This window comes from Triticum urartu, chromosome 1A (genome assembly GCF_056163025.1).
Source record: "Triticum urartu cultivar PI428250 chromosome 1A, HENAU_Tu73, whole genome shotgun sequence".
Lineage (NCBI taxonomy): Eukaryota > Viridiplantae > Streptophyta > Magnoliopsida > Poales > Poaceae > Triticum > Triticum urartu.
In genome coordinates this window covers 6,643,895-6,785,964 of record NC_141873.1, presented here as the reverse complement: position 1 = coordinate 6,785,964, position 142,070 = coordinate 6,643,895, and the positions used below count along the sequence as shown (strand labels likewise).

Here is a 142,070-nt window from a genome sequence, read left to right as displayed (position 1 = left end):
CACTTAATTCTAATCATCTGAGTGGTGAGATTCCACCAGAAATCTGCACTTTAGCTAATCTATATAGACTAGACTTATCATCAAACCGATTATCTGGATCCATACCTACACAGATAGAAAAGCTAAGCAGTCTAGGATACCTTGATATGTCTGGGAACAGATTGAGTGGATCAATACCTAAGGAACTAGGGGCCTGCGTGAAACTACAATCCTTGAAGATCAACAACAACAGCTTCAGTGGGAGTTTGCCTGGTGCGATTGGAAATTTAGCAGGCCTGCAGATCATGTTAGATGTGAGCAACAATAAACTCAGTGGTGTGTTGCCGCAGCAACTTGGGAGGTTGCAGATGCTAGAATTTCTGAATTTATCACATAACCAGTTCAGTGGCAGCATTCCATCCTCCCTTGCAAGCATGGTGAGCCTTTCAACACTCGATGTGTCCTACAATGACTTAGAAGGACCGGTCCCAATAGCATGGTTACTTCAAAATGCTTCAGCGAGTTGGTTTCTTCCCAATAAAGGTCTGTGTGGCAACCTCCCTGGCCTCCCACCTTGTTATTCAACCCCCATAGCTGCTCACAAAAAGGGGAAGATACTTGGTTTGCTTTTGCCAATTGTTCTTGTGATGGGTTTTGTCATTGTTGCTGCAATTGTCGTAATAATACTTGCTCGTAAGAAGAGAAATCCACAAGAAAGTGTTACCGCTGAAGCAAGGGACCTATTCTCTGTTTGGAATTTTGATGGAAGATTAGCATTTGATGATATTGTAAGGGCAACAGAAGACTTTGATGATAAGTACATCATTGGAACAGGGGGATACGGCAAAGTCTACAAGGCACAACTGCAAGACGGGCAGCTGGTTGCTGTTAAGAAGCTTCACCAGAACGAAGAAGAGTTGGATGATGGAAGAAGATTTCGTAGTGAAATGGAAATCTTAACACAGATCCGACAACGAAGCATTGTCAAAATGTATGCATTCTGCTCCCATCCAACATATAAATTTCTCGTCTACGATTACATTCAGCAGGGAAGCCTCCACGGAATATTGGAAAATCAGGAGGGAGCAAAGGAACTAGATTGGACTAAGAGAATTGCTCTTGCAACAGATGTGGCTCAAGCAATATTATATTTGCACCAAGAATGCAGTCCACCTATAATCCATCGAGATATCACAAGCAACAACATATTGCTTGATACATCCTTCAAGGGTTTTGTCTCGGATTTCGGCACGGCAAGGATTCTTAAGCCCGATTCATCAAACTGGAGCGCACTCGCAGGAACGTACGGCTATATGGCTCCTGGTATGTACGAGTATAACCTTGTTTCTCACATCAAAAGTATTCATCTCTATCCATTTGTTCCTGATTCTAGTGACTTGATTTTGTGCAGAGTTGTCATACACATCTGTTGTGACCGAGAAATGTGACATCTATAGTTTTGGCGTTGTTGTGCTAGAGCTAGTGATGGGCAAGCATCCAAGGGATCTCCTAGACGGTAGTTTGTCGAGTTGGGAAGAAGCTATGCTGGTGAAAGATATTCTAGACCAACGGCCGACGACACCAACAACAACAGAAGAGAAGAGCTTAGCTCTGCTCGTCAACCTGGCCTTCTCTTGCTTGGAATCTTCTCCACAAGCAAGGCCAACCATGCGGGAGGCATACCAAATGCTCATCCAGCAACCTTGTTCTAGTCCAAGTCCCATGCCTTTCAGCGCACTTACATTACAGCAAGCGATGCATGTTGATGTATGATCTGAATTCTAGTGAGAAGCGAGGGTCTATCGTGGTGGAGGTCGATAAAATGTTTCCACTTTTGACTTGAGTCACCCATATGCCACCTATATATACCCCATGTATTCCAACATGGGATGGGTTGATGGCTTATTATAAGTCTACGTATTTTTAGACACTCCTTATGCAATGAAAGATAACCATCGTGTGCCTGTGGTTTTTCCCGCAAGGGTTTTCCATGTAAAAATTGGTGTCATGTGTTCTTGATATTTCTCTTTTTGTTCGCTTGCTAATTTCTAAGAATGCAAAAATATAACTATATTGTACGTAGCTTGTAAAATATATGTAGTGTTTATACTTATATTTGCTTAGATGTAGTATCCACATGCGACACTTCCTTATGGTTGTTGTCTGCAATGGAGGTTGAAATGGTGTGCTACATTTGTCTCTTTTTGTCTACTGATTTCCCCCATGAACCTAAAAAGTAAAAAAAAAATGGAATCCAAAACTGGTGTGGTATCATGTAGTCCCGCTTTGTTCTCTGGGAATCAAGATAAAAATACCTTAGACTAAGCAGGACGATCACAATGAACAAATGGTCAATGCATAAACGTGAACAAATGAATGTAAACACATGGGGCTAGGTGCATAAAAATGCAAAATTACCACTGAGGAAAAGGACTTACGGAAGTCTGTAGGGCAGAAGTATGAAGTCCTTGTCCTTATGAAGCATTGGTTGTCGAGATTGAATGGAACAAACATACAACCTTCTTTTTCTTCATGCCTAATACACACTTAACAAAGGATGAGATGAGATGATATGAAATTCCCCAGGTGACAGACAACAGGAGAGCTAACGATGTTCCATAATAATTTCATTATCAGATATAAGTAGATATCACTTCACCTCAAAATTCAATCCAGCTAGTGCAATCACAGACAGATAATGCCAACAACATGATGTACAACCGTATAGAGAACAGCTCGCTTTATAACTCACTATATTATTATTCCAAACCAATGGAAAAAAGACATTACATCATTCAACGAATTGCAGTGGTATATGACGCAAGATACAACAAAATTGTCCATGCAAAAACATAGTGCCGACCATTTACATCAAGATCAAACCTACACGTATTTTTTAGTTTCAGGTACGAATTGATGTGTGCGGCACCGTAGGCAGTCCAAGTTCATCCTCCTGCAACAACAGGCAAAAACAAGGAGAGCAAATTAGTTCATAAATTATCTCAAGTATCTCACCCATCGATTAAATCATGTGACAAAATAACAAAAAAGGTTTATAGCTTCAAGAACTATGATTGCAGGGGCTTGACATGAGCCGTCAATTTCCTCCTCGGGATATCAGCACCATAATCAATGTGACTAGAAACTAGTATGTCTCCCTATTGACATACCTGCTGCCGGTTTGCCGGGATTGCTGCATGACCACTTGGTGCAGCAGGTAAGTTAAGCTCAGAATCAAGATCTGTCTCCTTGTCTGGTTGGAGGTACGATGGGACTGAATTTGATTCGAAGTCCATATCAGCTTCCAAAGCATCAAGCTCTGCATTTTTCAACATACAAAATGAGCGCAGCAAACAGAGAAATGTCTTGTTGGTAAATTGATAGTACAGGGCTTACGACAAAAATGCCAAGGTAATGTTTCAGGTAAAATCCTAGACCTAAGAACTGATGAAAACTGAGAAAAAGTATATTTTTGGTCCCCTCAAGTTTACAAGTATGCATCAGATCCCTTACCTTTTTCTGAATGACATTTAGTCCCTCATGTTTGAAAATCGGAGAAATCTCGTCCAAAACCAGAAATGAGAGGAAAACCGCTGATGTGTCAGATGTGTCACTGGTTTTCTCTCTCTGTCTCCCCCCCCCCCCCCCCCCCCCCCCCGCCTCTCACCCAGTAGCAGCATTTTCACAAGCACCTTGTGTGCGTTCCCTGCACATCAATGGCGATGTTGCTGAGCTCGAGGCCGACCATCATGAGCTGGTGGTAGCTGCACGCTGGCCACCGCCATGATGCCTGCGTCGCGGGCTGCCATACTAGCCACCCACAGCGACATTCTCTGGTGCGTCCATCACCGACACAATGAAGATGGAGAGAAGGCATCGGCCGCACCGAGGGACGCGGCGACGAGCTCACTGTCTCGCTTGCCCCACCACCGTGTCCCTGAGCTGGTGTAGCGTGGCGAACACCCTTGGCGTAACCCTCATGGTGAGGCAACAACACGACCCTCCACGGCGAGGTGACGCCATCCGGCGTGGAAGCCTCGACGCCTTCCAACCAGAGGCGCTGAGGCAGGCGCACTGGATCAAAGCGAGAGCAGCGCATGGTGTCCTCCCATGCAACAGCCATTAGGCCGGCTCGTGCCCGATGTGCGGCGGAGCGGCGTCCTCGGCGCAGCCACCTGGCGTGCAGCGCGAGTGCGACAAGGCCAGCTGCAGACCTGCAGTGGCGTTTTTGCGCATCTGCGATGGCCATTGGTCTGTAGGGTGAATGCACAGAAGCTGCTTGATAAAATGTCACTGCTGTTTCAGAGAAGGAGAGAGAAAACCAGTGACACGTCAATGGTTTTCCCCTTATTTCTGGTTTTGGACGAAATGTCTCTGGTTTTCAAATATGAGGGACTAAATGTCGACCAGAAAAAGATAAGGGGTCACATGTGTACTTCTTGTAAACTTGAGGGACGAAAAACATACTTTTCTCTTTGCTAGATCAAATTCAACTACAGAATTTAATTTGAAGAGGTAAGGAAAACTAGTTAACTCGGTAACTTTAAGGTGATAATATTTGCCGTTTGAATCATCTAGGAATATGAAACTGCAAATAAGAGCCATACCGCCCATAAGTTCCTCCTCATCGATGTCATCTGGGACATTGTAGCTTCTACCAAGAGTTTCTTGTATTTCATTGCTCACATCCATAAGATCCATCATCTCGTCGTGCATGCTCTGCGGATTATAACAGCTGGTATGGATTCAGATGTAATTCAAAAAAAAAGACAGGAAAAATAAGCAAGCAAATGACGAGTCTGGTACACAACAGGTGTTGCATACATCTATATCTTCAATCCTGACAGTCTTCATCATCCCTTTCAGCTCTTTATTGGCAGCCTTCTTTGCAGTCATCTGTTAAATGAAGGACACTTGAGCACAAGTCTAGGAGCTAGAATCAGAATCTACATTGAACTAGATAGGAAACTAATTCAATGTACAGAAAGCATGTGCAGTATAAAGATTAGAGACTAGAACTAGATTAATATGTTGCTGCCACAAAAAGAATGATTAATTCCTACAGGATAATCAGGTCCATATATTTAACTAAAGCCAGGAGCATGGAGCAGCAATAGCATTCCCACTTCTGTCTTGTCCATGTCAAGAGCTTGCTAGCGTTCGAAATCAGCAGTTACAAGTAACTGAAACTCTGTAAATGTGAAGAAGTAATAAAAAAGCTAAAGGTGTATGAGAGCACATCAACCAGATTCAGGATTCGGCTATACCTCCTCGGACAACCTTTTAGATGGTGACTTACTGACTTGACAGCATTGATGGGTGGCAGCATGGACCGGCGAGCGACCGTGAAGAGAGGAGAAGAAGACGTCGCTGCAGAGTGCTGCGGGCATTTCATCGAACAGGTGATGTGCGGTAACTAATCTTTATGGCCCCTGAAATCGACTCCCAGACCATGAAAATCAGCAGAAACAATCTCATTCTCTTCATACATCGCATAAATCACCACAAGTTGAGAAGAGCAGCTAGCTTCTTGTCACAGCAGAGCTCGCAGGCGTGGTCGGTGAGCGGGCATGGCAGTCGCTGCAATTGGCGCGGGCACGGCCCGAAGCTCGGTGGTGGGGGGTCGTGGCGCGGCTGGGACGCAGCTCGGGGTCGGCCGGACGACGGCGACGGGGCGAACCAAACCAAAAAAAGTACGTACGGCCCAAGTGAGTGAGAGGGGCTCAGTGCTATGGGCCCGGTCCAGTGCCAGTTTCCCCTGTTTTTATTTGGTTTTCAAGTTTTTACTGATTTCTTTTGATTCAGGGTGGCTTTTTTGTTTTATTTTCTAATAATTATTCTCGTATTTTTTTTTGTACTCCCTCCGTCCCATAATGTAAGACATTTTTTGGCACTACACTAATGCCCAAAAACGTCTTACATTATGGGACGAAGGGAGTATTTACTTATAATTAGAAATCTCATATATACGAACATTTTTTAAAGTATATTAGCTTTTGTAAAAAAAATTAATATATGTAATCTTGTTTCAAAAATATTTTAAGAATATAATATATCTTTTACCAAATAAATCCGGGTTCACCTATTGGAACCCCTAACTAGGGTCTAAATAGGGTCTCTGCACGTTGCTACCTCGATATCTCCCTCCTAGCGGTTTCGTCGGCGGCCAGAGGTGTGGGGACTCATCTCGTCCATAGTTCTTAGTTATTTTTCAGTGGACATGTTGTGTCATGATATCTTTCTTTGTACTAGCTACTGTTTTCTATGACTAAAATGAAATATGATACACTTTTGGGTGTCAGGGTTGAGCTTCAAAGCTGGAAAATTAGAAATTGACTAGGAGCATAGGCTCCCACTTGGCCTAATGTAGGTTTGCTCTGGTACCTGGTCGAGACCTTACCACTAGGCTCGAAGTGGCGTCAAACGTCCTCCGCCCGAGTGCAAACTTCATGGCGTCTGGGATAGGGAGACTGTGCAGCGTGCAAGCAAGTAAAAAAACATCCTAGTGTATTACCCGCTCCCAAGACACCGCATCCGAGGTCATATACTTGTTGAGCCTACAATCTGTCACTCGTCACCAGAAAATGCCCGCAAAAAGGGTAAATCCGGAACATTGGAGTTTGCTCAATACAAACGAATGGCCAAGGGGCAAAAAAGAAGAAGATATTCCCTCTGTTTTCATTCACTCTGCATATTTGCTTTCTCCTAAGTCAAACTTTAGAAAATTTGATCAAGTCTATAGAAAATGATATAAGCATTTATAATAATAAAAGTATATGATGTGAAATATATTCACTCAATGATTAATCCAATAGTATGGATTTGGTATTATAGTTGTTAACAGAATTTTGTACTACATTTGGTCAAAATTTCACTTAAGAAAAGGCTAATAAGCGGAGTAGATACCGACGTAATGAGTATATACAGTTTCAAGAAGAGGTATATATAGTTTTTTGGGATTTTTCGTCGAACTGAAGTCTGAGTGTGCATTTGTAAACAGACAGATGTGTGTGCACAAAGCAGAGCAGTGTTCCTTTCTCAGCCACTCTGCTGCATCTCTCGTCTCGCCTTGGGAATTCGGTGCTTGCTTTCTCCAGTATGTCATGCGTATATACCGATAAGGGAATTTGATACCAATTCAACCTAAAAACTCCATCCAAATTTAATCAGCTTGTGCCACACAGACATGATAACAACAGGATGTACAGCAAATCGTAGTGGTACACGAAGAAAGACACAACGAATCTGTTCTGTCCATGCATAAACAAAGGTGTCGACGATTTACGCTGAGAACAAACCAACACCGTAGGTAGTATATACTCCCTCCGTTCCTAAATATTTGTCTTTCTAGACATTTCAAATGACTACTACATACGGATGTATGTAGACATATTTTAAAGTGTAGATTCATTCATTTTGCTTCGTATGTAGTCACTTGTTGAAATGCCTAGAAAGACAAGTATTTAGGAACGGAGGGAGTAGATTTGAATCCATGTGTGTGCTACTGTACTCTAGGTAGTCCCAGTTCACCCTCCTGTCCTGCACAAGCAGAAAAAGAAACAAGCACCAGGTCAGACAAAATCAATTAGCTGAGCAGATCATTTCCAGTGTTTTAGAGTCAAGCTTAATTAGGCATCTACAGAGACTGGAATCAATCGAGCAAATGGAACTTGGTTAGGTGCCATGCATCTGAGATGCTGAGCAGAGGTTTCAAAGCTAAGATAATGTTCGTCGTATAACAAGATGACAGGCAACACACGCGCAACGAAAGGCAATTGTTTCCAAACCTCGTGACCCGACCCATCATATATCATGGCATTGAGCCTCAAATACAGCAACAAAAAGGTAGCTCGTTGTTTTCGTTTGGATTTTCGAGTTCTCCTGTCTTAGAAAGAGCAGTTTTCACTTTTCAGAGAGGTTCATTTGCGTTGGCAGATGTAGTCCACATCTCTGCTCTCTAGCTCTCTAGACTTCTACTATAAAGGCACAGTTCCGTCGCCCGTCCGACCATCCTAATTCCACATGCAGAAACCGGAAAGAAAATCCAGCAAGTATGCTTTTCAAAGTTATCAAGAGCAGGTGTGCTCAAGCAACCCTCAATCTTACTATGCTTTATCTTCGTCCCTGCATAAGTATAACTGCCGTTTCTGCTATGCGCATCTCTATGCACTGCTATTTTGGGGCTACCAAAGTATGGAAGCAGTAGTAATTAATTTGCACACTTTAATTTAGACTGCTATGAGTGGAATGTTGGCATGTTGGATGTGAAAGCACTAGTAGTAGAAGTTTACCGAATCAACCCACTTGAGCTTGGAACTTTTCTTCAGTCAAGTGTGGTCATGATGCTGTTTTGAATTCCACAGGTTGCAGCCACTACCTCATTTGCCCTCGGACACATGACTTCCAACAAGACCTGCAGTCCATCATTTGTATTAACCAAAACTGAACATAGAAACCTTTAAAAATTTTACCATAGACAGAATTTCATCATGGAATTTTCCCACAGTTAATAGTTGCGCTGCGCCACCAGTCACGAGTTCTTGAGTTAAATTTTTTGTTCTATGCACTTGTAACTAAGCAGTTACAAGTTACATGATCAAATACACAGGAAATACTATCGAGCCAATTACATGAGATGCCTCAAATAAAAACCCTACTACAATGTTAACTGAATCACAGGCCCATTCAGTGCATAGGTTGTAGACGGAGGAGAATTTCTTATACTACTATAAAGGAACCATTATGTCACCCGTCCCACACGCAAAAACCAGAAAAAATACAGCGGCAAGAAAACCAAAAGAAAATCATTGGCTGTTGTAAATGAACAGGGAAGAAGAACACCGGTGTGGCCGCAGCAGCTGGTTCATGCTGCATTGCAGGGAACCAAAAAGAAAACCCTAAACTCCATGATAGTTCTGGTGATTTGGTGCTTTTGGCATTAAAGGAATAGCAGGGTCTTCGACAAGGGTTACATGCCAACTCAACAAGTCAATTATCAAATTAGAGCAGATGCAAAACACTCGGCTAGTCAAATTAAATTAAAGCATACATCATAGCTACTCGGTTAAGATTCGGGAGGATATTGCGCCACTGGGACTTGGAATGCAGCCATGAAGACTCCGACCCCCACGCACCTAAAGAATACCCGGGAACATTGGCGTGTTGGATGTTACATGACAATCAACACATAAAGAAAGATCTATTAGTAGTAGAAATTTACCTAATAAACCCACTTGATCTTGGAACTTTTCTTCAGTCAGTGTGGTCATGATGCTGCTTGGTTGTACAGGCTTTGAATTCCACAGATTGCAGCCACTACCTCATTTTTCCTCAGACACATGACTTCCAACAAGACTTGCGGTCCAGGATTTGTATTGACCAAAATTCAGCACATAGACCTTTATTTTTACCTCGGACAGAATATAATTCCACCACCAGTCACGAGTCCTTGAGCTAAATCTTTTGTTCTATGTACGAGGTGAAGCGAATAAGGAAACAATAGTACTGTAGAGAAATAGATTAAGTCAAACTGCTTCAATTTCATTATGGAATTGTCATAACTGAAGCAATTACAAGTTAAATGAACAGGAAATACTATCAAACCAATCACGGGAGATACTATCAAATGGGAACTCTACTGAAATATTAACTCAAATCCATTCAGTGCATAACTTTGAGAGGGAGGGGAAAAATGATTGAAGAGATGGCGACACCGAAGAAGAAAAACAGGCAGCCTCCACTCAACTTTTGTGCAGCCTCCACTCAACTCCTTTTTGAAAAAAAAGCTTCCACTCGACTGCTGTGGTGCTTCCATTGCGGACAACAAATGCTTCCACTAAACTTTTGTGTGTTGACTGGGGACCTCATGACAATGGATGGCGCTCTAGCATCCCCAACATATGTAAATACATTAGTCTGTTAAATACTCATCAACAGAGTTGCATTGTGTATCGAATCACATCCCCAACATAATACATTATTGAACTCCAGATGCAAACGCTAAGCAACAAAATGCGACCTATGTCGTACCTCTGCTCACTGCTGGTGCACTGCCTATTTCTCTTGCAAGAAGCACATGCGGCGCACCATGGAGGGATCTCACTCAGGTCTCAACACATGGCCCTCCTCCACTGGAAAGCTACACTTGCAAGTCCATCGCTGCAGATGAGTTCTTGGCAGGAAAACACTAGCCCCTGCAATTGGATGGGCATCATGTGCACGGCTGTTCGCCATGGCCGCCGCATGCCCTGGGTGGTGACCAACATCTCCCTGCCAGATGGTGGCATCCATGGCCAGCTTGGTGAGCTCAACTTCTCGGCTCTTCCATTCCTCGCATATATTAACCTCGGCAACAACAGTCTCCATGGTCCAATACCAGCTAATATCAGCTCTCTATCATCACTATCTTATCTTGACCTCAGCTTCAACCATCTCAAAGGGAAAATTCCGTTTGAGTTTGGTGAACTGCAGAGTCTCACCCAACTTGATCTCTCATTTAACAGACTCACAGGACATATCCCTGCGTCTATGGGCAACCTAACAATGTTAATCAATCTTGTCATTCACCAAAACATGGTATCGGGCCCCATTCCCAAGGAGATTGGAAGGCTTGTCAACCTACAAATTCTACAGCTAAGCAACAACACCTTAAGCAGCATGATACCAAAAACCATTGGAAATCTGACCGAACTAAATGCTTTGGGCCTGTTTGATAATCAACTTTCAGAACCTATACCCCAAGAACTAGGTAGGCTAGTCCATTTGCAAATTCTTGATCTTAGTTCAAATGATTTTTTAGGTCCAATTCCAATCTCCATAACCAACCTCACCAAGATGAACACCCTTTATCTCTACAAAAATCAAATCATAGGCCCAATACCTTTAGAACTTGGCAACTTGCTGAATCTCCAAGAATTAGACTTGTCCGACAACAACATATCTGGCTCCATTCCACACAGCTTAGGAAATATTACCAAGCTATCACTACTATACCTCTTTGAAAATCAAATGACTGGTTCCATCCCCCAGGAAATTGGCAATCTACTAAACCTCAAATATTTAGGTTTGTATCATAACCAAATTTCGGGATCAATACCAAAAACTTTTGGGAATTTGCAAAGCATCCAAAAGCTGCAAATCTTTGATAACAAATTATCAGGTTCTCTTCCTCAAGAATTCGGAAAACTCATAAGCCTTGTTGAACTTGGGTTGTCTATCAACTCACTTTCAGGACCTTTACCCGCAAATATATGTTCAGGCGGCAGACTTCGATATTTCTATGTCTCTTCTAATAAGTTCAGTGGCCCCATTCCAGTGAGTTTAAAGACATGTACAAGTTAGGAAATAACAGGAGATATATCATTTTGGTGTGTATCCACAACTCATATGGATGGGCTTGTCAACGAATAGACTCTCTGGGCAGATCTCATCAAGTCTATGTGCATGTACCCAACTAACGATACTACATCTAGGAAATAATATGATCACAGGTTCCATACCTCCAATCCTTTCTAAATTGTCCAACCTAGTAGTACTAACACTCGATTCTAATCATCTCACCGGGGAGATTCCACCAGAAATCTGCACTTTAGCAAACCTATATAGCCTGAACTTGTCATCGAACCGATTATCTGGATCCATACCTACACAGCTAGAAAAGCTAACCAATTTAGGATACCTTGATATATCTGGGAACAGACTGAGTGGAGTAATACCTGAGGAACTAGGGGCCTGCATGAAACTACTGTCCTTGAAGATCAACAACAACAACTTTAGTGGTAGTTTGCCTGGTGCGATTGGAAATTTAGCAGGCCTGCAGATCATGTTAGATGTGAGCAATAATAACCTAAGTGGTGTGTTGCCGCAACAACTTGGGAAGTTGGAGATCCTAGAATTTCTGAATTTATCACATAATCAGTTTGGTGGCAGCATTCCATCCTCCTTCGCAAGCATGTTGAGCCTTTCAACACTCGATGTGTCGTACAATGACTTGGAAGGACCAGTACCAACAACACGGCTACTCCAAAATGCTTCAACAAGTTGGTTTCTTCACAATAAAGGTCTATGCGGTAACCTCTCTGGCTTGCCTCCTTGTTATTCAACTCCAGTAGCTGGTCACCATAAACGGAAGATACTTGGTTTGCTTTTGCCAATTCTTCTTGTTGTGGGTTTGAGCATTGTTGCTGCAGTTGTTGTCATAATAATGCTTAATCGTAACAAGAGAAAACATCAAGAAAATGTTACTTCTCAAGGAAGGGACCTATTCTCTGTTTGGAATTTTGATGGAAGATTAGCATTTGACGACATTGTAAGGGCAACAGAGGACTTCGATGATAAGTACATCATTGGAACAGGAGCATACGGCAAAGTCTATAAGGCACGACTCCAAGACGGGCAGCTAGTTGCTGTAAAGAAGCTTTATCAGACTGAAGAAGAGTTGGATGACCAGAGAAGGTTTCACAGTGAAATGGAAATCTTATCACAGATCCGACAACGAAGTATTGTCAAAATGTATGGATTTTGCTCCCATCCAGCATATAAATTTCTTGTCTACGACTACATTCAGCAGGGAAGCCTCCACAGGACATTGGAAAATGAGGAGTTAGCAAAGGAATTGGATTGGCACAAGAGAATTGCTCTTGCAAATGATGTGGCTCAAGCAATATCTTATTTGCACCACGAATGCAGTCCACCTATAATCCATCGAGATATCACGAGCAACAACATCTTACTTGATACAACCTTCAAGGCTTTTGTCTCGGATTTCGGCACAGCAAGGATTCTTAAGCCTGATTCATCAAACTGGAGTGCACTTGCAGGAACTTATGGCTACATAGCTCCTGGTATGTACTAGTACTACTATAACCTTTGTTTCTTATGTCAGAAGGACTCATCTGACAAATTCTAATGTTTTTATTTTGTGCAGAGTTGTCATACACATCTGTTGTGACTGAGAAATGCGATGTCTATAGCTTTGGAGTGGTTGTGCTAGAGCTAGTGATGGGGAAGCATCCAAGGGATCTATTAGACGGTACTTTGTCAAATGGAGAACAAGCCATACTGGTGAAAGATATCCTAGACCAACGACTGACAACACCAACAACAGAAGAGAATAGGTTATCTCGGCTCATCAAGTTGGCCTTTTCTTGCTTGGAATCTTCTCCACAAGCAAGGCCAAGCATGCGGGAGGCATACCAAATGCTCATCGAGCGACCCTCCTCCAGTTCATGTTCTGTGCCTTTCAGCGCACTTACGTTACAGCAAGTAAGGATGAGTTGATGACTTGTTGTATGTCCATGTATTTGTAGCCACTCTCCTGATATAGTAAAAGATACCATCATGTGCCCGTGGTTTTTTCCCGCAAAGGTTTTCCACGTAAAAATTGGTGTCCCGTGTTCTTGATATTTCTTTGTTTGCTCGCTTGCTGATTTCTGACAATGCACAAATATAATTTGTTTTGTGGGGTGCTTGTAAAATGTATGCAGTGTCTATGTTATATTTGTTTAGACATAATACCCACATACGACACGTTGTTTCGGCTGTTCTCTACATCCTACAAGGGTACTTGATATGGTGTATTAATATTTCTACATTTATCTACTAACTGGTGTGATATCAGCAGTCACGCTTTAAGGTAAAATACCTTGGGCCAAGCAGGAAAAATCACAATGATCAAGTGGTCGATGCGTAAACAGGAACAAATTAATGTAAACACACAGAATTAGGTGCGTGAAAAAGGAAAATTACTACAGTACACTGGTAGAAAAAGGGCCTGTAGTCCCGGTTCGTAAGGGCCTTTAGTCCCGGTTCCGGAACCGGGACTAAAGTGTCGGTACTAATACCTCCCCCCTTTAGTCCCGGTTCAATCCAGAACCGGGACTAAAGGCCCTCCACGTGGGCAGTGCGCAGAGCCTAGGCAGGAGACCCTTTGGTCCCGGTTGGTGGTACCAACCGGGACCAATAGGCATCCACGCGTCAGCATTTCTGTGGCTGGGGTTTTTGTTTTTTTTTTGAAAGGGGGGGAGGTTTGGGGGTTTTGGGGGGTTAATTTAGGTGTTTCATATATTGTGTTAGCTAGCTATAATTAATAGAGAGAAGTGTCCTCTCTTACGTCCGTGCTTAGTCGACGCTACGTACTATACATACGTATAGAGAGGACTAGACACGCTAGTTAGCTAGTAAGCAAAAGAAGGAAACAGAAGATCGTCATGAACATATATGCATACAGAGAGAAGTGATATCGATCACCTCTCCTTCTCCGAGAGATTGGTCGAACAACAAGTTCTCGTATATCTATCCGACACTACCGGCTACATATATACAATAATGAGAGGCGATTTCCTATGCATGGTGGTAGCTACGCACGCATGGTGGCAGCTACATATCCTTTGGCATAAGTGCCTTTTTTATATATGAGGTGTTGGGTTTCTTATGGCATCGGCACAAGTGCATTTTTGTTGTACAAAAATAACTTTTTCTCACTTCTCTTTGTCTTTTTTATTTCCTTTTCGAAACAAGTGCCTTTTTGTTGTGTAAAAATGGCCTTTCCTCACTTCTCTCACTCTTTTTGCTTGACTTTTTGGTATAATTGTGTGTTTGCTTGCCTGGCTGGTCCAAAGTAATGATACTTTTATTATAGAGTTATTTTTCATAGTGCAAAATAATTTACCAAAGTAATTAGAGATAAAAATTGGGGCCGTGCGTAGCTACCACCTACCACCATGGGTAGCAAATTATTTCTGATACAATAATTATCTCTTACAAATATAATCATATGGACTCATGGTCCACATAGTATTCTCCGTCTTCAGCGATCACTTGGTCAAGAAAGAATGCCGCCAATTCCTCTTGAATTGCTCGCATGCGAGCTGGTGCTAGGAGTTCATCCCGCTTCCGAAACATCTAATTTGAAGAAGGGGGTCAATACATATATATATATATATGAATGAATGAAACTCAATACAAATGATGGTAATAAAATAAAATTGTGAATGTTGTTATTTACGTACTTCATATTGTTCGTCAGAGTACCCGCCCTGCTCACAGGTCGTGTGGCGGATGGACTCGCAGACGTAGTATCCACAGAAACCATTCCCTTTTTCCTGCCACAACCACTTTACAAGAAATAGAGGTCAATCAAACTGATAAGCAAGAATGCTAAATGGTATTGATGAAACTAGCGCTTGAATCACTAGGAGATGCGCGGAACATGCTACTATAGTACTTACTTTCGGGTGTCTAAATTCCAGCTCCTTCGGCAGTCCCGGAACTGTTTTGGTGAATTTTCTCCAAACCCTGCCGGACAAAGAAAACAATTACTTGATATCAGGAAATGAACAAAGTTGCTGATATGGTGGATAATGATCGATTTAACTTACTTCTTGAGGATTTCAGTCATGTCCGCATACTCCTGGGGATCTTTTCGTTTAGAGTCCAAGACGGTTACTACTCCCTGCTCAAGCCTAATCTCTAGGAGAATATAGTGGAAACTGCACACGCATGCATAACTCATCAATTACATTACTATAACCTGGACTAATATATAAGGGAAACCGAATATGCACAAGAAAGTAACACTCACTTGAAGTTGTAAGGAAAGAGTATTATATCTTTTTTTCATTTTTTTTGAATGATCGTAGCAAGTTGGCCTCGGTATCTCCGGGACGACGTTGAACCTCAGTTGCATCTATGAGATATGTGTTAATGAACCCAATATCACCGATTTGTCTTTTCTTCAATTCGGCGATCTTCATTGTGCATAATATAGTGAGGATAATTTTAAATACATGCAATGAAAGAGATGAGCTATATAGAGAGACTTAATGACAGAAGTAGTAGTACTTACAGACAGTAGCAGGTGATCGTTGCTTTATCGAGGGCCAATTGATTGAAAAACTGATAGAACTCCTCAAATGGAATAGGAAACAGTTCAATTCCAACGAGGTCATGCTCCGGTTTAACTCTCGCATACAAAGTACTCCTCCCCCCAGAATCTCTGCAGATTTTCAAGTACCAATCATATAATCTTCGCATCATCGTTGTTAAAGATTTTTCATCTTTGACGAGAGGCTTTCCGTACTCGTATCTGTATATCTGCACCACCATGGGATCATAATGTACATCGTCGGGCAGGTAATCGTCAATATTTCCATAACCGGGCACCATCCTCGGATCGACGATGTCGCTAGGCACCTTGAGGGGGGGGGCACGATTGCTTCGCTTGTTCGCCGAGCTGGGCAATTTGTTTCCCAGCTGCTCGTCGTTCTTTCAGCCTTTGATCACTGACTGTACTTCCCGACCGCTCCGCTTCGGCCCATGTCTTTGCAATAATGCGCTCATAGTTGCCTTTCGGCGGAGACTTGGGTGGTTTTGCCAGGGCAGCCAGTGTGCGCTTCACTTTCACCGGATCTACCTTCTCCTCCAGAGGTGGATGTCTCTTTGCTCTCAACCCTTGAAACCAGTCATCCACTTCGGTTCGCGCGATCTCAGCGTTCTCCTCCGGGGTCCTCTCATATGGCAACTTCTCTGGAGTCTTCAGAGAAGGACCGTATCTGTATGTCCTCCCGCCTCTGGTTGTACTGCTAGACGCCGACCGAGAAGACGGAGCGGTTGTCTTCTTTACTTGCTTACGAGGCGGAGGAGAAGGACTACGACGCGCCGGAGCAGCTGGAGCGGCGGCAGGTCTTTTCCGCCCTTGCTGACGAGGCGGAGAAGGAGGAGGCTGGCTGCTCGGGCGCGTCGGCGCAGGCGGAGAAGGAGGCGGAGTGTCACCACGCGCCGGAGAAGGAGCCGGCCGAGGGCCCTGATCGTCACTCGCCGGAGGAGGAGGCGGAGTGCCCTGACTCGCCGGAGGAGGAGGAGGAGGCGGAGGCGTCCAGTTCGGAAGGTTGATGAGCTCCTTCCGCCATAGGCATGGAGTCTTGAGAGCAGACCCCAGCCGAGTCTCCCCTTCACCGGTAGGGTGGTCAAGCTGGAGGTCCTCAAATCCCTCCGTTATTTCATCCACCATCACCCTAGCATATCCTTCTGGAATCGGCCGGCAGTGAAAAGTTGCGCCGGGTTCAGTAGGATAAACAGAGCCAACAGCCGCCTTGACCTTCAAATTCATCCATTGCGTCATAAGGTGGCAATTTTGAGACTCCGTGATAGCATCCACGGGATAGCTGGCAGGAGCCATCAAGGCATGCTCCGGCAGAAGCAGCTCGGTGGAAACCACGCTGCTTCTGCGCTGAGATGGCGGGGTAGCTTCGGGGGAGGCTTCGGCAGTACGTTTGCTGCGATTTGCTTCTCGTTCCTCTATCGCGTCTACCCTTGCTTGCAGCGCCTGCATTTGGGTCTGCTGTACTTTTTTCCTCCTCTCATGGGATTTGTAACCGCCTGCGTCCGGAAACCCAACCTTCCATGGAATGGAGCCTGGCGTGCCTCGTGTCCGTCCAGGGTGCTCAGGATTCCCGAGGGCCATTGTGAGCTCGTCGTTCTCTCTGTCTGGAAAGAACTTCCCTTGCTGCGCTGCTTCGATATACTGCTTAAGCTTCCTGACTGGTATGTCCATTTGATCGTTCGTCCAAATGCACTTCCCTGTTACAGGGTCCAAGGTTCCGCCAACCCCGAAGAACCAAGTCCGGCAACGGTCTGGCCAGGTAATTGTCTCTGGTTCGATCCCTTTACCAACCAGATCATTCTCAGTCTTGGCCCACTTAGGCCGGGCTACGAGGTAGCCACCTGACCCCGTGCGATGGTGAAGCTTCTTCTTCGCAGCATTTTGCTTGTTTGTCGCCGACATCTTCTTACTCTTTTTTGATGTCTTGTGGGCCACAAATGCAGGCCAGTGATCTCTGATCCTCTCATATCTGCCCTTGAATTCTGGTGTCTCATTATTTTTGACAAACTTATTCAGCTCTTTCTTCCACCTCCTGAATAGTTCTGCCATCCTCTTAAGATCAAAAGACTTGATTAATTGCTCTTTAACTGGGTTCTTTGGATTATCCTTTGGCGGTAGGGTGAAATTTGACTTCAGCTCAGTCCAAAGATCATTTTTCTGCATATCATTGACATAAGACACCTCAGGGTCTTCTGTAGCCGGCTTAAACCATTGTTGGATGCTTATCGGGATCTTGTCCCTAACCAGAACCCCGCACTGAGCAACAAATGCGTTCTTTGTCCGGAGGGGTTCAGTTGGTTGGCCGTCGGGCGCGATTGCTATGATCTCAAACTTTTCATCCGAGCTCAACTTTTTCTTCGGGCCTCGTCTCTTTACCGAAGTTGTGCTCGATCCGGAGGGATAGAAAAAAGAACAAAGACTTAATTAATATGTGTACATACCAAAACAATGAATGCATCAATCAGCTAGTCAGCACAGGCTTAACTAATATATATACCTGGCCGAACTCGGTTCGGTCACCGGAGCCGTCATCACGGTCTCCTTCTTGCACCGGCATTGGGTCACCGGAGCCGTCCTCATGTTCTTCTTCTTGCACCGGCATTAGGTCACCGTAGCCAGCTTGTTCACCCTCTCCTTCCAGACCATCGGTTTCGTTGAGAAAAAACGAGACGACATCACTTCCTTCTGCGATTATGTCCCTCAACAACGCTTCTTTTGCTTCGTCTAGGGCGGTGTCCATAGTTTCTACAAATATTTACAACATGGCAATTATTATTCAAACATGACAGATGGATATATTAGTGCCAAACGTAGAACTAGCTACCTAATCATAGTAAGCTATCGGGAGGGGGTATATATCGACAACGACGACACTACATCTATGTCCCTCGACGACCCTCGTTCCCGATAAAAAAAGAGGAAGAAGAAGAAAAAAAGAGGAGAAGAAAGAATAGAGGAGAAGAACTCCTCTATTCTTTCTTCTCCTCTTTTTTTTTCTTCTTCCTCTTCTTTTTTTATCCTCTTCTTCCTCTCATGTTCGAGAGGATCGCCGAGGGGTCGGGAGGTTGCCTAGTGTCAAAGGATTCAACAAAACCATGTCTTCATCATTAGGCGAAAGTAACATGTGCATGATGGTACGAAGCTCTTCAAAGTTGTTCTGGAACGGAGTCCCAGATAGGATAATTCGCTTTTTGGTACAAAGTTCAGCAAGAGCCTTCCGAATATCGCTATTTGGAAGGCCTTTGCTGAATTCATACCAAAAGGCGGATTATCCTATCCGGGACTCCATTCTAGAACAACTTTGCAGAACTTCGTACCAACATGCCCTGGTTACTTCCGGCTAATGTTTCTTCAATACTTTGACACTAGGAAACCTCTCTCGACCCCTCAGCGATCCTCGACCCCTCGACGACCCTGGAACCCTCGACCCCTAGACGACCCTCTTCTTCCTCTCATTTTCGAGAGGATCGCCGAGGGGTCGGGAGGTTGCGTAGTGTCAAAGGATTCAACAAAACCATGTCTTCATCATTAGGCGAAAGTAACATGTGCATGATGGTACGAAGCTCTTCAAAGTTGTTCTGGAACGGAGTCCCAGATAGGATAATTCGCTTTTTGGTACAAAGTTCAGCAAGAGCCTTCCGAATATCGCTATTTGGAAGGCCTTTGCTGAATTCGTACCAAAAGGCGGATTATTCTATCCGGGACTCCATTCCAGAACAACTTTGCAGAATTTCGTACCAACATGCCCTGGTTACTTCTGGCTAATGATGAAGGCATGGATTTCTTCAATACTTTGACACTAGGAAACCTCTCTTGACCCCTCGGCGATCCTCGACCCCTTGAACCCTCGAACCCCCGATAAAAATTAAGAAGAAGAAGAAGAAGAAAGAGGAGAAGAAGAAAGGAATAGCTAGAGGAGAAGAAGAACTGACAAAGTCTTCTCCTCTATTCCTTCTTCTTCTCCTCTTTTTTTTCTTCTTCTTCCTCTTTTTTTCCTTTTCTTTTTTTCTCCTCTTCTTCCTCTTCTCTTATTCTCCTTCTTCGGGTAAGCCCTAGTTTCCCGACCCTCGACCGCTCGATGACACTCTCGACATGCCCTCGTTCCCGATAAAAAAAAGAAGAGGAAGAATAAGAATAAAAAGAGGAGAAGAAAGAATAGAGGAGAAGAACTTCTTCTCCTCTATTCTTTCTTCTCCTCTTTTTATTCTTCTTCTTCCTCTTCTTTTTTTCCTCTTCTTCCTCTCCTCTTCTTCTCCCTCTTCCCCGCCTCTCTCATGAATGTTCGCCGTCCCCACCCCCCTCGATGACCCTCGTTCCCGATAAAAAAAGAAGAGGAAGAAGAAAAAGAAAAAAGAAAAAAGAAGAGAAGAAAGAATAGAGGAGAAGAACTTCTTCTCCTCTATTATTTCTTCTCCTCCTTTTATTCTTCTTCCTCTTCTTCTCCCTCTTCTTCCCCTTCTTCCCCGCCTCTCTCATGAATGTCCGACGTTCTTGACCCTCAACCCCCTAAACTAGTTCTCGACCCTTGACCCCCTAAATATCCATATATGAACAAAAAATTCTACAAATGAAAATAACCTAAAAAAATCATATGATCATCTATGAACAAAAAAAACATCATTTGATCATCTATCATCTATGAACAAAAAAATCATCATTTGATCATCTATCATCTATGAACAAAAATATTCCTAGATACATAAAAAATTTCTACAAATGAAAATAACCTAAAAAATCATATATATTTAGCAAATTCTAGCCACATACATCACATACACATATACATTATAGCCACATACACATATACATCACATATGAACAAAAAAATAAACTAATTAAAAATAAAAAAACATATTGCAACATATGAAAAAAAACATGGTGGCGCCGGCGGGGCAGAGGGGCATGGCGGCAGGTGCTCACAGAGGGGAGCGGCGACGGCGTCGGGGCGGCGCGGGGCAGCGACGGCGTCGGGGCGACGCGGGGCGCGGGCGGCGACGGGCGCGGGCGACGGCGACGAGGAGCAGGGCGTCGGGGCAGATGGCGTCGAGGGCGGCGGCGACGGCGTCGGGGCGACGCGGGGCGCGGGCGGCGACGGCGACGAGGAGCAGGGCGTCGGGGCAGAGGGTGGCGTCGGCGGCGGGGAGTTGAGGAACTGAATGAAAATTTTGACAAGTGTTGTATATATAGCCAGGCCTTTGGTCCCGGTTGGTGGCACCAACCGGGACTAATGCACCCCTTTAGTCCCGGTTGGTGCCACGAACCGGGACCAAAGACCTCTTTTCAGCAGCCCAAAGGGCGGGAAGCGGCGGCCTTTGGTCCCGGCTGGTGGCACCAACCGGGACTAAAGGGGGGCATTGGTCACGGTTGGTGCCACGAACCGTGACCAATGCACCCTTTAGTCCCGGTTGGTGCCACCAACCGGGACCAATGGCCTTGTGCTGCCCCGCGCCCAAAAGTTTAGTCCCACCTCGCTAGTTGACAGCGCCCAACACCTGTTTATAAGCTCTGCTGCCTCCTCCCTCTCGAACTCCTCTGAACTGCAGGCCTATGGGCCTAATCTGACACTGCTTTGCCTGTGGGCCTATTGGGCCTTCCGCGGGCCTGAATCCTGGCCCATGTTGGGTTTCTAGTCGTATTCAGGCCGTGGTGGCCCAATAGGTGGCAATTTTTTTAATTTTTTTCCAGTTTTTTGTTTTGTTTTTTGCATTATTTATTTCCTTTTGTTTTTTGCTTTATTTTTTAATTCTTTTTGCTTTTAGATCAAAAAAATTATAAACTTTCTGTTAGTGCCATTACTTTTCAAATTTGAATAGTTAAAATTTGAATTCTTTGAAATTTTTGTGAATCACAAGTTTGTGATTAACTTTACTATAAAAATATTTGAATTCTTTGAAATTTGTGTGAATCATTAGTTTTCAAATTTGAAAACACTTTTTGTTTTTTGTTTTCTTTGTTGCTTTATTTATTTTATTTTGTTTCTACTTACAACAAAATACTTATTGTTGCTATTTTTATTTTTTTTTCCAATTTTTTATTTTGTTTTCTGCATTATTTATTTTCTTTTGTTTTTGCTTTATTTTTTAATTCTTTTTGCTTTTAGTTTTAGAAAAATTATAAACTATCTGTTAGTGCCATTTTTTCAAATTTGAAAACACTTTTTTTGTTTTTTGTTTTCTTTGTTTCTTTGTTTATTTTTTTTGTTTCTACTTACAACAAAATACTTCTTGTTGCTATTTTTATTTTTTTCCAGTTTTTTGTTTTGTTTTCTGCATTATTTATTTCCTTTTGTTTTTGCTTTATTTTTAATTCTTTTTGATTTTAGGTCAGCAAAATTATAAACTTTGAAAATTGTTTGAATCACAAGTTTGTGATTAACTTACTAAAAAAATGAGAATAGATGAAAGTTGAAAGTTTCTGTTAGTGCCATTAGTTTTAGAAAGTTGAAAGTTAAAAGTTGGCATGGGCCAGGGACTAATGGTCATGGTATTACGAGGGCCGAACCATAAGACATGAAAGCATTTCAAATGAACTCTGAAAAAGTTGAAAGTTGGGATGGTATCATAATTTCACCCACATAGCATGTGCATGTACAAAACGGACAATGGTAGCATGTTCGTGTGTTGCAAAGTTGCGGGAGAAAGTCTTCACTTTTTCTTCGCTTGTGTAATTTGCTTATTGCGCCGTAACCATGGATAATCTTCATTGTTTATCAGGATGCTTGGGTCAGCCTTGACATTGAAGGGAGGAATTTCATGAAACTTTTCATAATCTTCAGACATGTCTGTCTTGCCGTCCACTCCCAGGATGTCCCTTTTTCCTGAAAGAACTATGTGGCGCTTTGGCTCATCGTATGATGTATTCGCTTCCTTATCTTTTTTTTTTCTCGGTTTGGTAGACATGTCCTTCACATAGATAACCTGTGCAACATCATTGGCTAGGACGAACGGTTCGTCAGTGTACCCAAGATTTTTCAGATCCACTGTTGTCATTCCGTACTGTGGGTCTACCTGTACCCTGCCTCCTAACAGATTGACTCATTTGCACTTAAACAAAGGGACCTTAAAATCAGGTCCGTAGTCAAGTTCCCATATGTCCACTATGTAACCATAATATGTATCCTTTCCGCTCTCGGTTGCTGCATCAAAGCGGACACCGCTGTTTTGGTTGGTGCTCTTTTGATCTTGGGCGATCGTGTAAAATGTATTCCCATTTATCTCGTATCCTTTGTAAGTCAATACAGTCAAAGATGGTCCCCTGGACAACAAGTACAACTCATCACAAATAGTGTTGTCACCTCTGAGACGTGTTTCCAACCAACTGCTGAAAGTCCTGATGTGTTCACATGTAATCCAGTCGTCGCACTGCTCCGGGTGTTTGGAGCGCAGATTGTTCTTGTGTTCATCGACATACGGGGTCACCAAGGTAGAGTTCTGTAGAACTGTGTAGTGTGCTTGAGACCAAGAATATCCGTCCCTGCATATTATTGAGTCTCTTCCAAGAGTGCCTTTTCCAGTCAGTCTCCCCTCATACCGCGATTTAGGGAGACCTATCTTGTTAAGGCCAGGAATGAAGTCAACACAAAACCCGATAACATCCTCTATTTGATGGCCCATGGAGATGCTTCCTTCTGGCCTAGCGCGGTTACGGACATATTTCTTTAGGACTCCCATGAACCTCTCAAAGGGGAACATATTGTGTAGAAATACGGGCCCTAGGATGACAATCTCGTCGACTAGATGAACTAGGACGTGCGTCATGATATTGAAGAAGGATGGTGGGAACACCAGCTCGAAACTGACAAGACATTGCGCCACATCGCTCCTTAGCCTTGGTACGATTTCTGAATCGATCACCTTCTGAGAGATTGCATTGAGGAATGCACATAGCTTCACAATGGCTAACCGGACGTTTTCCGGTAGAAGCGCCCTCAATGCAACCGGAAGCAGTTGCATCATAATCACGTGGCAGTCATGAGACTTTAGGTTCTGAAACTTTTTCTCTGGCTTATTTATTATTCCCTTTATATTCGACGAGAAGTCAGTCGTGACCTTCATACTGAGCAGGCATTCAAAGAAGATTTCTTTCTCTTCTTTCGTAAGAGCGTAGCTGGCAGGACCTTTATACTGCTTCGGAGGCATGCCGTCTTTTTCGTGCAAACGTTGCAGGTCCTCCCGTGCCTCAGGTGTATCTTTTGTCTTCCCATACACGCCCAAGAAGCCTAGCAGGTTCACGCAAAGGTTCTTCGTCACGTGCATCACGTCGATTGAGGAGCGGACCTCTAGGTCTTTCCAGTAGGGTAGGTCCCAAAATATAGATTTCTTCTTCCACATGGGTGCGTGTCCCTCAGCGTCATTCGGAACAGCTAGTCCACCGGGACCCTTTCCAAAGATTACGTAGTGTAAATCATTGACCATAGCAAGCACGTGATCACCGGTGCGCATGGCGGGCTTCTTCCGGTGATCTTCCTCGCCTTTGAAATGCTTGCCATTCTTTCAACATTGATGGTTGGTCGGAAGAAATCGACGATGGCCCAGGTACACATTCTTCCTGCATTTGTCCAAGTATATACTTTTAGTGTCATCTAAACAGTGCGTGCATGCGTGGTATCCTTTGTTTGTCTGTCCTGAAAGGTTACTGAGAGCGGGCCAATCGTTGATGGTCACGAACAGCAACGCCTTAAGGTTAAATTCCTCCTGTCTGTGCTCATCCCACGTACGTACACCGTTTCCATTCCAAAGCTGTAAAAGTTCTTCAACTAATGGCCTTAGGTACACATCAATGTCGTTGCCGGGTTGCTTAGGGCCTTGGATGAGAACTGGCATCATAATGAACTTCCGCTTCATGCACATCCAAGGAGGAAGGTTATACATACATAGAGTCACGGGCCAGGTGCTGTGATTGCTGCTCTGCTCCCCGAAAGGATTAATGCCATCCGCGCTTAAAGCAAACCATACATTCCTTGGGTCCTTTGCAAACTCATCCCAGTACTTTCTCTCGATTTTCTCCACTGCGACCCGTCAGCGGGTGCTCTCAACTTCCCATCTTTCTTTCGGTTCTCACTGTGCCATCGCATCAACTTGGCATGCTCTTCATTTTTGAACAGACGTTTCAACCGTGGTATTATAGGAGCATACCACATCACCTTCACAGGAACCCTCTTCCTGAGGGGCTCGCCGTCAACATCACCAGGGTCATCTCGTCTGATCTTATACCGCAATGCACCGCATACCGGGCATGCGTTCAGATCCTTGTATGCACCGCGGTAGAGGATGCAGTCATTAGGGCATGCATGTATCTTCTCCACCTCCAATCCTAGAGGGCATACGACCTTCTTTGCTGCGTATGTACTGTCGGGCAATTCGTTATCCTTTGAAAGCTTCTTCTTCAATATTTTCAGTAGCTTCTCAAATCCTTTGTCAGCCACAGCATTCTCTGCCTTCCACTGCAGCAATTCTAGTACGGTACCGAGCTTTGTGTTGCCATCTTCGCAATTGGGGTATAACCCTTTTTTGTGATCCTCTAACATGCGATCGAACTTCAGCTTCTCCTTTTGACTAATGCATTGCGTCCTTGCATCGACAATGACCCGGCGGAGATCATCATCATCGGGCACATCGTCTGGTTCCTCTTGATCTTCAGCAGCTTCACCCGTGGCAGCATCATTGGGCACATCGTCTGGTTCCTCTTGATCTTCATCAGCTCCCCCCGTTGCAGCATCACCGTATTCAGGGGGCACATAGTTGTCATCGTACTCTTCTTCTTCGCCGTCTTCCATCATAACCCCTATTTCTCCGTGCCTCGTCCAAACATTATAGTGTGGCATGAAACCATTGTAAAGCAGGTGGGAGTGAAGGATTTTCCGGTTAGAGTAAGACCTCGTATTCCCACATTCAGTGCATGGACAACACATAAAACCATTCTGCTTGTTTGCCTCAGCCGCATCGAGAAACTCATGCACGCCCTTAATGTACTCGCGGGTGCGTCTGTCACCGTACATCCATTGCCGGTTCATCTGCGTGCATTATATATAATTAAGTGTCCAAATTAATAGAAGTTCATCATCACATTAAAACCAAAGTGCATACATAGTTCTCATCTAACAACATATAGCTCTCCAGAGCATCTAATTAATTAAACCATACATTGAAACTATGTAAAACATTTCAATGCGAAAACAAATGCGATCATAATCGCAACCAAGGTAACAATTGATCCAACGGCATAATGATACCAAGCCTCGGTATGAATGACATATTTTCTAATCTTTCTAATCTTCAAGCACATTGCATCCGTCTTGATCTTGTGATCATCGACGACATCCACAACATGCAACTCCAATATCATCTTCTCCTCCTCAATTTTTTTATTTTTTTCCTTCAACAAATTGTTTTCTTCTTCAACTAAATTTAATCTCTCGACAATAGGGTCGGTTGGCATTTCCGATTCACATACATCCTAGATAAATAAAATCTATGTCACGTTGGTCGGCATAGTTTTCATAAACAATAAATGAACCAATAGTTATAAAGATAATATACATACCACATCCGAATCATAGACAGGACGAGGGCCGACGGGGGCGGATACCAAAACCATCGCACTATATAAGATGCAATAATAAATGTAAGAAAATGATACAAGTATCTATCTAAACATACAAGTAAGAATATTTTTCCTTTCAGAAAGAAGATAAGAACAAGCGGCTCACCACGGTGGTGTCGGTGATGAGATTGGCGCGGGTGATCGACGGCGGTGAGACGGGGACGGGGCGTGACGGACCGCTAAATCTAGACAAATCTCGAGGAAAATGGAGCTTGGAGGTCGAGCTTCGAGAGGAGAAAGCTTAAGTAGTGTGGCTCGGGCATTCCATCGAACACCTCATGTGCATAGGAGGTGAGCTAGAGCACCACAAAGCCCTCTCCCCCTCGGCCAGAAAAAATAGAGCAATGTGCTCTGCTCTTGCGCGAGGGGGTATATATAGACACTTCATTGGTCCCGGTTGGTGGTATAAACCGGGACTAAAGGGGAGCCTTTGGTCCCGGTTCAAGCCACCAACCGGGACCAATGGTGGTGGGCCAGGAGCGAGGCCCATTGGTCCCAGTTCATCCCACCAACCGGGACCAAAAGGTCCAGATGAACCGGGACCAATGGCCCATGTGGCCCGGCCGGCCCCCTGGGCTCACGAACCGGGACCAATGCCCACATTGGTTCCGGTTCTAGACTGAACCGGGACTAATGGGCTGAGCCGGCCTGGACCATAGCCCTATTTTCTACTAGTGGTACTATGTAAAAGGACTTATAAAGGATTGTAGGGCAGGAGTATGAAGTTCTAGTCCTTGTGATGGGCTGTATCCAGGAGTATGTAATCCTTGTCCCTAGGATGGAACAACAAATAATTTACTACTACACTTAAATTCACGCATTAGTTGGCGAAATTGACATGGAACAAAGATACAACCTTCTTTTTCTTCATGCCTAATACAAGCTAAACAAAGGATGAGATGAGATGAGATGAGATGAAAGGCCCCAGGTGACAGTCAACGGTGAGAGCTAAGCTAGTGCAATCTAGACATGAAGAGTGCAATCAGAGACATACTAAGAACAAGATGTACAATCGTATGGAGAATAGCTCCATTTACCATTGTTCAACGACTTGCAGTGGTATATGAGGAAAGATACAATGAATTTGTCCACGCAGAAACAAAACGCCAACCATGTACATCAAGATCAAACCTATACCATAGCTGGTTTTGTTAGTTTCAGATACGAATTGACGTGTGTGGCACTACAGGCAGTCCTAGACTCCTAGTTCATCCTCCTGCACAAGCAGAGGAAAGCAAGCACGGCAAATTAGTGTACTGGTTGAGACACAAGCATAGATGTTCACTGAAACTGAAATGAAGCAAAGTATGTGCTGTGGTACCAAAAGCTCAGGATCAAATGAATCATATAGCACATGTTTGGCATTAAAGTGGTTTGCATGTCCTCGCGTGTGTTTCTTTTGCTAGTAATATCAAGCTAGGGTAAGCTCAATTGTTCACACCAACGATATAGGGACATGAAATTAAGACCAAAATACCCAATTTACGAGTTAGGACATACTTTCATAATGATCGCACGTATGTAGCCTGTCATTTAGATCATGTGACGAGATAAAGAAACCCTTTTACAACTTCATGCACTGTGATTGCACGGGAAATGTCACAGAAACTAGTCAGGTAACTGACATACCTGCTGCCTTGCCGGGACATGACCACTTGGTGCAGCAGGTAAGTTAAGCTCGGAATAAGGATCTGTCTCCTCGATTCAAAGTCCCTATCGGCTTTGAAAGCTTGATGCATTTTAGCAGGGAAAAAAATCAAATGTGTATGAAAGAACGTCAACTAGATTCAGGATTCAGCTATACCTTGTGGGGCAACCTTTTAGATGGTCACTTGCCAACGTTCGTGAATGCAGCATGGACCGGCGAGCGACCGCGGAGATAGGAGAAGAAGACGTCGCTGCGGCACGTTGTGGGCATTTTGTCGAACAGGTGGAGCGCGGGAGCCGATCTTTATGGCCCCGGTCCCCCCTCTCCTCCGAATCCTCTTCCTATCCTTGAAATCGATGCTCAAACTACCAAAATCAGCAGCAAGCCAGCAACAAAAAAGAAGATTTTTTTTTCTTCATTCGTTGCATCAATCACTGGAGGTTGTAGGATTTGGTAGAACAAGAGAGCAGCACCTACTGACCTGAGCACTGGGGGTCGAGGGAGTTGGCGACCTCGATGTAGAATAGCGGACGTGGTCGAGCGGACACCGCAGTCGCTCGCCGGCGGTGAAGAAGCTCGAGGCCGGCGCATCTTGGCATCGGTGGCCCGCAGGCCGGAGGACGGAGAAGCAGGAACCGCTTGCCTCAAGGAGGAGAGCCAAGTAGTGGGCCGGTCCATTACAGGCCTTTTCCGTTTTCCTATTTTTTTTGTTTTCCTTTTTTCCAGTGTGAGGCCTTTTTATTTTTTTTATTTATTTTTATGTTCCAAAAATGCACTAAAATATAGATATGAATAAAAATATAAAAATATTATTTAATACTGTAGTTTACAAAAATATATACCATGTACTAAAAAAATGTTTGGGGAATGTCAAATTTTTGTTTTCACGATTTAAAAAAATGTTTGTACATTGCATAAAATTTTTCAGGCCTTTAAAAAATGGCAGTGCATTTTAATTTATTCGCGTAGGTTTTGAAAAAAATCACATCATTCAAAATAAAATTTGTTACAATTGAAAATGTTCACATGTTTAAAAAATTATGTTCATGACAGTTTGAAAAAATGTTCAACATGTATCAGAAAAATGTTCACATGTATATGGAAAATGTACAACGTGTATTCAAAAAAAATATTCATGGTGTCTTTAAAAACAATCTTAATGTGTATCTGGAAAATATTACACATGTATTTAGAAAATGTTCAATGTGTATTCACATAGAAGACAGAGAGTTTCTTTTCCAATTATTTGGATTGCTTACCACATGTGTCACATGGTTAGAAGCCACATGGAGGCACAGAGGGAACTTGGATTGGTTCTGGCTTTATAGAAGGGAAAAAAATCCTGTCAGTGGTGGAGATGTGATGTAGATCATTCAACTGGAAGCATGCAAAGATACATCCTGAGGTGATCTGCCTGCTTGTGTTACTAGCATCATGTGGCGCGTTTTAAAATTTCTGTTGGAAACCTGAACCTTATTACTTCTGATATATGTCCATGTGCTTAGCATCCGACCACTTCATGTTTCGTTAATATAATGAATGAAAGCGGGCGGTGCGTCCTTTTTCTCTAAAAAAAATCATGTTCGGCTTCACCAAACATTCTCTTTTGGCTTGATTGTCCACCATAATTATTTTGGGCACACCATAGGATTCACCCATGATGGTCGTGATGCTGTGCGCAGCATCTCACGAACTCTGATGATCAGATCCGGCACTGCTGCACATAAGAAATATCAGCTGGGCACAACGATCTATCTACACAGGCTTCAGTATACTGAGCACAACAATCTATCCACACAGGCTTCAGTATATCGTCTGGCAGCAGGTGAGCAGGAAGATGTGTCTCGAAGGCTGACAATTGTTGTTGTGGCCAATCCCTGATGATTTGTACAATGAATTTATCAGCTAACATAATAGTCTGAATAATCAGAGACTTTTGTTACAGACTTACAGTAGAAGTTTGGTCGACGATTACGCAGGCAAGCAAACATTGGAAATTCGTCGTGTGCTCATAAGAAAAAATTCTTTATAAGAAAAGTAGATACCAATTCGACCCAAAAAATCATTAAAATTCACCTCAGCTAGTGGAACCAGACATGCTAAAGACAGGACGTACAACCGTATTGGGAGCAGCTCCCTCTATCACTCGCTATTATATTCCAAAACAAAAATAGGGAAGAAAATCAGGTTCTTGGAACCAGGATCTTAGGCGAGAATATCAAGCACGGGTGACTGATTAAAGCCATATAGAGCTTTATCCATCTTGCAGACATGATGCAGAAAGCGTACAAAATAGCAAAGGTAGTACGAGTGTGCCTTAGAGGCTATGTTTAAGATGCAACCAGTCTAATTTGCACACTTTTTGATTACTTGTATTTACAAAGTGCTGGGCAATCATCAACTTTGAAGAAGTAGAATATTACCAAATCAATCCACTTGAGCTTGGAACTTTTCTTCGGTCAGTGTGCTCCAAATCTTTGCTTAATTGTATTCCCCCACTTGTATCCCACAAGTTGAACTTTTCTTCAGCCAGCCACTTGAATTCAACAAGTTGCAGCCACTGTCTCGTATTCACTCGGACACAGGACACAATACTTGGGGTCCAGGATTCGTATGAACCAAAATTCAGCACATAAATGTTTATATTCACCATCGATAGAATTCCAGAATGGAATTTTCCCATGGTTAACCATCCACTTGAGCTAAATATTTTGTTCCGTACCAGCTGAAAAGCAAAAAGGGAAACATTTTAGAGAATAGCTTAAGAAATATTCAAGCAGTTATGGTCAAACAAACAAGAAATACTATCAAACCAATCAGAGGAGATACCATCAGATAAAAACTCTACCAGAATGTTAATTCAAAAGTGCATTAAGTGCATAAGTTGTGGTGGGTACCCTTCTATCCCTGCTTTCAATTTGCTTTCTGGGAGTAATTACTGTGTCATCATTCCACAGGCATGAGGAAATAAAATAGAGATGGTCACGCTGAAAAAGACAAACTGTCAGTCCAACAAAGCTGCCAAAGGAAAGAAAAATGGGTCAGAGATGGTGACAGATACTGAAGAATATCATCCAGCAGCAGCTTCCACTCAACTGCTGTGTGTTGACTGACTGAGGACCTCATGACAATGGATGAGACATTCCTTAAATACTCATCAACGGTTTCCACGGAATCACATCCTCCAACCAATACACAACACGCAAACACTAGGCAGCAAAATGCCATCTTCCTCAACGCCATCGTTGTACCTCTGCCTACTGCTCATGTCGTGCCTTCTTCTCTTGGAAGAAGCACATGGGGCGCGCCATGGAGGGATCTCACTGAGGTCTCAGCACATGGCCCTCCTCCACTGGAAGGCTACACTCGCAAGCCCACCGCTGCGGATGAGCTCTTGGCAGGAAAACACCAGCCCATGCAACTGGACGGGTATCATGTGCGCGGTTGTTCGCCATGGCCGACACATGCCCTGGGTGGTGACCAACGTCTCCCTGCCAGATGCTGGCATCCATGGCCAGCTTGGTGAGCTTAACTTCTCGGCTCTTCCATTCCTCGCATATATCGACCTTAGTAATAACAGTCTCAATGGTGCCCTGCCAGCTAGTATCAGCTCCCTGTCAGCACTTTCAGTACTTAACCTTCAGGAAAACCAGCTCACTGGAAAAATTCCTGATGAGATTGGTGACCTGCAAAGTCTTAGGAAACTTGCCCTCGCATTTAACAGGATCACGGGACATATCCCTGCGTCTCTGGGTAACCTAACACTGCTAACTGATATTTTCATTCACCAAACCATGGTATCAGGCCCCATTCCTGAGGAGATGGGAAGGCTTGTCAACCTACAAAGTCTACAGCTAAGCAACAGCAGCTTAAGCGGTTTGATACCGAACAATTAGAAATCTGACCCAACTAAATGGTTTGTACCTGTTTGGTAATCAACTTTCAGGACCTATACCCCAAGAAGTAGGCAACCTAGTCCATTTGGAAAGTCTTCAGCTTAATTCAAATGATTTTTCAGGTTCAATTCCAATCTCCATAGCCAATCTTACGAAGATGAACCAACTTTTTCTCTTTGATAATCAAATCACAGGTTCAATACCCCCAGAACTAGGCAACCTCGCTATGCTAAACCAACTGGGTCTCGATAGGAATCAAATAACAGGTTTGATACCCCCAGAACTAGGGAACCTCACTATGCTAAATGATATGTTTCTCTATAGAAATCAAATCACAGGTCCAATACCTTTGGAATTGTGCATCTTGTTGAATCTCCAGACTTTAGAATTGACCGACAACCATATAACCGGTTCCATCCCCCAGGAAATTGGCAATTTGATGAATCTCAAATATTTAGGCTTGTCCGAGAACCAAATTTCGGGATCAATACCGAAAACTTTCGGGAAGTTGCAAAGCCTCATACGACTGCAAATCTACAGTAACAAACTATCAGGTTTTCTTCCTCAAGAATTTGGAGATCTCATCGGCCTTGTTGATCTTGGGCTGTCTAACAACTCACTTTCAGGACATTTACCCGCAAATATTTGTTCAGGTGGCAGACTTCAACATTTCGCTGCAGTTTCTAATATGTTCAGTGGCCCCATTCCTAGAAGTTTAAAGGCATGTACGAGTTTAGTTCGACTTCGCCTTGAGTCGAACCAACTAACTGGAGATATATCACAACATTTTGGTGTGTATCCACAACTCAGAATGATGAGCTTAACATCGAATAGACTCTCCGGGCAAATCTCGCCCAGTCTTGGTGAATGTACCCAACTAACGGTACTACATCTAGCACAAAATATGATCACAGGCTCCATACCTCCAGTCCTTTCTAAATTGTCCAACCTAGTAGAACTAACACTTGATTCTAATCATCTCAGCGGTGAGACTCCACCAGAAATCTTCACTTTAGCAAACCTATATATCCTGAACTTGTCATCAAACCAATTATCTGGAACCATACCTACACAGATAGAGAAGCTAAGGAGCATAGGATACCTAGATATAGCTGGGAACAAACTGAGTGGATTAATACCTGAGGAACTAGGGGCCTGCGTGAAACTACAGTCCCTGAAGATCAACAACAACAAATTCAGTGGGAGTTTGCCTGGTGCGATTGGAAATTTAGAAGGCCTGCAGATTATGTTCGACGCGAGCAACAATAACCTCAGTGGTGCATTGCCGCAGCAACTTGGGAAGTTGGAGATGCTAGAATTGCTGAATTTATCACATAATCAGTTCAGTGGCAGCATTCCACCCTCCTTTGCAAGCATGGCAAGCCTTTCAACACTTGATGTGTCCTACAACAAATTGGAAGGACCGGTCCCAACAGCACGGCTACTCCAGAATGCTTCGACAAGTTGGTTTCTTCCCAATAGAGGTCTGTGTGGTAACCTCTCTGGTCTTCCACCTTGCTATTCAACTCTAGCATCTGGTCAACATAAACGGAAGACACCTCGTTTGCTTTTGCCAGTTGTTCTTGTGCTCGGTTTCATCATTGTTGCTACAATTGTTGTCATAATAATGCTTAGCAGTAACAAAAGAAAAGCACAAGAAAGTGCTACTGCTGAAGGAAGGGACCTATTCTCTGTTTGGAATTTTGATGGAAGATTAGCATTTGACGATATTGTAAGGGCAACAGAAGACTTCGATGATAAGTACATCATTGGAATAGGAGGATACGGCAAAGTATACAAGTCACAACTTCAAGACGGGCAGCTAGTTGCTGTGAAGAAGCTTCATCAGACCGGGGAAGAGTTGGATGATGAAAGAAGATTTCGTAGAGAAATGGAAATATTATCACAGACCCGACAACGAAGCATTGTCAAAATGTATGGATTCTGCTCCCATCCAGCGTATAAATTTCTTGTCTATGACTATATTGAGCAGGGAAGCCTCCATGGGACATTGGAAAATGAGGAGCAATCAAGGGAATTAGATTGGCAGAAGAGAATTCCTCTTGCAACTGATGTGGCTCAAGCCATATCTTATTTGCACCACGAATGCAGTCCCCCTATAATCCATCGAGATATAACAAGCAACAACATCTTACTTGATACAACCTTCAAGGCTTTTGTCTCGGATTTCGGCACAGCAAGGATTCTTAAGCCCGATTCATCGAATTGGAGTGCACTAGCAGGAACATATGGCTACATAGCTCCTGGTATGTACTAGTATAACATTACTGCTCAAAATGGAATCATTTATCTCTATCCATGTATTCCTAACTCTAATGTTTTAATCTTGTGCAGAATTGTCGTACACATCTGTTGTGACAGAGAAATGTGATGTTTATAGCTTTGGCGTGGTTGTGCTAGAGCTAGTGATGGGGAAGCATCCAAGGGATCTATTAGACTGTAGTTTGCCAAATGGGGAACAAGCTATACTGGTGAAAGATATTCTGGACCAACGGCCGACAACACCAACAACAGCAGAACAGAAGAGTTTAGCTCTGCTCATCAAGCTGGCCTTTTGTTGCATGGAATCTTCTCCACAAGCAAGGCCAACCATGTGGGACGCATATCAAACGCTCATCCAACTACCCTCTGCTAGTTCAAGTCCCGTGCCTTTCAGCACACTTACATTACAACAAGTAAGGGATGTCTGTTGATATATGATCCAAATTCTAGTGAGACGCCATGGTCTATCGTAGCAGAAACCTAATATGCCATGTATATATGGTTAAGTTTGTAATCATGTCATGTCATCTCCTAGGTTTTATTTCTAGCAAAAATAAAAACCAGTCCATGCAGCGTGGGCCTGTTCACAACATGACCGGATCAGTAGCTCCATGCTGTTATGATCGCCCCGTGGGATGGCACGAGTACCGGCTGTGGTGGCTTATAACTTGAGGCATGGTCAAGAGACGTGGGATGGCATGTCCGTGAAGCTTGGTCATGGCGCAAGATTAGGATCTTTCTAAGCTAATGAGTTGTTTAAATAAAGAGGAGAACAAAGCAGGAAAGCTGCAACATTTTACTCATCGCAAGTGTTCACTGATTCTTCTCCCTCCCATTTCTGCTCCAACAATATATATGTCAGGATGAGTTCATGACTCATTGTAAGTCTACGTGTTTGTAGACACTCTCCCGATACAGTGAAATATAATCGTTGTGTGCCCTTGGTTTTTCCCAACAAGGGTTTTCTACAAGAAATTACTGTCCCATGCATGTTCTTCGTATTTCATTATTTTTTTACTTGTAATTTCTATCAATTGATAAATATAATTATTTTGGCCGGTTGCTTGTAAAATATATGCGGTCTCTATGCTTATTTATCTGCAAGGGTACTTGAAATGGAGTACTAAGATTCTATATTTATCTACTATTGTTCCCATGAACCTGAGGATGAAAAAAATCAGGATCCAAAACTGACGCAATATAAGCGATCACACTTTACTGTAAAACACCTTGGAGGCTTGGACCAAGCAGGAACAATCACTAAGATCAAGTGGTTGATGCGTAGACGGGAACAAATGAATGTATAAACACAGAGCTAGGTGCATAAAAATAGAAAATTATCACAATAGTATGTAAAAGAACTTACAGAGGGTTGTAGGACAGGAGTATGATGTTCTTGTCCTTACGTTGGAGCATTGTATCCTGGAATATGTAGTCCTTGCCCTTAGGATGAAAAAAAATAACTACTACACTTAATTTCAAGCATTGGTTGGTTAGCGAGATTAACATGGAACAAAGATACAGCCTTCTTTTTCTTCATGCCTAATGCAAACTTAAAAGACGATGAGATGGTATGATATGAAGAAAATCCCAAGGTGACAAACAACATGAGAGCTAGCAATGTCCCATAATTTTTTCATCAGAAAACTAGATACCAATTCAACTCAGCTAGTTTGCCATGACTGCTGCATGACCAGTTGGTGCAGCAGGTAAGTTAAGCTCAGAATCAAGATCTGTCTCGTTGTCTAGTTGGAGGTACAATGGGACTAAATTCGAATAAAAGTCCATATCGGCTTCCAAAGCATCAAGCTCTGCATTTTGCAATACAGAAAATGAGAACAGAAAAACAGAGAAGTGGCTTGCCTGTAAATTAACACATACATGCGGGAAACCCCACTGAAGTTTTACAAAAATGCCAACGAAATTTTTCAGATGATACCTAAGACTGGTATAAACTGGAGAGTTTGCTGGTTCAAATTCAACTATGAAATTTCGATAGAGGATTGGTTCTGAGCTGGCAACCACTGTAAGGGAACTAGTCACCTCAGTATCTTTAAGGTGACCATATGTGGCATTTGAATTATCTAAGAATAACCGACTAGCAAATAAGAGCCATACCCCCCATAAGTCCTCCTCATCAATGTCATCTGGGACCTTGAAGCTTCTACCAAGAGTTTCTTGTATCTCATTGCTCACATCCATAAGATCCACCATCTCGTCTTGCATTCTCTACAGATTTGAAAAGCAGCCATGGATTCAGATGTAATTCAGACAAAAAATTAGACAGGAATAACAAACAATCAAATGAAAATGTATTTAAGTTGAAGATCTTGAAAACATGAAGAATCTGGTAAACAACAGGATGATGCATATATCTATATCTTCGATCCTGACAGTCTTCATCATACCTTTCGGCTCTTTATTGGCAGCCTTCATGGCAGTGATCTGTTAAATGGAAGGCACTTCCACATAAGTTTGGGAGATAGAATCAGAATCTATCATGAACTAGATAGGAAACCAAGGCAACATACAGTCTGTTGAGCATCGATAATTCCCTCTGATGCGAAACCAACTTGGTTGAGATTATAAGTTTGGTTCTGCAGCATGTCACATTGTCCATAATACCTGTAGGGAACGCACATTTGGAGTATACAGATTAGAGCAGCATACTAGCATTGGCTTGTGCCACAGAAATGAATGATTAAATGCTACAGGATAATCAGCTCCATGTTTAACTAAGGCCTGGAGCCTTCCAAGTTAAGAATATGGAACAATAATAGCATTTGGCTTCTGTGATGTACTATACATGTTATTAATAACTTGTGAGTCTTCCAAGCCAGTACATCCTAGTTTGTACAAGCAACCTAAGCAGACAAGATTACAACCTTTACCTACAAGAAAATTTTCAAACATACAAAAATGAGCTATTGTAAAGAGGAGAAAAAAAAATCGAAATGTGTATGAACGAATCCCAGCTAGATTCGGGATTCGGCTATGCCTTCTCCCTTCTCGGATAACCATTTTAGATGGTGACTTGCCGGCGAGAGAGGAGAAGAAGACGTTGCTGCGGCGCGTCGTGGGCGTTTCATCGAACATGTGGTGTGCGGGAGCTGCTGATCTTTATGGCCCTGGTGGCCTCCCTCCTCCGAATTATGTTCATGTCCCTGAAATCGATGCTCAAGCTACCAAAATATGCAGAAAGACAGCAACAAGAAGAAGAAGAAGAAGAGTTTACTTCATCCGTGGCATCAATCACCAGAAGTTGCTTCATCCGTGACTTTATGGCGGCGGAAACGAGAACTGGGGGTCGAGGGTGTTGGCGAACTCGACGTAGAGGAGCGGACGTGGTCGGTGGCGTTGACGACGAGCGGACGCCGCAATCGCTCGCCGGCGGGGACGGAGCTCGCGGTCGGCCGTCGCGGCTTCGAGACGGCACAACTTGGCAGGTACTCTCCGCACCGATGGCCTGGATGTCCAGTAGTTTTTAAAGAATGTTCAACGTGCAATATAAAAATGTTGCAGGGAATGTAAAAGATTCTGTTCTCATGGTTTTTTAAAATGTTCGTACAACTCAAAAAAATGTTCGCGGGTTTAAAAAATTCTCATGCAGTACAATTTGTTTTCATATGATTTGAAACAAATCACGGCATTCAATAAAATGTTTGTGACATTTTAAAATGTTCACACCTTTAACAAAATTATGTTCATGAAAATTTGAAAAACAACAAGTTTGCCCATGCTCAACATGTATCAAAAAATGTGTTCGCATGCATATGAAAAATGTACAGCGAGTATTCAAAAAGATATTCAATGTACATTTAAAAAGTATTCATCATGTATTTATAAATTACGAATGTGTGTCTCAAAAATGTTTCACATGTATTAAAAAATATTATTACTTCAAAAATGGTTAACATGTTCAAAGATGTAATTTTTAAAAAAAATGGGAGTGAGGCGGTTTTTTTTCACTTATGCTTATATTCCAAAAATGCACTAAAATATACTATAGATATGTAGATATATAGAAAAAAGTCATCCACTCCAAAATAAGTGCCATGGTTTACCAGTAGTTTTTAAATTATGTTCAACGTGTAATATAAAAATGTTTCAGGGAATGTAAAAAATTATATCCTCATGGTTTTAAAAAATATTCATACAATTCAGAACAATCTTCGCGAGTTAAAAAAATTCTCATGCAGTGCAATTTATTTTCATAAGATTTAAACAAATCACGCCACTCAATAAAATGTTTGTGACATTTTAAAATGTTCACACCTTTAACAAAATTATGTTCAGGAAAATTTGAAGAACAACAAGTTTGCCCATCTCAACATGTATGAAAAAATGTGTTCGCGTGCATATGGAAAATGTACAGCGAGTATTCAAAAAAAATATTCAATGTACATTTAAAAAATATTCATCATGTATTTATAAATTACGAATGTGTGTCTCAAAAATGTTTCACATGTATTAACAATATTAATGCTTGAAAAATGGTTAACATGTTCAAAGACGTATTTTAAAAAATGGGTGTGAGGCGTTTTTTTCATTTATGCTTATATTTCAAAAATGCATTAAAATATACTATAGGTATGTAGATATATAGATAAAATCCATCCATTCCAAAATAAGCTCCATGGTTTACCAGTAGTTTTTAAAGAATGTTCAATGTGTAATATAAAAATGTTTCGGGGAATGTAAAAAATTATACCCTCGCAGTTTTAAAAATATTCATACAATTCAGGAAAATCTTCGCGAGTTAAAAAAATTCTCATGCAGTGCAATTTATTTTCATAAGATTTAAACAAATCACGCCACTCAATAAAATGTTTGTGACATTTTAAAGTGTTCACACCTTTAACAAAATTATGTTCATGAAAATTTGAAGAACAACAAGTTTGCCCATGCTCAACATGTATCAAAAAATGCGTTCGCGTGCATATGGAAAATGTACAGCGAGTATTCAAAAAAATATTCAATGTACATTTAAAAAGTATTCATCGCGTATTTATAAATTACGAATGTGTGTCTCAAAAATGTTTCACATGTATTAACAATATTAATACTTGAAAAATGGTTAACATGTTCAAAGAAATATTTTAAAAAATGGGTGGGAGGCATTTTTTTCATTTATGCTTATATTTCAAAAATGCACTAAAATATACTACAGATATGAAGATATATTGAAAAAATCCATACATTCCAATAAGTTCCATGGTTTACCAGTAGTTTTTAAAGAATGTTCAACGTGTAATATAAAAATGTTTCGGGGAATGTAAAAAATTATACCCTCGCAGTTTTCAAAAATATTCTTACCATTCAGAAAAATATTCGCGAGTTTAAAAAATTCTCATGCAGTGCAATTTATTTTCATAAGATTTAAACAAATCACACCACTCAATAAAATGTTGTGACATTTAGAAATGTTCACACGTTAAAACAATTATGTTAATGAAAAATTGAAAAACAACTTTGTCCATGCTCAACATGTATCCAAAAAAATGTTCACATGTATATGAAAAATGCACAACGCGTATTGATAAAAAACATTCAGTGTGTATTTAAAAAATATTCATCATGCATTTACAAAATTATCAAGGTGTATCCTGTAAATGTTTCACATGTATTATATAATATTAAACACGTACTTGAAAGATGGTTAACATGTGTTGAAAAACATGTTCAAAGACGTATTTTATAAAATTTTCATCATGCATTTAAAAAATATTCATGTGTATATAAAAAAGTAGAGCATTTGAAAAATATAGCTCTGGCGCTGCTATCCATCGCTTTTAGCGAGCGCTAGCGTATGAGTCCCTCGCTGGTCACCCCTAAATAGGTCAGCGAGCGCTAGCGCTGTGGCACCAGCGAGCCAGCGCGAGCTAGTGTGTGGGTTGTTTTCTTTTTCTCCAAATTTTTTAATGTTTTAATGTTTGCGAATTCAAAACTCTGAATATTTTTATAAATGATAAATTCTTTAAGAAATTTGAATATTTTTAAAGAGTGAACTCTTTGAAAACACGAATAAATGTTGAGAACACGATTTTCTTTAAATCCAAGCAAAAAATCGAAATTATATCTAAATTTTGAAAAAGTGAACAATTTTCAAATTAATTTTTGAAAAAATACACACTTAACAATTAATTATATATTTTGTTGAACATTTTATCTATACAAAATGAACATTTTATATATGGTTAACAATTTTACAAAATCACATTGAAGAATTATTGAATATGCAATGAAAATTTTATTTCTGTACAATGAAATTTCCTTAATAAACGGTGAATAGTTTTTAATTACACTGATCATTTTATGTTTTATAGTGAACAATATTTATCCCAAATAATTTTTGATGTCTCGAACAATTTTTTAGACATGTGAAAACTTTTGAAAATTTCTTCAAATTGTGATTAAAATTTTAAGTTTTGAACATATTCTTGTAAAATAGAAAAATGATTTGAAAAAAGGTGATTTTTGTCATAAAAACATGAACAATTTAGAATATCTGAACATTTATAGAAAATTTTGAAATTAAAAAATAAAAGAAAAGAAAATTAAACATAAAAGGTAAAAAAACTGGGAGGAAAAAATAGTACAAAATAAATCTATTATTTCAAAGTCATGTATTTAAAAAGGAAAAAGTAAAAGAGAAGAACGGAAAATGAAAAGGAAAGAAATCAAAGAAGAAAAAGAAAAAGTAGAAATAGAAACCGGGTCAAAAAAACAAGCAAACAAACACAGAGAAGAAAAGAACATTTGGAAGATTCCCAAAACTTTTGGGAATGCTTCCGCTTAATGGACTGGCCCGCTGGACACGCCTGTAGGTGATTGACGTCGTAACGCTAGCAAAGAACGACATACATTAGTTGTGATATAGCTCTCGCGCTTGGCGAAGGCAATTCTAATCAACTGTGTGTGCGTGTCAAGCTCTATGATTTGGTGCCCATGATGGACCTCACAATTACGATGGGTTGAAGTAGTCTACACCACACAAAATGATGGTCTGGAAACAGCCCAAGGTCTAGACGGGAGACCTGAAACGACCCAAACAAACGGATGTACGATGATTAAAAAAAGCCTATTAAATGGGTCAGCTCGTGCCTTCTCAACGATGGCATGGAAGCCCTTCGCGCCAGGCATGGGCCCAAAGTTGTTACAATGGATCCTTCTAAAAAAGTTTTTACAACGAAAAGCATGCCCTTGTTTCTCATGCTAGAACTCCACGCATTGCCCTGTTACCGGCGTAATTCTTGAGGGACGTGCTGCTGTTTTGTCCACCACACATGCCTTTATCAGACCATATAAATTATATGGTGTGCAACTTCTTCCCGCGATTCTCCCGCAACTCATCCATTGCCGCCGACAGGGAAGCACAGATCTAGAGTCACACATGACGGTGATGGCAAGCAGGAGTGACGCAACCGTTGGCCTCGAGGGCCGGAACGCCACAACAGAAGGTACCATGATTTGCTGTTCTTCTTGCTCCGCTGGAACAGCCGCCAAGCCCAAAGTCCCTAGGAGCTGGTCAATCTCCATGACTACTTTCGACCACCTACAAGATATGGTCACTCCAAGTTTTCTGCCTGGTAGGCGCGTCTTCCTGTGGCTCCATATATTTCTACACGTAGAGAAACACATGGATTTTTCCTTAATCACAACTATCAATAGATTAATATTTTTTAATCAAGACAATTAAACTTCAAAATGGATAGATATATTTTCGATGATGTTTGTCTCTGAAATTGGAGATGTTCTATTTGCAATATATTTGCAAATCTTTCGAGGCATTTGGGCTTGGTGTCGTCATTGTGTGATCGTGAGGATTATCTTGGTGTCGTGGCCCTAGATTGTACACTAGTAGAAAAGGGGGCTTTGGTCCAGGCTGGGTCAGCCCATTAGTCCCGATTCAGTCCAAAACCGGGACCCATGGGGGCATTGGTCCTGGTTCGTGAGCCCAGGGGGCCGGCCGGGCCATGTGGGCCATTGGTCCCGGTTCGTCTGGACCTTTTGGTCCCGGTTCGTCTGGACCTTTTGGTCCCGGTTGCTGGGACGAATCGGGACCAATGGGCCTGGCTCCTGGCCCACCACCATTGGTCCCGGTTGGTGGCTTGAACCGAGACCAATGGTTGCCCTTTAGTCCCGGTTCATGCCACAAATCGGGACCAATGAGGTGGCTATATATACCCCATCGCTGGCGAGCAAAGCACTCCACACTGCGCTGTTTTTTCTGGCCGGCGAGGGGAGAGCTTTGTGGTGCTCTAGCTCACCTCCTATGCACATGAGGTGTTCGATGAAATGCCCGAGCCACACTAGTTAAGCTTTCTCCTCTCGAAGATCGACCTCAAAGCTCTATTTTTCTCGAGATTTGTCTAGGTTTAGCGGCCCGTCACGTCCTATTCCCGTCTTCACCGCCGTCGATCGCTCGCGTCGATCTCGTCGCCGGCACCACCGTGGTGAGCCTCTTGTTCTTATCTTCTTTCTGAAAAAAAATTCTCACTTTAGATAGATACTTGTCTAATTTTCTTACTATTTTATTGCTTGTTATTATATAGTGCGATGGTTTTGGTATCCGCCCCCGTCGGCCCTCGTCCTATCTATGATTCGGATGTGGTATATATTATCTTTATAACTATTGGTTCATTTATTGTTTATGAAAATTATGCCGACCAACGTGACATAGATTTCATTTATCTAGGAGGTATGTGAACCGGAAATTCCAACCGACCCTATTGTCGAGAGGTTAAATTTAGTTGAAGAAGAAAACAATTTCTTGAAGGAAAAAATAAAAAAAATGAGGAGGAGAAGATGATATTGGAGTTGCATGTTGCGGATGTCGTCGATGATCACAAGATCAAGATGGATGCAATGCGCTTGAAGATTAGAAAGATTAGAAAATATGCCATTCATACCGAGGCTTGGTATCATTATGCCGTTGGACCAATTGTTACCTTGGTTGCGATTATGATCGCATTTGTTTTTGCATTGAAATGTTTACATAGTTTCAATGTATGGTTTAATTAATTAGATGCTTTGGAGAGCTATATGTTGTTAGTTGAGAACTATGTATGTACTTTGGTTTTAATGTGATGATGAACTTCTATTAATTTGGTCACTTAATTATCTATTCATGATGTTCTGTAATGGTTTTTGACACACTTAATTATATATAATGCACGCAGATGAACCGGCAATGGATGTACGGTGACAGACACACCTCCGAGTACAGTAAGGGCGTGCATGATTTTCTCGAAGTGGATGAGACAAACAAGCAGAATGGTTTTATGTGTTGTCCATGCCCTAAATCACTACTAGGGAAAACCCTAGCAGTAGCGCTGGTTTTGTGCTCACTAGTAGCGCGGTAGGCGCGCTACTAATAAGGCGCTACAGCTATTGCTTAGCACTGCTAGGACAAATAGCTGCAACGTTTGTTCACTCCCACGCTACTGCTAATGTAACTACTCACAGCGTGTTTTCTCTCCATCGCTACTAGTATTCTTTTTTTATTTTTTTATTTTTAGTGTATTTATGCGCCATCGTACAAATATTGGTACAATACCAGTTATGAGCACTAGTAGAAAAAGGGGGTTTTGTCCCGGTTGGTAAGGCCCTTTAGTCCCGGTTTTTGAACCGGGACTAAAGGGTCGTTACTAATGCCTCTCCCCTTTAGTCCCGGTTCTTACTGGAACCGGGACTAAAGGGTGCGGACACGTGGAGCTCCACCTTTAGTCCCGGTTGGTAACACCAACCGGGACTAAAGGAAATTTTATGATTTTTTTTTGAATTTTTTTTATTTTTTTTAATTTTCAAATTTCTAAATTATTTTAACCTCTAGTTTGTAATCACCACCCCTCATCACTGCTCAATTTATCCTCTAACCACCCTCATCATTCGAAATCATCTAACTTCCCGAACGGTCACCCATCCTCCCACTCCCCCAGCCTAAGCACGCTTAACTTTCGGGTTCTATTCTCCCTCGTTTCCAAGTCTGCACTTGTTGTTTTCCTGACAATAGTAAGATGTCAATCCTATTAACCTTCAGGAATTTTGCTTGAGCATGAAGTAACACATTTCACTGTTTGAGTTTGAAACTATTGTTTTAAAAAAACAATAATTATTTAGTAACACTAATATTTCTTCAATAATTAGTTTGACCACAGTTTGACCGAAGTTTGACCACAGTTTCACCATATTTGACCAAAATTCGAAATAACTGAAATAATTATTTATTAACACTAATATTCTAGAATAATTAGTTTGACCATTGTTTGACCATTGTTTGACCAGATTTGACCACAAATTTTCCAAAAAAAATTGAGGCCTGTAATAACTTTTCGAGTAGATGATTTTTCATATAAAAACTTTTTCATCCGAGTTAGTATGCAAAAGTTATGCCCATTTTTACAAATTTCAGAGAGATTTTGCAAATAAAGTCAAAATTCACATTTGCAAATTTTCCCAACAACTAGACCACATATCACATGGGAAACTTATTTTCTTTTATTTTTTTGACATTTCCATCATTTTCTTTTATTTTTTTTAAACTGAAAAGGCGATCCACGGGGGGGGGGGGGGGGGTAGAGTTTGAAAATGGGACCTTTAGTACCGGTTCGTGGCACGAACCGGGACTAAAGGTCTCAACCCCATTAGTCCCGGTTCGTGCCTCAAACCAGGACTAAAGGTCTAACCTTTAGTCCCGGTTGGTGCCACCAACCGGGACTAATGGGCCTCGCACCCTTTAGTCCCGGTTCGTGGCACGAACCGGGACTAAAGGGCCCAGGTGAACCGGGACTAATGCCTTAGCCGTACGAACTGGGATAAATGCTCACATTAGTCCCGGTTCATGACTGAACCGGGACTAATGTGAAAACTGCCCCGTGACCATAGCCCTGTTTTCTACTAGTGGAGGTTTACATCATTATGTCCATAACAGTGTGTCAAATGAAGGTGGATTAGGTTCAAGTGGAGGCAATATGTGGTGCATGTCAAAAGTATACTACTAATCCAAACTTGATCTAGTTTGGACTAGTAGTACTTTTTGATGTGCACCACATGTTGCCTCCACTTGAATCTAATCCGCCAGCACAAGCTATTTAATCATCATCATAGTCATTACCACCAACAATATTTATTTAATCACCACTAACACTAGCTAATAATAATCATCATAGTCATTACCACCAACACTAGCTATTTTATCATCATAGTAATAGTGTAGCACATCATCATCCTCAAACTCATTTCTAGCTAGCTAATCACTCCTGCTGCTCTCTCTTAGGTAAAATAACATAAAACATGTGTAGCTCTCCTCCTTGATCAAGTTGGAGCATGCAGATGAACCTGTCTCCTAATCGTGGGTAGCGCATCTGTTTGCTGCCCCCTAGTACATCTCTGCGCTCCCCCATCACATGTTTGGTCCAGTCTTGCACTATTAAGCATCCGTCGCTAATCTTGAATGCACTAAAGTAATCTGTAGGATATCTTGGCCGTAAGCTAATAATACTCATGGTACCTTTAGTCTCGATCCCATAAGGCACAACATTCATCGGGAATCCCTGTTGGAGAACATCGTATGGTAACATACTTAGCAATGAAGTTTAGCTTCAAAAATAATGTATGGAAAAGATGCACTGAGGACAAATAGTAAAAATCTTACCATCCTTCCTAAATAGATGTGACCGTAGTTCATTACGAGCACTATTGGTCGCACGTTTTCAGTACTAACATTTCTAAATGCAGGAAGAAAATTTGTCTTGACAATATCAAGATCCGCAAGCCATGAAACATAATGACTGAGCTCCTCGCAGTTGAGTTCAGCCCCGACACAGTATACGGTCCTGTCTATCAAGCGCTGGACATGTTTTCTTGCACCGAAATAAGCTGACAATACAAATTAGTTGTCAACTATTTTTGAATAAACAATATCAAAGACATAAATATGGTTGAGAAACTTACATAATGGTATAACTGGAGGCGTCTGCACATCGACCCAGATGTCGGTATTACCTTCAATATCATCTTCCGGACGAATATCAAAGGTGATAACCATATTAGGCTCAAATGCATAAGTCTTGCATAGTGCTCGCCATGTTTTGCATCCAAAATAGGTGTAGTCGTCTGAATTGTATAATTTTGCGTGGAAAATATAACCATGCTCGGTCTTCAAGTAAACTTTCTTTACCTCCATAGTATGACTGAAACCTATATTATCCAATACAAAAACTCTTGCATGGCAGGGGATACGCTAGTAGAATAATAAAAAAATATAAGTTGAAGCAAATGAAGCAGATGCCATGCTTAATTACGAAAAAAGACTTGTCGTTGTGACTTACTGTATCCACTTCGAAGTTCTCGTCCAGCTTGATGCTGAAGCGCCTATCATCATCTAGGAAGATTCCGTCGCACAGGCCGCGCTGGTCTTCGTAGTATTTGCAAATACCGAAATCCTTTTCGTCGTCAGACATTTCCTATGTTCATAGTTAAAAAATTAATTGAAAATCGATCGAAGACAACTACCAGGATACTCAACACACAAATCCGGGGCACTCGATATTTCCTACATATTCTGGCACAAGTCATGCCAAAATTCACGGAAAAATCCGGCATGACCTTTGCTAAAATAGGACATATCGAGCGCCTGAAATTTGCCGAAACGGAAATGAATCAACACTCCGGCAAAACATAGGCCACTCGGAGGTGTAACCTGCAAACATGACCGACCACTTGGGCAAGCACATATCCTATTTGAGCAACACAAGATATACATTTTAAAATATCTTATAGGACTCAAATTAGCATGCATTCAATAAGCAAAAGTAAATCTTCTCATGCGTCCGTACATCGTCGAATATTATCACTAATACATCCCGAATAGTGTCATACATATAACATCAATAATACAACTAAAACCCTAGCACACGATGGGTATCGGCGCGGGGGGTGGACACCCACAGAGAAGGAACCATCACGGGATCATAGCTCCAGTGAGATCCCTGGAGAACCTGCCAGGTATTGGAGAACCTGTGCTCCAACGCAAACAAGTAGCGATGGATGTGCGCGTCCTCCTCACTGACACGGTGACGCACCACCTCCGCGGGGTCCTCAAGCCTCTGGACCGTCACTGGCCCACGCGAACGCCACGAAAGAAGGTTCGGGTCAACGACAGGCTGGCTCCTCACCAACCTGCACCCCCCGGTAGGTAGCGCCTCCCAGTATCACCCCGGCGGAGCCCAGTCCTGGACATGGCCCATCTGGTCAAGCAGGTGTCGTCCTCCGCCGACTCGACGACGAGGATGCGGGATAGGCATCGTCCACGTCGATGCGGGAAAAATTGCTTTAACTAAATAAAATAGCAACAAGTTCTTACTAACTAGTTCTATTAATTCAACTAGTTCTTACTAAAAATAAACTTACTATAAATAAAAATATATTAGTACCTAATTAGTACCTAGTTCTTACTAACTAATTAGTACCTAGGAACTACTGCCCTAATTACCATCTAATTTGATGAACCTATAGGGGTGGAAAGTGGTAGCGGATATTCCAATTATCCAACTATAAAGTGAAATAAGTGGTCAAATTTTACTCGTTTTATGATTCATCTTAGAAATTTGATTCGTTTCCACCCTTACATGAACCCCAACTCATTTGAGCCGCATCCGCATCCGATTCGTTTCCACCCTTACATGAACCCAAACTAATTTGATGCAACTAAAATATAAAGAAACCCTAGGCAGAGGTAGGGGAGAGGGAGGAGCAGGCGTGCTCACCTCGGGTGCCTACGACGAGGGAGGGGCAGGCGGCGTCGAGGTTGGGGTCGGGGCTCGGGCGCGCGGCGGATGGCGGCGTCGAGGTCGGGGTCGGGGGCGGCGTCCGGGGCGGCGTTGAGGTCGGGGGCGGGGGCAGCGTTGAATCTGGGGTCGGGGCGGTGTAGAGGGTGTGCAGAGAGCGCGCGGCGGCCGACGGGCGACGGCAGCGGCGAGAGTGGAGAGTTGGATTTGGGGGAAGTGGCCGTGGGGAAGGACGAACCCCGTGGTTAAGTCAGAAGTAGCAGTAGCGCGTTCCAGAGAGGGCGCTACTGCTACGTTAGCTACAGCGCGTTCTGGGATACACGCTACTACTACTCCTTTCTCTCTTTTCCCCCTTTTTCATTTAGTTTTCTTCACATTTTATTTTTTCCTTTCACCTTATTCTATTTCTTTCATTTTCGATTACCTTTCTATTTGCTTTCCATTTAATTTTATATCCTTTAGCAGTATCGAGTTTAGATTAAAACGCGCTGCTACAAAGAAAGTAGCGGTAGCGCGGTTCGTTATAGGTCGCTACTACTATGTGTAGCCTATCGGCTAAGCCGTGGGAATTTTAGTAGTAACGTGTTTAGAACAAGACGCACTACTGCTAGAACTTTATCTGCAGCGTGGTTTGCACAGGCGCGCTACTGCTACTTAGCACCAGCGTGCTTTTTTGACCCGCGCTACTACTAAAGTTCTGTGTATAAGGTTTTCCCTAGTAGTGAATGTGGGAATACGAAGTCTTACTCTGACCGGAAAATCCTTCACACCCACCTGCTTTACAAGGGTTCAGGCCACACTATAATGTTTGGACGAGGCACGGAGAAATAGGGGTTATGATGGAAGACGGCAAAGAAGAAGAGGACGATGACAACTATGTGCCCCCTGAATACGGTGATGCTGCAACGGGGGAAGCTGCTGAAGATCAAGAGGAACCAGATGATGTGCCCAATGATGCTGCAACGGGGGAAGCTGCTGAAGATCAAGAGGAATCAGACGATGTGCCCGATGATGATGATCTCCGCTGGGTCATTGTCGATGCAAGGACGCAATGCGAAAGTCAAAAGGAGAAGCTGATGTTCGATCGCATGTTAGAGGATCACAAAAAAGGGTTGTACCCCAATTGCGAAGATGGCAACACAAAGCTCGGTACCGTACTGGAATTGCTGCAGTGGAAGGCAGAGAATGTTGTGCCTGACAAAGGATTTGAGAAGCTACTGAAAATATTGAAGAAGAAGCTTCCAAAGGATAACGAATTGCCCGACAGTACATACGCAGCAAAGAAGGTCGTATGCCCTCTAGGATTGGAGGTGCAGAAGATACATGCATGCCCTAATGACTGCATCCTCTACCGTGGTGCGTACAAGGATTTGAACGCATGCCCGGTATGCCGTGCATTGCGGTATACCCCCTCTCGACTGTGATAACTTATACCACGGGAGCACCCCCCGACCCTCTCGCTCGACCAAAACTCTCAAGGACACCCAAACCCTAGAAAAATACGATGTCGGTCTCCTACCCCCTCCCGCCGCGCCCCTACCCTTGAAGCATTGCCGAGGCCACCCCAAACCTGGAATAAGCTACGTCTACGTTTGCCACTAATATATCCACATGTTGTCATGTTTGTGTAATAATTGCCATGTTGTAATATTTGCAGAAACAATGGAGTTCAGACGAGACGAGGAACAAGAACAGGTGTCGGGGGACATAATCTTAGCCGGAGGTGATGTCATGTCATATCTTAACGACAATGATGGTCTAGAAGAACAGGGTGAAGAAGCAAGAAGACATGATTATGATGACTCCGGTGACCCAATGCTGGTGCAAGAAGGAGCCCCTGGTGACGGCTCCGGTGACCGAACAGAGTCCGGCCAGGTAAATATATTAGTTAAGCCTGTGTTGACTAGCTAATTGATGCATTCATTGTTTTGGTATGTACACATATTAATTAACTCTCTTCTTTCTTCTTTTTTCTAGCCCTCCGGATAGAGCACAACTTCGGTAAAGAGACGAGGCCCGAAGAAAAAGTTGCGCTCAGATGAAAGGTTTGAGATCACAGCAATCACGCGCGACGGCCAACCGATTGAACCCATCCGGACAAAGGAAGCATTTGCTGCTCAGTGCAGGGTTCTTGTTAGGGACAAGATCCCGATCAACATCCACCAATGGTGTAAGCCTAAGAACGAAGACCCTGAGGTGTCTTATGTCAATGATATGCAGAAAGATGATCTTTGGACTGAGCTGAAGGCAAATTTCACCCTACCGCCAGAGGAGGATCCGGAGAAGCCAGTTAAAGAGCAATTAATCAAGTCTCATGCTCTTAAGAAGATGGCAGAGCTATTCAGGAGGTGGAAGAAAGAGCTGAAATCGTTTGTCGACAATGAAGAGACACCCGAATTCATTGGCAAATATGAGAAGATCAGAGATCACTGGCCCGCATTTGTGGCCCACAAGACATCGGAAAAGAGTAATAAGAAGCTTCACCATGGCACGGGGTCAGGTGGCTACCTCAAAGCCCGGCCTAAGTGGGCCAAGGCTGAGAATGATCTGCTTGATAAAGGGATCGAACCATAGACAATGAACTGGCCACACCGTTGCCGGACTTGGTTCTTCGAGGCTGGCGGAACCTTGGACCCTGTATGAGGGAAGTGTCGTTGGACGGACGAGCAACTTGCCATACCCGTCAAGAGGCTTCAACACTATATCGATGCAGCGCAGCAAGGGACGTTCGTTCCAGACAGAGAGAACGACGAGCTCAGAATGGCCCTCGGGAATCCTGAGCACCCTGGACGGACACGAGGCACGCCAGGCTCCGTTCCATGGAAGGCTGGTTTTCTGGACGCAGGCGGTTACAAATGCCAGGAGAGGAGGAAAAAAGTGGAGCTGACCCAAATTCAGACGCTGCACGAAAGGGTTCAAGCGCTAGAGGAACGGGAAGTAGCTCGCAGCAAGCGACCTGCCGAAACTACCCCCGAAGCTACCCCGCCATCTCAGCGAAGAAGCAGCGTGGCTTCCACCGAGCTGCTTCAGCCGGAGCATGTCTTGACGGCTCCTGCTAGCTACCCCGTGGATGCTATCACGGAGTCTCGACATTGCCACCTTATGATGCAATGGCAGAACTTCAAAGTCAAGGCGGCTGTCAGCTCTGTTCGACCTCCTGAACCCGGCGTAACTTTTCACTGTCGTCCGATTCCAGAAGGATATGCTAGGGTGACGGTGGACGAAATAACGGAGGGATTTGAGGACCTCCAGCTTGAAGACTCGGCTGGGTTCTGCTCTGAAGACTCCATGCCTATGGTGGAAGGAGCTCATCAACCTTCCGAACTGGATGCCTCCGCCTCCTCCGACGACGACGAGTCAGGGCACTCTGCCTCCTCCACCGCCTCCTCCTCCGGTGAGTGACGATCAGGGCACTCAGCCTCCTTCTCTGATGCGTGGCGGCACTCCGCCTCCTTCTCCGCCTGCGCCGGCGCGCCCGAGCAGCCAATAGCCTCCTCCTTCTCCGCGTCGCCAGCAAGGGCAGAAGAGACCCGCTGCCGCCCCGGCTGCTCCGGCACGTCGTAGTCCTTCCCTCCGCCTCGTAAGCAAGCACGAAAGAAGACAGCCGCAGCCTCTCCGTCTGCTCCGGCGTCTAGCAGTACAACTAGAGGCGGGAGGCAATACAGATTCGGTCCACCTCTCAAGCCTCTGGAGAAGTTACCATATGAGAGGACCGAGGAGGAAACCGCGAAGATCGTGGAAACCAAAGTGAAGGACTTCTTTGATGGGGTGAAAGCCAAGAAACATCAACCTCTGGAGGAGAAGATAGATCCGGTGAAATCAAAGCGCACTATCGATGCCCTGAGGAAACCACCAAAGTCTCCGCTGAAAACCAACTATGAGCGCATTACTGAAAAGGCATATCTCAAAGTGGAGCGGTCGGGAAGTACTGTCAGTGATCAAAGGTTAAAAGAACGAGCAGCTAGGAAAAAAATTGCCCAGCTCGGCGAACAAGCAAACCAATTGTGCCCCCCGCTCAATGTGTCTAGCGACATCGTCGCTAATGCTCCGGGGATGGTGCCCGATTATAGCAATCTTGGAGATTACCTGCCCGACGATGTACATTATGATTTCTTGGAGGTGGACGAACACAGATACGAGTACGGGAAGCCTCTCGTCAAAGATGAAAAATCTCTAACAACGATGATGCGAAGATTCCATAATTGGTACATGAAAACCTGTAGAGAGTCTGGGGGGACGAATACTTTGTATCTGAGAATTAAAGAGGAGCACGACCTCGTTGGAACTGATCTGTTGCATGTTCCATTTGAGGAGTTCTTCCGGTTCTTCAATCAAAAGGCCCTCGATAAATTAACGGTCACTTGCTACTATCTGTAAGTACTATTTCTGTCATTAAGTCTCTAAATATAGCTCAGCTCTTTCGTTGCATGTATTTATAATTATCCTCACTATATTATGCAGATTGAAGATCGTCGAGTGCAGAAAAGCAGAAATGTATGATATTGGGTTCATTAACACAAATCTCATAGATAAATATCAGGTTACAAAGAACGCTGAAGAGGCCGAGGCCAACTTGCTACAATCATTGCTCAAAAATCAAAACAAAGATTTAGTACTCTTTCCTTACAACTTCGAGTGAGTGTTACTGTCGTGTGCATATTCGGTTTCCCTTATTACTCGAGCGAGGTTATAGTAATGTAATTGATGAGTTATGCATGCGTGCGCAGCTTCCACTATATTCTCATGGAGATTAAGCTTGAGCGGGGACTAGTAACCGTCTTAGACTCGAGACAAAAAGATCCTGAAACCTATGCGGACATGACTAAAATGCTCAACAAGTAAGTTCAATCGATCATTATCGCACCATATCGGCAACTTTTTGTTCATTTCCTGATATCTCTAGTAATAATTATTATTTTCTTTGTCTTGCAGGGTTTGGAAACAGTTCACCGCAGAAGCTCCGGGACTGCCGAAGGAGCTGCGATATACATACCCGAAAGTAAGTACTACTAGCTAGCTAGTTGCGCGCATCTCCCGTTGATTCTAGCTACTTTCATCAATGCCATTTATAATGCTTCATTATCAGTTTGATTGAACTCTATTTCTCGTAAAGTGCTTGTGGCAGGAACAAGGGAATAATTACTGTGGATACTACGTGTGCGAGTTCATCTACAACGCGACTTGCAAAGATAAGCGGGGCTACTCTCAAAGACAATTTGATGTGCATAAGCAATAATATTCACAATTTCATTTTATTACACCATCATTTCTGTTGAGTTTCATTCATATATATGTATTAACCCCCTTCTTCAAATTAGACGTGGCAGATGCGGAATGAACTCCTACCACAAGATCGCATGAAAGCAATTCAAGAGGAATTGGCGGGATTCTTTCTTGACCACTGATACGTCTCCAACGTATCTATAATTTTTGATTGCTCCATGCTATATTATCTACTATTTTGGACTATATTGGGCTTTATTCACTTTTATATTACTTTTTGGACTAACCTATTAACCAGAGGCCCAGCCCAGAATTGCTGTTTTTTGCCTATTTCAGTGTTTCGAAGAAACGAAATATCAAACGGAGTCCAAACGGAATGAAACCTTCGGGAACGTGATTTTCTCATCAGATATGATCCAAGAGACTTGGACCCTCCATCAAGAAAGGAGGGAGGTGGCCACGAGGATGGAGGGCGCGCCCCCCTAGGGTGCGCCCCCTGCCCCGTGGGCCCCCCTTTGCTCCACCGACATACTCCTTCCTCCTATATATACCTACGTACCCCCAAACGATCAGATACGGAGCCTAAACCCTAATTCCACCGATGCAACTTTCTGTATCCACGAGATCCCATCTTGGGGCCTGTTCCGGAGCTCCGCCGAAGAGGGCATCCACCACGAAGGGCTTCTACATCATCCTAGCCCCTCCGATGACGTGTGAGTAGTTTACCTCAGACCTTCGGGTCCATAGTTAGTAGCTAGATGGCTTCTTCTCTCTTTTTGGATGTCAATACAATGTTCCCCCCCTCTCTCGTGGAGATCTATTCGATGTAATCTTCTTTTTGCGGTGTGTTTGTTGAGACCGATAAATTGTGGGTTTATGATCAAGTTTATCTATGAACAATATTTGAATCTTCTCTGAATTCTTTTATGTATGATTGGTTATCTTTGCAAGTCTCTTCAAATTATCAGTTTGGTTTGGCCTACTAGATTGGTTTTTCTTGCAATGGGAGAAGTGCTTAGCTTTGGGTTCAATCTTGCGGTGTCCTTACCCAGTGACAGTAGGGGCAGCAAGGCACGTATTGTATTGTTGCCATCGAGGATAACAAGATGGGGTTTATATCATATTGCATGAATTTATCCCTCTACATCATGTCTCTAGATGCATGCTGAATAGCGGTCGATGAGTGGAGTAATAGTAGTAGATGCAGGCAGGAGTCGGTCTACTTGTCTCGGACGTGATGCCTATATACATGATCATACCTAGATATTCTCATAACTATGCTCAATTCTGTCAATTTCTCAACAGTAATTTGTTCACCCACCATAGAAATACTTATGCTCTTGAGAGAAGCCACTAGTGAAATCTATGGCCCCCGGGTCTATTCTCATCAGATCAATCTTCTATCACTTTATTATTGCTTTGCTTTTTTACTTTGCTTTTATTTTACCTTGCATCTTTATATCAAAAATACCAAAAATATTATCTATCATCTCTATCAGATCTCACTTTCGTAAGTGACCGTGAAGGGATTGACAACCCCTAATCGCGTTGGTTACGTTGAGCTATTTGTTTTGTGTAGGTACGAGGGACTCGCGCGTGGCCTCCTACTGGATTGATACCTTGGTTCTCAAAAACTGAGGGAAATACTTACGCTACTTTGCTGCATCATCCTCTCCTCTTCGGGGAAATCCAACGCAGTGCTCAAGAGGTAGCAAGAAGAATTTCTAGCTCTGTTGCCGGGGAGTCTACACAAAAGTCAACATACCAAGTACTCATCACAATCCCTATCTCTCGCATTACATTATTTGCCATTTGCCTCTTGTTTTCCTCTCCCCCACTTCACCCTTGCCATTTTATTCATCCTCTCTTTTCCGTCCGCCCTTCCTTTTGTTTGCCCGTGTTGCCATGTGCCTTCTATATGCTTGCATCTTCGCTTGCTGAAAATCTATTGATATGGATCCACTTAAAGTGTTCTACTTGGATAATCTTCGATTCTTATGCGCTCGTGCTGAAACCCCAACTAGCCTAGTTGATGGGAAATCTTTAGATGAGCATGCTCATTTTGTGCGTCCTCGTTTGTCTGAAAAAGGGAAGCTCTTATGGTATCATATAAATAGTTTGCTATGCTATGCTTGGAATCTTTGTGAAATGTGTGATTTTACTTGTTGCTCTAAGAACCCTAAAAAATACCTTCCCTGCCTATGTGAGTTCAATGATAATGAAATCTTATCTTCTTATGCAAAGGGTGTTTGTAGTTACTATGATATCGAACAAATTGAAGAATTTGTCGTTTTTAAGGGTGCTCATGAAGTTGCTTCTTTGATTAAAAAGTATGATTTTACTCTCAACAAATCTGAAAATTCCATCATACTTAAATATTGCAATGAAAACCTTGCTCATAATGTCTATGTCCAAGAATTTATTGAAAGAATGACCGTTGCTTTGGAAGAAAATAATGATATGCATGAATCTATAGATAAGGATGATTCTGATGATTTGGTTGAAATATCCCTTGATGAACATGATGCTTGCTATTCTTGTGGCCATGATGCCAATATTTATGAAGATGAATTTGCTATAGTTCCTTCTGTTAAACATGAGATCGTTGCTATTGCAACCATACTTGATAGTTCCCTCAATGTAAAGCTTGATTTCAATGATTTTACTATAAATTCTCTTGATGTCAATTGTGCTAATAATATGCAAAACCCTAAGCTTGGGGATGCTAGTTTTGCTATGTCTACTACTTGTTGCAATGATCATGATTGGGGTGATTCTTCTTATGATCTTGAAAATTTATTTAATCCCCATGATGAATATGAGATTGATAATATTTTTTGCAATAATATTGAAAGTGGGTTTGGAAGAATGTCAACTTTAGATCCCACATATTTGGAGAATATTCAATCTTATGAAATTTTTGATAAAAGTGGGCTTGGAGAGGTCATGACTTTAGTTAATGTTAATCCCACTATTTTGGAAGAGTGTCAACTTTGCATGCATGTGGATCATGTTGAGAATATGTTATGTGATAGCTATATTGTTGAATTTTCTCATAATCCTACATGTAATTATTATGAGAGAGGAAAATATGGTTGTAGAAATTTTCATGTTGCTAAATTACCTCTCGTTATGTTGAGATTGATATTGTTTCTTACCGCTTCCTTGGATATGCTAGTTTTTGCTTGCCTTGATAATTTGTTTACCTATAAGATGCCTATGCATAGAAAGTATGTTAGACTTAGATGTGTTTATCACGTGTTTTATGATGCTCTCTTTGTGCTTCAATTCTTGTCTTTCTTCTGAGCATCATTGAAATCTCAATGCCTAGCTAAAAAGGCTTTAAAGAAAAGCGCTTGTTGGGAGACTACCCAACATTTATCCTTGCTGTTTAGCAATAAATATTTGTTTAGCCTCTGGTTAGATGTGTTTTTATGTTTTAATTAGTGTTTGTGCCAAGTTAAACCTATAGGATCTTCTTGGATGATAGTTATTTGATCTTGCTGTAATTTCCAGAAACTTTCTGTTCATGAAAATAATTGTTTAAAATCACCAGAACGTGATAAAATAGTGATTCCAATTGCTTCTGATCGATAAACAAATTGTCTAGGCCGTCCTATTTTTTCTGAATTTTTAGAGTTCCAGAAGTTTGCGTTAGTTACAGATTACTACAGACTGTTCTGTTTTTGACAGATTCTGTTTTTCGTGTGTTGTTTGCTTATTTTGATGAATCTATGGCTAGTAAAATAGTTTATAAACCATAGAGAAGTTGGAATACAGAGGATATAACACCAATATAAATAAAGAATGACTTCATTACAGCACCTTGAAGTGGTCTTTTGTTTTCTTCCCTAACGGAACTCACGAGATTTTTGTTGAGTTTTGTGTTGTGAAGTTTTCAAGTTTTGGGTGAAATCTTTTGATGGATTATGGAACAAGGAGTGGCAAGAGCATAAGCTTGGGGATGCCCATGGCACCCCCAAGATAATCCAAGGACACCAAAAAGTCAAAGCTTGGGGATGCCCCGGAAGGCATCCCCTCTTTCGTCTACTTCCATTGATAATTTTACTTGGAGCTATATTTTTATTCACCACATGATATGTGTTTTGCTTGGAGCGTCTTGTATGATTTGAGTCTTTGCTTTTTAGTTTACCACAATCATCCTTGTTGTACACACCTTTTGAGAGAGCCATACATGAATTGGAATTTGTTAGAATACTCTATGTGCTTCACTTATATCTTTTAAGCTTCATAGTTTTGCTCTATGTGCTTCACTTATATCTTTTGAGCTTTATAGCTTTGCTCTATGTGCTTCATTTAGATCTTTTAGAGCACGGTGGTGGATTTGTTTTATAGAAACTATTGATCTCTCATGCTTCACTTAGATTATTTTGAGAGTCTTAAATAGCATGGTAATTACTTAAAAATCTTAATATGCTTGGTATTCAAGATTTGTAAAACTTTCTTTTGAGTGCGTTGAATACTAAGAAAAGTTTGATGCTTGATAATTGTTTTGAGATATGAAGATGGTGATATTAGAGTCATGCTAGTTGAGTAGTTGTGAATTTGAGGAATACTTGTGTTAAAGTTTGTGATTCCCGTAGCATGCACATATGGTGAACCGTTATGTGATGAAGTCGGAGCATGATTTATTTATTGATTGTCTTCCTTATGAGTGGCGGTCGGGGATGAGCGATGGTCTTTTCCTACCAATCTATCCCCCTAGGAGCATGCGCGTAATACTTTGCTTTGATAACTTCTAGATTTTTGCAATAAGTATATGAGTTCTTTATGACTAATGTTGAGTCCATGGATTATACGCACTTTTCTCTCCTTCCACCATTGCTAGCCTCTCTAATACCACGCACCTTTCGCTTGTATCATACACCCACCATATAGCTTCCTCAAAACAGCCACCATACCTACCTATCATGGCATTTCCATAGCCATTCCGAGATATATTGCCATGCAACTTTCCCCCGTTCCATTTATTATGACACGCTCCATCATTGTCATATTGCTAGCATGATCATGTAGTTGACATCGTATTTGTGGCAAAGCCACCATTCATAATTCTTTCATACATGTCACTCTTGATTCATTGCATATCCCGGTACACCGCCAGAGGCATTCATATAGAGTCATATTTTTTTCTAAGTATCAAGTTGTAATTGTTGAGTTGTAAGAAAAATAAAAGTTTGATGATCATCATTTTTAGAGCATTGTCCCAAGTGAGGAAAGGATGATGGAGACTATGATTCCCCCACAAGTCGGGATGAGACTCCGGACGAAAAAAAATAAAAGAGGCCATAAAAAAAGAGAAAAGGCCAAATAAAAAAATGAGAGAAAAAGAGAGAAGGGACAATGTTACTATCCTTTTACCACACTTGTGCTTCAAAGTAGCACCATGATCTTCATGATAGAGAGTCTCTCATTTTGTCACTTTCATATACTAGTGGGAATTTTCATTATAGAACTTGGCTTGTATATTCCAATGATGGGCTTCCTCAAATTGCCCTAGGTCTTCGTGAGCAAGCGAGTTGGATGCACACCCACTTAGTTTCCTTTGTTGAGCTTTCATATACTTATAGCTCTAGTGCATCCGTTGCATGGCAATCCCTACTCACTCACATTGATATCTATTAATGGGCATCTCCATAGCCCGTTGATACGCCTAGTCGATGTGAGACTATCTTCCCCTCTTTTTGTCTTCTCCACAACCACCATTCTATTCCACATATAGTGCTATATCCATGGCTCACGCTCATGTATTGCGTGAAGATTGAAAAAGTTTGAAAATGTCAAAAGTATGAAACAATTGCTTGGCTTGTCATCGGGGTTGTGCATGATTTAAATACTTTGTGTGGTGAAGATAGAGCATAGCCAGACTATATGATTTTTGTAGGGATAACTTTCTTTGGCCATGTTATTTTGAGAAGACATGATTGCTTTGTTAGTATGCTTGAAGTATTATTATTTTTATGTCAATATGAACTTTTGTCTTGAATCTTTCGGATCTGAATATTCATATCACAATTAAGAAGAATTACATTGAAATAATGCCAAGTAGCACTCCGCATCAAAAATTCTTTTTTATCATTTACCTACTCGAGGACGAGCAGGAATTAAGCTTGGGGATGCTTGATACATCTCCAACGTATCTATAATTTTTGATTGCTCCATGCTATATTATCTACTGTTTTGGACTATATTGGGCTTTATTATTCACTTTTATATTAATTTTGGGACTAACCTATTAACCGGAGGCCCAGCCCAGAATTGTTGTTTTTTTGCCTATTTCAGTGTTTCGAAGAAATGGAATATCAAATGGAGTCCAAACGGAATGAAACCTCCGGGAACGTGATTTTCTCATCAGATATGATCCAAGAGACTTGGACCCTCCGTCAAGAAAGGAGGGAGGTGGCCACGAGGGTGGAGGGCGCCCCCCTAGGGCGCGGCCGCCTGCCTCGTGGGCCCCCCTTTGTTCCACCGACGTACTCCTTCCTCCTATATATACCTACGTACCCCCAAACGATCAGATACGGAGCCAAAACCCTAATTCCACCGCCACAACTTTCTATATCCACGAGATCCCATCTTGGGGCCTATTCCGGAGCTCCGCCGGAGAGGGAATCCACCACGGAGGGCTTCTACATCATCCTAGCCCCTCCGATGACGTGTGAGTAGTTTACCTCAGACCTTCGGGTCCATAGTTAGTAGCTAGATGGCTTCTTCTCTCTTTTTCGATCTCAATACAATGTTCTCCCCCTCTCTCGTGGAGATCTATTCGATGTAATATTCTTTTTGCGGTGTGTTTGTTGAGACCGGTGAATTGTGGGTTTATGATCAAGTTTATCTATGAACAATATTTGAATCTTCTCTGAATTCTTTTATGTATGATTGGTTATCTTTGCAAGTCTCTTCGAATTATCAGTTTGGTTTGGCCTACTAGATTGGTTTTTCTTGCAATGGGAGAAGTGCTTAGCTTTGGGTTCAATCTTGCGGTGTCCTTACCCAGTGACAGTAGGGGCAGCAAGGCACGTATTGTATTGTTGCCATCGAGGATAACAAGATGGGGTTTATACACTAGTAGAAAAAGGTTCAAACGTGAAGCACATTAGTGCCGGTTTGAATTTGAGTCGGCACTAATGTGTACATTAGTGCCGGTTCCAACGGCTAGCCGGGCCGCTCTCATTAGTACCGGTTCGTGGCGAACCTTTAGCACCGGTTCGTGCCACGAACCGGTACTAATGAGAGTGGTGGCAGGATGTTGTCAGTCTGGGGCCCCTCCAGCACCTTTAGTACCGGTTCTTGGCACGAACCGGTGCTAAAGGTGGTCGTACATAAACCCTTCATCCACCCGAGCTCGCTCTGTTCTTCCCCTTTCCCCTCTCCTCTCTGTTCTTCCCCTCTTCCTCTCGAGCTCATCACACATTTTGCCCAAAATTTGTCAAGATTTGAAGGCCCCCATCCATTCAAATGATCACAAAGGTTAGCAACTTTGTCCTTTCATCTCTCATTGCTAGATTAGCTCTTGCAATGCTTTATATAGTGATTAATTTGTGAGTTTAGTAATTTGGGAGGAAATATATGTGCTAGTATTTGATTTATATGCAATTTGAGGTCAAAAATAACACTTAGTTTGCATATGTAGGTGTGGTTTACTTAGTGCCTTCTAAATCTCCGTCGTAACCACCGTCGATCGCCCGCACCGTCCCGTCGTCGGCACCACCTTGTGGTGAGCCTCTTGTTCATGAAATTTTCTATAAAAATTGATGTTTGTGTGATTTGGATATATAGTTACTCGTATAATTATCTTACCCATACGTTGTTTGTTATACATAGTGCCATGGTTTTGATATCCGTCCCCGTCGGCCCTCGTCCTTGTTATGATTCGGATGTGGTATATATATTCTCTTTTAAAACTAGTGGCATTTCGTGTTTATGACAAATTATGCCCATCAAGTTGACATAGATATTTTTTCTAGGAGGTATGTGAACCGGAAATTCCAACCGACCCTATTGTCGGGAGGTTAAATTTAGTTGAAAGAGAAAATGAGTACTTGAAAGAAAAATTGAAAAGAATTGAGGGGGAGAAGATGGAATTGGAGTTGCATGTTGCCGATGTCATCGATGATCACAAGATCAAGATGGAGAAAATGCGCTTGAAGATTAGAAAGATTACAAAATATGCCATCGATAGTGAGGCTTGGTATCATTATGCTGTTGGATCAATTGTTACCTTAGTTGCGATCTTGATCGCATTTGTTGTTGCATTTTAATGCTTTAGCTAGAGAGTTATTTGTTTGTTGCATTTAAGTGTTGTATGAACTTTATGTATGAACTTGTATTAATTTGGTGTTTTTGGTGCTGTGTATTGAAGATGAGCCGACAATGGATGTACGATGACCGATGCTCTCCCGAGTTCATTAATGGCGTGCAAACTTTTTTGCTTGCGGCTGAGGCAAACAAGCGGGCGGATGGTTTTATGCCTTGTCCATGTGTTTAAGTCCGGTATAAATTACTCTAAGTCAAGAACCATTCACGTCCACCTGTTTAAGTCCGGTTTCGTGCCCCACTATAATGTTTGGACCAAGCACGGAGAAAGAGGGGTTATGATGAAAGACAATGAAGAAGAAGAGGACGACGACAGCTATCCTGGCCATGGGTTCCCTGAATACGAAGATACAACAATGGGGGAAGAAGTTGAGCCAGTAATGCGGGAAGAAGCTGAGCCGGCAATGTGGGAAGAAGCTGAAGAAGAGGCATCAGATGAGCCCGTTGATGATCTAGGTCGGGCCATTGCCGATGCAAAGAGAAACTGCGCAAGTGATTTGGAGAAGAAGAAGTTGCAGCGCATGTTAGAGGATCACAAAAAAATGTTGTACCCGAATTGCGTAGGTGACAAGAAAAAGCTGGGCACCACACTGGAATTGCTGCAATGGAAGGCAGAGAATGGTGTATCTGACAAGGGATTTGGAAAGTTGCTGGTAATGATAAAGGATATGCTTCCAAAGGACAATGAATTGCCCGAGAGTACGTACGAAGCAAAGAAGGCTGTCTGCCCTCTAGGGTTAGAGGTGCAAAAGATACATGCATGCCCTAATGATTGCATCCTCTACCGTGGTGAGTACGAGGATTTGAACGCTTGCCCGATATGCGGTGCATTGCGCTGTAAGATCAGCCGCGATGACCCTGGTGATGTCGAGGGCGAGCGCCCCAGGAAGAAGATTCCTACCAAGGTGATGTGGTATGCTCCTATAATACCACGGTTGAAACGTTTGTTCCAAAACAAAGAGCATGCCAAGGCGATGCGATGGCACAGAGAAGACCATAAGAAAGACGGAAAGTTGAGAGTACCCGCTGACGGGTCGCAGTGGAGAAAAATCGAAAGAAAGTACGGGAAGGAGTTTGCAGATGACGCAAGGAGCGTATGGTTTGGTCTAAGCGCAGATGGCATTAATCCTTTTGGGGAGCAGAGCATCAACCATAGCACCTGGCCTGTGACTCTATGTATGTATAACCTTCCTCCTTGGTTGTGCATGAAGCGGAAGTTCATTATGATGCCAGTGCTCATCCAAGGCCCTAAGCAACCCGACAACGACATTAATGTGTACCTAAGGCCATTAGTTGAAGAACTCTTACAACTGTGGAATTGAACAGGTGTACGTGCGTGGGATGAGCACATGGGGGAAGAATTTGACCTAAAGGCATTGCTGTTCGTGACCATCAATGATTGGCCTGCTCTCAGTAACCTTTCAGGACAGACAAACAAGGGATACCGCGCATGCACGCACTGTTTGGACGATACCGACAGTATATATTTGGCTAATTGTAAGAAGAATGTGTACCTGGGACATCGTCGATTTCTTCCAAGCAGGCATCCCGTAAGAAAGAAAGGCAAGCATTTCAAAGGTGAGGCGGATCACCGGATGAAGCCTCGCCACCTTACTAGTGCTGATGTACATGATATGGTCAAGGATTTGAAGGTGGTCTTTGGAAAGGGTCCTGGTGGACAACCTGTTCCGAATGACGCTGACGGACGCGCACCCATGTGGAAGAAGAAATCTATATTTTGGGACCTGCCCTATTGGAAAGACCTAGAGGTCCGCTCCGCAATCGACGTGATGCACGTGACGAAGAATCTTTGTGTGACCCTGCTTGGCTTCTTGGGTGTGTATGGGAAAACAAAAGATACACCTGAGGCACGGGAGGACCAGCAACGTATCCACGGAAAAGACGGCATACATCAGGGTCATGCAAGCTACGCTCTTACCAAAGAAGAGAAGGAAATCTTCTTTGAATGCCTGCTCAGTATTAAGGTACCGTTTGGCTTCTCGTCGAATATAAAGGGAATAATAAACATGGCAGAGAAAAAGTTCCAGAACCTAAATTCTCATGACTGCCATGTGATTATGACGCAACTGCTTCCGGTTACATTGAGGGGGCTTCTACCGAAAAACGTTCGATTAGCCATTGTGAAGCTATGTGCATTTCTCAATGCAATCTCTCAGAAGGTAATCGATCCAGAAATCATACCAAGGTTAGAGAATGATTTGGTGCAATGTCTTGTCAGTTTCGAGTTGGTGTTCCCACCATCCTTCTTCAACATCATGACGCACGTCCTAGTTCACCTATGCGAAGAGATTAACGTTTTGGGTCCTGTATTTCTACACAATATGTTCCCCTTTGAGAGGTTCATGGGAGTCTTAAAGAAATATGTTCATAACCATGCTAGGCTAGAAGGAAGCATCTCCAAGGGCCATGAAAATGAGGAGGTCATTGAGTTTTGTATTGACTTTATTCCTGACCTTAAGCCGATTGGTGTTCCTGAATCGCGGCATAAGGGTAGACTGGATGGAAAAGGCATGCTAGGAGGGGAACAAATAATATGTATGGACGGACATTCTCTCACTGAAGCACACTACACAGTTCTACAGAATTCCGCCTTGGTGGCTCCGTATATGGATGAACACAAGAATTTGCTACGCTCCAAACACCCAGAGCGGTCTGATGACTGGATTACACGTGAACAAACCAGGAGTTTCGCCAGCTGGTTGCAGACACGTACCATGCATGACACCTCTATAGAAGATGACATGTACTTGCTGTCCCAGTTACCATCTTCGAATATAATGACTTTCAAAGGGTACGAGATAAATGGTAATACATTTTACACGATCGCCCAAGATAAGAAGAGCAGCAACCAAAACAGTGGTGTCCGCTTTGATGCATAAACCAAGACGGGAAAGGAAACATATTATGGTTATATACAGGACATATGGGAACTTGACTATCGACGTGGTTTGAAGGTCCCTTTGTTTCGGTGCAAATGGGTCAATATGACACGAGGCAAGGTAACGGAAGACCCGTAGTACGGAATGACAATAGTGGATCTCAACAATCTTGCGTATGCAGACGAACCATTCGTCCTAGCCAATGATGTGGCACAGGTTTTCTATGTGAAGGACATGTCTACCAAGCCAAGAAAAATAAAAGATAAGGAAGCGAATGCATCGTACGATGAGCCAAAGCGGCACATAGTTCTTTCTGGGAAGAGAAACATCGTGGGAGTGGATGACAAGACAGACAAGTCAAAAGATTATGAAAAGTTTAATGAAATTGCTCCATTCACAGTGAATATTGACCCGAGCATCCCGTTAAATGATGAAGATTTTCCATGGTTACGGCGCAAAGGGACACACGCGAAGAAAAAGTTTCACACCCAAAGATCTGGGATGTGATCGGCTTCACTATCATCACTTTCTTCTGTGTTTCACACCCAGAAGGGAATCTCTGTAATAGTTAGGGTAGTTATGTGTTTTGGCATTTGAAACGCGAAGAAATTTTATGTGCAAACAAATTCTTTCATGCCTTTACTGATTTTTAAAGTTAAGTTATTCACAAACTAGTGATTCACACTAATTTCAAATAATTCAAAATTTAAACTATTCAAATTTGAAAACTACGGGCACTAACAGAAAGTTTGTAATTTTTTGTACCTAAAGCAAAAATATTCATAGAGAAACTCTAAATACACAAAAAAACAACTCAATAATAAATAAAGCAAAAAAAATTAAAAAAATCCCGCCTACTAGGCCAGAGCGGCCTGCATACGACTAGAAACCCAATCTGTTGTTGGGTCAGGATGCAGGCCCGCAAAGGCCCAGTAGGCCCACAGGGCAGCACAGAACATGTAGGCCCAGTAGGCCTGCTTTGGAGAGGAGCTCGAGAGAGCTACCGCACGGGGAGTTATAAACCAGTGCGGACGCCCCTCGGCTAGCGAGGTGGGACTAAACTTGCCGCACCGCACCTGCGCCAGCGCACCCCCTTTAGTACCGGTTCGTGGCACCAACCGGTACTAAAGGGGGGGGGGGCTTTAGTATCGGTTGGAGCCACCAACCGGTACTAAAGGGGGGCGCTTCCCGCCGCTTGGCCTGTCCAAAACAGGCCTTTAGTACCAGTTGGTGGCTCCAACCGGTACTAAAGGTCCCTCCTATATAAACAACACTTATGAAAATTTCAGTTTCTCATCTGCTTCTTCTCCTCTGCACCGTCGCCCGCCGCCCCCGTCTCCATATCCCTCGTCGCCGCACCCGTTGCCGCCCGTCCCCGTCGTCGCCGCCCCGTCGTCCCCGTCCCCGTCGTCCCCGTCGTCACCGCCGCCCCGTCCCGGCCCGTCCCGCGTCGTCCCCGTCCCCGTCGTCGCCGCCCCGTCCCCGTCGTCATCGCTGCCCCGGCCCGTACGTCCCCGTCCCCGTCGTCGCCGCCCCGTCCCTGTCCCCGTCGTCGCCGCGCCCGTCGCTGTCCCCGTCGCTGCCCCCCATCGCCTCTCGCCTCGCCGGTGAGCGCACACACACACATACATTTTTTAGTTATAGAAATAGTTATAAAAATGTTAGAAAAATTCTTTTTTAGTTATAGAAATAGTTAGTTATATAGCATTGTTAGAAATGTTATAGAAATGTTAGAATTGTTAGAAATTTTTTCTGTTTTTAGTTATAGAAATAGTTAGTTATATAGCATTGTTAGAAATGTTATAGAAATGTTAGAATTGTTAGAAATTTTTTCTGTTTTTAGTTATAGAAATAGTTATAAAAAAGTTAGAATTGTTAGAAATTTTTCTGTTTTTTAGTTATAGTAATAGTTATAAAAAAGTTAGAAATTTTTCTTTTTTTAGTTCTAGAAATATTAGTTATATAGCATTGTTAGAAATGTTATAGAAATGTTAGTTATATAGCATTGTTAGAAATGTTAGTTATATAGCATTGTTAGAAATGTTAGTTATATAGCATTGTTAGAAATGTTAGTTATATAGCATTGTTAGAAATGTTAGTTATATAGCATTGTTAGAAATGTTAGTTATCAAAATCCAATCATTAAAAAAATGTTACTTTTTGCGGGCATATAGCTAGTATTTGTTCTCGACGATGCCCGGCCCGCATCCTCGCCGTCGACCCGTCCGCGACGATGTCCGGCTGACCCATGTCCGGGACTGGGCTCCGCCGGGCTGGCACTGGGAGGTGCTGCCTGGAGGGGCGCGCCGCTTGATGAGGAACCCGGCCCCGGGTCCCGTCGTCGACCCTGATCTCGTTTGGTGGCGTTCGCGTGGGCCAGTTTCGGTGCAGAGGGAGCTGTCCCCGTCGGAGGTGGTACGTCGCCGTGTCAGGGAGGAGGACAAGCACGTCCATCGCTACATGGTTGCGTTAGAGGACGAGGAGCACACACTCGGAGAGGCCAAACATCGTATCATCCTATGGAGAAAGGATTGCATCATCTTTCGAAGGCCACCGACACCGCGTCAGCCGACTCCTCGTCGAAGTCCGCCACCGAGTCAGCAGACTCCCGCTCCCGCAAGTCCACCAACGCGTCAGGCCACCTCCTCCTCCAAGTCCGGCAAAGCGTCAGGCCACTCCTCCTCCAAGTCCGACACAGCGTCAGACGTCCACTCCTCCTCCAAGTCCGGCACAACCTCAGGCCACTCCTCCTCCAAGTCCGGCACAGCTTCAGGCCACTCCTCCTCATCCAACTCAGCCCCGTCAGCCGTCTCCGCCGCCTCAGCAATAGCAGAAGAGACACCCTGCAGCTATGGTGCGTAGCGGTACGAGTCGAGGTCGTAGTACAGGAAGTACAGGCGGAGGCAAGCGATATAAATATGGTCCAAGCATCACTACTCCTCTTCCTTAGAGGGCTTACGACAGGACCGAGGAGCAAACCAATGCCATAGTGCGGGCAGAACTCGACGCCCATTTTGGACCGAAACCGCCACCGCCGCCAAGGGAGAAAGTGCCTGCGGAAAAGATTGACCACTTCATTCGTATGGCTCAACCACCAGCTTCTAAGCCTGTTGACACAGACTATGAGCGCCACATCAGGAAGTTAAATCGAGCACGTCTACAGAAGGAGGCGAGCTCGAGCTCGAGCAAACAACAAGCAGCTGTCAAAAAATGCGGGAAAACCGTTGCCCAGCTGGGAGAACAGGCAGCGCAATCGATCCCCTCGCTTGTTGTGCCAACAACACATGACAATACGCGCGCCCAATATTATTGTGGGCAAACAGTTTACGTTCCCGAGGTGGGCAATGTGGTAATAACCGAGGAGCATATAATGCAGGCTGAAATTCTCAACATCACTGTTGGACAACTCCTCGAGATCGAGCCCATGCCTGTGCTTACAAAGGAGGAAATAAAACGGAAATATGTCCGGGGCGAACCTTTGGTCAAGCCAGACGAGGTCAAGAAGCTCCCAACGAGAATGTATGAATTGCATCAATGGTGCATGAACATTACCAAGATTTCCAATCGAGAGTCCCTCATGGTGAATGTCAAGAAGGATCATTACTACCATGAGAAAGCTGTGACCGTTGAGTATTCTGAACTGTTTCAGTTATACAATCAAGACGCACTCGACAAATCTATCGTCAGTTGCTATTGTCTGTAAGTGATTTCTTTCTGTAATTTAAGTCTCAAGCTAGCTATAGTGATCCTTTTGATCAATCATTACCTGTAATTATCCTCACTATATTCTTTTATGTGGTATTATGCAGGATGAAGATGTATGAAATGAAAAAAGGTGGACGCTATGGCATTGGGTTCATTGACCCAAACACCGTTAATGAATACACATGGAAAATAAATCCACATCATGAAAAGCATGTAGAGGACAGCATGCTAGAGTTCTTGAAGCGCCTCAAATACAATGAAGATATACTACTTCCTTACAACTTCCAGTGAGTCACACTGTCTTGTACTACAAATTTTCTGTTTTTGCCTACTAGCTAGCTACATGTTTTTGCTTACATATGCCCGCTTAATTAAGACATGCAAACGTGTGTGCATGCAGATTTCACTGGACCTTGTGTATCATTAAATTTGACGCCGAAACAGTTGAAATACTGGACTCGCTACTCAAAGCAAATACTTACTATAACATCTTGTTTGGGATAGTCAACAGGTAATTTCAATCATTATTAACTATATATCTCGCCTATTTAGTTCGTCATTTCATGATATGAACTATTTAATAACCTCTTTATTCATTTTCTTTGTCGGCGGGCAGGGCTTGGGCAAGGTTCATCAGCGTCACGGAAGGCGAATGGAAACAAAAGCTGAAATGGTTTCGACCCAAGGTAAGTAATTAAGTAGTACTAGCTAGCTAGCTAGCTGCCATCTCTTTAATTATCATGCTTGATTAATTATTATCTAATCAAATTCCATTCTCATAAAGGCCCTGAAGCAGGCGCAGGGGACTGATCTGTGTGCATTCTACGTTTGCGAGAACATTCACATGATGGCGTCCGAAAGGAGCATATCTCAAAGACAGGAATGGGTACGTTTGTCAGAACACTATTCACAATTTTTACACCATTATTGATATCTAGTCACACAACTAATACACATGCATATTGATCTCCTTCTTAACAGTTCACAGAGGTGCGGGACAAGCTCCTACCAAAGGAGCGCGTAGAAGCACTTCAAGAGGAAATAGCGGGATTTTTGCTCGACCAGGTCATAAATCCGAAGGGAGAATACTATTACCCGCTACCGCCCCCATGAACCACTTCCAATTCTCATCGTGCTCCGAAGGCACAAATTAGGCTAATGCCACTGGCTCCGAAGGCAACATGTAGTAGAAATTGTATATAGCTGTACATGTGTGTATGTGTGAATTAATATGGTGGTTTGTGAGACATTGATGATATATATATGATTGGTTCTACTAGAAATTCTATATATATATATATATATATATATATATATATATGCATAACGTGTACAATGTGTAGTATCGTAAAATACCAGCAAACGAAAAAGAATTAAAATGGAAAACACAAAATTAAATGAAAAAGAAATCATAAAACCAAAAAAAACCCAAACCTTGTAGTACCGGTTGGTGTTACCAACCGGTACTAAAGGGCTCCCGGCCCCAATAGCTGGCTCGTGCCACGTGGTTGCCCTTTAGCACCGGTTCATGCTGAACCGGTACTAAAGGGGGGGCCTGTAGTGCCCACACTTTAGTGCCGGTTACGGAACCAACACTAAAGGGCCTTACGAACCGGTGCTATTGCCCGGGTTCTGCACTAGTGATATCATATTGCATGAATTTATCCCTCTACATCATGTCATCTTGCTTAAGGCGTTACTCTGTTTTTATTAACTTAATACTCTAGATGCATGCTGGATAGCGGTCGATGAGTGGAGTAATAGTAGTAAATGCAGGCAGGAGTCGGTCTACTTGTCTCGGACATGATGCCTATATACATGATCATACCTAGATATTCTCATAACTATGCTCAATTCTGTCAATTGCTCAACAGTAATTTGTTCACCCACCGTAGAAATACTTATGCTCTTGAGAGAAGCCACTAGTGAAATCTATGGCCCCCGGGTCTATTCTCATCATATCAATCTTCTATCACTTTATTATTGCTTTGCTTTTTACTTTGCTTTTATTTTACCTTGCATCTTTATATCAAAAATACCAAAAATATTATCTATCATCTCTATCAGATCTCACTTTCGTAAGTGACCGTGAAGGGATTGACAACCCCTAATCGCGTTGGTTGCGTTGAGCTATTTGTTTTGTGTAGGTACGAGGGACCCGCGCGTGGCCTCCTACTGGATTGATACCTTGGTTCTCAAAAACTGAGGGAAATACTTACGCTACTTTGCTGCATCATCCTCTCCTCTTCGGGGAAATCCAACGCAGTGCTCAAGAGGTAGCAACCACGTCATCAATAAAGCCGGAGAATACCATGTGGAAGTTGATTTCAAATGCTAGGGTATTGTAAGAGATCTTACATATTGTATATGTATGTAGCCAGTAGCGTCGGATAGATAATACGAAAACTTGTTGTTCGACCAATCTCTCGGAGTAGGAGAGGTCGATCACTTCTCTCGGTATGCATGACGAACTTCTGTACTTAATGGTTTCCTTCATTTTCTTACCAGCTAGCGTGTCGAGGGCCTCTCTATGTATAGTACGTAGCGTCGACCAAGCACGGACATAAGAGAGGACACTTCTCTCTATTAATTAGCTAGCTAACACAATATATGAAACACCTAAATTAAACCCCCAAAACCCCAACCCCCCCCCTTCAAAAAAACAAAACCCCAGCCCTTGAAATGCTGACGCGTGGATGCCTATTGGTCCCGGTTGGTGCCACCAACCGGGACCAAAGGCCCTCCTGCCTGGGCTCGACGCACCGGGCACGTGGAGGCCCATCTGTCCTGGTTCGTGTAAGAACCGGGACTAAAGGGCTAGGGCATTAGTAACGACCCTTTAGTCCCGGTTCAAAAACCGGGCCAAAAGGCCCTTACCAACCGGGAAAGAAGACCCTTTTTCTACTAGTGGTAGTCAATGAATGGCGAATGATGAAATTTGTGAGTCATTCCAACAAATGGTATTGTCAACAGGGTACATATAGTATATTTTTGTAGCCAGGTCAGCCAATGGTCCCATGTTTATATGTGTTGTAATATTAACATTAGCCCATTTTTCCTGCAATTAACATGGCGACCCTCTTTAACTTAACTGCTTATGTGTTAAATGGAGGAAATTGTCAATCAAGTCCACTAAGAAATAAAAATTGATAAAAAAATATCTATATTCATATCTAAACAAAAATGTATCATGAATCAAACATTCATTAGATGCAAATCAGCTCCACACTTAAGGAACATTGAGACAATGCCTATTTTTTGCATATAAGAAAATATAGATCATGAGGGCATGTACAATGGTTGATAAGATTGTCTTATCTTATGTCCCCTATGTAATCTAGAGAAGACAAAAAAAATGATGTACAATGTATTACTCTTCGTCTGATCTCTAATAACAAGATATTCCTAATTATGTGGTGAGAGAATTTTTGCTAAGAGATCATCTCTTAATGAAGAGGAGGCAAGTCTTTTCTTATGGTTTCTCTCTCCTCCACCTCTGCAATTAGTCTAAGTGGCACTTCTAAGATAAGACCATTGTATATGTCCTCATACATCCATTCCTTGGAAGTAAATCAAGTCCATTGTTAATTATTATTGATGCATAAATTGATCTATATTCATATAAAAGATAGGCCATCAAGCAATCATTAATTGGATGTAAACCAAGTCCATATTTAATGAACATTAATTAAACAACTAATTTATACCCAACTCTAGAAAGATTAGTTCACCAGATGACTACCCATTAAAGGTTCAGTGCATCATCAGTACAATGCAATCTAAAGCCTTCTAAAAAAAGAACCTGGCTCAATTCTATATAAGTTGTGTTCTATGAAGAAGATGCAAGTACGTCAAGAATCACATAGTTACTATTTCATGAAAATAACACAATTACCTATACAAATGGGAGGTGATTATGTTGTCATATCGGTCTTACTATGTTTTTTGTGTATAACTTTCCACCTCACCTTTGTTGAATCGATAGACGTAGATGTTAATCTCCAGACAAATGAGAAGGTAACCAATAGTTTACTTTTAGATTTTGATATATACAACTTTTTATCAATTGCTTTATGTATTATCCCATTGTTGTATCTACTTGACCACTTAATCTTGATAATTACTATTGGTGTTAATATTCATAACTACTTTATGTTACTTATATGCCCAACTAAAATTTAGGACACATATGTGAAACAAATACTTATCTTTCAAAGACTCTGTACATCAATCATATATGCTAACTAGTCATGAACTATTATTTCCCTCTGCAGAACACCACTCTTTTAAGACCTAAACCTTTCCATTTTCCTTGGAGAGCTGATATCATGAATGAAGGAAGCGGCATTGTTTCTCATGTACACACATTCAACCCCATTCTGTGTATATATCTCTCTTTATTTTTTCATGTGTTAGATTTGGGATATTTTGTTAATTTCTTGTTGGGTACGTATTGATCACAAAAAATGTCACAATGTATATGCCAGAGTGACATGTGACAAATATAAAAGGCAAAGTCAAGGTATTTCCAATATAAGCATCACATATTTAAACCATAGAGAAAAAAATAGTAGAAATCTAATTCATTCGTGATGTATCTAAATCATTGTTGGTCAATCTAAATTATGGCCAATGGTCCCAGAGACAAGCTGGTACATAAAGACCAGATAAAAGGCATACACCTAAATGAACTTATCTTGATCCCCTATATATACCGCGAAAGCTATGATCATTACATACAAAACATGCTACCAAAATACTGTGAACAACAGATTCAGAAAGGCATTTAAGACATACTCTATTGGAGACTTATGCTGACATACCAACTTTATTGGCAATACACTTCACACCTATTAGAGAGAGAATCAAATCTTGTTTCACCCATGCCACAAGGAGAGAAGATGTTGTGAGCCCAAACACGTAAGTAAGACCATCGAAAATGCACATGAACTAAAGCATTGCATGCATCACCACAAAAGGTCTAACTGCGTTGGATTGATACCACACCCCATGGAGGAAGCTAAATCCAGTATGATATACTCAACAAGGCCAATGAAAACTAATCTAGACCAACTCCAAGATAGCATGAAAAATTCCCCATTGTAAATGTCTGGTAGGTGAACCTATTACCAAGGCCAAGAACGCACACCCTCACTTGTTTATTATGTCGTTCTCTATAGATTTTTCTGGTTATTCACTAATTTTAGCTATAATATTCTATCACTAGTATGCAATGTGGCACACAGAGCCAGGCCAATTCTACGGCCTTCGAGCTGACATGAGTATATGGGCTTCACCAAATCAAGGAACTTCTCAAGAATCCGGAGCATCCTTACAGATCTATTGTCAAGATGGAGGAAACTACAACTTAATTCAAGTTGGATTTCATGTACAAACATATCACCCATTATGGTAAAGTCAAAATGCTTTTGAATAAACAACTATTTCATAATTTGCTTCTGCTTGCAGATTTCCCCCTCTTTGTACCATAACAGAGATATTCGCTTCTTTACATATTGGACCGTAAGTATAATCAATGTCATTTTCACAAGTTATATATTATTGTGGTCCCCATATAGTTTTCTGGTATTTCGTAGGAGTTAGAGGCACTATTGGACTAAGTAAAAGTCTCTTTACATCCGAAATAATACATGTTTCCTTTTTTTGTTGCTCAGAAGGACTTGAAATCGAAGGGGTACTACAACTTGCAGTGCCCAGGATTTGTTCCTGCAAGTCGAGCTAATCTGGTGCCTGGACAAGCCGTGGCTCCTCCATCAATTTATGGCGAACAAGACCACTACGTTAGGCTTAGCCTCAACAAGGTGCACCATTTGTCCCATTCTGGAGATTACTATATCTATACAAATTCACAAATATGCTACTATTTCTACGATAAGTAGATGATACATGCGCGTTCCTGCAGCAACCTCATCGAATGAATCACGTAAATAGATGTTATATAAGAGCAACTACAAAAGAGAAAAAGTTGGATTGTAGTTAATAGAATTCCATTTTTCTAACAAAATGTGAAATATGAACTGCATATGTATCCTCAGAGTGCCCAACATATAATCCATTCATGACAACAAAAAATAAATGCAAAAACAGTAATTTATGATGAACATGCATGACTTGCTGGCGTGGCAAGACTGCATGGATAGGAAAAACAAGCACATATGAAAAATATAACTTACGGGGAACATGCATGACTTGTTGATGTGGTATGGATGCACACATAGAAAGAAAAGTAAACTTATAACTAACATGTATGACTTGTTGACGTGGCATGGCTGCTTGAATAGGAAAAATAGGTAGTGGATTGCAACTATTTAAGAATAGAGGATTAAATTAACAAAGATATATTTTATTAATGTTAAAAATAGTTAGGCATAAATTCACATGGTTATTAAGTACCATGCTTTGTATTTCATTAAGAAAATATGGAACATTGGAATCTAGGAAATTGTACGCCACCCAAGATTCTTGCAAATAACAACATGTTTTCTACTCTTCTTGTACATGAAATTTATTGTTCATTGATGTCATCAATCCCTTGTTGACTACAGGATTCAAATTCCGGAGATTGGGTGGTGTACCGTCATGATTTACAAAAACCATCATTCTTGGGACATTTTCCAAATAAGCTTTGCCCCGGAACACAACGTATACAAGCCTTGACTGGATTCGTGAATTACTTGAAGAATGCACATGGTCCTCCAATGGGTAGCGGGCACTTCCCCGATTATGACGATAAGAGATCTGCGTACTTCAAGCACATCCAGAATTACAATCCAAATGGCCATTCTTCCGACCTCTTTGGCATTCCCATGGTCAAGTTAGTTGATAGGCCAGATTGTTATAGAGCAAATAATTTATTTCACGAATATAAGAAGGGTTATATGTTCAACTATGGTGGACCAGGTGGTTGTGTTGGTTGATAAAAAAAAGTTGTATTGCCATTTGCGTTCAATAAATAAAAAAGACTGTCCCTTGTTTCATTTCACGAATATAAGAAGGGTTATAGGTCTTGATGTTGATTATCACCATTGTCCTAGTTTATTAAATTGTTGGTTTTCACCGCACACTTAAGCCATTCCCATCACGTGCACTTCTGACAGGAGCTAGGTGACAATAGTAAGACAAATCAATGAAGCCTCAAAGCAGCAAACACCATACGATCGGACCTCTATGGGCCCAAATATGGGGCAGGAAACCTAGGTAGAACACTACCAACCAATGTGGAATGTTTATTTTGTGTGTGCACTTGCTGCTGTGGCCAAACCCTCCATCCACTGAAAGTCTGAAGCTTGTCTCAGATAGACTCACTGTGTGCAGTGCAAGGTTGGTGCATAGAGAAAGTGGAGCACACTCCTTCCTGCGCAAGCAGCCGAGTTGACGATGATGATGACGGCGAATTTCTCGTCTCTGGGCATGCAGGAGATGACGGCGAGGATGATGATGGTGATGATGACGGGGGCTGATCGAGCACACACCCCAAGCCGGAGACGGGCACGATGCATGCTTTTGCTTTTGTTTCTCGTGATGACTTGTAGCAGAAAATGTAGAACCTAACACAATAATCTGAACAATCGTCGAGTTCAGAGACCTTTGCTACACGACAGCTTTGGTCGACAGGCAAGCAATATTACAAAAATGAAGTCCTTGTCCATATGAGCATTATATATCCAGGAATATGTAGTCCTTGTCCTTGGGGTGGAACAGAAAATAATATATGTTTTCAGGGTTAGGGCAGGACTGGCATGAACTGGATCTTTTTATGTGATGGAAACCAATTTTGGATATGCAATTAGAACTGCTGGATTGTTTTGTCCATCAACTGGAGAGTTGCTCCATATATACATATAGCATGGACTCATATTGATTGTCCACCATAATTATTTTGGGCACACCATAGGATTCACCCATGATGGTCGTGATGCTGTGCGCAGCATCTCACGAAACTCTGATGATCAGATCCGGCACTGCTGCACATAAGAAATATCAGCTGGGCACAACGATCTATCTGCACAGGCGTCAGTACATCATTTGGCAACAGGTGAGCAGGAAGATGTGTCTCAAAGGTTGATACTTGTTGTGGCCCGCCCCTGAAGATTTGTAAATTAAATTAATCAGCTAACTTAATAGTCTGAATAATCAGAGACTTTTGTTACAGACTTACAGTAGAAGTTTGGTCGACGGTTACACAGGCAAGCAAACATTGGAAATTCGTCTTGTGCTCATAAGAAAGATGATTGACATGGAACAACAAATAATTTACTACTACGGTACCTTGTGTCTTACTTAGTTTCAAGCATTGGTTGGCGAGATTGACATGGAACAAACATACAGCCTTCTTTTTTCTTTCTGCCTATTACAAACTTAAGATCATGTGAAAAGGCCCAGCTGAAGAAAACAGGAGAGCTAGCAACGCCCCATAAATTCTTTATGAGAAAAGTAGATACTGATTCAGCCAAAATAATCATCAAAATTCACCTCAGCTAGTGGAACCAGACATGCTAAAAAAACAAGTTCTTGCAACCAGGAGCTAAGGCAAGAGAATACCATGCACGGGGTGACGTACAGAATAATGCAGAAAGTGTGTCAAACAGCAAACGTAGTTTGAGTCTACCTTAGAGACTATGTTTAAGATGCAACCAGTCTAATTTACACGTACACATAAGCACAGGCGCCACTTGGAGCTACCAAAGTATGGGAGCAATACTAATCATTTGCACACTTTTTGGTTACTTGTATTTACAAAGTGCTGGGCAATCAACTCATACATGGGAAGGCGTACAGAAAGTGCTGGAAGAAGTAGAATATTACCAAATCAATCCACTTGAGCTTGGAACTTTTCTTCGGTCAGTGTGCTCCAAATTTTTGCTTAATTGTATTCCCCCACTTGTATCCCACAAGTTGGACCTTTCTTCAGCCAGCCACTTGAATTCAACAAGTTGCAGCCACTGCCTCGTATTCCCTTGGACACAGGACACAATTGGTCCAAGATTCGTATGAACCAAAATTCAGCACATAAACCTTTTCATATTCACCATCGATAGAATTCCAGAATGGAATTTTCCCATGGTTAACCATCCACTTGAGCTAAATATTTTGTTTCATACCAGCTGAAAAGCAAAAAGGGAAACATTTTAGAGAATAGCTTAAAAAATATTCAAGCAGTTATGGTCAAACAAATAAGAAATACTATCAAACCAATCAGAGGAGATACCATCCGATAAAAACTGTACTAGAATGTTAATTCAAAAGTCCATTAAGTGCATAAGTTGTAGATGCAGGAGAACTGGGAAAGATATGAGTAGGCGTATGCTGTGGTGGGTACCCTTCTATCCCTGCTTTCAATTTGCTTTCAGGGAGTAATTACTGTGTCATCTTTCCACAGGCATGAGGAAATAAAATAGAGTAAGAGATGATCACGCTGAAAAAGAAAAACTGGCAGTCCAACAAAGCTGCCAAAGGAAAGAAAAATGGGGCAGAGATGGTGACAGATACTGAAGAATATCATCCAGCAAAAGCTTCCACTCAACTGTTGTGTGTTGAATGAGGACCCCATAACAATGGCCGGCACACTGTTAAATACTCATCAATAGAGCTGCATTGTGTATTGAATCACATCCCCCAACCAAACACATTTCCAAAATTCCAGATGCAAAAACTAGCAAGGAAAATGCGACCTTTACTGTACCTCTGCCTACTGCTGCTGTCGTGCCTTCTTCTCTTGCAAGAAGCGCATGCAGCGCGCCATGGAGGGATCTCACTGAGGTCTCAACGCATGGCCCTCCTCCACTGGAAAGCTACACTTGCAAACCCACCGCTGCGCATGAGCTCTTGGCAAGAAAACACCAGCCCATGCAACTGGACGGGCATCATGTGCACGGCTGTTCGCCATGGCCGTCGTATGCCCTGGGTGGTGACCAATATCTCCCTGCCAGACGCTGGCATCCGCGGACAGCTTGGTGAGCTCAACTTCTCGGCTCTTCCATTCCTCGCATATATCAACCTTCAAAACAACAGTCTCCATGGTGCACTACCCACTAGTATCACCTCCCTGTCAGCACTTTCAGCACTTGACCTTAGCTTCAACCAGCTCAAAGGGAAAATTCCTAGTGAGATTGGTGGCCTGCAAAGTCTCAGGGTGCTTGAGCTCTCATCTAATAGACTCACAGGACATATTCCTGCATCTCTGGGCAACCTCACAATGTTAAATATTCTTGCCATTCACCAAACCATGGTATCAGGTCCCATTCCTGAGGAGATTGGAAGGCTTGTCAACCTACAAGGTCTGCAGCTAAGCAACAGCAGCTTAAGCGGCATGATACCAAAAACCCTTGGAAATCTGACCCAACTAAATGATTTGTACCTGTTTGGTAATCAACTTTCAGGGCCTATACCCCAAGAACTAGGCAGGCTAGTCCATTTGCATGGTCTTGCGCTTAATTCAAATGATTTGTCAGGTCCAATTCCAATCTCCATAACCAATCTCACTAAGATGAACCAACTTTTTCTCTTTGAAAATCAAATCACAGGTTCAATACCCCCAGAACTAGGCAAACTCGCTAAGCTAAACCTACTTGTTCTCTATGAAAATCAGATCACAGGTCCAATACCCCCAGAAATAGGAAATCTTAAGATGCTAAACCAACTTATGCTCTACCAAAATCAAATCATAGGCTCAATACCCCCTGAACTAGGCAACATCACTATGCTCAATGTAATTTCTCTCGATACAAATAAAATCACAGGCCCAATACCTTCAGAATTGGGCTACTTACTGAATCTCCAGAATTTAGAGTTGTTCGACAACCAAATATCTGGCACTATTCCTGGGAGCCTAGGAAATATTACCAAGCTAGTAGCACTATCCCTCTATGGAAATCAGATAACCGGCTCCATCCCTGAAGAGATTGGCAATCTGATGAACCTCGCATATTTATACTTGAATGAGAACCAAATATCAGGATCAATACCTAAAACTTTTGGGAAGTTGCACAACATCCAAGAAATGCGAATCTTCAATAACAATTTATCAGGTGATCTTCCTCAAGAATTTGGATATCTCATAAACATTGTTGTGCTTGAGCTAGCTAACAACTCACTTTCAGGACCTTTACCCGCAAATATATGTTCAGGTGCCGGACTTCAAACTCTCAATGTCGCGTATAATATGTTCAATGGCCCCATTCCAAGTAGTTTAAAGACATGTTCAAGTTTAGTTGAAATTGACCTTGAGTCAAACCAACTGACAGGAGATATATCTCAGCATTTTGGTGTTTATCCACAACTCACAGTGATGAATTTGGCATCGAATAGACTCTCTGGGCTGATATCATCCAATCTAGGTGCATCTACTCAATTAGTGGCACTACATCTAGCACAAAATATGATCACGGGTCCCATACCTACAATCCTTTCTAAATTGTCCAACCTAGAAAAACTAAGACTTGACTCTAATCATCTCAGTGGTGAGATTCCACCAGAAATCTGCAGTTTAACTCATCTATATATACTAAACTTATCATTCAACCAATTATCCGGGCCCATACCTACACAGATAGAAAAGCTGAGCAGTCTAGGATACCTTGATATATCTGGGAACATGTTAAGTGGATCAATACCTGAGGAACTAGGGGCCTGCATAAGAATACAGTCCTTGAAGATCAACAACAACAACTTCAATGGGAGTTTGCCCAGTGAGATTGGAAATTTAGCAGGCCTGCAGATCAAGTTAGATGTGAGCAAAAATAACCTCAGTGGTGTGTTACCGCAGCAACTTGGGAAGTTGCTGATGCTACAACTTCTGAATTTATCACATAATCAGTTCAGTGGCAGCATTCCATCCTCCTTTGCAAGCATGGTGAGCCTTTCAATGCTTGATGTGTCCTACAACGACTTGGATGGACCGGTCCCTTCAGCACGGCTACTCCAAAATGCTTCAGCGAGTTGGTTTCTTCCCAATAAAGGTCTGTGTGGTAACTTCTCTGGTCTGCCACCTTGTTATTCAACCCCAGTAGCTGCTCACAAAAAGGGGAAGATACTTGGTTTGCTTTTGCCAATTGTTCTTGTGATGGGTTTCGTCATTGTTGCTGCAATTGTTGTCATAATAATACTTACTCGTAAGAAGAGAAATCCACAAGAAAGTGTTACCTCTGAAGCAAGGGACCTATTCTCTGTTTGGAATTTTGACGGAAGACTAGTATTTGACGATATTGTAAGGGCAACAGAAGACTTTGATGATAAGTACAACATTGGAACCGGAGGATACGGCAAAGTCTACAAGGCACAACTCCAAGATGGGCAGTTGGTTGCTGTGAAGAAGCTTCATCAGACCGAAGAAGAGTTGGATGATGAAAGAAGATTTCGTAGTGAAATGGAAATCTTAACACAGATCCGACAACGAAGCATTGTCAGAATGTATGGATTCTGCTCCCATCCAGTGTATAAATTTCTCGTCTATGACTACATTCAACAGGGAAACCTCCACAGAATATTGGAAAATCAAGAGCTAGCAAAGGAATTAGATTGGAACAAGAGAATTGCTCTTGCAACAGATGTGGCTCAAGCAATATCTTATTTGCACCACGAATGCAGTCCACCTATAATCCATCGAGATATCACAAGCAACAACATTTTACTTGATACATCCTTTAAGGCTTTTGTCTCGGATTTCGGCACGGCAAGGATTCTTAAGCCCGATTCATCAAACTGGAGTGCACTAGCAGGAACGTATGGCTACATCGCTCCTGGTATGTACTAGCATAACCTTCCTTCTCACGTCAGAAGCATTCGTCTCTATCCATTTATTCCTAATTCTAATATTATTGACGCTTCTGTGCAGAACTATCATACACATCTGTTGCGACAGAGAAATGTGATGTTTATAGCTTTGGGGTGGTTGTGTTAGAGCTAGTGATGGGCAAGCATCCAAGGGATTTATTAGATGGTAGTCTTTCTAACGGCGAACAGTCAATGATGGTGAAAGATATTCTGGACCAACGGCCAACACCACCAATATCAACTGAAGAGAATAGCTTAGCTCTGGTCATCAAGCTGGCCTTATCATGTTTGGAATCTTCTCCCCAAGCAAGGCCAACCATGCGGGAGGCATACCAAACACTCATCCAGCCATCTTCTAGTTCAACTACCGTGCCTTTCAGCGCACTTACATTACAGCAAGGGATGCATGTTGACATAAGGTCTGAATCCTAGTGAGAAACCAGAGTCTACCGAAGCAGAGGCCAATTCAGATTTCTAATTTTGTTTACTTATACATCACTCATACACCACCTATATATACCTCTTGCCATATGACTTGCCATGCCACACAGGATGAGTTGAAGACTCATTGTAAGTCTATGTATTTGTAGACTCTCCTGATACAAAGATCACCATTGTGTGCCCGTGGTTTTTCCTGCAAGGGTTTCCCACGTAAAAATGTGTGTCTTGTCCTATGTTCTTGATATTTCTTTTGCTTGCTGATTTTTACAATGCATAAATATAATTTGGTTTGCGGGTTGCTTATATTTGTTAAAGACTGTAGTATCCACATGTGACACTTTCTTTCGGCTGTTGTCTGCAGGGTACTTAAATGTGTCCTAATATTTGTCTCTTTTTATCTACTATTGCTCGCATAACCTAATAAAGATTGAAAAAAATGAAATCCAAAACTGGCACAGTACCATGTTGTCCTGCTTTATTTATTCCATATGGGAATCAAGATCAAATATCTCGGACCACGCAGGAACAATCACAATGCATAAACGGAACGAAATGAATGTAAGCACATTGGAGATAGGTGCATAAAAAAAGAGCAAGTACCGCAATATACCAAGTAAAAGCACTTACAGAGGGTTGTAGGGCAGGAGTATGTAGTCCTTTTTCCTTATTATTGCCCCCATGAACCTGAAGGTGAAAAACTGGAATCCAAAACTGACACGTTATCATGTCATCTCGCTTATTGTTGTCTGGGTATCAAAGTAAAATACCTTGGACCAAGCAGGAACGATCACAATGATCAAGCGTTCGAACAGACCAAATGAATGTGAACACACGGATATAGGTGCATAAAACAACAAAAGTACACCAGTACTAAGTAAAAGGGCTTACGGAGGGTTGTAGGGCACGCATACGTAGTCCTTGTCCTCATGATGGAGCATATGTGGTCCTTGTTCTTAGGATGGAGCAATAGATAATTTACTACTACACTTAATTTCAAGCACTGGTAATGAGAATTTCATGGAACAAAGATACGACCTTCTTTCTCTTGATGCCTAATACAAACTTAACAAAGATGAGATGATAGGAAAAGCTGTGACAGACAACACGTGGGCTAGCAATGTCCCATAATTTCATTATCAGAGAATCAGATACCAATTCAACTCAGCAGAGACATACTAACAACAGGATGTACAACCGTATAGAGAACACTCCCTTTATCACACACTATTGTTCCAGCACAAAGGGAAAGAGACATTCCATCGTTCAACAAATTGCAGTGGTATATGATGCAAGATACAATGAATTTGTCCATGCATAAACAACGTGCCGACCATTTACAACGAGATCAAAATCTACACCATAGCTTTTTTGTTACTTTCATTCAGGTACGAATTGATGCGTGCGGCACGGTAGGCAGTCCCAGTTCATCCTCCTGCCAACAGACAAAAGTAAGCAGAGCAAATTAGTCTACTGGTTGACAAGTGTTCACATTGCAATCAGGGGTAATCAAGCAAATTAAAGTATGTGCCGTCTGAGATGTTCAACGGAGACTTCAAAGTTCATCATGAAATCCATCATATACCACATGTTTGGCATGAAAACAGTTTGCATGTTATCCTTCTGTGTGTTTCTTTTACTATTAAGATCAAGCTATTATGAGCTCAAATTGTTCATACCAACAACATATGCATGCATCATGAAATACAAGAGTTATGAGTTCAGCACTACATTCATAATGATCTCAAGCATCTAGCCTGTCAAATTAGATCATGTCACAAGATAAAGGAAACACTGTGATTACATGGGAAATGACATGAACCATCTATTTCTTCCTAGGGATATCAGCATGAGAATCAATGTGAACAGAAACTGAACTAGTCAGTCTTGCAATTGACATACCTGCTGCCGGTTCGCCGGGACTGCTGCATGACCACTTGGTGCAGCAGGTAGGTTAAGCTCAGAATCAAGATCAGTCTCCTTGTCTGGTTGGAGGTATGATGGGACTGAATTCGACTCAAAGTCCATATCGGCTTCCAAAGCATCAAGCTCTGCATTTTCCAACATACAAAATGAGAAGAGCAAATAGAGAACCGTCTTGCCTGTAAATTAACAAATGCATGACACAAAACCAGTCATGCAAAAAAAGGGCCAAAAAAAGGTTTCAGATGAAACCTAAGACCAATATAAAATGGAGAGTGTACTGAATCAAATTCAACTACAAAACTTTGCACAGAAGAGTGGTTCCCAGCTGGTAACCGCTGTGAGGAAAATTAGTTGACTCAGTAAACATTTGAAATATTCAAGAAGAGCCAACTACATAAGAGCCATACCGCCCATAAGTTCCTCCTCGTCGATGTCATCTGGGACATTGTAGCTTCTACCAAGAGTTTCTTGTATTTCATTGCTCACATCCATAAGATCCATCATCTCGTCTTGCATGCTCTGCGGATTATAACAGCAGGTATGGATTCAGATGTAACTCAAAGAAAATAAGCTAAAGATCTTGAAAATATGAACAGTTATGCTGCATACATCTATATCTTCAATCCTGACAGTCTTCATCATCCCTTTCAGCTCTTTATTGGCAGCTTTCATTGCAGTCATCTGTTAAATGAAAAACAATTCAACATAAGTTTGGGTGCCATAATAAGAATCTATCATGAACTTGACAGGAAATTAAGGCAACATACAGTCTGTTGAGCATCTTTGATTCCCTCTGATGCGAAAGCAACTTGGTCAAGATTATAAGTTTGGTTGTACAGCATGTCACGCTGACCTTCATACCTGTAGGTAAGCATATGGAGTATGAAGATTAGAGCACTAGACTGATATAGGCTCCTGCCGCAAGAAGAATGATTAAATGCTACAGGGTAATCCTGGAGAACCAATAGCATTCCACTTCTATCTTGTCCATGTTAAGAACTTGCTAGCTTTTCGGATCAGCAGTTTCTATAAAGACACAACCTACCTAGGAGGAAATTCTGAAACTGCACAAAGATGATGTGTTGTAATTTGTAAAGAAGGGAAGAAAATCTAAAGGTGTACGGAAGCACGTCAAATAGATTCAGCTATGCCTTCTCAGCTAGCCTTTCAGAAGGTGACTTGTCAACAACATTGGTACTGCCCATGGACGACCACAAGAGAGTAGTAGGTCTGGCTAACCATGTATTTTAGTTGACATTTTAGACAAGCATTTGGTAGTGCAGCCTCATTGTTAATGCAATATTCCTTTTTAGCTGCCCCTGGCCCAGGAGAACAAACATGACAAATGCTGATATCCCCACAACTGCCTGTGCAATTGACATAATAGAGCATCTTGGAGATTCCCTTTAAAATCAGCGTTATTTAGCAGCAGATGATGATTGTTTATGGAGCCCTTGGATGCGGAGCAGAAGAAGCTATGGACTATCAATATAAGAGAATGTGAGACATACTAAATTTGCTTTATACAACTACTAGTCTGGTATGTGTTTTAGGTGTGTCCTGTTAGGTAAGAAAACATCCTGAAATTGTTTTTTTTCTCTCAATGCAGCTTGCCATCTCGGGCGTGCCGCGGCCAGAAGGGGGTCGGTCTCTAATGGCCGTCTATCCAGGAAATTGCATGTCCCCATTAGTTCAGTATAGCAGCTAGCATTCACTGTTATCACCTACTGTGGTCGACTAGAAGAAATAACAGATTAATAGTGGGGTTGGGTTGGGGTTTGTACATACATCTTGCGCTGCTTGAGGATCCTCATGGCTCGCGCCTTGACGGCCTCCTGCGCGGGGCCGGGCCTGGTCTTCTTGATCTGCTCCTTGTAGCGCGCCAGCTCCGCGTCCAGCTTCTTGATCTTCTCGTCCACCGTGTCCCCCCGCTTGTATATCTGCCATCCATCCCAGCCCGCCAGCCATGGATTCCATGAGCAGGGGATGGAATCGAACCCTAGCTACCACAGAATCGAAGGTAAGATGAGATGCGTACCCGGTCGGTGGCGTCCTGGATGGACGGCGGCGGGTCCTGGCTCTTCTTGGCCCCGAAGATCTTCTTCATCGCTCCTCCGCCTCCTCCGCGCGCGAGACCGGATCGAATCGAATCGCTTCTCTCTCGAGGTTGCTCCGATTGGATTGCTTGCGAGGGTCGTCGGGATTGATTGTCTCAGGGTCGAATTGCCGCCGTCTCGCGCAGGATTGGGGATGGAATCGGGAGAGCAGAGGAGAAGTCTTGGTCCTGTCCTGTTGTGTGGTTCCTGGAAATCTCCGTGGCGTTTCGGTTAAAGTTCCCCCCCTGGTAGGTCCTACTCCACCCACAGGTCCACACGGTTTCCTCTGCCTTCACGTCAAGGCTTTTGCCACGAACTCACATGGAGGTTGCATAGATTTTTGTCTAAGAGTTGACAAATTTGTTTGGAAAATTCTCTAGGTTTTCAAAGTCTTAACATAAGCCTCATTCCACACGTTCGTGGTCGGTCGAAAAATAAGTCCGCGCAAACCACATGATGGGTTGGGTTTTAGGGACTTCAGGATTTTCAATCAAGCCGTCTTGGCTCGTCAAGCTCGGCGTCTCCTTGCTGCACCGGGTAGCTTATGTGCTCGTGTTTTGACAGCGAGTTATTACCCCCATGGCTAACCACATGACATGGTCTTTCCGCCAAGTCTTCGCAATCTTGGCAAGACGTGGCTCATGGTCTTGAACTTCTCAAAAAAGGCATCATTTGGGGGCATTGACAGTGGGGCGGATATCTGTATATGGTGCGGCCCGTGGATCCTGCACTTGGTCGACCGCGTTCCGGTCTCACCGCAAGGTAGATGGCGTCTCCGTCGTGTGCAGGAACTACTTGACGTGCATGGTGTGTGAAATAACCAGATCCTCCTGCCAATTGATGTAGAGCAGATCATGAAGATCAAAGCTTCCACAAAACTTGGCGTCAATATACTTGCTTGGGGACTGGAGAAAAACAAGGTCTTCACCGTCAAAAGCGCGTACCTGTTGGCGCTCCAGTCACGACAAGCAGGGCATCAAACGGGCAACGTGCCATCGCGAAGTTCATATGGAGCTGCCTTGCTCCTCCAAAGGTGTGCCTTTGGTTGGCGGTTAACATCGAATGCTCTTGCTACTTGGCAAAATAGGCATGGCTGGCACATGAAATCATTAACACTTGTCCAATCAATGGCCTCAAACAGCATGACACTTTTCATATATTATGTAGGTGCCCAAGAGCGGTTGCAATTGTGGCAAACAATGGCGCAGGTGTGGCATATCCCGGATGTGGCAACAATGCAAAATAGTGGGAAGGAATGGATGTTCGACCTGCTCGCAAAAATGGTCAGAACTTCAAAAAAAAAAATTCAAGATGTGTTCATATTTTTTAAACTGATCGGAATTTCAAAATATGTTCACTATGTTGAAACAAAACACAAATTTTCAAAAAAAAGAAAAAAATGATATTTCTTTTCATTATAAGAAAAATAAAAATTCAAGAGTTCTTCATGTTTTCAAAAAATGTTCGAATTCTGAATGCCATTCCCTTTTCCAAAAGAGAACTATTTTAGAAAAAAAATTGAAATTTAAAAAATCCATAAATTATTCATGTTGTTTAAAAAAATGAAGTTCAAAATTGTATGTTCTTTACAAAATTTTGTTCAAAAATTCGAAAATAGTTCACATTTCCAAATATATGTTTGCAAATTTTAAACTAGTTCACTTTTCTAAAAAGATTATACAGTTTCCCAAAAAATGGAATTTTCAAAATAGAATTGTACAGTAAAAGATCGCTAGAGTATGGTTCACTACAGGCTACGGTCTGCTTCAGCGGGACCTTCTATTTAGCGCCTAGGTCCATGCATAGCAACCAAACGCATAGTTCGGTGCTCATAGTGGGCCTGCCCATTTAGTTGTTTTATTCTTAGTTTGTGAGGCCCATTTGGTTTTACAGGGTCCGTGTGGTTTCAAAACATAAGGTTAGCTACAGCAGAAATTTTAAGAAAAATCATGAATTAGTAACTGCATCCAATCTCCGAAAAGTCCCGATTGTTTCGATCTGAAGATCTGTGAAAGGCGCTGATTACAGCTCTGTCCTTGGATGGACCATAGGCCTGATGCTAGGAGAATGTAGTTCGAGCAAATTAAAAATATATTCCAAGTGTCAAAACGTGTTCGTGGATTCAAGAAAGAATTATTATATTTGAAAAATGATTAAAACATTAAAAAAATTGTGACTTCATAAAATATTCATGATTTTAAAAAACGTCCATCATTTAAAAAAATGTTCACAAATTAAAAATTGTTCGTGGATTCAATAAAGATTTCAATTTTTTTTGAAAATACAATCTAAAATATTTCGTCAATTTGAAATATGTTTATGATTTTTAAAAATGTTTGTGAAACACAAAAAAACCATAGATTGAAAACTTTCATCATTTAATTGTCCATGAATTAAAAAATGTTCACGAAGTTTGAAAAATGTACTCGAGTTTTAAAAGATGTTCATGAATTTGAAAATTGTTCCCATATTTCAAGAAACATTCTCATAGTTCAGAAAAAGTTCCTGGATTTAAAAATCAATCATGAAACTTAAAAAATGTGCATGGTTTTCAATAAATTTCACAAAATTGAAACAACATTCATGGATTTGGAGAGACTTTAAGAATTCAATAAAGTTCAAGAGTTTGAAATAAGTTCACAGATTTGAAAGAAGGAAAGAGGAAAACAAAAACAAAAAATCTCCTGGCGACCTACACATGGGAGGGTACACGGTGGGAAGCATCCGCTTCAACGCCCTATTCTCCTATTCGGTGCTCACTCACTTTATTGTATTGCGAATGGGCCAGCTCTCACGGGTGCGCCTTGTGTGTCAGGTGCCTATCAGACACAATGCGTGATCGTATATGTAGCGACTATGTACTGCTTATAGCGATATAGAAGCTTGCATCGCGTGAAGGAATGCCCTGATGCACCATCCTAGTAACATGTTTCTTCACTTCTCCACTCTGTTTAGTCTTTTTCTCCCGTTTTTTGTTTTCCTTTTTCCTACTTTTGTTTTTATTCTTGAAAAAATTCCAAAGATACCAAAATTACAAAGCCCAACTACAAGATTAAATCTGAAAAAAACTTTAAAATGTCCATCTCTTAAAAAACAAAGAATGCCATCTAGAAAACAAAAAAATGCCATCTATTAAGAAACAAAAAATTCCATCTCTTAAAAAACAAAAAATGCCATCTCTAAAAATAAAAATAAAAAATGCCATCTCTTAACAAGAAGACAAAACAATCTCTTAATAATAAAAAAAAATGCATCTCTTAAATAAAAAATACCATCTCTTGAATAATAAAAAAATACCTTATCTTATAAAAAATAAAAAATGTCATATTTTGAATAATAAAAAATGTCATCTTTTAACATAAAAATGACATCTCTTATATAAAAAATGTCATGTCTTAATAATTAAAAATGCCATCTCTTATATGAAATGCCATCTCTTAATATTAAAACTGCCATCTCTTAATATAAAAATGGCATCTCTTAATAAACACAGAAAATGTCAGCTCTTGATATAAAAGTGCCATCTCTGTATAGTAAAAAAAAACTTCCATGCGCTTAGAATAAAACTGCCATGCCATTAACAATAGAAACTGCTATCTCTCATTAATAAAAATGTCATCCTCTTAAAAAATGCCATGCTATGAAAAACAAAATTGCCATGTGAGAAACTGAAAAAGTCAAGATTTTCGGGATTGAAAAGTACATGTGGAATTTTAAGCACAAAATGGTTCACAAAGGCCCACCCAACCCAGTTGATATGGGTGTTCGGGCGCCCATTGGAGGCGTGGGTTCAATCCCTTTGGAGGCGTGGTTCAATCCCCGTCGAGCCAATTTTTGGAAAATAAAATAAAATCGAGTGTTCGCCAGGAGTAGTTGCACAGTGAACCACTGCAGCCATCCTATGTGGCGTCAGTCCCACTCCGTGATTCGTGCGACGGTAGGGAGGGCATTCGCTGGGGTTAGCCCCCTGGTGAACGGTCACCAGTTAACATTTTCGATGGTTATGCACACTGGCATGAGAAAAATGTATGTTTTTTCTTCTAGAACACTCGAGGAGAAAAACAGAACTGGGGTGAATTGGGGGCCCAAATCCTCACTTATTTCTGTACAAAGGCCCAGCCTATAGTTTGCCTCCAGCATGTGCCAAATTTTTTGTTTGACATTATCCGTCGTAGGAGTAAAGAAGATGGAATCGATTCTGAGAGTCCCTGTCGGACGCCCATGTGTGTCGAGAAGCTCTGGCTTCGCACAGAGTCCATCCAACTAGGCCGGCCCATCTGCAGTTCAAATAAAAAAATATAAATGCGGGAACACTGTAGCGGGACGGTACTGTACCATTCGGTTCACCGTAGCGCCGCATTTTTTTGCTTGGTTTTATTTTTGAATATTTTGAAGATACAAATATATATGATGAAAAAAAATCGAATATACATTTAACATTTTTAATATATGTTGATAAATTTTATAATATGCATTAAACATTTTTTAATGTACGTTGAACAATTTTCAAATATGCATTGAACATTTGTGTAATGTACATTGAACAATATTTGGATACATATTGAACATTTTGCACAAATATATGCTGAAAAAATTCAAATATACAGTGAACATTTGTAGTATTTCTTGAACAAATTCTTAATACATGATGAACATATTATGATGCACGGTGAACCTTTTTGTAATATACCGTGAACATTTTGTTAGTATATGATGAAAATTTGTAGTAGACAATAAAAACTTTGTATAATACATGAAAAAGGAAAAAAGAAAAGGAAAAGGGAATGGAAATAAAAAAAAGAAACAGGAATAGAAAAAAAGAAACATAAAAAAACGAAGCCAACCGTGGGCCGGCCCAAACTGGGGCGTCGGGTGGGACGCGTACAGCGAAGGCTCACCGCAGGCGTCACATAGGATTGGGGAGCTCCTAGTCGGCGCTGCAAGCGCCGGTTAGTGCTAACTGATTTAGAAAAAAGTTCATCAAATTAAAAAAAGTTCATCGGATTTAGAAAAGTTCATCGATTTTTAAAATAATTTCATCCAAACGTTAAAAAGTTCATTCATTTTGAAAAGAAGGTTAATCAAGTTTGAAAAAAAGTTCAATGAAATTGAAAAAAAATCATCAAACTTGAATTTTTTTATTGAAATTAAAAAAAGTTCATCGTTTTAAAGAAAAAGTTCGCGAATTAGAAAACAAATATCGTCTATTTCGAAAATTTTCACACATTTAAGAGAAAAGGAAAACAGAAAACAAAAAAAGAAAGGGAAAAAACATGGAGAAGATAGTGGGCATTTCCTGTATGTATAAGAATGATGAAAGGAGGTTCGTATTCGCCAGTGGCGTAGGTGCCGTAGTGGTTAGTGGAGGGGTATAGCAATAGACAGATCGCCCGCCAGCAGCGCCGCAGATCTTCTTTCGCCTCTGTGGACAACAACGCCGGCGATCTTCCTCTGTCGTGAGCCCGTGAGCAGCAGCACCGTGATCTTCCGTCGCCGCCATTGGCAGCAACGCCGGCGATCTTCCCAGCCGTGAGCAACAGCGCCGTGATCTTCCGTCGCCACCATTGGCAGCAGCGTCGGTTTCCTTTCGCCGCCGTGAGGAGCAGCGCCGGCGATATTCCCCGCCGTGTGCAGCAGCGCCAAAGATCCGGCCGCCATCGTCGGCAACAGCGTGGCTGATTTCCCTCCGCCGTCTGAGCAGTTGGCACCCTCTTTTCTCGTTGCAACCCAACTCTCTGCTGGCGGCTGTAGGCCACCGTTTCCTCTTCCCTTGCTCAAACCAAACACATCGTGCATTCGCTTTGTTCCCGATCTAATACAGCGTATTCTCATTACAACACTGAATACGTTACCTGTGTCTCAACCAAACGCGTCGAGAGTAGTTGTCATGTCTTGTCTTGGACCGTTGGCAGCGATGGCCCGGTGATGCCTGCAGCACGTAACTAACATTTTCAGGCTGTCACCCCGTTTTATAAATAAAAGAATCATCACGTAATTGCAGCATTCAGCACCAGCTTGTGGGGATTTGATTGTTTGCGAGTTTACAACCACTTGCTTTGTTTGGACTTTAAGGATTTGCCACCCCTTATATTTAAAAAAACACCGATTATACTAGTCTAGTATAAAAAAACGCTCTTATATTATCGAACGAAAGAAGTAAAATGTAGAGGTGATAGCCAGAATGCCACTATGAGAAACCGAACTTGCCAAAATACCACTATGAAAAACCAACTTGCCAATATACCACTGCATGCTCAGTTTTTCTTGTCAAAATAACACTTCCGTTAGTTGTCAAACTGTTTCTGTTAGTCAAACCGGAGGCAACTTGTCAGTTTTTTGGGTATTCCAGAATTACCCCCGTGGCTCTTAACCCTATCCACGAAATCCTCTCCCCCCGCACGCAGACACCAGGAGAATGGCGACGCGAGGAACCAACTGTCGCTGGCGCCGCCCTGCAGCTCCTCTATTACTCTGACCCTCTCCGCCACCCATCCCCCAGCTCCCTCCGTGCGCCGCCCTCCTCCTCCCTGGGCTCGTGGCTGGGCAGCTTGACGCCCTCACTCACGCTCATCGGCGCCTGGCTGGCCGCCCGACGCCTCGGCTCCGGCGCCAACCAGCCCAATGGCGCAGCTTCGGTCAGAGGGATCCTCCCCAGCTCGTCCCGGATCAGTTCGCCTCCTCCCCTGCTCCATTGCAACCTCACCCAGCTCATCCATCTGCTCGAGTTCGTCCCGGATCAGCTCGACGGCGGCGCTCCATTGTTTGGGACCGACCGGACCAGCTCGCGGCCTTCCCTCCAATGTCGCCTTCGAGTGGCTCCTCTGCCTCCAACCCTCCAGTACATCCCCGCCGGCAAAAGGTACAAAATTTTCCCTTGTTTTCATGTATCTTTTCATTGTAAGTGCAGCAAATTTGGAATTTGTTGCGTTTGTGTGTTTCAGAGTCGATTCGATGGGCGATTTCAAAGTAGAAATAGATGTTCAGTCCTACTTGACGATTGTAGACGGCAAAAGAGTTTACAGAAGGGGCAAAACATGGGATTTCATGGTCGGTCGGGACTTGTCTGTGGCGCGGATAAAGGAGGTTGTGGAGGAGAAGTTCAAGTGGTCTCCTGATCAGAGAATGACCATTTGGTATGAAACAGGATATAACACCATCCCATTGATCTCTGAATCAGAGAGAGCTGAATTGTTTCATAGGTGTTCTAACACAAAAATAGTGATGTTTGGTGTGACCATTGAGAACAAACAACAACACAAGGAACAAGCTCCTATCATGGCCGAGGATATGGATGATCAACCTATTCATGCACCATTCTTTGCTTGGCCGAAGCAAGCCTATGAAGGCGAGTATGAGGATGATGATCCTGTAGCATGCGGTGAGGAGAACACCTATTTGCATGAGAATGCGGAGTCAAACGAGAATGCAGATTCAAAGGAGAAGCAACTTGGATTAAGGATGTGAAGCAACTTGCACTTGTTGAGCTTTTGGACAACCTTAGAGAAATGATAATGATATTGTTCGAGAGAAGGAGAGCCGTTGGTGAAGCGCTGCTAGGTTACATACTACCTGGTGTGATAAAGGAGTTGAATCTGAAAAGTAAGGGGCTGCATTATTTGGAAGCAAGAGCATCGCCAAATATAGCTGAGATTTCAGGAAATGGATGGAGGCACACCGATCATTTGGAGAAAAACGAGTGCTCTTGTAGAAGATGGCAGATTTGTGGTAAACCTTGCACACATGCTCTTCGGTTCATCTTCTTCAAAAAAGCCAAGCTAGAGGATTATGTTGCAGAGTGCTTCTCAGTGGCAAGGTTCCAAGCGGCATATGCTGGAGTTCTCATGCTAATTAGGGGCAGATCCCAATGGCCCAAGGTAAATCATGGATTTGATATGATCCCTCCCAAACTTACCAAGAGTGCTGGACGTCCAAGAACTAGGAGGATAAAGAATTACACCGAAGGTGGAACCGGTAGAAGACACAAATGCAAAAGATGTGGAGCAATAGGCCATCTTCGAAAGACATGCAAGGAGCCTGAGATGGAAAGTGACGCGGATCGAGATGCTACTCCTCCGCGGTATTTATTTCATAAGTCTCATCTCTTTCACTTGTATATTATTTTCATGATGCTACTCCTCTTCCATGGTATTTCTTTCATGATACTACTTCTTCTCACATTGTTGCCAAATGTTCTGCATATTAATTACTAACAATATTGTTTTGAATGTAGGAAAAAGTCAAAGGCTGAAGCAAGCATTGCGGCTACTTCTCCTAAGACACCAACTAAGCAAGGTACTCAACTTGATCCTCCTACAAGTCCAATGACAAGGCAGAGGGCAGCAACTATTGCAATTGCTTGTACACCTCCTAGTGGATCTATAAGGAGCAAAATTGCTGCTCCTAGCCCTCTACGACGAGTTTAGTGCATTTGGTTGGGAGAATCATTATCTTTTGCTTATGGTTGTGAGAACCATGATCTTTTGTTTGAAGAAATGGTGGTCTGAACCATTATGTGTTGATGCTAGCTTCTTTTGAACCATTATGTATCGTTGTTGATGTTCTCTTATTTCGAACCATTATATATCGTTGTTGAAATGTTGCTATATTGATGTTCAATGATGCAAACTGAGATTATGCTGAATTGATGATGTTTTCATGTCAAAATGCCGCTGAAATGCTGCTGAAATGTTGTGATATTGATGTTCAATGATGTAAACTTAGATTGTGTTGAATTTGTGATGTTTTCATGTCAAAATGCTGCTGAAATGCTGTCAAAATGCTGCTGAAAAGTTGCTATATTGATGTTAAATGATGTAAACTTAGATTATGTTGAATTTGTGATGTTTTCATGTCAAAATGCTGTTGAAATGCTGTCAAAATGCTGCTGGAATTTGTCAAAATGCTGCTGAAAAGTTGCTATCTTGTTGTTGGATGATGCAAAATAAGATTATGTTGAGTTGGTGAGGTTTTCATGGCAATTGGCTGCTGAAATGTTGCACTATAGCTGCTTTTTTTGTTGTTGCAATGTATGCTTGGGCTGTGAAGAGGTAAGGGTATAGAAGTCTTTTTTGAATGGTGTTAGTCTCTGTTAGTCACTAGTGGTATTTTGGCTAGAGAAAACTGAAATTAATGATATATTGGCAAATTGGTTTTTCATAGTGGTATTTTGGCAAGTTCGATTTTTCATAGTGGCATTCTGGCTATTGTCTCTAAAATGTAGGTGCGCACACACACTCAAACAACGCCTTAATTACTGAAGATCGCAGGAAGAACGTTTTCCACTAATAAAAGGAAAAGAATAAACGATGGCCGAAAAAGTGAACAAGTAGTGGAAGATAAACGAGTCGTCCATTAGCACAAGCAAGCGTGGAGGCATGACCGATGGTGGACATATGGGCATGCATGCGCTGTCCAAGTTTTCCGACGGCCAGTCGTCGCCGTTGCCGTGTGGCCAGCAAAGTTTTGCCGTGCTAGTTTTGCATTTTGGACCAGGCCATTGCGGTTCAGTTAAATTATTAACTTAACACTGTAATTTATACAGTAGTATATACATTCCACAGAAGTTCAACGCAAGAGGATGGATGGATCGACTAGTCTAACCATGTGACGGTCACCTCCACCTCGCCGCCATGAGGCCGGCACACTTCCTTGCTGCCGCCCGGTAATTTGGGTGCCAAAGCAACAGACTCTTTCACGGTCGTCCCGCCACCGTCGTCCACCAGATCCACGTCGATGGTTAGGGACGACGTGAGCGGCACGGCGACGACGGACCTGGCGAGCGGGACGACGGCGAGCCCCTGCGTGCCGATGCTCGTGGCGGCGTCGGTCTCGTCGAAGAGCACCACCTCGCCGACGTCGGTGCGGGCGACGAGCGTCCCGCGGAGTTTGCCGCTGGCTCGTGGCAGAAGGAGCCTCACCTCGATGATGGCCTCCGCCGCGTCGCTCAGCAGCGCGTACCTCACCTGCACGAAGCCGTCGTCGTGCGTGATGGCCTCGTCGTACCTCGTGTTCTCGTCGTACACGTCGAGGAGTATCTCAGCCACGTACGACGACGACGAAGAAGAAGATGCTGCGGCTGCCTTGTTCTGGCAGCGACCTTGGAGGTCGAGCACGATGGCGACGCACCCGTCCGCGGAGACGGCTCGGTACGGGCCCGTCAGCGGAAGCTCGCCAGAGTTCTGTTTGATTATATTCATGGAATTGTGTCAAAATCAATATGACGAGTCGACTCTGTTCTTGCTTGAAGAAATAGAGAAAAATTAAGCTCAGGCGGCCGGACCTGGAGACGGGAAGAAGGTTTACGGGGCTGGTCCGGCGAGCGGCGGTAGATGATCTGGCCGCGCTTGCCGTCGAAGACGCTGACGGTGCCGGTGGGAGCTTCTCCGCTGTGAAGGCCGACGGAGAACACCTCCACCAGAGGCTGCCCGTCGAAATCGTATCCGTACATCCGCCAGCACGCCCATCGATCGGATCTCTCACCGGCTGATTGGGTATGACCATATATAGCTTCGGGTACTTGGTGTCACGCCATCTCCAACACAACCCATAAATTTCGTCCCGTATTCGTTCCCAGATAGGACCAGTCCATGAACACGGACGTAGAAGGACGGCATTCAATGCTAGCTGCATACATCTGGTGTTCCTTTTTTTTAAGTCTGCAGATCAAATAGTCGCATATAAAGGGTACTAAGACGTTCAAATACCCGCACACAAAGGACACAGATGTTTAGATAGCCGCAACAGTAGTTCAAATTTAAAAAGTTGAAATTTTACATCCCAACATTGTTGACCCCTTTCACTGCCCACTGTTACTCAATCAGACCTTCCTTCAACTGCTCGTGAGTTTGGCGATGCCGAATTTGTTGATGCATTTCAATAACCTCTTCAAAGGTGGCTGGATTCTGATATGGAAGTTGGATATGATCAACCATGTTCCCAAATTCTAGAGCTGCAACAGTATCGTCACCCTCATCTTCAACGATCATGTTGTGCATGATCACACAACATGTCATTACCTCCCACAAGGTCTCCGGATCCCATTGTTTAGCGGGTCCACGAACAACTGCAAAACGAGCCTGCAAAACTCCAAATGCCCTCTTGGCTTCTTTTCTATTTGTTTCTTGTCTTTGGGCAAAGTGAACCTTTTTTTGGGCCAACTTGGTTAGAGATGGTGCTGACAAAGGTAGCCCACGGAGAATAAGTACCATCAACCAAATAGTGACCCATATTGTACTCATATCCATTAACAGTATAGTGCCAAGGAGGAGCTTTTCCTTTAGTTAGTCACGCAAACAATGACGATCGCTGCAGCACATTGATGTCATTGTGAGAGTCAGGCATGCCAAAGAAAGCATGCCAAATCCAAAGATCATGTGATGCAGCTGCTTGAAGAATGATGGTGGGCTTCTTAACATAATCCTGATATTACCCTCGTAAAGCCTTCAGGTAGTTCATCCATTTACAATGCATGCAGTCAAGAGATTCAGGCAAACCTGGCCACCCTCTTACTTCTGAGATTGTCAAAAGCCTATCGATGTCTGTCACAATTGGTTCTCTCAGGTACTGTGGTCCGAACACCTCGACCACGGCAGTTGCAAACCTGACCATGGCATCTCCGCATGTGCTCTCAAACATCCGTAGGTACTAGTCCCAAGAGTCAGCGGCCGTGCCATATACAAGCATCCGGAGTGTGGCCGTGCACTTCTGGTAACCAGAGAAGCCAATCCCATGGCGTCCTTCCTTAGGATGAAGTAGTCAACATAGGACCGTACGTCATGGTACAAATGATTGAAGACAGTCTGGTGCATCCGAAAACGCAGGTGAAAATAGTCAGCGAAGAGTGCATTCGGGACAGAGTAGCCGGCCATTAGTGTCAAATGGTCACGCGCCCTGTTGCGGTTGAGCACTCAATGACCCTTGATCGAGCCCTTGAAATTGAGAACATGTTCCTCCGTTCGCTCCGTGTCTTCAAGAACCGCCTGCATCATCGCCATCTTGGAGTACTCCTCCTTGTCCAATGAGCCATCGGACGACTGAACATCCTGCTCGTATATGTACTCCAAAGCAGAATCTATTACTAGAAAGAAGAAGGGATACCTATTTTTAGCTCCGGTGGTTCATCGAATAGTTGCCGGGCATGGTGAGTATAGCAATAGTGGATGGTACCTGGCGGGCGGTCGGAGGACAAGGGTTGCACAACGACAGAGGAGAAGCGGGGCGGAGCCATGTTGCAGCACTGGAGGTGACGGAGACGTAGAGTTTCGGCAGGGCTGCGGCTTGGCGGCCGGGGTTGGTGGAGCGGCTGCGAAGGCAAGAAAGAAAGAAGGAAGAAGAGAATAATAATAGTTGCACACGGATTACATAGAATTTGCATGTGTATATTGCTACTTGTGAGTTGCGTTGGGATTTTCCCTGAAGAGGAAGGGTGAAGCAATATAGTAGCTGATAAGTATTTCCCTTAGTGAGAACCAAGGTTTATCGAACCAAAAGGAAAATCACACAAACCCTAATGAACAGTATCTGCACACAAAAGAGCAAATACTTGCACGCAATGCGGGTAGTAGGGTTGTCAATCCTCTTGAACTCGTTACTTGCAAGGATTAAATATGATAGTGGTAGATAGATAAATTGCAAAACAAAATAAAAGGTAATAAAGTACATCAAGGTATTTTTAATTTTAGTAATATGATAAAGGTAGACCTAGGGCCATAGTTTTCACTACAACCTTCTCTCTCAAAATAAAAGCATACAGTCGGTAAATAAATTACTGTTGGGCAATTGATAGAAAACGCATAGTTATGACGTATTCATCGTAATGATCATGTATATAGACATTAATTCCGTGACAAGTAGAGCGACTCCTTCCTGCATCTAGTACTATTACCCCACTTCAAGAGCGCTTCTATGCTTGCCTCTCTAGGTACTAAGTTCATAACAAACAGAGTAATGCATGAGGTATGATGACATGATTGATGTCTACTACGCAACTTTATTGTTGTAGACTCTGTTGGGCCTCCAAGCACAGAGTTTTGTAGGATAGAAGCAAATTTCCCTCAAGTGGATGACCTAACATTTACCAATCCATGAGAGGCGTATGATGAAGATGGTCTCTCTCAAACAATCCTGCAATCAAATATAAGAAATCTCTTGTGTCCCAACACACCCAATACAATGGTAAATCGTATAGGTGCATGATGGCTCTATATTTTACGCATTTTTAGAGCTCATTTGCTGCATGTTATCTTTATATACCATGTTCCATTGAACTAAATAGTTGTCCATTATGCATGATTACCGATATTTACACTTTTCGTTGTGAGCATTGCACATTTAGTATTTTAGTTGATTTTTATTAGCTTTCTTTGTTTTCTTGTGTCTACAGGTGTTTTGGAGCAACCTATGACCAACACGATGAAATAACCAAGGAGGAGTTCAATACGGAGACACCTAGGGGGCAGACACCAATATTCTTACTAAAGCATAATTACTCACCAACATGACTCACATATCACTGTCTCTATATTGCAAAACTATTGCAAGGAATCAAGTTTATAATATCCAATGATCTTCATGAAAGTTTTTATTATATCCCTCTTGAATATCTATCACTTTGGGCCAAATTCATATATTATACAGATTAGCATTGCTATTATCAACTCTCAAGTGAAGCATGAGAGCATAAATATTTCTTCAAAATTTATCAAATCAAGTCTCAAAATAATGTAAGAGAAACGTGAAAGCAAGTTTCTTTAAAATTTATCAACTCTCAAAATAATCTAAGTGAAGCATGAGAGCATATTTCTTCAATATTAAATGACCACCCTGCTCAAAAAGATTTAAGTGAAGCACATAGAGCAATTGCCTAGCTCAAAAATATTTAAGTGAAGCACCTAGAGCAATTCTAAAAAATCAAGACATCATTATGGCTCTCTCAAATAGGTGTGTCCAGCATGGATGATTGTGACAAACTAAAAAACAAAAACAAGCAAAGACTCGTATAATACAAGACGCTCCAACCAAAACTCATGATATGTGATACGTCTCCAACGTATCTATAATTTTTTATTGTTTCATGCTATTAAAGTATCAATCTTGGATGCTTTATATACATCTAGTAGCAACTTTATATCATTTTTTAGGAGTAACCTATTAACCTAGTGCCCAGTGCTAGTTGCTGTTTTTTTTGCTTGTTTTTTACTTCGCAGAATATCAATATCAAACGGATGTCCAATTGCCAAGAAACTTTTTGGAGATTTTTTTCTAGTAATGGACCCTAGAAGCTTCTGGAGCACACGAGAGGGTCTTCGAGGGGCCCACTAGGCACCAGGGTGCGCCCTGGTGGGTAGTAGAGCCCTCGAGCACCGTCCACTAACCTAGTTCTGCCTCTATAAATACTCTAAAATCCCAGAAACCCTAGGGGAGTCGACGGAATACTTTCCAGCCGCTGCAAGTTTTAGAACCACGAGATCTGATCTAGAGGCCTTTTTCGGCACTCTACCGGAGGGGGTGATACGTCTCCAATGTATCTATAATTTTTTATTGTTCCATGCTATTATATTATCATTCTTGGATGTTTTATAATCATTGTATAGTCATTTTATATCATTTTTTGGTACTAACCTATTGATATAGTGCCAAGTGCCAGTTGCTATTTTTTGCATGTCTTTTACATCGTAGAATATCAGTACCAAACTGAGTCCAAACGCAGCGAAACTTTACGGAGAATTTTTATGGACCAGAAGGCACCCAATGGGCCAAAGCAGCACCTGGGGAGGTGCTCTGAGGGAAGCACAACCCACCAGGACGCGCTGGGGGCCCAGGCGCGCCCAGGTGGGTTGTGCCCACCTCGGGACTCCCCCGCACCGATTCTTTGCTCTATAAATACCCCAATATTCCAGAAACCCTAGGGGAGTCGACGGAATTTTGTTCCAGCCGCCGCAGAGTCCAGAACCACCAGATCCAATCTAGACACCATCACAGAGGGGTGCATCGTGTCCATTGGTGCCTCTCCGATGATGCGTGAGTAGTTGTTTGTAGACCTACGGGTCTGTAGTTAGTAGCTAGATGGCTTTCTCTCTCTCGTTTGATTCTCAATACAATGGTCTCTTAGAGATCCATATGTTGTAACTCTTTTTGCGGTGTGTTTGTTGGGATCCGATGAACTTTGAGTTTATGATCAGATCTATCTTTTTTCCATGAAAGTCATTTAAGTCTTCTTTGATCTCTTATATGCATGATTACTAATAGCCTCGTATTTCTTCTCCGATATTTGGGTTTTGTTTGGCCAACTTGATCTATTTATCTTGTAATGGGAAGAGGTGCTTTGTAGTGGGTTCGATCTTACGGTGCTTGATCCTAGTGACAGAAGGGGAACCGACACATATGTATCGTTGCCACTAAGGATAAAACGATCGGGTCTATTTCTACATAAATAGATCTTGTCTACATCATGTCATCATTCTTATTGCATTACTTTGTTTCTCCATGAACTTAATACACTAGATGCATGCTGGATAGCAGTCAATGTGTGGATTAATAGTAGTAGATGCAGGCAGGAGTCGGTCTACTAATCTTGGACGTGATGCCTATATAATGATCATTGCCTGGATATCGTCATGATTATTTGTAGTTCTATCAATTACCCAACAGTAATTTGTTCACCCACCGTTTGCTATTTTTCTCGAGAGAAGCCACTAGCTAGTGAAACCTACGGCCCCCGGGTCTCTTCTCAATATATTTTGCCTTTGCGATCTATTTTCCTTTGCTTTTATTTTTAGATCTATTAAACCAAAAATTCAAAAATACCTTGCTGCACTATATTTTATTTGGCGTTCGATCTATCAATATTTACAACTCTCTCAGGTCCATTTGCCCATTTCTGGCACCGTTGCCCGAAAGGGATTGACAACCCCTTTTACACATCAGGTTGCAAGTATTTGTTATTTGTGTGCAGGCGCTATTTACGTAGTGTTGCTTGGTTCTCCTACTGGTTCGATAACCTTGGTGTCATCACCGAGGGAAATACCTACCGCCGCTGTGCTGCATCATCCCTTCCTCTTTGGGGAAATACCGACATAGCGTCAAGCCGCATCAAAAGGAATTTCTGGCGCCATTGCTGGGAGGATATTCAACATCTACTAGGTTCCTAATCAAAATTCTCATCTCCTCACAATTTACATTATTTGCCATTTGCCTCTCATTTTCCTCTCCGCCACTTCACAAAAATTGCCGTTTTATTCGCCCTCTTTTTCGTTCGCCATTTTCTTGCCAGATCTGTTTTTGTGTGTGTTCTTGTTTGCGTAGTCATGATGCCTCAAAGAAAATATTATGATGTTCCTTACCCCAATATTTTGCTCGAAATTGAGAAAAGTACTAAGCAATATATGACTACACAATTTGAGCATAATAAATATTTTATCGAAGAACTCAAGGAACTTCGTTGTGCTAGATGCTATAACAAAACAACTTGATGATATTAGTAGAGAATTTTGCAATCTTCAATCTAAAAATGCTTTTGCTGAAAGTTTTCTAGGGAAATATCCGATGCACAAGCTACCTTAGTAAATCAAATGACCGCCAAACCAATCTCGTTAGAAGATAAAATGATGAAGATCTTAAAACGATTGGTGTTCCTTCTATTGATTCTTTTCTTAGTAAATTTGAGATTGATAATAAAGGGACTGGAGAAGAGTCAACTTTAGCTAGAAGGCATCCCGATAATTCGGAGGGTGAAAATCTTGTCAACAAAATTGATAAAAGTCGGTTTGAAGAGGTCAAGACTTTAACTAGCAATGTGCCCACTCTTTTGGATTACAAAGACTTTAATTATGATAGTTGCTCTTTGATTGATCGTATTTCTTTGTTGCAATCCATGATTAATTCACCCCATGCTTATGAACAAAAGAAAGCGTTTACTAAACATATTGTTGATGCTATGATGAAAGCTTTTGAAGAGAAGTTGGAATTAGAAGTTTCAATTCCTAGAAAATTACATGATGAATGGGAACCTACTATCAAAGTGAAGATTAAAAATTATGAGTGTTTTGCTTTATGTGACTTGGGTGCTAGTGTTTCTATAATCCCGAAATCTTTATGTGATGGGCTTGGTCTTACCGATTTTGAAGAATGTTCTTTAAATTTGCACTTGACGGATTCTACTATTAAAAAGCCTATGGGAAGAATTAATGATGTTCTTATTCTTGCAAATAGGAATTATGTGTCCATCTACATTAGAGTAGAACGTGTACTGTACCAGGCTCCGCCCACTTATGCATTTGACCAATTACTAGAGGATAGATAGTTTCCTCAGGTTGGTCGGCCGCACCCAACCCGAGTCTCAGGAGCTGTTGTGTGTCGTGTTTCCGTTCCTAAGTATGTTGCCAAGAAAGGAGTTGATCCTCGGGCCGATTTCACGAATCGACCTGAGTCTCAGGGCTACTGGGATCAACGGTTTTATGTTTTCCTCAGGTGCATCTCGGATTTTAGGCCGACACACACCTTGAGGAGTATTGACTATATATCTCGGCAAAGAATAAATTGCACCAATCGAAAAAATAATATCCACAAAAAATCAGCCCAAGGCCGAGGTTGTGCACCACCTCAAAAGCAGTCTATCATAAAGCTTGGATGCGACTGGCTGGTTCAATAGAGGATGTTTCCGGCATTATGTTTAATTGAACTCCTTCAAACTTTTTCAAGTACCAGGTAATCTATGACACCTCAGATGCATATTTTCATTGGAGTTCAGCTGCAAAAGATACCTCGGATGCAGTTCGACATTGGAGCTCAGAAGCACGAGTACACCGTTGCATGGGAAAAACTTTCAACCTGAGGTGTGGCATAAAAATAAAAAGGCATTGATAAAGGTCAAAAACTTAGAAGGGGCTCCTCGGATACTCGACGTGTGAACTCTTTGGATACATCTCGGCAATCTTCAAGATCGGAGATGGGAAGATTTGTTGAACCAGCTTTCAAGACCGACGACCAAAGATGAAGAACAGTTCAAAAGAACCGAGGAATGCCCCTAACTTGAAGACCGGTTCAGGGGGCTACTGACTGTGTCCTGGACTAGGGGGTACTCACCATGTCGACTCCTTACCAGGTGGATCGGGCCTAGCCCCCCCCCATGGCGGTTAACTAATTAATGAGCTCTTCGGGTAGCCCATGACATATACAAGGAAGACTCCATAAAACTTGACATATAAGACGAGGACTCCTATTATCCTAGGCCTCCGGTATATTATATGAACCGAGGCCAGGCTAGTCAATAGATCATTACATTACAACTTAGATCAACAATCCCGTGCTAGATATCTGTACTCTGTACGATCCCCCATATCAACACAATCAAAAGCAGAATGTAGGGTATTATCTCTTCGAGAGAGCTTGAACCTGGGTAAAATCTTGTGTCCCTTGTTCATCCTGTTATCATCGCACCAAGATGCCAAGCTTAGGACCCCTACCCCGAGATATGCCAGATTTAGCAGCGACAATAACAATATAACTTCAATGCAAATATACCCAACCATAACTCATTACGTTGTTTTCCTTGTCCAGCTTCAACTAATTCGATCAAGTTTAAAAATAATTAATGGGTATTCACAATCATAAAAGATGTCCAAGCTAATGCATATGTATGTGAAAGTTTTCTTCCTTATACTAGTCATTCATTAATTGCTTGTATGACCAATGTTATGATTGTCAAACTTCAATAGATTTTACTTTCTAAACCCAATGTGAACTACTACTAAGCATATGAAACAAGCATATGAAGCACATATAATTTCAATTTTATGATATTTAATTCATTCAATAATTTTACTTTTAGGATATAAGTGAAGAACGAGAGTAAATGACAAACGATTTCAATAGATATAAGTGAGGATCAATGAGTAGTCAAACAATTAAGTAGTTATGCGAGGACTCTCTCCAAATCAAGATTGCAGATCTAAGTACTTATTCAAACAACAAACAAAAACAGAAGACGCTCCAAGCAAAACACATATCATGTGACGAATAAATATATAGTTCTGATACTTCTCCAATGTATCTATAATTTTTTATTGTTCCATGCTGTTATATTATCAATCTTGGATGTTTTATAATCATTTTATAGTCATTTTATATCATTTTTTGGTACTTATCTATTGACATAGTGCTAAGTGCCAGTTGCTGTTTCCTGCATGTTTTTTACATCGCAGGAAATCAATATCAGACGGAGTCCAAATGCAACGAAACTTTACGGAGATTTTTGATGGATCAGTGATACGTCTCCAACGTATCTATAATTTTTGATTGCTCCATGCTATATTATCTACTGTTTTGGACCTTGTTGGGCTTTATTATCCACTTTTATATTATTTTTGGGACTAACCTATTAACCGGAGGCCCAGCCCAGAATTGCTGTTTTTTGCCTATTTCAGAGTTTCGCAGAAAAGGAATATCAAACGGAGTCCAAAAGGAATGAAACCTTTGGGAACGTGATTTTTAGGAAGATTATGATCCGAGAGAATTGGACCCTATGTCAAGAAACAAAGGAGGAAGCCACGAGGTAGGGGGGCGCGCCCACCCCCCAGGGCACGCCCTCCACCCTCGTGGGGCCCCTGCTGCTCCACCGACGTACTCCTTCCTCCTATATATACCTACGTACCCCCAAACGACCAGATACGGAGCCAAAAACCTAATTCCACCGCTGCAACCTTCTGTACCCACGAGATCCCATCTTGGGGCCTGTTCTGGAGCTCCGCCGGAGGGGGCATCCATCACGGAGGGCTTCTACATCAACACCATAGCCTCTCCGATGAAGTGTGAGTAGTTTACCTCAGACCTTCGGGTCCATAGTTAGTAGCTAGATGGCTTCTTCTCTCTTTTTGGATCTCAATACAATGTTCTCCCCCTCTCTCGTGGAGATCTATTCGATGTAATGTTCTTTTTGCGGTGTGTTTGTTGAGACCGATGAATTGTGGGTTTATGATCAAGATTATCTATGAACAATATTTGAATCTTCTCTGAATTCTTTTATGTATGATTGGTTATCTTTGCAAGTCTCTTCGAATTATCAGTTTGGTTTGGCCTACTAGATTGATCTTCTTGCAATGGGAGAAGTGCTTAGCTTTGGGTTCAATCTTGCGGTGTCCTTTCCCAGTGACAGCAGGGGCAGCAAGGCACGTATTGCATTGTTGCCATCGAGGATAACAAGATGGGTTTTTTATCATATTGCATGAATTTATCCTTCTACATCATGTCATCTTGCTTAAGGCGTTACTCTGTTTTCATGAACTTAATACTCTAGATGCATGCTGGATAGCGGTCGATGAGTGGAGTAATAGTAGTAGATGCAGGCAGGAGTCGGTCTACTTGTCTCGGACGTGATGCCTATATACATGATCATACCTACATATTCTCATAACTATGCTCAATTCTGTCAATTGCTCAACAGTAATTCGTTCACCCACCATAAAATGCTTATGCTCTTGAGAGAAGCCACTAGTGAAACCTATGGCCCCCGGGTCTATCTTCATCATATTAATCTTCCAATCACTTAGTTATTTCCTTTGCTTTTATTTTACTTTGCATCTTTATCACAAAAATACCAAAAATATTATCCTATCATATCTATCAGATCTCACTCTCGTAAGTGACCGTGAAGGGATTGACAACCCCTTATCGCGTTGGTTGCGAGGAGTTATTTGTTTTGTGTAGGTACGAGGGACTCGCGCGTAGCCTCCTACTGGATTGATACCTTAGTTCTCAAAAACTGAGGGAAATACTTACGCTATTGTGCTGCATCACCCTTTCCTCTGCAAGGAAATCCAACGCAGTGCTCAAGAGGTAGCAGAGAAGATTTCTGGCGCCGTTGCCGGGGAGTCTACGCAAAAGTCAACATACCAAGTACCCATCACAAATCCCTTATCTCCCGCATTACATTATTTGCCATTTGCCTCTCGTTTTCCTCTCCCCCCATGTTGGGGATATGACTATTTGTTTAAGCCGTCCAGGAGGGGCCGGGTTACGCAAAGAGAGGCTCATCAGAAGCTCAAGACCAAGGCATGAAGATGGCGGTTCACTAAAAGGCCTAAAGGCCCACAGGAGATTCTGAGGCCCGTAAAGATAAACCGCCATGATGGTATAACTTGTACTGTAAGGTAGAAGTAACTAGTCGCCGAGCCGGACACTGTTTATGAGCCGGCCGGGACTCTATAGGCCGCAGGGCGTCAACCCGTGTATATAAGGGGACGACCCGCCAGCAGCTTAGGGCAAGAAACAACTCATCGAGAACCGGGCATAGCGTATCTCGCTCCCTGGTCATCGAAACCTCAAGCAATACCAACCCAACTAGACATAGGCCTTCCTTCTCCGCAAGGGGCTGAACTAGTATAAACTTCTCGTGTCCTTTGTCCCGATTAACCCCTTTAAGCTTCCTAGTTGCGATGGCTCCACGAACAAGTCCTTGCAAGAGGACATCTGCCGTGACAATTCCATGACAGTTGGCGCCCACCGTGGGGCCAGCGCACGGTGGATTTGAGTTCTTGAAGGGCAGCTTCGAAGGGCTCAAGGGATACGCGGTTGGCCGGATGACCAAGAGTCGTCGCGGCAAGATCTACATCGACGACGAAGGCTGGGGCCCCGACGCCGGCTCAATTGAGTACGGGTACCGGGTCCCCTTTGGCGGAATCCACGTCTTCATCGGGTGGATTGGTGAGCCGGGCCCTGAGCCGGACAGCTGCGCCGACCTCGTCGAGATGGCTCAGCGTGCGAGACCCGCCCGAGCTCAACCCGTCGTGAAGCGTGCCTTCGTGGGCTGCATCCACGGAGGGGAACTTTCTGAAGGATCTGAAGGTGGTGGTGAGATGGCCGTCCTCTCCGATGGTGAATCGTCCGCCGGCTCAACAGATTCGCTGTATCAAGTTCAAGAGGGCGCGCTGGGGGGCTGTTCCGATGGCAGTACTATTCCGGACCCCTCTGAGTCGCCAAACTGGGCAGGAGTCTTCATGGCTAGTACTCAACCCGGCCAAAACTCTACGGCATCAGCAGCGATAACGTCCGGGTTAGGAGCAGCCGGGGCAGGAGGCCCTGTGCGCTCACCGGCTCAGGTGCTGATGGATCTCATGGATAAACTCACGGCCCTGTTAACCTCTACGGTCATCCCTGCGAACCAATCTGAGCATGAGGCAGATGTGGCACAGGTTCGTGAGGAGATCGCCCAGGCCAAGGAAACCTTAGCAGCTGAAGATACTAGATTGACCACAGAGCGGGCGGCTTTGGACGCACGGGCGCAGCAACTTCAGGCAGAGGCTTTTCAGCTCACGCTGAGCCTGAACGCATCTAATGAGGTAATGAGGAGGAGACATCAGAAAACTCAGTCCCGTTTACCTCAGATTTATGATCCTAGGAATCTCTTTGCTACACCTGGAGCCGGCCCGAGTAACCCGCCAGGTGCAAATCAGTTTATGACATCCGGAGCGGGAGGCCCGGTCCAGCCTCAGGTGACGGCGCCTCTTCACGGCAATATGGCACCGCCCCGTTACGTACCAATACCACCGGGTCACTTCTCCAACCCCATGGAGAACTTAATCGCAACGTCAGCACGTTTGGCGGCTCTCCCAGTAGATGGTGATGATCCGACAGCGGTGGAAACCCGGAGGATCAGGGAACTTTTCCAAACAGCTCTGGCTCAGCAAGAGACCTACTCCTACAGCCGGGACATGATTCACTCAACTCCTTCGCCCTGGTTAGCTCCGCCTCGTCAAAACCGGAGCCCAAGTTACAGCAGACACATGGAGTCAGAGGCCTTGTCAAGCAGCGCTCAGCGCCAGAACCAGCCTGGCGGGTATAACCCGGTGCAGGACCGAATACGTCAGGAGGACGAGCGGGCGGCTCAGCTAGCGGCTCAGCTAGCAGACCAACAGGACTTACCGGCTTATCCAACGACTTCTGTTGAGGCGGGAGTTGCTACTAGAACCGGAGGTGTTCCTTGTCTGGTACCGGCTCTACGTAATGTACGTCTGCCCAAGGATTTTAAGGGGCCTCGAAAGGTGCCGAATTATACGGCCGACTTACAGCCTGGGGCGTGGATTGAAAGTTATGAGATGGCCATGGAGCTGCTGGAGGTTAGTGACGCAGCGATGGCTAAATACTTCACCATGATGTTGGACGGAACGGCCCGTTCTTGGTTAAAGGGCTTACCACCCAATTCTATTAGTTCATGGGCAGAGCTAAAGGCTCATTTCATCCAGAACTTTAAGGACACTTGCAAGCAGTCTATGTCGATTGTGGACTTGACAAATTGTAAGCAGGAGGAAGGCGAATCCATGACTCATTGGGTGCGCCAGGTCAAAGAGATAATACATTCGTCTGACAAGATGGATGCCGGCTCAGCAGTTCTCATGCTGGAGAAAAATTGCCGCTTTGAGCCTCTGAGACAGAAGCTGGGGCGCCTTAAGTGTGATTGCAATGATATGGGGACGCTGATGGCGGCTTTAGTCAAGTATGCCGATTCTGATAGTACCAAGGATCCCGCGTCTGATGAGGAAAAGACAAGGAAGGGAAAGAAGAACGGTAATGGAAAGGGTCAGCAGCATAACCCGACAAATCAAGGAGGCAATAAGCGTAAGGCGGACGGTAACCCGGAATTTGTGGCTAATGCACAGGGTAACAGTCAGAGGCGCAAGGGGAAACCACCCCCTTGGTTCGGCGGGTCAGGTCCATCTCTTGAACAGCTACTCAATGAGCCTTGTCCGAAACATGGCACCCGGGAACGGCCAGTGACTCATTTATGGAAGGATTGTGCAATCATGAAGGCTTTCAAGAATTCCAATATGTTTGATGGCAATCAAGGCCCGGGCGGCGGTTCAGGGGGTGGCGGCTTTCATGGCCCGGGCGGCAGTTCAGGGTCCGGTTTTCAGGGAAACCTGGGCGGTTATAACCACCAGCAGTCTGGTCAAGGAGGTCAACAGCAGCGGCAGTCGGGATATCAGAGCCATCCAAAATAGCTAAATAGTGGTCAGTATCACGTGTTCACCACCAGTTTGTGTAAACGTGATCAGAAAATTCATAAGAGGGCTGTGAATTCTATTGAGATGGCAGTCCCCCGTTACTTAAGGTGGTCAGAACAGCCCATTGTCTGGAGTAGGGAGGATCACCCTCCCCGGGTTGATAATCCGGGTCAGCTAGCCTTGGTGGTGGCACCGCAGGTCGGCGGATATAAATTCACTAAGGTGCTCATGGATGGAGGTAGCAGCATCAACATCCTCTTTTATGAGACCTTTCGGCGCATGGGTTTAACTGACAAAAACTTAAAGACTTCCAATACCGTCTTTCATGGAGTGGTGCCTGGTAAGTCGGCATATCCTGTTGGTAAGATTGAGCTGGAGGTGGCCTTTGGAGACGAGCATGATTCTAGGGCTGAGAAGTTAACCTTTGAGGTGGTCAAAATCAAAAGTCCATATCACGCTTTGTTCGAGCGGCCGGCTTATGCCAAGTTCATGGTGCGGCCGTGTTATGTTTACTTGCAGCTCAAGATGCCGGGTTATAGGGGCACCATCACTGTGCATGGAAGTCGAAAGGTGGCCCTGGAGTGCGAAGAAGGCGACGCGGCTTATGCCGAGTCTGTCTGTGCAACAGAGGAGCTCAAGTTTTATCAGAATAACATTGACCCAGCGGATATGACTTCCCTCAAAAAGCCAACCACGGAACATGACCCGGCCATGAAGTTTAAGTCGGCTGCAGAGACCAAGCTTATTGATTTTACTCCAGGCGATTCGTCTAAGCAGTTCAGCATCAGTGCCAATTTGGATCCTAAATAGGAAAGTGAGCTCATCGAGTTCATCCGTGAGAATCGGGACATCTTTGCATGGAAGCCTTCTGACATGCCGGGTGTACCGAGAGGACTCGTTGAGCACACTCTTAATATTGATCCGAAGTATAAGCCGGTCAGGCAGTTTCTGCGGCGATTCAATGAGGAACGACGAAAAGCTATTGGAGAGGAGGTCGCCCGGCTCTTGGCGGCTGGGTTCATTATTGAAGTTTTTCACCCGGAGTGGTTGGCTAACCCGGTGCTCGTGCTCAAGAAAAACGGCACCTGGCGGATGTGTGTGGATTACACGGACTTAAATAAGGCTTGTCCGGCTGATCCTTTCGCTCTCCCCCGTATTGATCAAATCATTGATGCTACGGCGGGCTGTGCGCGTTTGAGCTTTTTGGATGCTTACTCTGGTTATCATCAGATCAAAATGGCAGTTAAGGACCAGGAGAAGACGACTTTCATCACTCCGTTTGGAGCCTTCTGCTATGTGTCTATGCCTTTTGGGCTCAAGAGTGCCCAGGCGACTTATCAGCGGTGTGTACAGAATTGTCTCCACAATCAGATTGGGCGCAATGTTCATGCTTATGTGGATGACATAGTGGTGAAGTCTAGAGAGACAGAAACCCTGATATCTGATCTCAGAGAAACCTTTGATAACCTCCGGGTTTACAAGATGATGCTTAACCCGGAGAAGTGTGTATTTGGTGTACCTGCAGGCAAGCTTTTGGGATTCTTGGTCTCAAACAGGGGCATTGAAGCTAATCCGGAGAAGATCAAAGCAATCACCTCTTTGGCTAAGCCGGCATGCATCAATGATGTTTAGCGACTGGCATGTCGTGTTGCTGCTTTAAGCCGATTCATAAGCCGGTTAGATGAGAAGGCCCTGCCGCTGTATCAGATGATGAAGAAGGCAGACACCTTTGTCTAGAGTGATGCTGCTAATGCTGCTTTTGAGGATTTGAAGAGGCAGTTATCTGAGCCGCCGGTTCTTGCAGCTCCCATTGACAAAGAGCCTTTGCTGTTGTATGTGGCTGCTAATTCACGAGCTGTCAGCGTTGCAATTGTGGTGGAACGCAAGGAGGCTGGTAAGGAGCATCCGGTTCAACGGCCGGTTTATTATGTCAGTGAGGTGCTCATTGAGTCAAAGCAAAGGTATCCTCATTGGCAGAAACTTGTTTACGGGGTGTTCATGGCAAGCCGGAAGCTAAAACAGTACTTCCAAGGTAACCCTATCACTGTGGTGAGTTCTGCCCCCTTGGGAGACATCATCTAGAACAGAGAGGCCACAGGACGAGTCGCCAAGTGGGCCATTGAGTTCGGGCCTCATGGTTTGAAGTATGTGCCACGTACTGCCATTAAGTCTCAAGCCTTGGTGGATTTTATCAATGACTGGACAGAGCTACAGGCACCTGAGGAGAAGCCCGATAACACGTATTGGACTATTCACTTTGATGGGTCCAGGCAGTTGGAAGGCTCGGGGGCTGGAGTCGTATTAACTTCCCCTCGAGGTGACAAATTCTGTTATGTTCTCCGACTTATGTTTCCTTGTACTAACAATGCAGATGAGTACGAGGCCTTACTCCATGGTCTCCGGATGGCCAAAGAGATGAACTTGAGCCGGGTAAGGTGCTTAGGAGACTCAGACCTTGTGGCTCAATAGGTGTTAGGCAAGTGGGACTCCAAAGATCCCCTTATGGCGGCTTATCGTTGTGAAGTTGATGCTGTGGCTGGGCACTTCAAGGGTTATGTGGTGGAACACATTGATCGAAGGAAGAATGAGGCGGCTGATGCCTTAAGCCGGCTGGGATCTCAGCGTAAGCCGGTGCCGCCTAACACCTTTCTTGATGTTTTGCATAATCCGTCTGTCAAGTTACCTACAGAGGAAGATCTGGCAGTACCAGACCCGGAGGCACAGCTGGTGGCGGCTCTCCACATTATCCCGGATTGGACAGTGCCTTATTTGGCTTACATGACCCGGGGAGAGTTGCCTGAAGATGAGACCTTGGCAAGACAAATCGTCCGGCGGTCCAAGTCCATGACAATCGTCAATGGCGAGTTACATCAGTGCAGCGTCACTGGAGCGTTTCAACGTTGTGTGTCACCTGCGGAGGGTCAGGAGATACTCCATGAGATTCATGAAGGCGATTGTGGTCATCATGCCGGCTCCAAATCTCTTGTGGCCAAGGCTTTCTGTCATGGGTTTTATTGGCTGACGGCTCATGCTAATGCAGAAGATCTGGTTAGTAAATGTGACGGATGTCAGAAGTTCTCACGACGAGCCCATGTGCCAGCTCAAGAATTGAGGATGATTCCAATTACTTGGCCGTTCGCAGTCTGGGGGCTTGACATGGTCGGGCCTTTCAAAAGGTCTAAGGATAAAAAGACACACCTCTTGGTGGCGGTTGACAAGTTTACAAAGTGGGTTGAGGCGGAGCCAATCAGTAAGTGTGATGCATCCACGGCGGTCCAGTTCATGAAAAAGGTGATTTTTCGTTTTGGCTTTCCACATAGTATCATAACTGATAACGACACTAACCTCTCCAAAGGAGCCATGGAAGAGTTCTGTCAACAAGAGCATATCCGGCTTGACGTTTCGGCTGTGGCTCATCCTCAATCCAATGGCCAAGCAGAAAGAGCCAATCAGGAGATCTTGAAAGGTATCAAGCCACGGCTCTTGGTCCCCTTACAACGGACGCCGGGTTGTTGGGTGGAGGAGTTACCCTCTGTACTTTGGAGCATCAACACTACACCTAACAGGTCCACGGGTTACACACCTTTCTTCATGGTGTACGGAGTAGAGGCGGTTCTGCCAAGTGACATCCGGCATGACTCACCTCGCGTGGTGGCTTACGTTGAGGCTGACAACGAAAAAGCTCGTCAAGATGCACTTGACCTGTTGGATGAAGAGCGAGACTTGGCAATAGCCTGCTCGGCGATTTACCAGCAAGACCTGCGCCGCTACCACAGCCGCCGGGTTAGGTCCAGAACCTTTCAGGAAGGCGACTTAGTGCTCCGGCCCATCCAGGATCAATCTGACATGCACAAGCTATCCCCTCCTTGGGAAGGACCCTTTGTGGTCAGCAAGAATCTGAACAACGGGTCATACTACCTTATCAATGTTCCAGAGCACAAAGACTCACGTAAGTCGGAGGAGGAGACCCGCCGGCCGTGGAATATCGCTCATCTTCGACCTTACTATACTTGAGCCACCGTCTCTAATGTGTATATATTTATACTATGTATATATTACATAAAGCAATAAAGTAGGACCTCTGTCCTTTTTTCCACTCCCAAAAAAGGTTTATGTGTTTTCTTTGTCAGGTGGTGGAGATAACCAAGGAGAAGCGGATCATATCTGAATCCGGCTTTCCTTTGGTCCGGCTTATGATCATATCTGAATCTAGCTGTGATCACTTGGGGGCTTTCTGTTCAAACATAGGTCGTATACGAACCAAAGAGAACATAGCTGTCGATACCCACTTGATCGGCATACTGCCAAACCCACTTGGGGGCTTCTTGATCATATCTAAATCATAGCTTAACCCCTTTGGGTCTGACGTGGATCGTATTCGAATCAGCGTCATTAAACAACTCTTATGGTCACTTGGGGGCTTCCTGTTCAAACATAGGTTGTATTCGAACCAAAGAGAACATAGCTGTCGATACCCACTTGATCGGCATCGCCACAGCCACTGGGGGCTATATGATCGCATCTGAATCTTAGCTCAACCCCTTTGGAACGGTTTACTGATCGTATTCGAATCAGAGGCCTTTAAAATTTTGTTTATTATTCATCATATTTTCTAAAGTCAATATTTGACTATATTGAGACCCTCTTGAAAATACAATGGAGTAGATTGCAATCCTCCGGGTTAATATTGGTTACCTCAGGTTGCTAAGTACCAGGTGAACTTTTATATGCCAATTTTCAGGAATTAAACTTAACCTCAGGGGTTGGGTTATATAAACCGGAAAAATAACCGTAAGCATCACAGGTATATCATTATGATTATGTCTACTAAGTTTAATCATAAGTTGGTTTTCCTGTAATTATTCGGTGTATATTCCGGGTTATCAAGGCTTATGTGACCCTCAACGCGATAAGTCGCCAAGGGATTTCTGTTTGTCTTATGTGCAGGGCAATACAAGACATTTCTGCAAGGACATAACAGATTCATATAAACTGCGAGTGCATAGTGATGGCGGCTTATGCAAGTATTAAGAGCCATAAGCATGCGCGAAGGCATAACAAAACTCAAAGTATTTTCTACTCTATTACAAGACTCCCCGAGTCTGAATGATGCGGCATTGTTTTTTTTACAACGACATAAGCAGGTGGTTCCTGGCAATTTACTCTTGGGGTTGACCTAAAGCTTCCGGGTTATCCTTCTCCGCCTCTCCGCCGACTGCTTTGTCCTGGAAGGATGATGAGGCCCAGTCAATGCCACTCAAGGCCTCAAACTCAGCTTCATCATCTATTAAACCGATTGGGTCGACTTCAGGGGCAAAAGTGTGCTTATGAGTTGGAGGAACCAGACTGACTTCATGGTAATGAGGTGTTGGAATCCTCCGGTTCTCCCTATCGTAACCCGGTTGATATTTGGTCAGATCAGTGTCATTCCCAATAAGAGTAGCCACCGGGCGTATGTCTTTCACACAGGCGGTAAAGTCTGCCTCGTCAAATAAGGTGCCATCCTCCTTTAGACTCGGGTATCCAAGAGCGATGTCGGCCGGGTCTAGTTCTGGAATCCATGCTTTAGCCCGGCTCAACGCTGCTATAGCCCCGGCTCTTGCGGATGCCCACCTTAGCTCTTGAACCCGCTGAGGGAGTACGGCAAGCCTTTTCAGCACATCTTGAAGGAGACAAGGAATGTCATTAGATAAAGCCACAACGGCCAGAGCACGTTGTGACCCAGTGTAAAGTTGTTCCACCAGTGTATACACTGCCTTCAGCTTGACCATCATATTTTGCTTAAGGTTGGTACTCCTGGGGCCTATATTGTTAAAAAGCATAAGGTAAGCCGAAGATAAGAATTAAGGCATTTATCAACGAAAGGTTTGCAGTATTTAAGTTTTCATATATTGGTACTTACCAAAGATTGCTGAGACCATTTGAGATACCTGGTCCTTTAAGCCGGTCAGTTCGGTGTTTACTTCTGCAAGTGATGCTTCTGCTGTCTCGGCCCGGGTCACCAGTCCGGCCTTTTCGTCAGCCCAGATTTTCTTCTCCGACTCAAAATTCTTCTTCAACTTCTCTTGTTCAGAGACGCTGAATTCAAATTTGGAATTGGCCTTTTGAATTTCAATTTCCTGGGCTGCCAGGCGGTTCTTTAGGTCAGCAATCTCTAACTCAAATTGACTTATGGTGGCCTGCATTGCACCAGATAATAGTCAAGATTATGGTAAATAATGTCAAGTCCCAAGCACTTTGCAAGCAAAGATACTTGGCACTTGGGGGCTAATGTATACCGAAGCTTTCTAACTGATTAAGCCGGTCTTGGATATTAAAGTCCCAAATACTTTGCAAGCAAAGATACTTGGCACTTGGGGGCTAATGTGTGTTGCAGGTTAAAGGTACTGTATTATAGCCGGTTTAAATATTTTCTCTTTAAGCCGGACAAGCAGCTCTAACAATGTTTTTAAGTCTACAACATATTTACTCATAAGCAATAGACTTGGGGGCTGGTACAGTAAGTATGATTGAAAGTAAGGAAGCATAAGTCATACCTCAGATTTTTGCTGTATTTGCTTCACCATGTCAATTTCCAGGTCACGGCTGCTTTGCACCTGGTTGATGTAGCCCGAGACAATTTCTCCAATACTCAAATGAGTATAGTCGGTGATATCCATCTTGGCCTTACGACGTTCCAACAACTCTTCTTTAGCCGAACATTTGGCAAGGACGGTGGGCCTGGTCGGTTCAACGAATTGAGCCTTGAGAAATTCCACTTCTGGGTCAGCCGCTTTGACCGGGCTAGGTGCCTCCGGATTAACAGAACCATCAAGAATATCTTCAGTAGGAGGGTCAGAAGTTGGTACTGCAATATCTTGAGCCGGCTCAGGCGGCGGCGGATGTGTAGAAGAGTCGGGAGCAGCCATACCCTGTTCCGGTTCAGTCACCACAGGGTCTTGGGCCGGTTTATCTTTCTTGGTTCTCTTCCTGGGTTTAACTTGCACGCTATGGGCAAAGCAAAAAGGATGAGTACAGAAACATGAGGAAGGAAAAATGTAAGGTAAATAAATTGATATTACCCAGGGGCAGTCTTAAAAGCCGGCATGTTTGACTGCATAGACTCGCCGGATGAAGGAGATGTATCCTGATAATTGGAGTCAGATGAATTGAGAGGTTGACGGATTAGACCCGCCAAAGGTAAAAAAGGGGATAAGTCAGAGATAACCTTAGTCCGACGCTTCCGGGTTGTGTCAGGCAAGCCAGAGGAGAGCTCTGCATCCTTGCTGGTCTGGGTCTACCTCCGGCTTTCAAATTGATGTTGCTTCAAAAGAAAGTCAGGATCTTGGTAAGCTAAAGGGTGTGAAAATCTTACTTTCCGGGTTACTCTTCGAATTTTTTGACGCGGCCGTAGTTCGGAGTCGGAGGAGATTATAGTTACCTCTTCCTCGACGGGTTGGCTGTTGCCCGTATCTTCCTGAAAGAAGGTTAATATCAGTAAGGTAATAATAAAGGAGAAAGGGAAATTGAAAAGTTACCTCTTCCTCATTATCATCAGAATTGTCAAGCTGAAACATCTCAGAAGCGCTTGGCTTCCTCTTCCTTGAAGTGGTGGGCTTGGCGGTTCTTCTTTTGGCTCTCTTGGCCGCCCTGGCTTGCTTGGCCGCCTCATGATCATACTAGACTTTCCAGAAATTGTCATTAGCCTATAAAGGGTTATAGAGGGTTATGAGTAAGAATAAAGTATGGCATAGTAAAAGTAATCATTGAGGCTGATGACTTACAGCAGGGGCCGGGTTCTTCTTGCAGAAGGGCAGTAAGCTGAAGGTGTTACTGGTCACTGTACCCTCCTTCAACAAGGACTGGGTTGTAGCCTCTACTACGTCATCTGGTAAGTCATCAGGACTATGACGCTGAGGGTCATCTTTCTCGCCTGAGTAACTACACATTAAGCCGGGGCGTCGGCTTAACGGAATTACTCTCCAAGCAACCCAAACCCGAACCAGGTCGATGCCATCTAAGCCGTTCCCCAAAAGAGCTTTGATTTTATTGGTAATGGGGGCAAGTGGCAGACGTTCAATAGCAGTCAACTTATCCGGCAGCGGGTGAGTGGATTCAAGGCGCAAGGCACGAAAGCCGGGCAGTGGATTTTCGCCAGCCGGAGAAGTATCCTGGCAGTAGAACCATGTCTGGTTCTAGTCTTTGGGGTGACTCGGCAGTTCAGCGTAAGGGAACAGGCAGTCTCTCCGCCTCTGAATTGAGATGCCGCCAAGTTCCAGACTGGGCCCGTTGGCACATTCATTTTGCCGGTTCAAATAGAATAGTTCCCTGAACAAAAGTAGGCTAGGCTCTTCTCCAAGGTAAACCTCACAGAAGACTTGAAAATTGCAGAAGTTTGACACGGAATTGGGCCCGATATCTTGAGGTCTCAAGTCAAAGAAGTGCAGAACATTTCTAAAGAATTTTGAACCGGGTGGAGCGAATCCCCGGCTCATATGATCCGTAAAAACTATTACCTCCCCTTCCTTGGGTTGAGGTTTCTCCTCAGACGGGTCAGGAGCATGATAAGACATGACATCCTTCTTGGGCAGATGGCCAGACTTTACAAACTCGGACAGTTTGCTCATAACGGTGGATTTGACCCAGTTGCAGGTCACCGGGGGTTTGACAGCTTTGGGTGCCATTGTGTAAATTGAAGCCTACAAACAAGACAAAGGAAATTTTCCGGTTTATTATAACCCGGAGAATAAGCATTATTGGGTTATTTAAGATGGCAGCTTAAGAAGGGGCCTAATGACATACACGTAACTATATGATAATGTTTAACAGCTGCAGGTATTAAGATGATTAAGGTTTTCTTAAGTCGCCAGAAGCAAGCGGTGCTGGCAGCTGGTATTATCTTAAACCGGTTACACGAACTACTATGGCTGAAACAGAGTCAACAGACGCAATTTTTGGCTAAGTGTGGAGCAAACAGGTTTCACATTGCAATTATTATTTTGGATCAAACGATGCTCTTAAAAGGAAAAACTTCTAGACCTAAAACAGCACAGGGAAGTTCATATACTCAAGGAGGGCTCCCAAAACAAGGAAATGAGATCTATTTTTGTACAGAGTAAGCACAAAACATCCTCCGCAGCAGTTCTATGTGGTTTTTACGATCTGAGCAAGGTATTAGAGGTAAGAACTAGTGGAGGTTACGTCGGGCGGCGATGAACGTCGACGAACTCAAGGAAGTACTAATGCAGATCTGAGAAAGGGGGGAAAGAAAACTCACCGATGCGGAAGAACTGCGGAGAGTTGCCGTCGTTTTCTGATCAAGAAACAGGGTGATGTAGCGGCCTGAGTCGGTGAAGACGAGGGTTCCGACGGTGGCGGCGGCGGAGCTCGAGCGGCAGAGAAGGGAGCGCGAGGAGGAAGACGACCGGAGGAAATGAAAAAGACCTAGGTTGCGTCTATTTATAAGGAGGGGCTGACTAAGACGACGCGAGAAACGAGGAGACCAAGACATCATTATCCAGCGGCCCCGACGCCTCGATTTTCGGGAGGGTCAGTAAAGGCAGAGATCCGTTGAAGATATGATGAATTAAAATATAAGTTTTATTGAAGATGACGTCACGATGATTTAACCCGGATCCAGATGATGACGTCATGGCGGATTACAATTTTCACACAAGACAGAAGACTAAAGGCCAGTTCATAAGGTTTTCAAAGATTGACATGAACCGGTCCAAATCAATCTGGGGCCTAATGTTGGGGATATGACTATTTGTGTAAGCCGTCCAGGAGGGGCCGGGTTACGCAAAGAGAGGCTCATCAGAAGCCCAAGACCAAGGCGTCGGGATATTGTCATGATTATTTGAAGTTCTATCAATTTCCCAACAGTAATTTGTTTACCCACCGTTTGCTAGTTTTTCTCGAGAGAAGCCACTAGTGAAACCTACAGTCCTCGGGTCTCTTTCTGAAAGTGCAACTATCCCTGGGTGGTTTTGGTAATTCCTAACAACATATAGCTCATTGAGCTAATGCTATTCCAAGATAAATATTTCAGGAAAGCTCAATGATTGGCATGGCATGGATTAGAAAGTGGACCCTTCAAAATGCTAAGGACAAAGGATTGGCTCAAGCTCAAAGCACAAGACTCTACATTTTTATTTTAGTGATCCAAGATCACATTAAGTCTATAGGAAAAGCCAATACTATTAAGAAGGGATGAGGTGTTGCTTAATGAGGTTCTTGCTCAAAATGCTTAGTGATATGCTCCAAAACCCTCCACTACTTTCTCATATCCACATATGTCCTAAACCCAAAAGTCCAACTCGGCCCCACCAAAATTTCCTATCCAGAGCCACCGAGTTCAGTTGACATAGCCACTGCCAGAAACCCTAGTCTTTTCGGTCTCACCGATAGGATCTCGGTCTCACCAAGATGGGATTGTAATCTCAGTCTCACCGAGGAGGAGGCAGAGGAGAAAAAGGGCAAGTCTACCACAGATGCTTTTGTGCCCAGAGGACAGAGATCTGCTACAGTTCCCGTGACAGACACTAGAGCTACAGCATCAGCACCAGCAGCTACAACTCGAGCTCCACCTCCAGCAGCTACTCCACCAGCTCCAGCTACTTCATTTGAAGCCTTCGTCCCTGGAGTTCTCTCGACACCTCCTACCGAAGATCAAGCCTGAGAGTCGTTTAGCACTATGCCCTAGAGGCAATAATAAATTAGTTATTATCATATTTCCTTGTTCATGATAATCGTTTATTATCCATGCTAGAATTGTATTGATAGGAAACTCAGATACATGTGTGGATACATAGACAACACCATGTCCCTAGTAAGCCTCTAGTTAACTAGCTCGTTGATCAATACGTAGATGGTTACGGTTTCCTGACCATGGACATTGGATGTCGTTGATAACAGGATCACATCATTAGGAGAATGATGTGATGGACAAGACCCAATCCTAAGCCTAGCACAAAGATCGTGTAGTTCGTATGCTAAAGCTTTTCTAAATGTCAAACATCACAATGTAACTGGGTGGTTATAAAGGTGCACTACGGGTATCTCCGAAAGTGTCTGTTGGGTTGGCACAAATCGAGACTGGGATTTGTCACTCTGTGTGACGGAGAGGTATCTCTGGGCCCACTCGGTAGGACATCATCATAATGTGCACAATGTGATCAAGGAGTTGATCACGGGATGATGTGTTACGGAACAAGTAAAGAGACTTGCCGGTAACGAGATTGAACAAGGTATAGGGATACCGACGATCGAATCTCGGGCAAGTAACATACTGCTAGACAAAGGGAATTGTATACGGGATTGATTAAGTCCTTGACATCGTGGTTCATCCGATGAGATCATCGTGGAACATGTGGGAGCCAACATGGGTATCCAGATCCCGCTGTTGGTTATTGACCGGAGAACGTCTCGGTCATGTCTGCATGTCTCCCGAACCCGTAGGGTCTACACACTTAAGGTTCGATGACGCTAGGGTTATAAAGGAAGTTTGTATGTGGTTACCGAATGTTGTTGGCACCGGTTGGTGGCACCAACCGGGACTAAAGGGGGCATTGGTCACGGTTCGTGGCACCAACCGTGACCATTGCCCCCCTTTAGTCCCGGTTGGTGCCACCAACCGGGACCAATGGCCTTCGCTTCCCGCCCTTTGGGCTGCCGAAAAGAGGCCTTTGGTCCCGGTTGGTGGCACCAACCGGGACTAAAGGGGGGCAATGGTCACGGTTGGTTCCACCAACCGGGACCAATGCTCCGTCTATATAAGCCACACTTGTGAAAATTTTGGTACAGTTTCTTCGATCCCGCCCCGACGTCGCCGCCAGGCTGCCCCTCTGCTCGCCTCGCCGTCGCCGCCGTTGCCCCTGCCCCGCCCCCGAGCACGCCCTGCCTCGCTGTCGTCGCCGACCCCGAGCCGCCCCGCCGTCGCCCTCGCCCTCGCCCTCGAGCTCTGCCATCCCCGAGCCCCCGAGCTCCTGCCCCGCCCCCGAGCTCCGCCGTCCGCCGCCGCCGAGCGCGCCCCGCCGTCGCCCTCGCCCTCGCCGACCCAGAGCCCATCCTCGTCGCCGTCGCCCCCGACGCTGGCCGCCCGCGTCTCCTCCCCGATCCCTCCGGGAGAGGTAGCTACCGCCCCATCCTCTCCTTCCTTCCCTGCTCCTTAATTTGCAAAATATTGATATGATGTAGATGTATGTATGTATGTATGTATGAGTTGGGGAGAAAGTTTATAATTTTTGTTCATATATACTGTAGATGTATGTATGATGAATTTTGATATTTTTTGTTCATATATAATGTAGATGTATATGTATGTATGGAATGATATCGATGGATGTATGTATATAGAACATTCATAGAAAATATGACCAATGTCCCCCTCCGGTTCACTCGGGAACACTAACTATCTCAGAGAAAAAAATGTTATCGGGGAAAAACATGAGAGGAACAAGAGGATAAAAAAGAAGAGGAAGAAGAAAAAAAAAGAGGAGAATAAAGAATAGAGGAGCTTCTCCTCTATTCTTTCTTCTCCTCTTTTTTTTCTTCTTCTTCATCTTTTTTTTATCGAGAGGGGTCGACGGTCGCCTAGGGGTCGAGGGTCGAGAGGGGGTCGACGGTCGCCTAGGGGTCGAGGGTCGAGAGGGGGTGTAGGGTCGCCGAGAGGGGAGAGGAAGACGAGGAGAAATAAATAAGAAGAAGAAAAAAGAAGAAAAAGAAGAGGAGAAGAAGAAGAAAGGAATAGAGGAGAAGAGAAAAATAGAATATATATTCTATTTTCTCTTTTCTCCTCTATTCCTTTCTTCTTCTCCTCTTTTTTTTCTTCTTTTTTTTCTTTGACACGTGGGGGGGGGGTCGAGAACGCCGGACATTCATGAGAGAGGCGAGGAAGAAGGGGAAGAAGAGGAGAGGAAGAAGAGGAAGTCTTCTCCTCTATTCTTTCTTCTCTTTTTTCTTCTTCTTCTTCCTCTTTATTTTATCGGGAACGAGGGTCGTCGAGAGGGTCGCCGAGCGGTAGAGGAGAAACCCTAAATAGAAAGTATCGTCTGTGTGAGATACATGTACCGTCGGTGTCGGACACTACATCCACATCCCACAAGTGGCGCGGGCTTCGACGCCCACGTCACTTGTGGGACGTGGATGTAGTGTCCGACACCGAAGGCCACATGTATCTCACACCCACGATACTTGCTAGCTATTTAGGGTTTCCTCTACCAAAAAGAAGAGGAGAAATAAATAAGAAGAAGAAAAAAGAAGAAAAAGAAGAGGAGAAGAAGAAAGGAATAGTGGAGAAGAAGAGAAAATAGAATATATTCTATTTTCTCTTCTTCTCCACTATTCCTTTCTTCTTCTCCTCTTTTTTTTCTTCTTTTTCTTCTTCTTCTTCTTCTTCTTCTTCTTCTTCTTCTTCTTCTTCTTCTTCTTCTTCTTCTTCTTCTTCTTCTTCTTCTTCTTCTTCTTCTTCTTCTTCTTCTTCTTCTTCCTCTTCTTCCTCTTCGTCTTCTTCCTCTTCTTCTTCTTCTTCTTCTTCTTCTTCTTCTTCTTCTTCTTCTTCTTCTTCTTCTTCTTCTTCTTCTTCTTCTTCTTCTTCTTCTTCTTCTTCTTCTTCTTCTTCTTCTTCTTCTTCTTCTTCTTCTTCTTCTTCTTCCTCTTCTTCTTCTTCTTCTTCTTCTTCTTCTTCTTCTTCTTCTTCTTCTTCTTCTTCTTCTTCTTCTTCTTCTTCTTCTTCTTCTTCTTCTTCTTCTTCTTCTTCTTCTTCTTCTTCTTCTTCTTCTTCTTCTTCTTCTTCTTAATTTTTATCGGGAACAAGGGTGTCGAGGATCGCCGAGGGGTCGAGGGTCAGGAACTAGGGTAGAGGGTCGAGGGTCGTTAAGGGGTCAAGGGTCGAGGGTTTCAGGGTCGAGGGTTCGAGGGTTCTATAGGGCCGAGGGTTCCAGCAGGGTCGTCTAGGGGTCGAGGGTTCCAGGGTCGTCGAGGGTTCGAGGGGTCGAGGATCGCCGAGGGGTCGAGAGAGGTTTCCTAGTGTCAAAGTATTGAAGAAATCCATGCCTTCATCATTAGCCGGAAGTAACCAGGGCATGTTGGTACGAAGTTCTGCAAAGTTGTTCTGGAATGGAGTCCCGGATAGAATAATCCGCCTTTTGGTACGAATTCAGCAAAGGCCTTCCAAATAGCGATATTCGGAAGGCTCTTTCTGAACTTTGTACCAGAAAGCGAATTATCCTATCTGGGACTCCGTTCCAGAACAACTTTGAAGAGCTTCGTACCATCATGCACATGTTACTTTCGCCTAATCATGAAGACATGGTTTTGTTGAATCCTTTGACACTAGGCAACCTCCCGACCCCTCAGCGATCCTCTCGAACATGAGAGGAAGAAGAGGGTCGTCTAGGGGTCGAGAGTTCGAGGGTTCTTCTCCTCTATTCTTTCTTATCCTCTTTTTTTCTTCTTCTTCCTCTTTTTTTATCGGGAACGAGGGTCGTCGAGGGACATAGATGTAGTGTCGTCGTTGTCGATATATACCCCCTCCCGATAGCTTACTATGATTAGGTAGCTAGTTCTACGTTTGGCACTAATATATCCATCTGTGATGTTTGAATAGTAATTGCCATGTTGTAAATATTTGTAGAAACTATGGACACTGCCCTAGATGAAGCAACAAAAGAAGCGTTGTTGAGGGAGATAATCGCACAAGGAAGTGATGCCGTCTCGTACTATCTCAATGAAACCGATGGTCTGGAAGGAGAGGGTGAACAAGCTGGCTACGGTGACCTAATGCCGGTGCAAGAAGAAGAACATGAGGACGGCTCCGGTGACCCAATGCCGGTGCAAGAAGGAGACCGTGATGACGGCTCCGGTGACCGAACCGAGTCCGGCCAGGTATATATATTAGTTAAGCCTATGCTGACTAGCTGATTGATGCATTCATTGTTTTGGTATGTACACATATTAATTAAGTCTTTGTTCTTTTTTCTAGCCCTCCGGATTGAGCACAACTTCGGTAAAGAGACAAGGCCCGAAGAAAAAGTTGAGCTCGGATGAAAAGCTTGAGATCACAACAATCGCGCCCGACGGCCAACCTATTGAACCCCTCCGGACAAAGAGCGCATTTGTTGCTCAGTGCGGGGTTCTGGTTAGGGAGAGGATCCTGATAAGCATCCAGCAATGGTTTAAGCCGGCTACAGAAGACCCTGAGGTGTCTTATGTCAATGATATGCAGAAAAATGATCTTTGGACTGAGCTGAAGTCAAATTTCACCCTACCGCCTGAGGATAATCCAGAGAACCCAGTTAAAGAGAAATTAATCAAGTCTTTTGCTCTGAAGAGGATGGCAGAACTATTCAGGAGGTGGAAGAAAGAGCTGAATAATAAGTTTGTCGAAAATAATGAGACACCAGAATTCAAGGGAAGATATGAGAAGATCAGAGATCACTGGCCCGCATTTGTGGCCCACAAGATATCGGAAAAGAGTCAGAAGATGTCGGCGACAAACAAGCAAAATGCTGCGAAGAAGAAGCTTCACCATCGCACGGGGTCAGGTGGCTACCTCGTAGCCCGGCCTAAGTGGTCCAAGACTGAGAATGATCTGGTTCATAAAGGGATCGAACCAGAGACAAATAACTGGCCAGACCGTTGCCGGACTTGGTTCTTCGGGGCTGGCGGAACCTTGGACCCTGAAACAGGGAAGTGCATTTGGACGAACGAACAAATGGACATACCAGTCAGTAAGCTTAAGCAGTATATCGAAGCAGCGCAGGAAGGGACGTTCTTTCCAGACAGAGAGCACGACGAGCTCACAATGGCCCTCGGGAATCCTGAGCACCCTGGATGGACATGAGGCACGCCAGGCTCCGTTCCGTGGATGGTTGGGTTTCCGGACGCAGGCGGTTACAAATCCCATGAGAGGAGGAAAAAAGTGCAGCAGACCGAACTGCAGGCGCTGCACGCAAGGGTACAATCGATAGAGGAACGAGAAGCAAATTGCAGCAAACGTACTGCCGAAGCCTCCCCCGAAGCTACCCCACCATCTCAGCGCAGAAGCAGCGTGGCTTCCACCGAGCTGCTTCAGCCGGAGCATGCCTTGACGGCTCCTGCCAGCTATCCTGTGGATGCTATAACGGAGTCTCAAAATTGCCACCTTATGACGCAATGGATGAATTTGAAGGTCAAGGCGGCTGTTGGCTCTGTTTATCGTACTGAACCTGACGCAACTTTTCACTGCCGGCCGATTCCAGAAGGATATGCTAGGGTGATGGTGGATGAGATAACGGAGGGATTTGAGGACCTCCAGCTTGACCACCCTACCGGTGAAGGGGAGACTCAGCTGGGGTCTGCTCTGAAGACTCCATGCCTATGGCGGAAGGAGCTCATCAACCTTCCGAACTGGACGCCTCCGCCTCCTCCTCCTCCTCCGGCGAGTCAGGGCACTCCGCCTCCTCCACCGCCTCCTCCTCCGGCGAGTGACGATCAGGGCCCTCGGCCGGCTCCTTCTCCAGCGCGTGGCGGCAGTCCGCCTCCATCTCCGCCTGCGCCGACGCGCCCGAGCAGCCAGCCTCCTCCTTCTCCGCCTCATCAGCAAGGGCGGAAGAGACCTGCCGCCGCTCCAGCTACTCCGGCGGGTCGTAGTCCTTCTCCTCCGCCTCTTAAGCAAGTAAAGAAGACAACCGCTTCGTCTACTCGGTCGGCGTCTAGCAGTACAACCAAAGGTGGGAGGACATACAGATTCGGTCCTTCTCTGAAGACTCCAGAGAAGTTACCATACGAGAGGACCCAGGAGGAGAACGCCGAGATCGCGCGAGAAGAAGTGAGAAAATTCTTTGAAGGGGTGAAAGCAAAGAAACATTCACCTCCAGAGGAGAAGGTAGATCGGGTGAAAGTGAAGCACACTCTGGCTGCCCTGACAAAACCATCGAAGTCTGATCCGCCGAAAGGAAACTATGACCGCATTATTGGAAAGGAATTTGCCGAAGCGGAGCGGTCGGGAAGTACTATCAGTGATCAAAGGCTGAAAGAATGACGAGCTGGGAAACAAATTGCCCAGCTCGGCAAACAAGCGAAGCAATCATGCCCCCCGCTCAAGGTGCCTAGCCACAACGTCGCTAATGATCCGAGGATGGTGCCCGGTTATAGCAATCTTGCAGATTACCTGCCCGACGAAGTACATTATGAACCCATGGACATGCAGATACAAAGATACGAGTACGGGAATCCTCTCGTCAAAGATGAAAGATCTCTATCAACGATGATGCGAAGATTGCATGATTGGTACTTGAAAATCTGCAGAGACTCTGGGGGGAGGAGTACTTTGTATGTGAAAGTTAAAAAGGAGCATGACCTCGTTGGAATTGATCTGTTGCCTGTTCCATTTGAGGAGTTCTATCAGTTTTTCAATCAATTGGCCCTCGATAAAACAACGGTCGCATGCTACTGTCTGTAAGTAGTACTACTTCTGTCATTAAGTTTCTCTATATAGCTTAGCTCTTTCATTGCATGTATTTATAATCATCCTCACTATATTATGCAGATTGAAGATCGTTGAATTGAAGAAAAGACAAGTCGGTGATATTGGGTTCATTAACACATATCTCATAGATGCAACTCAGGTTAAACTTCATGCCGCAGCTACCGAGGCCAACTTGCTACAATCGTTCGTAATAAATCAAAACAAAGATATAATACTCTTTCCTTACAACTTCAAGTGAGTGTTACTGTCTTCTGCATATTCGGTTTCCCTTATATATTAGTCAAGGTTATAGTAATGTAATTCATGAGTTATGCATGCGTGTGCAGTTTCCACTATATTCTCCTAGAGATTAAGCTTGAGCAGGGACTAGTAACCGTCTTAGACTCAAAACGAAAAGATCCCCAGGACTATGCAGACATGACTGAAATCCTCAAGAAGTAAGTTAAATCGATCATTATCCACCATATCAGCAACTTTGTTCATTTCCTGATATCAAGTAATTGTTTTCTTTGTCCGGCAGGGTTTGGAGAAAATTCACCAAAAAAGTTCCGGGACTGCCGAAGGAGCTGGAATTTAGACACCCGAAAGTAAGTACTATAGTAGCATGTTCCGCGCATCTCCTAGTGATTCAAGCGCTAGTTTCATCAATACCATTTAGCATTCTTACTTATCAGTTTGATTGACCTCTATTTCTTGTAAAGTGGTTGTGGCAGGAACAAGGGAATGATTTCTGTGGATACTACATCTGCGAGTCCATCCGCCACACGACGTGTGAGCGGGGCAGGTACTCTAACGAACAATATGAAGTACATAAATAACAACATTCACAATTTTATTTTATTACCATCATTTGTGTTGAGTTTCATTCATTCATATATATATGTATTGACCCCCTTCTTCAAATTAGATGTTTCGGAAGCGGGATGAACTCCTAGCACCAGCTCGCATGCGAGAAATTCAAGAGGAATTGGCGGCATTCTTTCTTGACCACGTGATCCCTGAAGACGGAGAATTCTATGTGGACCCTGAGTCTGTATGATTATATTTGTAAGAGATAATTATTGTATACATGTAGCCGGTAGTGTCAGATAGATATACGAGAACTTGTTGTTCGACCAATCTCTCGGAGAAGGAGAGGTGGTCGATATCACTTCTCTCTGTATGCATATATGTTCATGATGATCTTCTGTTTCCTTCGTTTGCTTTACTAGCTAGCCAGCGTGTCTAGTCCTCTCTATACGTATGTATAGTACGTAGCGTCGACCAAGCACAGACATAAGAGAGGACACTTCTCTATATTAATTATAGCTAGCTAACACAATATATGAAACACCTAAATTAACCCCCCAAAACCCCCAACCCCCCCCCTTTCAAAAAAAAACAAAAACCCCAGCCACAGAAATGCTGACGCGTGGATGCCTATTGGTCCCGGTTGGTGCCACCAACCGGGACCAAAGGGTCTCCTGACTGGGCTCTGCGCACTGCCCACGTGGAGGGGCTTTAGTCCCGGTTTTGGATTGAATCGGGACTAAAGGGGGTAGGTATTAGTACCGACACTTTAGTCCCGGTTCAGGAACCAGGACTAAAGGCCCTTACGAACCGGGACTATAGGCCCCTTTTCTACCAGTGTGAGCTGACCCTCGAACGTCGGTTGTGGATGTTGCGAACATCTAACATACACGTTTTTATGACTACATGATAGTTCAGTGCGTAATGCTAAATGGTTTAGAATTGAGGCACCAAAGACGTTTTTGAAACATCGCAGAACATATGAGATGTTCCAAGGACTGAAATTGGGATTTCAGGCTAGTGCCCACGTCAAGAGGTATGAGACCTTTGACAAGTTTCTTAAGCCTACACACTAAGGAGAAAAGCTCAATCGTTGAGCATGTGCTCATATAGTATGGGTACTACAATCGCTTGAATCGAGTGGGAGTTGATCTTCCAGATGAGATAGTGATGGTTCTCCAAAGTCACTGCCACCGCAAGCTACTAGAGCTTCGTGATGAACTATAACATATCAGGGATAGATATGATGATCCTTGAGCTATTCGCGACACCGCGAAAGTAGAAATCAAATAGGAGCATCAATTGTTGATGGTTAGTAAAACCACTAGTTTCAAGAAGGGCAAGGGCAAGAAAGGGATACTTCATGAAATGACAAATCAGTTGCTGCTCTAGTGAAGAAACCCAAAGTTGAACCCAAGCCCGAGACTAAGTGCTTCTGTAATAAGGGGAACGATCACTGAAGCAGAACCACCCTAGATACTTGGTAGATGAGAAGGCTGGCAAGGTTGAAAGAAGTATGTATTAGACATACATTATATTAAATGTGTACTTTACTAGTACTCCTAGTAGCAGCAGGGTATTAGATACCGGTTTGGTTGCTAAGTGTTGGTAACTCGAAATGAAAGGCTACGGAATAAACGGAGACTAGTCAAAGGTGAGATGATGATATGTGTTGGAAGTGTTTCCAAGGTTGATGTGATCAAGCATCGCATGCTCCGTTTACCATCGGGATTGGTGTTAAACCTAAATAATTGTTATTTGGTGTTTGCGTTGAGCATAGACATGATTGGATTATGTTTATCGCAATACGGTTATTCATTTAAGGAGAATAATGGTTACTCTGTTTATTTGAATAATACCTTCAATGGTCTTGCACCTAAATGAATGGTTTATCGAATCCCGATCGTAGTGATACACATGTTCATGCCAAAAGATATAAGATAGTAATGATAGTACCACATACTTGTGGCACTACAATTTTAGTCACAATGGTATAAAACGCATGAAGAAGCTCCATGTTGATGGATCTTTGGACTCGCTTGATTTTGAATCCCTTGAGACATGCAAATCATACCACATGAGCAAGATGACTGAAAGGCCTCGTTTTCAGTAAGATGGAACAAGAAAGCAACTTGTTGGAAGTAATACATCTTGATGTGTGCAGTCCAATGAGTGCTGAGGCATGTAGTGGATATCGTTATATTCTTACTTCATAGATGATTTGAGTAGATGCTAAGTATATTTACTTGATGAATCACGAGTCTGAATTATTGAAAGGTTCAAGTAATTTCAGGGTGAAGTTGAAGATCGTCGTGACAAGAGGATAAAATATCTATGATATGATCATAGAGATGAATATCTGAATTACGAGTTGGCACAGAATTAAGACATTGTGGAAATTGTTTCACAACTAATACAGCCTGGAACACCATAGTGTGATGGTGTGTCCAAACATCATAACTGCACCCTATTGGATATGATGCATACCATGATGTCTCTTATCGAATTACCACGATAGTTTATGGGTTAGGCATTAGAGACAACCACATTCACTTTAAATAGGGCACCACGTAATTCCGATGAGATGACACCATATGAACTATGGTTTAGAGAAACCTAAGCTGTCATTTCTTAAAAGTTTGGGGCTGCAACGCTTATGTGAAAAAGTTTCAGGCTGATAAGCTCGAACCCAAAGCGGACAAATGCATCTTCATAGAGTACCCAAAACATTTGGGTATACCTCCTGTCTCAGATCCGAAAGCAATAGGGATTGTTTCTAGAATTGGGTCCTTTCTCGAGGAAAAGTTTCTCTCGAAAGAATTGAGTGGGAGGATGGTGGAGACTTGATGAGGTTATTGAACCGTCACTTCAACCAGTGTATAGCAGGGCACAGGGAGTTGTTCCTGTGGCACCTACACCAATTGAAGTGGAAGCTTATGATAGTGATCATGAAACTTCAGATCAAGTCACTACCAAACCTCGTAGGACGACAAGGATGCGTACTACTTCAGAGTGGTACGTAATCCTGTCTTGGAAGTCATGTTGCTAGACAACAATGAACCTACGAGCTATGGAGAAGCGATGGTGGGCCCGGATTTCGAAAATTGGCTCGAGGCCATAAAATCCGAGAGAGGATCCATGTATGAAAACAAAGTGTAGACTTTGGAAGAACTGCTTGATGGTCATAAGGCTGTTGGGTACATATGGATTTTAAAAGAAAGACGGACAATGGTGGTAAGTATCACCATTAAGAAAGCTCGACTTGTCGTTAAGATGTTTGCCGACAAGTTCAAGGAGTTGACTACGATGAGACTTTCTCACTCGTAGCGATGCTAAGAGTCTGTTGGAATTATGTTAGCAGTTACTGCATTGTTTATGAAATCTTGCAGATACGATGTCAAAATATTGTTTCCTTGACGATTTTCTTGAGGAAAGGTTGTATGTGATACAACCAGAAGGTTTTGTCAGTCCCGGAAAATGCTAACAAGTATGCAAAGCTCCAGCAATCCTTCTAAGGACTGGAGTAAGCATCTCGGAGTTGGAATGTACGCTTTGATGAGATGATCAAAGCTTTTGGGTTTATACAAAGTTTATGAGAAACTTGTATTTCCAAAGAAGTGAGTGGGAGCACTATAGAATTTCTGATGAGTATATGTTGTTGACATATTGTTGATCAGAAATGATGTAGAATTTCTGGAAAGCATATAGGGTTATTTGAAAAGTGTTTTTCAATGGAAAACCTGGATTAAGCTACTTGAACATTGAGCATCGAGATCTATAAGGATAGATAAAAACTCTTAATGGTACTTTCAAATGAGCACATACCTTGACATGATCTTGAAGGTGTTCAAGATGGATCAGTCAAAGAAGGAGTTCTTGCCTGAGTTGTAAGGTATGAAGTTAAGACTTAAAGCTCGACCACGGCAGAAGAAAGAGGAAGGACGAAGGTCGTCCCCTATGCTTTTGTCATAGGCTCTATACGGTATGCCATGCTGAGTACCACACCTGATGTGTGCCTTGCCACATGTCTGGCAAGAGGGTACAAAGGTGATCTAGGAGTAGATCACCAGACAGCGGTCAAAATTATCCTTAGAGGAATAAGGATATGTTTCTCGGTTATGGAGGTGATAAAGAGTTCGACGTAAGGAGTTACATCGATGCAAGCTTAACACCTATCCGGATAGCTCTGAGTAGAGATACCAGATACGTATAATGGAGCAACAATTTAGAATAGCTCCAAGTAGAACAGTTATTTGAAATGGCTCCAAATATAGCGTAGTAGCTGCATCTACAAGATGACATAGAGATTTGCGAAGTACATACGGATCTGAATGTTGCAGACCCGTTGACTAAAACCTCGCTCACAAGCATAACATGATCAAACCCAGAACTCTTTAGGTGTTAGTCACATGGGGATGTGACCTTGAGTGTTAATCACATAGCGATGTGAACTGGATTATTGAGGGGGAGCTCTTTCTTATCACATACTTCTCAAAGCGACAATGTTTTCCAATCTTATTATCATTTGTCGAAGCTGTGATCTATATGTTTTCATCAATTACCAAAAAGGGGGAGATTGAAAGTGCAACTATCCTTGGGTGGTTTTGGTAATTCCTAACAACATATAGCTCATTGAGCTAATGCTATTGCAAGATAAATATTTCAGGAAAGCTCAATGATTGGCATGGCATGGATTAGAAAGTGGACCCTTCAAAATGCTAAGGACAAAGGATTGGCTCAAGCTCAAAGCACAAGACTCTACATTTTCTATTTTAGTGATCCAAGATCACATTGAGTCTATAGGAAAAGCGAATACTATTAAGAAGGGATGAGGTGTTGCTTAATGAGGCTCTTGCTCAAAATGCTTAGTGATATGCTCCAAAACCCTCCACTACTTTCTCATATCCACATATATCCTAAACCAAAAAGTCCAACTCGGCCCCACCGAAATTTCATATCCAGAGCCACTGAGTTCAGTTGACATAGCCACTACCAGAAACCCTAGTCTTCTCGGTCTCATCGAGATGGGATTGTAACCTCTCTGTTTCCCTTCATAACGTTTCGATTAAACCGAGATGAGCAATCGGTCCCATCGAGAGTGCAATGCAAACTCTCTGTTTCCCCTTCGTAACGTTTTGGTCTAACCGAGATGAGCGAATCGGTCCCAGCGAGTTTGCCTGACCAACTCTCTGGTTAGCTTATTACCAAAATCGGTCTCACCGAGTTTGTGTAATCGGTCTCACCGAGATTATGTTATGCCCTAACCCTAATGAAACTGGTCCCACCGAGTTGACATGTCAGTCCCACCGAGAATCCTAACATTCACATTTTGAACTAAATCGGTCCGACCGAGTTCTCTGAATCGGTCCCACCGAGTTTGGTGATTTGTGTGTAATGGTTAGATTTTGTGTGGAGGCTATATATACCCCTCCACCCACTCTTCACTCGTGGAGAGAGCCATCAGAACATGCCTACACTTCCAACACATATTTTCTGAGAGTGAACGACCTACACTTGTGTTGAGGTTAATATATCCCATTCCAACCACATAAATCTTGATCTCTAGCCTTCCCCAAGTTGCTTTCCACTCAAATATTCTTTCCACCAAATCCAAATCCTGTGAGAGAGAGTTGAGTGTTGGGGAGACTATCATTTGAAGCACAAGAGCAAGGAGTTCATCATCAACACACCATTTGTTACTTCTTGGAGAGTGGTGTCTCCTAGATTGGCTAGGTGTCACTTGGGAGCCTCCGACAAGATTGTGGAGTTGAACCAAGGAGTTTCTAAGGGCAAGGAGATCGCCTACTTCGTGAAGATCTACCCTAGTGAGGCAAGTCCTTCGTGGGCGACGGACATGGTGGGATAGACAAGGTTGCTTCTTTGTGGACCCTTCGTGGGTGGAGCCCTCCGTGGACTCGCGCAACCGTTACCCTTTGTGGGTTCAAGTCTCCATCAACGTGGATGTATGATAGCACCACCTATCGGAACCACGGATAAAACATCTCCGTGGGAACATTGCACTTGCTCCTTCAAACTCATCCCTTTACCTTCATATGCAATTGTTTTACATTCCGTTGCTATACTCTTAGAATTGCATGTGTAGGTTGATTGCTTGACCTGTGCTAAGGTGCTAAAATCTGCCAAGAAATAAAATTGGGAAAAGGCTAGATTTTTATTTGGTCAAGTAGTCTAATAACCCCCCCTCTAGACATACTTCCGATCCTACAAGTGGTATCAGAGCTTTGGTCTCCATTTGCTTTGATTTCCATAGCTTTTGGTGGTCATAGCCTTGGTTTCACAACCTAGGAGAGTATGGCGTCTAGCGAGGGAAATTACCACCATAGAGGTCCTTACTTTGATGGTACAAATTTTGCTAGTTGGAAGCATAAGATGAAAATTCATATTCTTGGACATAACCCCTCCATTTGGGCTATTGTGTGTATTGGCTTGCAAGGTGAATTCTTTGATGGGAGAGAACCAAACCGTGAAGATACCGCGGAAGAGTTGAAGATGCTACATACAATGCTCAAGCTTGTGATATTCTCTTCAACGGACTGTGCCCCGAAGAATTCAACAAAATCATCCGTCTTGAGAATACAAAGGAAATTTGGGATACTTTGATTGACATGCACGAAGGTACCGACTCCGTCAAGGAATCCAAATTGTATGTGCTTCAAAGTCAACTTGACAAGTTCAAAATGAAGGATGGTGAAGGTGTCGCTGAAATGTACTCTAGGCTTGCTCTCATCACAAATGAGATTGCCGGCTTAGGAAGTGAAGAGATGACCGACAAATTCATCATCAAGAAGATCCTAAGAGCCTTGGATGGAAAATATGATACCGTGTGCACATTGATCCAAATGATGCCCAATTACAAAGATCTCAAGCCAATGGAAGTAATTGGAAGAATTGTTGCTCATGAGATGTCACTCAAGGATAAGGAAGAGCTTCACAATAAGTCAAGTGGTGCTTACAAAGCCTCATGTGATGCTCCCACATCATCAAGTGAGAAGCAAACCTTCAATGAAGAATTGAGTCTAATGGTGAAGAACTTCAACAAGTTCTACAAGAGTAGAAGCAAGGAAAGAAGTTCCAAGTCAAGGTCCTACAATGACAAAAGATCTTCGAGTCGTGAGTGAAATTGCTACAATTGTGGAAGACCCGGACACTACTCAAATGAGTGTACGGCCCCCTACAAAAGAAGAGAAGATTCTCCCAAAAGAAGAAGTAGAAGAGAAGAATCACCACCAAGAGAAAGGAGGAGTAGAGATGATCGTTATGAACGAAGACCCTCTCGGAGAAACAAGGACTCGGAAAGGAAGGACAAGTCATCAAGGAGCTACACAAAAATAAGACATCAAGCTCATGTTGGTGAATGGGTATCCGGCTCCGACTCCGACAATCACTCTGAAAGAAGTTATCACTCCGACTCCGAATATACTCAAGATGAAGGTGTTGCCGGTCTAGCACTTGTGTCAACCAACTCCTACGACCCTACGACATATTTGACTCACCAAATGAAGGAGTTGGGAGATGCTTCATGGCCAAGGATCCAAAGGTAACACATCCCGAGTATGTTGATTTCAATAGTGATGAAGATGATTTGCTAGGTGATGATGATTTACTTGTTGACAACTCTAGTGATGAAAACTATGATGAAACGTCAATTAATCATGCTAATCAAGATAAAACGAATGATGATGATAAGAAGGAGATTGAGCGTCTAACTAAAGAACTAAACACTCTTAAGTTAGCTCATGAAACTACCTTGGAAGATCATCGAGAACTTTTAAAGAATCATGACAAGCTACGCTTTGAAAAGCTCAACCTTGAGCAAGAGCATGAGTTTTTAAAGGCAATCAATGATGATCTTCGCAAGAAAAGTTCTTCTTACATTGCCAAGCGTTTACTCTTGTCTACTTACATGCCACAAGTTAAATCTAGCAACAAGAGCAAGAAAGATTCTTCATCTAGTAGTAACAACTATCATGCTAAATCCAATGTTGTTGCATCTAGTAGTTCTCTTGATTCCACTAATGATTCTCTTAGCCAAGTTACACTTGAGCAAGAAAATAGCTTATTGAAGGGAATTATAGAGAAAGGTGTTTACAAGAGCCTTTCCGGAAGTAAGCAATTTGAGGAAATTGTACGCAAGCAAGGAAGACACCGGAAGAATCAAGGTGTTGGTTTTGAACGAAAGTTCAATGCAAATGGAGTTGAGTGGGAAGAAGATCAATACCCCAAGACGAAGTTTGTTCCTCAACAAGAGAAGTATGATCCTACTTCTTTCAAAGGAACACAAGCTCAAGATGATCTTCCACCACAAGACCACAAGCAAAAAGGCAAAGACAAGCTTCAAGAGGAAATTGATGCATTTGAAGAAGCACCTAAAGCTTTGGTCAAGTGGGTTCCCAAGACTACATCAAGTACCACTTCATCAAGTACGACTACGACTCCAAGGATTCCCATCAAGATGATGTGGATAGCGAAGAAGAAGAATTAGAGAGTTCTTGAGGGTGACTCCGCCAACATACTTCACTCTTATCATTTTGGCAAGGACAAGTGCAAACAACTTCCATATCATGCACTAGTTCAAGGAGTCACAAACCCTCTTGTTGGTAAGAGAAGGGACAAGGTAACCTAATGCTTTCATGGACATCATCTTGTGCATGCATCACTCTATGTCTGTGGATATCCTTGTTTGTTCCTTGTGGGACTAACCCGTGTAGGTATTGAAAGTGCAACTTGTAGGAGATATGCCCTAGAGGCAATAATAAATGATATTATCTCCAAGTTCATAATTATGTTTATGTTCCATGCTATAACTGCTATGGTTCTCGAGTCTGCAATAACACGAGGCTCGGAGGAAGACTCATATGCACGTGTGGAATAATAAACGGTAAGAAGTATTCTTAGTCTGGCATCTAAGACTAGCTCAAGTGTTGCATGATGGTTCTGTTTTCCTGATCATGGGCATGTCAATGCCAGCAACTTTGAGGGCACAGTGTTCAGAGAACATTTGTGTTGAATCAACCCGGATTGATGTTATGCTAAGAGATTCATTCATCACAAGTTAATGGTACATAACACAGAGATGGTTAACGTTTGCATGATTCCTTAGACCATGAGAGTATCGAGTTTCTTCATGCTTGCTTCATGAACTTTGGGGTTTGTTAAATGTCATCCGTAAATGGGTGGCTATTACGGCGGCTTACAGGTTCATGGAAAAGTGTGTCAAGTAACTTGATAGCTCAAGATTGGGATTTGCTCCTCCGACGATGGAGAGATATTCTCGGGCCCTCTCGGTGTTACGGTATCCATAATCGTCTGGCCAGACACCTTGTGATTTGATCACTGGGATGCCGGAACACGGAAACGAGAAAAGAGAACAAAATCGGTAACGAGGTAACTTGCATGGTGGACAAATTGTTCGTCCATGGGGATGCAATAAATCTCACCTCTGGTGTTTGTGACATATCGAAGCAACAGGAATAGCTCACTGCAACTGGAGGTTCACTAATGTTTATTCGTGTGGGTATAGGGGTCAATATGGGTGTCCACGGCTCCGATGTTGATCATTGATCGGAAGGGGTTCCGGGTCATGTCTATACTTCACCGAACCTATAGGGTCACACGCTTAAGGGTCATCTATCTGCTGAATACTAGACAGGGAGTCCGAGAGAAAATCACCAAAAAAGTTTCGGACACCTAAAAGTTTCGGACAGCGGAAAAGTTCCGCAGAGAGAGGTCACCGGATGAGTTTCGGTGAAACCGAAAAAGTTGTTTCGGGGTATGCCATTAAGTCAAAATGGTTTCGACACATGCCTGATAATTCTTGGAGGGTGCCAGAATCATTCTGGAAACTTTTTGGAATTTTCTGAAATAAAAACCGAAAATGTTTCGGAGCTGCCGGTACCGCTTTGGTTGTTTTTCGCAGATGAAATTCAATAATCTGAAATTGTTTCAGAACGAATCCAAAATCATTTTAGTGGGTACTGGAATTATTCTAAGACCCACAGAAATATTTTCGGATTTAATGGACGCGAAAAATTGTCTTCATGAATAGTGAAAATGCATTCTTGTTTGCTTTTCGCAGATGAAAATCACTAAACCGAAATTGTTTCGGAATGCGTTGAAAATTATTTTAGTGGGTACTGGAAATGTTCTGAGCCTGCATGAATATTTTCAGTTCGAACGAATGCTGAAAAATGTCGTCATGAATAGTGAAAGTGCTTTTTCCTTGGCTTCTTGGAGAAGCCACCTTGAGGGCCCTTTTGGTATTTCCCCCCTTGGCTTCTTGGAGAAGCCACCCTTGGGCTTGGCCTATAAATAGGGGTGGAGGGGGCTGCCTAAAGGATCATCCCTTGCTCTCATACACATGCCATGCATTATCTGGCTTCTTCTCTCCCTCCCACGAAAAGAGTTTCGTACAGCTGTATGGCTGTTTGGGTTCTGGCAGGAACGAGTTCTCGACGGCGAAGCCCTGCCGGATAGATGACACCGTATGTGTGCAACCCCATAGAGAGGTCTTAGTTTCGATCCATTTGCCCGAGGGCTCACTACTAGGAAGAGGGCTATAGATGATATGGCCACTAATGGCGCACCAGACATGTGGTGCGCCACTACTATATAGCAGTAGCGCACCATGTGTTGGTGCGCCATTAGTGTGATAGACACTAATGGCGCACCAGACCCACGGTGCGCCACTAGTAACAAATTTTTTTTCCAAAAATACTAATGGCGCACCATGGCACAGTGCGCCATTACTAGTTTTAACTAGTAATGTCGCACCTGCCACACAGTGCGCCACTACTATAATTTTTTTTGCAAAACTACTAATGGCGCACCACAAGCTGGTGCGCTATTAGTAACCAGGGTTACTAATGGAGCATTTGTGGGTGGTGCGCCATTAGTAACCTGGGACCAGTTAGATATTTTGGACAGCCACACCTACACACTCACTTTCCCCACTTCATTCTCTCCACCTCCTCCTCCAAGCTTGTCTCGGCTGCCTCCTCCTCCTCACCTCATTTGCACCAAAGAATCATCCAAATTAAGTGGTTAAATTAACTTTTTTTGATAGGTAAGTAAGGGGAAAGCTATCTTTATGTTGTAGATCTACTTTTTTTTCTCCCTCCAACAACGTGCACATGCACTTTTTATGGCCTTGCTAGATCTATGTATGTTTGTGGTGTTGCATATGTTTGTGGTGTTGCATATATGTTTGTGTTTGCAGGTACCGGTATTTGAAATGCGATAGTTGCCAATATTTTGCCAGAATGTTGATTCATTTCCGTTTCGGCAAGAATTTTGGCACTATGCATTCTTTTTGGTCCTATTTTTAGGGAAAGTCATGCCAAATTTTTTCTTGGGTCTAAAATATCATTTTGCTCTACCCCGCAGGCGACCATGGTCCGCACGATGACCGAAGGCATCGTGAATAGGTTTTTGAGCTCCGCGAAGGCCGAGATGCTTAAAAAGAACGAGACGGAGATAAGATGTCCGTGTCGAAGATGCAAGCTGAGAGCCTTATTGCGGACCCGGATTCCGGGTAGGTGCGGGACCACCTGCTCTTGCATGGTTTCATGGATGGCTATCGGTGGCAAGGTGATGAAGATGACTATGAAGTCGTCCATGGGGGCTGGGCAAGAAATGAGGAAGGGCAGCAAGACAACCACCGTGGCTCGGGCGGGCGAGAAGATGAAGAATCTCCAGGACATGATCACGACGGTGATGCTGTACACAGTCATCATGTAGAAGATGCAGGACATGATGATGAGGAAGATCAAGACGAAGGGCATGATCATGAAGATGAAGATGCCGGAGCAGACGACGATGGACCATCGATGGGCTGGGTGCAGGACCCTCATATTCAAGAGCTGCTTCTCAAGCAGACGGATAATGAAAGAGCTGCCGCCCGAGAGAAAGCCAAGCTGGATCAACTGTAGATAGACGCGGTTACACCATTGTATGAAGGATGCAGGCCCGAGGATACCCACCTGAAAGTAACGCTCATGGCTCTGGAGATGAAGGTAAAACACAAAATGACGACACATGCTTCGACGAGAATATGTCATTCTGGCACAAACGTCTTCCCAAGGGGAACAAGTGCCCGACCAGTTTCGAGGAGGCGAAGAAAATCGTGTGTCCTCTGGATTTACCGCACGTGAAATACCATGTGTGCATGAACAATTGCCTCATTTATCGGGACGAGCACGCGGAGTCTACCATATGTCCGGTGTGCAGCGTCACTCGATACAAGAAGAGAAAGAAAGCTCCTCGAAAAGTGGTGTGGTACTTTCTGATCACTCCTCGTCTGCAGCGGTATGTCGCGGACCCTAAGGTAGCAAAGCTCCTGCGTTGGCACGCGGATAGGGAGGAGAAGAAGCGAGACGATGACGCAAATGATCCGGAGATAAATAAAAAAGACAAGATGTTGAGTCACCCTAAGGATGGGAGCCAGTGGCAAGCGTTGAACTTCGAACACCCAGAATTTGGGAAGGATCCAAGGAACATCGTGCTGGGCGCGAGCACCGATGGAGTCAATCCGTTTGGCAGCCAGAGAAGCACACATAGCACCTGGCCTGTGTTTGTGTGGATGTACAACCTTCCCCGTGGTTGTGCATGAAGAGGAAGTACATTCACATGAGTATGCTAATTGAAGGGCCGAAACAACCAGGGAACGACATCAATCTATATTTGGGGCTGCTGAAAGAGGAGCTAGACACGCTGTGGAAAACGCCAGCCAATACGTGGGACGCCGCAGAGAAAGAATATTTCCCTATGAGAGCCGCACTCCTCACGACGGTGCATGACTATCTCGGTTACAGATATGTCGCGGGGCAGGTGGTCCATGGATTTTCTGGATGCGTCAGGCGCATGGATGACACAACGTATCGCCAGCTAGATAGAGATCCCAGGTCTTCGAAAACCATGTTCATGGGACATCGAAGGTGGCTTCGCGACGATGACCCGTGGAGAAAACGCAAGGATCTGTTCGATGGTGAAACCGAACCCCGAAGACGCCCGCGTACGAAGAGCGGCGAGGAAATAGACGAGCTGTTGAAAAAATTGGAAAGATTGCCCACTGCCGGGAAAGAAGCAAAAGGCACCAGAGCCGGGAAAGAAGCGAAAGGCGCCAGAGCCGCTGCTGAAGGTATGGAAAACGAGGTCTGTTTTCGAGGACTTGCCATACTGGAAGATCCACCGTGTGCCTCACAACCTTGATGTCATGCATATCACGAAGAACGTGTGCGAGAGTCTGCTTGGTACCCTGCTCAACATGCCAGAGAGGACCAAAGATGGGCCGAAAGCAAGGGCTGACTTGAAGTCAATGGGCATCAGGGAGGAGCTTCACGCTAATGATGATGATGATGATGATGAGGCGAAGCAGGACACGGAAAGTCGTCGCAAAGGCAAAAAGGCCAAGAAGACCGGAAATGACTTCCCTCCCGCGTGCTTCACTCTAAGTCAGGAGGAGATCGATCAGTTTTTCACCTGCCTCGTAGGAGTAAAACTTCCTTACGGTTACGTGGGGAAGATAAGCAGATACCTAGACTCAGCGAAGTAGAAGTTCACTGGGATGAAGTCTCACGACTGTCATGTGCTGATGACGCAGATACTTCCAGTTGCAATCCGTGGGATCATGGACGCGCACGTCCGTGAAACGCTATTTGGCCTATGCAACTTTTTCAACGTCATCTCTCGGAAGTCGGTTGGCGTGAGGCAACTCAGAAGGCTACAGGAAGAGATCGTGGTGATACTATGCGAGCTTGAGATGTACTTCTCGCCCACATTCTTCGACGTTATGGTGCATCTGCTGGTCCATATCGTGGAGGATATCATCCAACTCAGGACGACGTTCCTGCACAGCATGATGCCGTTCGAAAGGATGAATGGTGTCATCAAAGGATACGTTCGTAACATGTCACGTCCAGAGGGAAGCATAGCCAGGGGCTTTCTGACCGAAGAGTGCATCTCCTACTGCACGAATTATCTACTGCACGAATTATTATGGCGCACCGCTGGGTGGTGCACCATTGCTATCTAAAGAAAAAAGATTATTTATGGCGCACCGCTCGGGGGTGCGCCATTGCTATAAAAAAACATACTAATGGCGCACGCCAGGGGGTGCGCCATTAGTAATCTTCCCCCCTAGCTAATTTGCCCGATCCCTTCGTCCCTCCCGCGCCAGATCCACTTCCCCCCCCCTCGCCACACCCTCGCGCCCCCTCCTTCTGCTGCCCGGTCGTCGTCCCCCGATGCCATAGCCATGCTACCGTCCTCCCCTCGCTCCGCCGCTGATCCCAGAAGCACCGCCGCGTCTCCCTCGTCCTCCCCGACG

General features: G+C 43.4%; 12 protein-coding genes and 1 long non-coding RNA gene across 18 annotated transcripts in view; 8 read left to right on the top strand and 5 right to left on the bottom strand.

Moving 5' to 3' along the window:
* Positions 1-2,015, top strand: part of LOC125542210 (uncharacterized) — a 3,683-nt gene extending 1,668 nt beyond the window's left edge. The window contains exons 1-2 of the mRNA XM_048705162.2: positions 1-1,302; positions 1,391-2,015. The exon at positions 1-1,302 is cut by the window's left edge and continues 1,668 nt beyond it. Of these exons, the coding sequence (XP_048561119.2) occupies positions 1-1,302; positions 1,391-1,752 (1,664 nt within the window). The 3' untranslated portion in view covers positions 1,753-2,015. The remainder of the gene's footprint in view (positions 1,303-1,390) is intronic.
* Positions 2,016-2,377: 362 nt separating this feature from the next.
* LOC125534054 (vacuolar protein sorting-associated protein 60.1-like) lies at positions 2,378-5,716 on the bottom strand. The gene is made up of 3 exons (XM_087543525.1): positions 4,804-5,716; positions 4,587-4,698; positions 2,378-3,298 (listed from the first exon to the last, which is right to left on the bottom strand). Exons 1-3 carry the CDS (start codon positions 4,873-4,875, stop codon positions 3,138-3,140), a joined length of 345 nt encoding a protein of 114 aa, XP_087399651.1. The 5' UTR covers positions 4,876-5,716; the 3' UTR covers positions 2,378-3,137.
* A 4,253-nt stretch (positions 5,717-9,969) lies between these two features.
* LOC147988207 (uncharacterized) lies at positions 9,970-11,385 on the top strand. Its single transcript, XM_087519247.1, has one exon. It carries the CDS (start codon positions 9,970-9,972, stop codon positions 11,317-11,319), a length of 1,350 nt encoding a protein of 449 aa, XP_087375373.1. The 3' UTR covers positions 11,320-11,385.
* LOC125541043 (receptor-like serine/threonine-protein kinase At1g78530) lies at positions 11,369-13,418 on the top strand. Its single transcript, XM_048704538.2, has 2 exons — positions 11,369-12,821; positions 12,905-13,418. Exons 1-2 carry the CDS (start codon positions 11,369-11,371, stop codon positions 13,255-13,257), a joined length of 1,806 nt encoding a protein of 601 aa, XP_048560495.2. The 3' UTR covers positions 13,258-13,418.
* Positions 13,419-26,422: 13,004 nt separating this feature from the next.
* On the bottom strand, positions 26,423-37,903 carry LOC125531492 (uncharacterized). Of its 4 annotated transcripts, XR_007293273.2 has the most exons (12): positions 37,524-37,898; positions 37,095-37,452; positions 36,820-36,913; positions 36,697-36,733; positions 36,407-36,517; positions 35,655-35,731; positions 31,007-31,096; positions 30,533-30,834; positions 28,591-29,986; positions 28,266-28,455; positions 28,091-28,181; positions 26,891-27,677 (listed from the first exon to the last, which is right to left on the bottom strand). It is a non-coding gene; the product is annotated as an uncharacterized LOC125531492 (long non-coding RNA). The 4 variants fall into 4 exon arrangements; XR_015615976.1 differs by having other exon boundaries at positions 26,423-27,677; positions 28,091-28,190; positions 35,655-36,517; positions 37,524-37,903; XR_015615973.1 differs by having other exon boundaries at positions 26,889-27,677; positions 35,655-36,517; positions 37,524-37,901.
* On the top strand, positions 31,390-35,097 carry LOC125531491 (MDIS1-interacting receptor like kinase 2). Of its 2 annotated transcripts, none has more exons than XR_015615961.1 (2): positions 31,390-31,631; positions 34,361-34,500. XR_015615961.1 is itself a non-coding variant. In XM_048695884.2 (2 exons), exons 1-2 carry the CDS (start codon positions 32,817-32,819, stop codon positions 34,717-34,719), a joined length of 1,815 nt encoding a protein of 604 aa, XP_048551841.2. In that variant the 5' UTR covers positions 32,716-32,816; the 3' UTR covers positions 34,720-35,097. The 2 variants fall into 2 exon arrangements, 1 of the variants encoding a protein (XP_048551841.2); XM_048695884.2 differs by lacking the exon at positions 31,390-31,631 and adding an exon at positions 32,716-34,272 and having other exon boundaries at positions 34,361-35,097.
* Positions 37,904-72,104: 34,201 nt separating the features above from the next.
* LOC147988206 (protein neprosin-like) lies at positions 72,105-75,241 on the top strand. Its single transcript, XM_087543518.1, has 6 exons — positions 72,105-72,260; positions 72,518-72,601; positions 73,471-73,632; positions 73,713-73,766; positions 73,919-74,065; positions 74,810-75,241. Exons 1-6 carry the CDS (start codon positions 72,120-72,122, stop codon positions 75,179-75,181), a joined length of 960 nt encoding a protein of 319 aa, XP_087399644.1. The 5' UTR covers positions 72,105-72,119; the 3' UTR covers positions 75,182-75,241.
* A 2,124-nt stretch (positions 75,242-77,365) lies between these two features.
* LOC125531040 (uncharacterized) lies at positions 77,366-82,431 on the top strand. 2 transcript variants are annotated; one of them, XM_087543505.1, is made up of 3 exons: positions 77,366-79,291; positions 79,364-81,004; positions 81,097-82,431. In XM_087543505.1, the coding sequence occupies exons 1-3, from the start codon at positions 77,908-77,910 to the stop codon at positions 81,465-81,467; spliced, it is 3,396 nt and encodes a 1,131-aa protein (XP_087399631.1). In that variant the 5' UTR covers positions 77,366-77,907; the 3' UTR covers positions 81,468-82,431. The 2 variants fall into 2 exon arrangements, with proteins under 2 accessions (XP_087399631.1, XP_087399629.1); XM_087543503.1 differs by having other exon boundaries at positions 77,366-81,004.
* A 138-nt stretch (positions 82,432-82,569) lies between these two features.
* On the bottom strand, positions 82,570-85,739 carry LOC125531039 (vacuolar protein sorting-associated protein 60.1). Its single transcript, XM_048695450.2, has 7 exons — positions 85,438-85,739; positions 85,188-85,339; positions 84,167-84,260; positions 84,009-84,080; positions 83,807-83,918; positions 83,376-83,524; positions 82,570-82,908 (listed from the first exon to the last, which is right to left on the bottom strand). Exons 1-7 carry the CDS (start codon positions 85,504-85,506, stop codon positions 82,858-82,860), a joined length of 699 nt encoding a protein of 232 aa, XP_048551407.2. The 5' UTR covers positions 85,507-85,739; the 3' UTR covers positions 82,570-82,857.
* A 5,670-nt stretch (positions 85,740-91,409) lies between these two features.
* On the top strand, positions 91,410-92,938 carry LOC147988205 (uncharacterized; the record flags this gene model as incomplete). The annotated part of the gene is made up of 3 exons (XM_087534248.1): positions 91,410-91,417; positions 91,845-92,354; positions 92,437-92,938. Coding segments are annotated over exons 1-3 (1,020 nt in total), but the record flags the coding sequence as incomplete, so codon positions are not given.
* Positions 92,939-92,943: 5 nt separating this feature from the next.
* LOC147988204 (uncharacterized) lies at positions 92,944-93,918 on the top strand (the record flags this gene model as incomplete). Its single annotated transcript, XM_087534243.1, has 2 exons — positions 92,944-93,572; positions 93,726-93,918. Coding segments are annotated over 2 exons (822 nt in total), but the record flags the coding sequence as incomplete, so codon positions are not given.
* Positions 93,919-94,940: 1,022 nt separating this feature from the next.
* LOC147988203 (60 kDa jasmonate-induced protein-like) lies at positions 94,941-96,329 on the bottom strand. The gene is made up of 2 exons (XM_087518563.1): positions 95,775-96,329; positions 94,941-95,673 (listed from the first exon to the last, which is right to left on the bottom strand). The coding sequence occupies exons 1-2, from the start codon at positions 95,940-95,942 to the stop codon at positions 95,086-95,088; spliced, it is 756 nt and encodes a 251-aa protein (XP_087374689.1). The 5' UTR covers positions 95,943-96,329; the 3' UTR covers positions 94,941-95,085.
* Positions 96,330-97,401: 1,072 nt separating this feature from the next.
* On the bottom strand, positions 97,402-115,409 carry LOC147988202 (uncharacterized). The gene is made up of 4 exons (XM_087534240.1): positions 115,391-115,409; positions 114,652-115,291; positions 97,661-97,796; positions 97,402-97,536 (listed from the first exon to the last, which is right to left on the bottom strand). The coding sequence occupies exons 1-4, from the start codon at positions 115,407-115,409 to the stop codon at positions 97,402-97,404; spliced, it is 930 nt and encodes a 309-aa protein (XP_087390366.1).
* Positions 115,410-142,070: the final 26,661 nt, after the last annotated feature.

What these genes read in the sequence shown, in the direction of transcription:
- LOC125541043 (XM_048704538.2), top strand. Translation starts at nt 11,369, where the DNA reads ATGGGCTTGTCAACGAATAGACTCTCTGGGCAGATCTCATCAAGTCTA. An exon ending in TTATGGCTACATAGCTCCTG is followed by an intron (nt 12,822 to 12,904) that starts GTATGTACTAGT and finishes TATTTTGTGCAG; the next exon opens with AGTTGTCATACACATCTGTT.
- LOC125531039 (XM_048695450.2), bottom strand. Translation starts at nt 85,506, where the DNA reads ATGAAGAAGATCTTCGGGGCCAAGAAGAGCCAGGACCCGCCGCCGTCC. An exon ending in TCAAAGATGCTCAACAGACT is followed by an intron (nt 84,081 to 84,166) that starts GTATGTTGCCTT and finishes TTCATTTAACAG; the next exon opens with ATGACTGCAATGAAAGCTGC. An exon ending in TCAGGATTGAAGATATAGAT is followed by an intron (nt 83,919 to 84,008) that starts GTATGCAGCATA and finishes TATAATCCGCAG; the next exon opens with AGCATGCAAGACGAGATGAT.
- LOC147988203 (XM_087518563.1), bottom strand. Translation starts at nt 95,942, where the DNA reads ATGTACGGATACGATTTCGACGGGCAGCCTCTGGTGGAGGTGTTCTCC. An exon ending in AACCTTCTTCCCGTCTCCAG is followed by an intron (nt 95,674 to 95,774) that starts GTCCGGCCGCCT and finishes ATAATCAAACAG; the next exon opens with AACTCTGGCGAGCTTCCGCT.
- LOC147988202 (XM_087534240.1), bottom strand. An exon ending in GCTTTAGGTCAACCCCAAGA is followed by an intron (nt 97,797 to 114,651) that starts GTAAATTGCCAG and finishes TTGCCTTCGCAG; the next exon opens with CCGCTCCACCAACCCCGGCC. An exon ending in GTCCTCCGACCGCCCGCCAG is followed by an intron (nt 97,537 to 97,660) that starts GTACCATCCACT and finishes ATATACGAGCAG; the next exon opens with GATGTTCAGTCGTCCGATGG.
- LOC147988206 (XM_087543518.1), top strand. Translation starts at nt 72,120, where the DNA reads ATGAAAATAACACAATTACCTATACAAATGGGAGGTGATTATGTTGTC. An exon ending in ATCTCCAGACAAATGAGAAG is followed by an intron (nt 72,261 to 72,517) that starts GTAACCAATAGT and finishes TTCCCTCTGCAG; the next exon opens with AACACCACTCTTTTAAGACC. An exon ending in TAATTCAAGTTGGATTTCAT is followed by an intron (nt 73,633 to 73,712) that starts GTACAAACATAT and finishes TTCTGCTTGCAG; the next exon opens with ATTTCCCCCTCTTTGTACCA.
- LOC125531040 (XM_087543503.1), top strand. Translation starts at nt 77,908, where the DNA reads ATGCAAAAACTAGCAAGGAAAATGCGACCTTTACTGTACCTCTGCCTA. An exon ending in GTATGGCTACATCGCTCCTG is followed by an intron (nt 81,005 to 81,096) that starts GTATGTACTAGC and finishes GCTTCTGTGCAG; the next exon opens with AACTATCATACACATCTGTT.
- LOC147988207 (XM_087519247.1), top strand. Translation starts at nt 9,970, where the DNA reads ATGCAAACGCTAAGCAACAAAATGCGACCTATGTCGTACCTCTGCTCA.
- LOC125531491 (XM_048695884.2), top strand. Translation starts at nt 32,817, where the DNA reads ATGATGAGCTTAACATCGAATAGACTCTCCGGGCAAATCTCGCCCAGT. An exon ending in ATATGGCTACATAGCTCCTG is followed by an intron (nt 34,273 to 34,360) that starts GTATGTACTAGT and finishes AATCTTGTGCAG; the next exon opens with AATTGTCGTACACATCTGTT.
- LOC125534054 (XM_087543525.1), bottom strand. Translation starts at nt 4,875, where the DNA reads ATGACTGCAAAGAAGGCTGCCAATAAAGAGCTGAAAGGGATGATGAAG. An exon ending in TCAGGATTGAAGATATAGAT is followed by an intron (nt 4,699 to 4,803) that starts GTATGCAACACC and finishes TATAATCCGCAG; the next exon opens with AGCATGCACGACGAGATGAT. An exon ending in TGAGGAGGAACTTATGGGCG is followed by an intron (nt 3,299 to 4,586) that starts GTATGGCTCTTA and finishes TGAAAAATGCAG; the next exon opens with AGCTTGATGCTTTGGAAGCT.